Raw genomic sequence first — 128,325 nt, 5'->3', positions numbered from 1 at the left:
AGAAGAACAATTTGTATCAATTTGGAATTTCCAGATCTATTTTTAGATCAATGTAGAGGAAATAAATCCTTGTATTCACCTGGAATGTCCTGTGCAGCTGGTCAAAACAATATAGAATTTTTCTAACTTAGTTGGATCTCAGCAAATCAGAGAGATGGAAATTATTCAATCATATAAAAGTAAATATTTCTCCGTCAAAGTTTGATTTGGGGGGCAAATATTGGTTATTACTGAATAAAGTTCTTTAGCAATTTGTCCTTAAAAATTAGTATTTTATTTTTAGCGAGTTGAATTTTAGCAATTTTAAAATATCACTAAAGAAGCTATTACAATTAAAGCGCAATCAATTTTTAGCGATATTCAATTTTAGCAATCTTGGCACCCTCGCCAATAATGCCAAAATTAGATGCTCACTAAAAATTTGATCTGCTTATATAGTAATAACAATGAATTGATGTTTACAAGTTCTTATTCTCCACTGCTTTAAAATATTTTTTTCAACTTATTAAAAGTCGATCTCCATGTGAACAGCTAGGCATAAGAAAAGTTAATCATGCATGTATCAATATCAGGTAAAAAGAAAGGTCGAGATCAAAAAATGTCAAAGTTGAGTGGCTCTCATCAATATATATTAGTATGTATCAGTATATGTTATGTTTGTCAGACAAACCTTTTTTCTAAGCAATATAACCATTTACTGCTTAATTAACGTTTTTGAAAAAGCTCATGGTTACTCCCCTTCCTCACTTTTTGTAGCAGTATTTTAAGTCAATGCTCGGAGGGCAATTTTGATTGTAATTTTCAAGTTTAGACTTCTTTTCTAATTTTTATGGCCTGATCTAGAAGCCTTGAAATTCACATGAAAGAATGGCCCTTTTTCATCATAACTATGTAACTATGTAGTTAAAATGTTTGATACCCAGGAGCAGAGAAAAAAATTTTCAAAGAATTAATGCATTTTCACTATATAATCAATAGAGCCCCTCCCTAACACCAAAACCCCTGACCCCCAGGGGCCATGAAATTTACAGTTGTTGAAAGGCAGTCTTATTCATCATATCTATACATTAAGTTTTTTGTTTAGTCCTCAGGAGCAGAGAAGAAGCGAGATTTTCAAAGAAATAATGCATTAATATCTGGGACCCTGCTGTGACTTAGACCTGACCAGGGTGGAGGGAGGGGGGTGTGGGTGGGTGGAGGGTACTTATCCAGATTGAGCTGATATTTCACTATATAATCTATATAGCTCCGCCCTAGCACTAGAACTCCTGAGGCCATGAATTTCATAATTTTTGTAGAAGACTCAATGCTTATTACAGTCATGCCAACAGTTTGCTTGATGTCCATGAGTAAAGAAGAAGATTTTTAAAGATTGCATTATTTTTAGTGGTTTTGACCCATCTGTCCCACCCCTCAGGCTCTAGGAGCAAGGTTAGGGACCACGAAATTCATAATTTTTGTTCTCCTTCCCCCATAGATGCTTTATGCCCAAATTGGTTGAAATTCAGGTTGAGTGGTTGAATGTTCAAATGTTAACGCACGAAGGGCTATACACAGCGACAGACGAAAACGGATAGTGATATATATAGGTCACCTGAGTGACTCAGGTGACCTAATGAAAAATCATCTTCTCAAGAACCACTGGACCAGAAAAGATGAAACTTACATGGACGTTTTCTGAAGTAATGTAGATTCTACATTGAAATCTTTGAAAATCTCCTTTATAAGAACCACTAGGGATAGAAACCAGAAGTCTCTGTCGAGACTGTAGCTCTACTGGTTTATACTTAAAACAAAGGAAGAGAAAAGTAGCAGTTGGGACTTGAGACTTTAAATCAGCAATAAATAGAAAAATGATCCTTGCCACTCATCAAAATAAAAACCAATGCACAGAATTATGTATCTTAGTATAGTCTACTTGTGTACCAAGTTATACTGAAATCAGACCAAAACTGCAGGAGGAGTAGCATTTTGAAAGAATTTCACAGAAATTTCTATTTTTAGTAACCATGGCAACATTGTTCATTGAAATCAAAAACCGATGCACAGAATTATGTATCTTAATGTAGTCTACTTGTATGCCAAGTTATATCAAAATCAGACCAAAACTGTAGGAGGAGTAGCATTTTGAAAGAATTTCACAGAAATTTCTATTTTTAGTAACCACGGCAACACCGTTTATCGAAATCAAATACCGATGCACAGAATTATGTATCTTAGTGTAGTCTACTTGTGTGCCAAGTTATACTGAAATCGGACCAAATCTGTAGGAGGAGTAGCATTTTGAAAGAATTTCAAAGAAATTTCTATTTTTAGTAACCACGGCAACACCGTTTATCGAAATCAAAAACCGATGCACAGAATTATGTATTTTAGTGTAGTCTACTTGTGTGCCAAGTAATATTGAAATTGGACCAAAACTGTAGGAGGAGTAGCATTTTGAAAGAATTTCACAGAAATTTCTATTTTTAGTAACCACGGCAACACCGTTCATCGAAATCAAAAACCAATGCACAGAATTATGTATCTTAGTGTAGTCTACTTTTGTGCCAAGTTATATTGAAATCAGACCAAAACTGTAGGAGGAGTAGCATTTTGAAAGAATTTCACAGAAATTTCTATTTTTAGTAACCACGGCAACATCGTTCATCGAAATCAAAAACCGATGCACAGAATTACGTATCTTAGTGTAGTCTACTTTTGTGCCAAGTTATATTGAAATCGGACCAAAACTGTAGGAGGAGTAGCATTTTGAAAAATTGTTTACAGACAGACAGACAGACAGACGGACGACGGACGCATTACTATCGCATAAGCTCTTCTGGTCTCTGACCAGTAGAGCTAAAAATGAAACTTATGTGGATATCCTGACATACTGTAAAGGCACAAATTTTTGTGGGGATAAAATTTTCTTGATTCGTATTTTAAATAGTATCGTGGGCATTATTATTTTTTTTTTTTGTAACCCTTTTCAATATATTGTAACTGTATACAGGGTTATTTTTGCCCTTTTACACTAGTCTTATTAAATATTTATGTCGTATGTTTTAAATTTGCTTATAGTTGCAATTCTTTTTGAGAAATCATTCTGTGTTTTTTTTAATTTTAAACTGCCCTTCTGTGAGTAGGGCAAATGGGGCGAGAATAAAATGGGGTCGAAAATTTCCCTGCACAGTATATATAAAAATACCTTTGTTTCCCCTAACGCTACCGACCTAATTAAATTGCACCGACTGAAAAGATTTTTTAAGTAAGATGATTCAAATTTTTTTTTTTATTGTTAACCAAGTGTTATGAAATACAATTTCATCAAAATCAGTTTTTATCAGAACGGTCGACATTGTTCTACTGTGATTTTCAAGCATTTGTTGGAAACAAAATGATGTGATTAAAGGGCATTAGCTCTTCATAAAACAATGGCGACGTCTCAATCTTATGCTTGTAGCTAATAGGAATTCTTCATTCTTGAAACAATTCGATAATAAAATATACCATGGCTAATTAAGAGTGTTTCGGAGGTGTTTTGGCGTCTCCAGTGAATAAATTTTCGAAAGAGACGTTAAACAACAAACAAACAAACCTCTTTGAATTTAAGGTACGTAATACATGGTAAGGCCTGCCTCATGAGTAGATGAGGGGCCCACCTAGTGAACATATCAAACCAATTCATCTATGTTCTTACGTTTACTATATGCCATTATGGAACCATAGGAGTTGTTGTAAATATGTCTGTATATTCATCCTGATTATTATAATAATTAGATGTCCTTCCTTCATGCCTTTATTTAGTGGTTAAACTTCGCGATTATGACATTGTATATAGCATTTTTATCATTAATTTGTAGATTCAGTTTGGTTCAATTAAAAATTGTTAACATATATACTCTTTCCAAATAGTTTTGAAATCATGATTCAGCTTACTGACTTGAAGTGTACTTTTCTTAAATTAGGCCCTTGAAGATTGGTTGTTTCTTTGCTTTTAATCCCTTCGAGATTTGTTTGGACGACATTTAAACATTTCCCCATTGCTCTAAATTTAGACGTACTCAGCACTTTTTTTTTTTGGCCATTTAGCAGTGGGGGGTCTTTTTGAACAAGCATCTCCTGCGAAATTGGACATATGTTTTTATGGTCCCTTTTGAAGGACCGTTTTCAATGTTATTCATTGGGATTTAACCTGCAATTAAAATTGGCCACTTTCTTCTTAACTCCTACGCAAAATGCTCCTGAACCACTGCAAATCTCATGGTCCTCAAAAAAGTACTTCGATCGTCTTTAAGCTCTGAAGGCTGATGGAAGGTTTGAAAAATATATTCGTAATTGTCTGGTCTTTGCATATTTGAGAATCTTGTCTATTTTATTCAATTTATATAAATGTAATGGTTGGATATTTCACAAGTTCAACTAAATAATAGTTGTGAATTAATTAATCATGAATTTTGCTTTTAAACGGCATATGTACGATAGGCCTACTTAGCATTTTGTTCACAAATCGCTTTCTTTTGTACTTTTCTTACTTATAAATGTAATTTTCCATTAAATTTTAGAATGCATTTTCAAAGATGCTGTCAGAAAATAAAATTGTTTACCTACATACCGACCCAACTTGAGAATTTAGGGTCGGGTTAGGGGAAACAAAGATATTTTTAATTCCGGCCTAATTGTAACCGAAATAATCGAAATCTATTCCCCCATATTTTTGCTTCTACATTAGTACAGATTCTAAATTGTTCACATTATGACCACTGGGGGAAATTTAAGATGGGGCCACAAGATGGGGCCACAATAGGGATCGTCAGTCAAAGATTTACAATGAAATATACAGGTACTACGGTAGATAAATAGGACATGCCATATCCCAACAAGTGTATGTTAATCATGCAACATGGAAATTATATTAGTTTATGAAATTTGATGGGTATATCTTGAATATTTTCTTTAATGGTACTTGGACACAGATTTTAAGTTAATATTTTCTGTATAATATCACGAAATATATATTTTAATAGCATTTCATATCACGAATTATAATTATATATTTTAATAGCATTTCATATCACGAAATATATATTATAGGCCATTAAATTGCTAGATTCTCATCCGAATTTTTTTAAAATTCGAGGCGGGTGGGTGGCTTTTATTTTATATTTTTGCAATTTTACAGATTTTTTATTGACCAGGTCAATTCGTGTAATTTTATCTATAATAACCGAATAAAAGTACGTCATAGTAAAGGTTCAATTATTTCTTACTTCACATCATCATCTTTTTCATTTTTGCATGTATTTTACAGCAATTACCATCTTTTCAGCTGTCATCAAAATCAAAATCATGTCGTCAGGATTCGTGTAATTTTATAAAATTGGGGTGGGCGGGGATGAGAATCTAGGAATATTTTTATTATGGCCTTAATAGCATTTCATACAAATATTAATTAAAAATCTTATTTCATTTAAAAGTTATTAAAACTTGGCGGGTTTCATTGACACATCCTTGCACTTTCACAAATTTTAACTTTATCTTTAATCCTTAGGAGAAGTGGCAATTTTGTTGTGTATTAATGAGAAATATTAATACTATAATCCAGAGAAATAATTTTATTCTGACAGAGAAGAAATGTTAGAAAGCAATTAAGTTTTTCACAAGTATTGTCATTCCGTTGTGTACAGAGTTTATCAAATCGAGCACACTCGTGTTATGTACACAGTTTTTGTAAACAGGGCACGAGTTCTGTTATTGTTTGATGTTTACGATTCACCGAGTGCATTCAGTTGCCAAAGTCAGCTCAACACAACTGCATGGACTGACAATATATTGTGTGTTTCTTTTGCTTTCGAACATATACTCTGAATTTTCTGGAGTATAGTATTAATATTTTTCATTAATACACAACAATATTGCCACTTTTCCTAAGGATTAAGAATGAAATTTGTGAAAGTGCAAGGAAGTGTCAATCAAACCTGCCAAAAAATTTAAAATTTTAATAACTTTTTAAATGAAATAAGATTTTTAAAAATCAATTTTTGTGTGAAATGCTATTAAAATATACAAGTTGAAATATTATAGAGAAAATATTAACTTCAAATCTGTGTCCAAGTACCTTTAAAGTGCATAAGTAAATATAAATACACCTTAAAAGGTTTTTTTAAAACTAAGCAAAATGAATATTAAGGAGAGGTGAGGTCAAGGTCACAGGAAAGTGCAAGGTCAAAAAACATTGATGCTACATTGATGATGTCTTTTTTGTGGCAAAATAGATTTCATGAATGTTTTTTTTTTAACTGAGATTTCAAAAACAAGAGGCCCACGGACCTAACAGGTCACCTGAGGATCGATCATGAAATAACTTTTGACAATTGAATTTGGTTCGTGTTTTAAACCAAAGGCCATGAAATTCATAATTTTGAAAGAGGCATTATTGCTTATCATAATTACACATAGCATGCTTACTCTAGTTACTTAATACCCAGCGGTAGATCAGAGTAACAGAGAAAATACACTTCCACTATATAACCAGTTATGCACCCCACCCCAAAGGAACCACTAACCTTGCTCACCATAAGTATGTACTTAGTTAGTTTATTCAATACCCAGGAGCAGATAAGAAGATTTTCAAAGGATAAATGCATTTTCACTATATAATCAATAGAGCCCCGCCCTAGCAACCCCTGACCCTGGGGCCATGAAATTCACAATTTTGGTAGAGGACTCAATGCTGATTACAATCATACCAACAGTTTGACTGCTTGGTGTCCAGGAATAAAGAAGATTTTTAAAGATTGCATTAATTTTAGTGGTTTTGGCCCCACCCCCAAGGCCCCAGAAGGGCAGGAACCATGAAATTCACAATTTTTGTTCCCCTTCACCCATAGATGCTATATACCAAAATTGGTTGAAACTGGTTTAGTAGTTTTAGAGAAGAAGCTGAAAATGTTCAAATGTTAACACACGACACACGGCGACGGATGAAAACCAATAGCAATAGGTCACCTGAGTAAACTCAGGTGACCTAAAAATTAAGAAAAATAGGGTCAAAGGAAAAGCACTAACTTGAATAGTTTCTTTAAATCTGAACCAAACACTAATTTGAGAATAGTGAGGCAGGGACGTAGCAACCGGGGGGGCCAGGGGGGGCCTGGCATTACCTTTACTATAGGAAATGTTCACTGAAAGGGAGGTTGGCCCCCCCACTTTTTACAACAGTATAGTGTTATCAAGGAATTGTAGGAAAGGAATTGGAAGTGAAAGTAATTTGGCCACTACCCTCGAAATAGGATTTTCGACATTTACTTTTGCGTTGTCAACCTTTTCAGGCAAGTAAAAAAAAATTTTTCTCTGGTTGGCCCCCCCACTTTCAAAAACGATGCTACATGCCTGTGAGGTCAAAGTAAAAGGAAAGGTCAAGGTAAAAAATGTTGATACAGTTGCAAATTTACATCAGTATGTATCAGGATTTGAAGTTGGGTTACACAACCTTGAATTGTTTCTTTTAAAACTGAACTAAACAGTAATTTAAGAAAAGTGAGGACAACGTCAAAGAAATGGTCAAGGTCAAAATATTGATTCAGTTGAGTAGTTCTCTTAACTATCTATCAGCATAGGAAGTGTGATAAAAATATCATGAATTATTTCTTTGATAATAAGCTTTGAAATTAGCTAAACACAAAGCACAAGGACAGACAGACAGCTAGACAGAAGACAATGACAAACTCTGTATGCCCTGGTCATTTCATGGCTGCATGGGCTTAAAATTCTTCTTCTCTAAAACCACTGGGGCAGAAAAGATGTAACTTATGGGGAAGCATCCTGGGTTAGTTTAGATCCTAAATTGTTGAAATCATGGCTCCAAGGGGTACATGTAAGATAGGGCCACAAGGAGAGGCTGGGGGGGTCTGTTGACGAACAGCAGGACCAGAGTACACAGATAAGCGTTGTGGTACATAGCTAGGCCTCTTTTATTTATTCATATTTTGTATAAATATTGTGTTTTTTCACTATTTATCAAGAAAGATTTCTTTTTTTCTTGCCCCCATAGCTTTCCACGGTTATCTTCATAAGTGAAGTTCTTATACCCCAGGCGCCATGGGCATGCGCAGTCAAAATTATGCATGAAGACATTTCCCGCTATAATTGCACCTTTATTTAAACTGTATAAGTAACTAACTTACATATATCCAACTTACAATGAATGGAAATAATGTAAACAATTATTTCATATACTAATCTAATCTGATGACCTTAAATGGCGACAGGAACGAGTACTCACCGATGTTCAGGTTTTCAACAAAAACGTACAAAGTAAAAAAACAACAAAAAATGCAACAAAAATAAACTTACCTCAGTCTGATGTAGTCTTCTTCTGTATCTTTGGTGATGAAGAACGCTTTGAGATATCGTTTGGAAGGCTTTGCAAGAGCAATGCGAAAAAACTGCTATTCAAGTCAAGCTCAAATATCAGTCTGGTGAATTCTCGTCAAAGGTCAGCTCACGTGATCATTCTGGTCAACAGAGCATGAAAACTGTTGGAGAGAGAGAGAAAGAAAAAGAGAGAGAAAGAGAGAGAGAGTAAATTCTTTGTAATGATTATAGCTGCAGATCTGTAGCATTATGGTATATAATATATATTTGTCTTTGACCATAACGCTACAGATCCCGTAATGCAAAAAAGGTGCAGTTTACGGCGTAATATTTTTTGCACCTTTTTGGGGAGAATTTCTCCACTTTCTAGCATTGGTCAATCAACTACCTTTCAATCACTACCTAATTCGAGACACATTCTGTAGCCAATATGTATATTTCATCCACCTCTCAACCATTTATAGTTGTCTCTACAGGCAATAAACTCGCTTGAAGTGAATTTTCAGCAATCTAACAAATAATTTTAATCAAACGAGTTTATCACTTTTAAGACGACTATAAAGGGTTGGGATATGGAAAAAATGTACAGATTAATTAAATAATGTGCCTAGTGAAACGTAGTCAATTGAACGATGCTGAAAAGTGAAAAAATTCACCCCAAAAGTGCGCAAAAAAATATTGCGCCGTAAACTGCACCTTTTTGCATTACGGGATCTGTAGCGTTATGGACAAAGACAAACACATATAAAACCATAACGCTGCAGATCTGCAGCTATAATATTTACTGAATTATATATTGCAAAGCATCGCAATTTAAATTTGGTAATGGTAGTAGTGAGGATAAATTCGTTATATCAATGTCAATTAAGGTAGTCCGATCCTCAGTTGAATAAAATTAGCAATTAAGTAATCAAAAATACTCATAAAAATATCTCTGAATCCACAAAGTTATGTAAACTTATCCACAATATTTCCATAGGGAAACTACTAGTTAAATATCCAATAATTATGCAGAAAAAGCGAATTGGAATATTAGCAATGCATTTTCTAATTGCAAAATGATCAACAAATATATTTTAGGCTAAAAAGTGATAGGTATCCAGGCATATATAGAAATTGTCATGATTGTATTTTTCGTCTTCTCTTTCCGTCATGTATTCTATAATACATAGTTTAAAAGGCATTTGCTATCATTGCAAGACACCAAAAATCACTTTTTATTTCATATCATGCTTATAAGCATTGGTATCTAAGGCTGGTTTCAAGAAAATATTATTTCTCTAAAACTGTATTATTTTTTATCCTTGTATAGGGTACAAATGTCAACTTTTATAAGAGCTTTTCTAAGACTTCCAAAAACCTTGAATCTTATAAAGATGAATAAAATGAAAATTGTTGCATGAAAAAAAAATTCAAGCTTAATTTTGATGCATTTTAAATTTAATATTAAATTTTGGAGTTATCCTTCCTGGCAAGGTACCTTACCTACTGATAACTTTCAAGATATTCTTATTAAATTTTAACTTATAATACCATTACATGTTCTTCGACAAAAAAATCAGCATGTTACCAGGGGTTTTGAAAAGATATCAAATTATGAAAATATTTGCATTATTCAAAGAAAAATGTACAAAAATTACAAAACATAAATTCCAGACTTTTTTTCATCAAAATTAGTTTTAGAAGAGGTGCATGTACAAATCTATATATAGACATTAAAAGTATTGCACACAAGTCCTTCTTTTGTTGGAACTCTTCAACTCCAGGGAAGAACCCAATAAAGTTCAAACTATTATCGTTTTACAAACAGCGCGTGACAGTTTGTTTGATAGGGCGTGCTAAAGTTTGTATGCTGATTATCATTTTACTCATCGATTGGATGTTTGATTTGAATGGAATCAATAATAATTTGCATATGAAACCCAGAATACAACAATATGCTGATAATATTGGCCAATCACATTGAATGATTATTCCCAGTGCGGCATTTGTACTCACCAGCAACACGTGGTCTGCCTAAGAACGCTTTCTGTCCTTAAAAAAAACGCGTGTATAATATTTGTTGTGATTTGACCACATGGGGTTTTATGTAGGCCTTTGGCATGTATAAGAAAACTCAAAAGAATGGAATTAGTAAGCAAGGCTACTCAGCTACTGCTGTACTAATGTAGCTATCATTATAGGTTGTAAAACTTGCTTTGTCCGTCCACATGTAATTGTTGTTTACTGCATACTCGTAAACATGTCATTCAAAACGATTGGTCAGTATTGTCAGTGGTATTGTTGGGTCCTCTGTTTCATTTGCAAAGTATTATTAATTCCATTGAAATCAATCGTCCAATCGATGTGTAAAATGATAATGGGCATACAAAATTTTAGCACTCCCTATCAAGCAAACTGTCACGCTGTTTGTAAAACGATAATATGTTGCGTATGACCTTAACTCCAAAAATAAAAAAAGTAAAAGAAAAGGGAGGAAGTATGCAAATATTTTATAAGTAGGCCTATATTGAATTTATCCCCAAACCGATTTCATGAGTCATTTGCAAACCACTTGGAAGCAAATCATAGAAGTGTACGGAGATGGCTGGCGAGGGGGGGGGGAGGGGTCGTTAATGAGTAGGCCTATACTAATTTCTTATTTTTTTTTTATTTAAGCACGTGTATGGTCGGAGTTTAAAAAACGTCTATGGTTATTATTTTTGACCTTACGGGTATTTTATAAGAATAACAGAGTGTAAATAATTTTAAATTTGTAGTCAAAAGAATGTATTTAGATCAGTTTTGTATTTTCTGGCTTGTTCAGTTTTGTTTTTTAAAATGATTTCAGGCACGTAGTGTAAATAATTTTTTTTTAAAAAAAGTTTGCAAAAAAAAAACCAAAAAAAAAACCAAAAAAAAAATTTTAAAAGTTGCCCAAAGTCAAAAGATTTCGTGGGGGGGGGGGGGGGGGGGGGGGGGGGTATGTATTTAGACCAAATATCTTTCAGTTCAAACTTTTTGTATTTTCTTTATAACGCTACACTGTTGAAATGTGGGGGGGCAGTTTTGTTTTTTAAAATGATTTCATATGCAAGTATGTTCACACCCCTTTTTTAAAAGAGTACATTGACCCATTGGCGTGGTTGTAGCCCAAAATCCTGATGACCACTCGAAAAAATGAAGAATTAATATTTCATTGCTACACATGCACGTCAGGAACATCTCTAATTAGAAAAGCACAGGTTAGCTAAAAATGTACACGAATCCAAGGTTAACTCCAGCACAGGCACGTAACATTACTGCCCTGGGGGAGGGGGAGGGGAGCCCCCCCCACTTTTTTTCAAACATAACTTTTTTACTATTCAAAATGTTTATTGAAGGCCGCCCCCTTTTGTTACAGTAAGGTCAAATAAGGGCAATGTAGTATTATATGTAGAAATTTTGGTACCGTAGAAGTTGAACCTGTCCCTAAATGTTTCTGTAAACCAGATGACATACCGTCCTTGGTTGGTTGTGTTGCCTATGCGATAATCCTCATTTATGTTCAGCAACAATTCTCATTTAATTATTTTAACACTATAGTTTATAGCTAAAATTTCACTATATGTAATGAATGGATGTGATGACAGAGCTATGGACTATTATTTCAATATCCTGAAGTCCATGCTTGGTAAGTTGAAATATAAAATTCTTTATAAATAAATGTGTAAGAGGCTTAATGCTTCAATGGAAACCAGCGACATCATTTTAATTGGACCTATAACACCTATTTGTATAAAAATAAATTGGAGTTGTATCATGGCTGCGGTGTTTTTCCTTTGAAGTCAAGTGTACAATAACTGGAGATACACCGATGGGCGGAGCCAGCCGAAACTGTGCCGTGTAAATAAATTATTGAACACCAAGGCGATTTCATCATTTTAATTTACATGTATATTGAATCTGAATTACAGAATGAATGGGCTTTGTAATATACAAATGCAAAATTTCTGCAAGTGAAATAAAAGTCTTTCACATAAATTACAGTACGTATATATCCCTAAGTGAACCACGAAATGATTTTACGGATCTCTTCAAATATTCAATCCACAGTAACTAGAAATCAAATTCTTGACATGAATTCCAGACAGAAATATATTAAAATATCCCATCTGTTGTAATATAGGGCTTAAGCTGTACTGCATTCACAGATGAAGAGTAATTGACCCTGACACAGCGTTTTCGTGAATACGACAGCTCTCAAATATATCAAATGATCAGCGGTTTTTTTTTTCTTGATTTTTGAATAACACTTGAATTTACCTTCTTCAACTTCGAATTTTTCTTCTTTGATATCCAAAGGTTTTCTTGTGAATTTCATTAACAATCCAGGGGCGGATCGATATCCAGCAATTTTTGAAAGGGGGGGGGCTCCAGGTCGGTGCCCCCAGCACTCATGCACAGAATCACACCTCCAGAATCACAACTCGGCCACTTTAAGTCCGTAGCTACATTTAAAAGAAAGGGGGCCTCCAAAACAGTTGACAAGGAAATCCGGGAGGGGGGGGGGGGGGCTGGTATGCTGCAATCCGACGTCCTTTCTCATGAACACACGCACGTAAAATGTTTATTAAAAATACTGACAGGAAGGAGAGATTATCCATGCGGTCACCTGACAAAAACTATATTTTGAACAGTGTTGCTGTTGTTACTAAAAATAGAAATTTCTGTGAAATTCTTTCAAAATATTGGTGTAATTAAAAATCATGCTGAAAATCTGTGACAAGACGTTTGATTGGCCATGATACAAGAAAGTTATTGAATATTTAATTTATTTTATTATGGTGTATCCTGATTGATTTGGACGAAGGGCGGAGACTCGTGCTTCGCACTCGTCACCGCCCTTCGTCCAAATAACTCAGGATACACCATAATAAATATACAATAACTATTACTTGTTTGAGCAAGATGTTCGGATTTTCAAATAATGGAATGACCTTACTACCCTAGTTGGGCATGGACTAGTCCAAGGATATATAAAGCGAAGCCTTAGAAGTTCACGAAAGAGGCCGACAGATGAATCAAAAAGAGAGAGGAGAGATATTAAAGAAAAAGTAAGTGTAAGAATATAATAGAAGCACCAATGGCAGGTAATCCTAGGGAATTGATGTTTAATTCTGAGTGCAGTAAATCTGAAGAAGACTGAGCCACCCAGTTCTTCGCTATGAACAGGAACCTAGGGGGAGAAGCACGGTGCAAATAATCTCTAGTTGAGAATTTTTTAATGCAACTGTGATTTTCCCTCAGATAGAGCGGTATATTTACAATTCCAATCATTAACTCAGACAGAGTTTGAGAAAACATATAATATATATATGCCCCTTTTAGAACCCAATCATGCACGTTAAATCTAAAGGGGTGTCTCTCAGTCGATACGATACAATAGAGCATGACGAGCATATTTTCAAACTAGGCAATGCTTGAAAATTGCAAATTGAACGTGGAACCCCCCCCCCCCCCCACCACACACACAAAGGTAAGCCCCACTTTTCAATGTCTATATTATGTATATTTCTGTAAAACATCTACGTGCCTAAGCCCCCCTCCCGGTACCGATACCTATGCTACACCTAAATATATGTATTTGCATAACTAGTATGACGTTGTAAACTTTTGATAAATTTTAGTTTACATAAAATGCATGCAAACTGGAAAAAATTAAATTAAGTACAGTAAATATTTAAGATAGAAAGTATGGAGAAATCAAAATCGCTCACTTTCACATCCTGAACACAGGTACTTGTGGACAGGACCCCCCCCCCAACTATACACCCCTGGTCAAAATATTTTTTTTTCTTTTTTTGTCTTGAATTATGTTTCTAGTACTTATTTACAACGTATTCCATATGAAAAATCCAAAAAATAACATTGATTTAACGATTTACTAAAAAAAGTCATACCCTGGTATTATAAAATACTCTATTTTATAATACCAGGGTATGACTTTTTTAGTAAATCGTTAAATCAATGTTATTTTTTGGATTTTTCAAAATACGTTGTAAATAGTACTAGAAACATAATTCAAGACAAAAAAAGAAAAAAAAAATATTTTGACCAGGGGTGTACTTTCATATCCTGAAGAGGCCTTATCACAGAAAAAGTTATCCAAAAAGTACAATTCTACCACGATTATTGCCGAGATCAAAGAAATATTGCGGACCTTATTCTCCAATAAATCATGAACGTCATAAAAAATATCAGATCAGAAGCACGTATCAAACCTGAACAATTCAAATGCATGTTTGGCTGTAGAATGAAATACTTGTTTAGATTACATCGATGTGTCGTCTTTTGCAGTATAAACACTGTAAATTGCATGAAGTTGCTGATGAATGTCGGTTTTTAGCTCTACTGGTCAGAGACCAGAAGAGCTTATGCGATAGTAATGCGTCCGTCGTCCGTCCGTCTGTCTCAGGGGCGGATCCAGCCATTTTTGAAAGGGGGGTTCCAGGCTTGTGTCTGTCATACACACTCTCAAGCAAAGATTGACACACATGTATGGAAAGATCCAAGGTTGTGGTAAATAATAAGTTTGTTTATGTCCCTTTTTTCTTTGAAAAGGTAAACCCCCCAGTCCGAATAAAAAAAAACACATTTCAAAATCTAAAGTACTGAAGCCTTGAAATTGAATGGATTTGCAGCATTTCCAAAGAGTAAAAAGAATTCTATTTTAGAATTTGAAAATTTTTTTAGGGGTGGGGTGCGGGTGGGTTTAAAACAAAGCATTACAGAGTTCCTTCAAAAGATGATTAAAAAACGGTGTATATAGCCAACACGGCCAAAGATAGCGTTATCTAATTAAATCTCACATGTTACTTATCGTATATGAGATATATAAAAATAATAGACTATTTTCTCCATTCTCTCATAAAAAAGTAATAGTGAAGGAATAGTAGAGGAAACTAAATGTGTGAAATATATTCAATACATAAGTAAGACTACAAATATTTATTCTAAAACGATTATCCTCTCTTCTCTCTCTCTCTCTCTCTCTCTCTCTCTCTCTCTCTCACCACTTGGCAAAAAATGAACGGTGTTGGATCCGTGTCTGTCTGTCTGTCTGTCCGTTTGTCTGTCTGTAAACAATTTTTCAAAATGCTACTCCTCCTACAGTTTTGGTCTGATTTCAATATAACTTGGCACACAGCAAGTAGACTACACTAAGGTACATAATTCTATTTATCGGTTTTTGATTTTGATGAACAGTGTTGCTGTTGTTACTAAAAATAGAAATTTCTGTGAAATTCTTTCAAAATGCTACTCCTCCTACAGTTTTGGTCTGATTTCAATATAACTTGGCACACAAGTAGACTACACTAAGGTACATAATTCTGTGTATCAGTTTTTCACTTCCATGAATGGTGTTGCCATGGTTACTAAAAATAGAAATTTCTGTTAAATACTCTCAAAATGCTACTCCAAATACAGTTTTAGTCTGATTATAATATAATGTGGCATGCAAGTAGACTACACTAAGAACATAAAGAGACTTAATCAAGGATCATTATTCTATTTATTGCTGTTGAAAAGTTTCAATTTCCAACTGCTTAAGTACTTTTCTCTTCCTTTGCTATACTTTGCTATATGTACAAACCAGTAGAGCTTCAGTCTCGACAGAGACTTCTGGTTATAAATAAGCGGGGTTATTCCACGGACATCCCTACACATTTAAACAACGTGATTTTAGTCCCAATAGAGCAGTAAAACAGGAACATGATTTTGTTATTGTATATTCATCAAAACAAATCAATACATATATGTAATTTACAAAGGCTATCTTTAATGTAATGAAAGCTAAAATCGTCTGCATTCCATACACAGGTAAGCAAACAAATTTTCCCGCTGGTGTTAAATGGAACAGCTTAATCGAGACATGATGACATAATTTGTTTCTCTATAGTTTCTGAAAAAAAATCAACACTCTCGTTTAAAGTCGTCATTTCGCAAGTTTCATGGTCGATACAATAACCTTATCAGAAAAACCAATCTATCATTATTATACACTTATTTCATGACTACGAGGGGAACAGTCAAACTGTTGTTCCGAGGTAATGGGGAAGACCTGGGAAACTGTTGCCCGAGGCCGAAGGCCGAGGGCAACAGTTTCCCAGGTCTTCCCCATTATCGAGGGACAACAGTTTGACTGTTTCTCTAGTTGTGTTTTATTACCTAACCTACTATATAAATTGTAATTAGGCATTTTGAACTGTTTCACGATTCATTTTATGCTTTTGCGTGATCATGAAACAGTCGAACTGTTGACCGGGCCACAGAATTAACTGTTGCCTGGCTGAAATATCTATTATGACGTCATAATCAATTTCCCGTACTTTACAGCTATATTACATTGAATTAATATGTATAAAATAAAGCAACTTAATGGCATTCAATTTGAAATTATCATCTGAAAAGTAATCCTGATATCTATATATATGGCACGCCGAATTTACAAAAATGAGATAAACCTAGTTTCACATTTGATAAACTAGGTTTATCGACTGTAAACTATAGTTTACAAACCGTAAACTATAGTTAACGATTCGTTAAGTATAGTTTTCATCTGTAAAACCATATTTAACGGTTGTTAACTATAGTTTACGAATGATAATCTAAGTTTATCTGTCTGTAATAAGCGTTAACGATAGATTTTGTTGATAAACATAGATTCACGTTTGTAAACTATAGTTTACAATCGTAAACTATAGTTAAGAGTTGTTAATCATAGTTTCACAAATCGTGAAACTATATTTATCAGATCGTTAACTATAGTTAACGGTTTGTAAACTTGTAAATCGTGAAACTGTATTTATCAGAAAATCTATGTTTTGCAATCGCAAATGATTGTTTTCAGTGTTAAGTATAGTTTACGGTTGTGAAACATAGATTATCGCGTTAACTATGGTTTACGGATGTAAAATATAGATTAACGTTGTTAACTATAGTTTACAGTCCGTAAACTATAGTTTACAACCAATAAACCTAGTTTATCGACTGTGAAACTATGTTTATCTCATTTTTGTGAATTTGGCGTGCCATATATATAAATATATGTTTAATTTAATATCACTTCCAAGAAGAGGCCAAGAACACTTTTTCTGAAGGTAGTTTGGGAAAAATGTAGGACCCTTCATTCAGTATAGATCTTTGCGTTAAAACTCCAACTCAGCATGTTATAACATTCAAACCTTCAAGACATTATAAGGTTGTTTACAAATGAGGCACTGATAAATTGATATTTTATTATATATTGTTTTTAAACCAATCGGCGTGAGAATTTGGTTAGTCTATTGTTCAGTTTGATTTCAAGAAATAAAAAATTTGGCCGATTTATTCTAAAATCCATTTGATTATTACGCTATATCATCATTTTAAGAAATTATATACTAGTAGTAGGTTAGGTAATAAAACACTTATTTCATGACAACTAGGGAAAGACCTGGGAAACTGTATATATTTTATATTGTGACACGATAGCGGTGTTTTTCTTTGAAGTTTACTGTTCTGTATTAGCAATACAGAACGGGACTGTGGTGGGCGGAGCTACTTTCCGTTCTGTATTAGCCCTGTATACAGTGTATTTGCCAACTATTCTGTATCTAAAATTCAGCACGGTCTAAAAATAAATCTGATTCAATTTAGCAAAGCTTGCACGTACACATAATAAATACTGATGTTTTCCTATAATTAATTTTGAAGAAATCCCCGGTATTTTCCTGAGAATGTAGAATGTCAAAATTTCTCAATCAATTTCTAAAAACTTATTCCACACAGAATCTACACGTAATTTCGATCGAAAGTAAAAAAAAAATCGCAATAACGGAAAACATCCTCTGTACCTAATTTTGAACAATCCACACGAAACGGAAAATTCGCTATCACGGAAAAAATCCTTCTCGCTGACGACAGCCACACGTCTCTTTTACTTCGTTTTTAATGTCGCCATTCAATTTGAAAATGAAAATCCCTGACATCAAAGTCCATCGAAGAATTTTCTGTAAATCCTGTTTTTGTAAATCTAGTTAAACCGGGATTTTAAGACCCCTGAAATAAATTATGATAAATCTCCATCTACAATTATAACAATAGATCACAACAATTACGGTTAAATTCTCCAATCCATCCATTAAAATTGGCTATCACTCGATTACGTCTACCCCGTTAAATTGTCAAAACAAATCTGACCGAATTTTACGTTTTCCGTGGAAATATATATACTGCGGATGCGTACTCCCCGTCGGGGCCTCATCAACAGTGGATGCTGCAAAGTTATAAAGTGGGCGGGGCTATTTTTGATTGATCGTGTCACAAATCATTTAGAGAACTCGACAGGTTCTGTATCGTAGATACAAATTTGGGGGCAGTTTCATTTTCGCACTCGTAAAATTTGTATCTACGATACAAATTGTCGAGTTCTCTAAATAATACTAATTACTAGTATGTCTCTGTTTCTAAAATAATATTTCAAAATTTTTTGATAAAGCTAAGTACGAGTACAGACTAATATATGTAAACGACTAACAATGTTTACTCTGCGTGTGTAGAAAGCCCTACATGTAGCAGTAGGAACCAGTCTGACTTAAGCCAGTCCCAGCTTTTTCTTTTCGCGCACGAACGAAGTGAAAAAGTACGGACTGGCTTTAGCAGACTGCAGTGGGAACCAATCTTGAACTCATTCTTCGGTATTGTATCCTTGACAGCTATTGTTATTTCTCGACTATATCATCGTCTTAAGTCATGATTCGGAGTCCCATGGTTTTCGACGATGACATTATATATAAACAGAAAATTCTTTCTCCAAGATCATATTTAGTACAGTACTTTACTGTCTTAGCATCATCTCATATGCCTGGTAGCTATTCAGTATTAATGTGCTCTCATTTCTTAGGTGTACACATGTGGAACACGTTATGTTTTGATCATTTTCCGTAAAGCCTTTTTGCATCTTCAAACAAACGAAAAACATATGTTGGACATCAATTATGTTTTAATTGTGTGTTTCCCTGGTACATATTTTGCATGAAATCTCATTGTAAGCGAAAAAATCTCCACAAAGTCAATTGCTTGCTTTTTGAAGCATGGATACTTAATTGCGGATAAGTTAACACAACAAAACAATCAATGAGATCTCTACACCCGTCTGTCTCATCAACAAACAACAAAATCCACTTTCTCAAAAGCAACAGTGACGGAATTTATTGTAGCAAGGGAAACATACATTTTTTAAAACTTGAAGTCATCTTCTCTCTCTTTTAAAACAAAAACAGATATTTTTTGAAATATTGTAAAATACAGTCATAAAATGTTTGTACACCAGAACACAACAATCATTATACAGAAAATTCAATCTTACAGAGACGACGACAAGTTAGAAACAGTCCCCTTTCTTTATTAACGTGATATACTTATATATTTAAACAAATAAAATATCAACATAAAGTACTCTAAATATGGCAGTACTTTAATATCACATAACTATTGCACATTTTGTAGAAGTTCACTCTTGCCGCATATTTCATTCATTAACGTGAAGCACAGTGTACACAGACTTTGATGATGTCATTGATGTGTGTGTTGAGGTCTACCGTCAGAGCTGTTGCTATCCTGGCCGTGCCGAGCTATGGCTTCACCAACTCCCTCTTTTTGCAATATATCATTTATACGAATAAAAGTCAACGTCATGCAGCAAACACGCATTTGCTTTAGCCTCCAGCACATTATAAATAACAAAAATAAATAATCTGTACAAGGGAAATTTTGGAATATAGTCTCTATAACATCATAATATTTTGCGTTGCGCGAATTTAAAATAAATGTCTCTTGAATTATGATGAATGCTTCCTAAAAATATCTGAAAATAAAATATAAAGCATCATTAGATATCGCCAGTTCAAGTTTTCCAGCAGAGTAGATTTCATACAGAGTTAGTGCAGTTTATGGTGCACGCGTACTTACATGCATTTAGACTTTGATGACCTTGGTGACTTCCCTAGTGACAGACATTGATCGTGTTCTGCGGACGGCGGCAAGGTTCTTCTCGGCGGAGTCGGCGCGGTGTTCAGCCTCCTCGATTAATTGCTGAGCCTTGCGGTATTTGTTCATTGTCAAGTTGGCTACATCCTCCTGCAAAATTCAAACAAATGTCCATTTAATATCGGAACCATGCCAGAACATCGGATTATATTATTCTGATTCTACTTGACGTGAATACTTACAGCCTCCTCGATCTGGCGTTTGTATGTCTTGATTTTGATGGTGAGTTGGTCGACGAGACTGGTCAGCTCAGCTACTTGACGGCGGTCGTCCTCGGCCTGGGTTACAATTTCCTTGTATTGGCGCTCGTATTTACGCATGTTGGCAGCGGTTTCACGGAGACGTCTCTGCTCAGCTTCCAATTCAGCTTCCAAATCACGGATCTATAGATTGAAATAAGAAATTGGAATAAGAATAAATAAATTTAATATTTTCAAAACTCATGATCTTCTTGTTTGGCGTTTACTTACTCTGGCCTGGAGCTTGGCAATCTGTCTCTTTCCTTCACGGGTGGCGAAGGCCTCGGCTTCCTCAAGTCTCACAGTGATCTCGCGGATTTCAACCTCGAGCTGTTTGCGCAGACTCTCGGCGTTCTTGTAGTTCTCTTGTTCCTGGTGAAGTTCGCTGGCGAGTCTGTTGACCTCGGCAGCGAGACGGTCGGCACGTTCCTCGGCGGCTCTCTGGGCGTTGAGGGCATCATCGAGGTCACTCTGCATGGCGGCGATGTCTCCCTCCAGGCGGCGTTTGTCGTTGGAGAGGACGGTGATCTGGAGCTGGACTTCGGTGAGGCGCTGGGAGGTCTCTCCAAGTTCGGTCTCGGCATTCTTTCGTGCTCTCTCGGCCTGAAATTTTATATTGATAAATATTTAATTCAATTATTTTATATTTTACTTTATAGGACATTTCTTTTTCGTTATCAATTCTCAATTCCATATAAAACGTTTTATACTAACAGCGTCGAGGAGGGAACGGCAGTCGTCGAGTTCCTGTTGGAGGGAGATGCGTTTCCTTTCGGAAATGGAGAGTTGGCCTCTGCAGTCGTCGAGTTGGCGCTGGGTCTCTTCCAAGGCGCTTTCCAAGTCCTGATGGAAATTGAAAAGATAATTTTTTACCCTCACCACAACTTAGTATGTGTAAAAGTATTTTTAGTGATAAAAGAATAACCATTTCCAGAATAGGCAAGTTAAATGGTAATTACAATGTATACTTGAAATTTCACTTATTCTTGGAATGTTATTTCTATTTTTATAGTAATGCCCAACAGCATTCCTGGGATGTATATGTGATGAAAGAATTGTTTTGACGTAAATATATGTAGGAGTTATGGTATTCACCGACAGGTGGCTCTGTCAGTTAGATACGAAATTTCTAACCCCCCACTGTTTACTGAAAGGCGATCAGATCATCCTATTTTTTGTTGGCGTTGCTGATCGAAAGATATAAACCAGTCTTAGACTAAGAAGAAAATAGCTGGTTGCCAGGCGAGAATGAATGTTTCCAGGAGATTATCGATAGAGACAAACGAGGAGATTTGCTCAAGTTCTAATGTTGTAGAAGACCCCTATATTTCTATCCCGCATATATTAAAATCAATATGCTTTCTTGGGCCGTGTTTTAAATTTTTGTTTAAATTTCAGAAAAGCATAACATTTTATTATGATTTTTAAAATAGTAATTACAACAATAAATGTAAACTTTTGAGAAAAAAACGCTATCCTACTTTTTTCCCTATACCGGTACTATTTTTATCGTGCCTTACAAAAAGAAGCTAAAGCTTTCCTGAAAAGCTTTCCTTGATGTTTTTTTTAAATTTCAATTTTTCCTACCTTGACACGGTGCTGGAGAGATTTGATCTGTTTAAGGTATTCAGCATTGGCACGGTTGGCGTTGTCAAGGGCACCCTCAAGTTCACGGATATCGGTTTCGTATTTCTTCTTGATGCGGGTGATTTCAGTCTTGTAGCGGGTTTCCACCTCAACAAGAGTACGCTGGAGTTCTTCAATTGCACGGGCACTGCTCTTTCTGGAATAAAAATAAAATCACAGTGTGAGAGGAAAAAATAAGCTTGTTCAACTGAAGCGTAGGAAAACCCATTTTCAACTAAATCACATACGGTGTAGCCACCGAATAAACAGGACCGAACGAAAATTTTCGAGAAGCCATTTTCTTTTACAGCTGCAACTTCAAAATTCAGCTGAGATTTGAGTATTTCCGTTTTATATTCAGTAGTTTTATTCATTATCGTAAAAGATAAGCATAAAAGCGTAGATAAAACTTCGAAATAATCATCATTTCTGAGTTTTAAAACATGGGCGAAAAGTGCCAAAGGTTGTTCTACAGGTTATTAATTTTCTTTGGCGTAGGCCGTCTGATGGCTGGATATAAGGTTTATTTAAGCAATATCACCAACTGTGAAGCCTTAATCAGTTATAAGTATGGCAGGTCATGTATATTTCTCCGTGACTCAGAATCACGAGATTTACCTGATGCTGTCGATTTCCTCATCTTTTTCACGGAGCCTCTGTTCCATTTCGGCGCGAAGCTGGTTGAGGGCGGCCTGGGCTGCGGCAAGTTTAGCCTCAGCGTCGCGGAGAGCGTCCTCGGTGTCACGGAGAGCGGCGGCAAGGTTGTCGCGCTCAGTCTCAAGGGCAGCCTTGATGGCGTTCAACTCATTGATGGTTCTGTTGGCATCCTTGAGAGCTTGGTTAGCTTCACGAAGTTGATCTGAAATTAAAAGGTTACTTTGTCATTTTCTCCTTAATTTTACATAATATTACTATTTCATTAAGGCAAAGGTCATTTGTTGGTGTTGCATAATGCTTTGCGTACCAGAAAGGCTCTTGTTTTCTCTCTCGAGGTTGGCGTTCTTCTCGGCAAGTTCAGCGTTGGAGACCTTGAGTCTGTAGACTTCCTGTTCAAGGGCATGTTTGTCATTGCGGAGTTGAGCGTTCTCGGCGGAAAGTTCATCGACACGTTTTTGAAGAGCAGCATTTTCGTTTTCCAGCTGTCTGTTCCTCTTGGTGAGGTCTTGCACAATGATTTGACACTGAAAACGTGAATATTTATGATCAGTTCAACAATATTTTCGTTGAAACACACCATATTAAATAAATTTTCAGCTTCATTATTCCTCTTTCTAAAACAGAGAGAAGAAACTTACGTTCTCAAGTTCGATGGTGACTTCCTTGAGCTCGGCGGTGAGTTTGGACTTGGTCCTCTCGAGGTTGGTGCATCTGAGGCGGGTCTGTTCGAGAAGGTCCTCCAATTCCTGGATCCTGACACTCAACTTGCGTCTGCAATAACCGACGTCAATATTTCAGACATTTTATTTATATAAATCCAATTCTGAATTTTGAAATTTAGTAAGAACTAAGAAATGAGTTATACCTCATTTCTTCCATCTCTTCGGTCTTGGCCAGAAGTTCTTTGTCAAATCTGGTCTTGAGGGCGGCAAACTCGGCATTGACACGGCTGAGTTGGGCGCGGAGGTTGGAGGCGGCTTCAGATTCTTCCTCATAACGGGCGTTCAAGTTGTCATAGTCACTCTGCAGGGCGCTGAGTTGAACCTGCAGGTTCTGACGTTGCTGCAAAAGAAATTTTCCCAGTAAACTCAACTCTTTATATAAAGTTGTATTCTTTGTTTTTAAACTATAATTTTCTTCCATGAATAAATTTCAAATTGCACATACCCTGCTCTCGTCATCCAAGTTTCTCTTCAAGTCGTCCAACTGAACTTGAAGCTGAGATTTGGCTTTGGCGAGACCGGCATTAGCGGCATCTAATTCCTGCACCTGGTGTTGAAGATCGAAATTCTCCTGAGTGAGTCTACCTTTAAGGCCGTTGAGATCGTTATTTTGGCGGGTAAGGTCATCTACTTGAGCCTTCAGTCTGGACACAGATCCCTCCAAAGCATCGATCCTGGCATCGGCAGAAGCCTATAGATAGAACATTTTGGCTTTGATAGAGGATGCCTAAACACAATACCATTAAAAACAAAGTAGAAAAATAATATCTAATTTCAAACTTGCATTTATTTTCACCGCGACCGTAACAAACCTTGGCTTTACTAAGACCCTCGTTTTCAGTTTGAATCATGTCGATTTCAATGACCAGTTGGCTCTTCTCTTTCTCTACTCTACAAGGTAAGAAGGGTTAAATCTAAATCTACATGTTAGTGTTACGCACCTTGGCTTTTTGAAGGCCCTCAGTATGGGCCTGTAAGCCATCGAGTTCGGCCACAAGCTGTCCTCGTTCTTTTTCTGCCCTGTAAGCCAAGCATTGCCTTGTCTTTTAGAATAAAGCCACAGCACACGGTATTGCATTTTAAAGCATGTTTTAGGTGATACGTAAAATTTAAAAGAGTTGACTTTTTTAAAATTAAAGAGGCAAATTAATAAGGCGTGCAAAGCGCAAAAAACACGCACCTGCCCTTGGCTTTTGTCATGTATTCAAGTTGGTCAGCGAGATCGTTAAGAGCATCTTGGTGACGCTTGCGCATGCTGGCTTCTGCTGACTCGAACTGGGCATTGGCTAATTCAAAGTCCTTGCGGAGCTTGACTAATTCTGATTCTCTCTTTCTGTTGATGTCCAACTATAAAGAAATCGATAAAAAAAAGTTTCGTAAAAGAATTCCGTGTCAGAATTCTAAAATTGCCACAGAAAATTCAATGTTGAAATGATATGTACCTGTGAAGATGACATTCCGGAAGCTTCCTCAAGTCGGTCGGACATCTGGTCCAGTTGGAAAGTCAGCTCGGCACATTGTTTCTCGAACTACAATTTCAATAAGTATATCATTGTATTTTAGATTAGTTTTATTTTGTTCTTTTGATTGTTTTTTTTTTCTATTCACAGAGGCATTCTAACCTATCTTCGTCGAAGAATTGTCAAGATTTCTCACACTAAATTTTATTCAAGAAAAAAAGACAATGTGAGTAAGGTATGTGTTTTTGTTATTCTTTGGTGAATTATGGCGTCTATGTTTTCCTTCATGGTACGATAATCATAATGATCATTAATTGGACACATGTGCCTGTTGCAGGTAAGTATAAATAGAGGAAGTCGTTATTTGAAGTACGGTTGAGAAATATAGACAGGTGTATATGTAAAAGTTGAACGATTTTAGGCTAGGTATTTTCTTAATCAATGTTTGACAAGTAGCAGCATCCATAATGTAAGATATCAATCACAGCGCGGCAAGAAGGAATGCGCGCTATCGTCTGGATTGAATTTCCCTTCCTCATGTGTACATATATAGGTAGCAGATGCCGAGCGCGCACGTGCATCTATCTTCCGTGTAGTAGACAAAAGTTTGCTGAATGCTTTCTGTGCTACAAATAGACTGAGCATTGTTTTGTCGTGTGTACATCAGAACATCTTTGTCAAATCTTGGGTTTTTGAACTGAAGCCAAAGCGTTTTCAGCAATTTTTCACCGACACACGGTAATGCATGAATCTGCTAAACGCATCAATTTACCGCGATAAATTCATTACATAAGGCTCTCTCTGAAGAACGAGAGAAAAGAAAACATGCTTCTATGGTATTATGGAAGAGAATATATTTACGATTGGAAAAGAAATAGTAATCAGAATATTTTACACGAGGCAATAGTTCGAGTATGAACTTACTCTCAGTCTGGTGTCGCGTTCTCCATCAAGGGCATCTTCCAGTTCCCGGATGCGTGCCTAAAATTAAATGAAATTGTAAAATTGCAATTGTTAACATTAATTAAACATCATGAAAATGTAAACAACTCTGTTGATTAGAAATTAATTGTTGACTTTACTTTTCAAATACTATTTTCTATTGTGCAAATCTGAGATAGCTAATCCAAATCTTTAAGTCAAAACTCCTCTATAAATACATGTATACTCATAATTAATTTGAAATTTATGAAAAATATGCCAGTTTTTAAAACACACTTTTTGAGACTTTCAAAATAATGTGTATCGAATTCTTTTTTTTCCCGTTTGTGCATGTGGTCAAAACTGGCTGGCTGTTGTGTTGACAAAAAGGTGCGCATGCTTTGATGTGAGTTGGTTAAAAAATAGAAATATTCGTGTAAATTGGGTGTGCCATATATATCGTCCTGGATTCTTTTAATCTCTATCTAACGGTTCTAAATGTTGGGTGAGGGAACCTTTGGAAAATGGGTGAAGAAATGTCACACAGGACACCGGCACACACTTAATACGATACCAAAAATCTCTGTTCCTCGGCTTCGAACAGTTGCTTCTCGGTATTGACTACCCGAGTCTCTTTGCGAACAACTGTCTAGTAAAAGTAAACAATGTAATAACCAATCTACCTCATGACCATTTAATTAGAAGGAATTGTTTCATTTGTTTTTTTTAATTGAAATTTCTTTACGGTTTATTGAAACATCGTCTTTTTTGCAGATAATAAAAAAAATTAGAGGAATCATTGTTTTCTATCAATCGGCAAAAACTTTCAAACACAATTTGTGAACTTTATTTTCTTTGCAGGTTTGTTTTATTTTCTTTTTTGTGAGTTTCCATGACAGCTTTCGTATATCTTTTGAAGTTTGCTAAACCTCTTCTCCTTACAAGGTGCATCTATTTTTAGAACAAACATATTAGAAAGCGTTGCTATGAAACGAAAACAAGCGTCATACGCTTGGTATTTGCATTGATGAACCGTTCTTATGAAATTATCAAATTCTCTCAGTTTCTTTTTTCTTTGATACCAATAAATATCCTACGCCTCATATTTGTCGGTTTTATGAATGTAGTAAATGCCTTTCGCAGATTTTCCTAATCTTTGTAATCTGTTCATAAAATTTCAGTTGTGGAGTGAGTTTTGATGTATTTCATCTTAAAAAACATTAATATAAGTATTAGCCGCCATAGCCAAGATAAAATTCTTTTTCGGTGTTAGAGAATTTCAATTGCCATTGCAGCTGATAATGGTATATAAAAGGATGGGGGTTGAGGAATGTTAATGGGACCCAGGCTGGTTCATCCCGTCGCTTCCTTATCTAACCGCCTGATTATTATCATCGTATAGCGCAATACAACAGCATCTGCAGCTGAGTTTAAGCTGTGTCATGCACTAAACTCTAGAATCAAGACTGTTTATCCTGTAGCTAATCCAACTGAGCGAATATTTCCCATAAAGCTGTATTGTTCACGCTTTAAATCCCACAGCAGACTCTTTTTCTTTGAAAAGCAATAGAAATGCTGCATTTTCAAAATGTTCATTTATTTCCAAGTTAAAGCAATCCATTATGAAAGAGGATAAATCCCAAACATTTTGGCTGTTGGATGATTATTTTTCTTTAAGAATGAAACAAGTAAGCACAGCAAAGAATTGGCAATGGTTGAAGATTTGCAGATGCAATTTAATGAAAGCAGTAAACTTTTTCTTTCCAAAAAGATCATTTACAAAGCACAGATGACAAAAGACAATAGCAGACGACAAGGGGGACACACTGGACTCACCTCTAATCTGTTTTGTGTGGATGGGGAGGTACCGCGATAGACGTTGTAGGTGCGGTTCACCCTCACAACTTTTGTGGAAATATCGGAATCGTAATCCATCATGATATTTTACACAATACAGAACTACTTTGCGAAAAAAGAGCTGTTTTATTCCAAAGCTCGGCACTGGCTTTCGACTTGAGGCAGACTAACTTGAACGCCCGAATGAATGCTTAAATACTACTCTTGAATACGTTATATACAAGCAGTGCTCCGCTAGGGGTCGCTGGGATGGAAAAATGCACAGATTGTAAGAAATCTGATCGCAAAGTAGAGTCATAGAAGGCTGAAGAACAGGGGGTGCACGAAAGTATTGCTATGATGTCATAATCCTACGCACAGGTAGACTCGGGACTTATCAATATTAATTAGATACTAACAATAACATAGCAACAGGAAGCGGAACACGAGAGTTCAGCATCGTCCCCCAACACAGTTTAGCGACACCTCCCGCCATATATGGAGAGCAAAGCTATTGTGTATTACAGTGAATCTAATTGCTTTTGAGCGACTAACAGAGAGGAACAATTTCAAGCAGTTCTTTCCTCGGCACCCTGTCTTTGCCATGCCTTAAAGTGTGAATCCAAATATGTCGCACGTCGCCGACCTTGAAAGAAAACTAGTAATGTCTTCCCCTTCCGCATTCACCCGAACTGTGTCCTCAAATAACGATTAATTTCCAATTTCATTATGCGAATAGGTTAGGGAGTTTTAGGCATTTCTAGTAATATGCTTTACTCAGCAGTTGTTAACGAACAATGTCATTGCTTTGTTGTTTACGCAATAATTTTGACTCGGGTTAAACTCTGGAAACCGTTTCAAGAACATATCTTGTGCTTAGTTGGATTTTATTGCTTTTGTTCCTGTGTAATTTCAGGACTTTTTCGTTGTCGCAGCACAACAACCGAACTATATTTTCATCTCCAGACAGGTCGTGGTAATTAACGGTATACTGCTTATAATTTTATATTATTATTTCATCTTTCCCCCCACTTTTTATTTAAACTTCTTGTCTAAGCAGAGTTTCTTAAAACGTTGATTTACCTCAAAATTGTTTAATTTTTTTTTGGTCTTAAATTGTTATGATACAAATGCCAGACGTTAGGGTTAGGGTCGCTTCGTAGTGTTACGGACATGCAATGCAAGTATTTTTTCATGATACTAGTAAGATTTATTGTCTATCATTTCTAATGCCATTGATGTTACTATTGTAGGAATCTAGATGATATCTGTGATTTCAAAGAAAGAAATATTTTCTTAATATTCCACTGCCTTAATTATCTAATTTATCCATTAACATACTAGGAAGGGTATGATCTTTAATGCTAATTTTAATATTGGTAAAATTTTATGATCTTCCAAGATTTTAAGAAGTAAATTAAAAATGGACATTTAATATTGTAAATGTTATCGATGTAGGTAGCTTTATGTTATGTCTGTACACTGTTCCTTAATGAATTGTGGGTCTATCACCTTTGATGTTGGTTCATCGTTTGTGTTATGTCTATATCAATATTGCCCCTGTTTTTCTTGGAATCACTTCTGTAATATTCCATACAGAAGTCTGATAAACGATGTGCAGTGAGTGCAACAGTCTATTAATTCTATTAATACGTAACATCATTATCAGATAGGAAAGGTACATGTATATAATATTGGAGCTTATGATTAATACATATGTATATTTTTCCGTTGGAAAGAAACTTGACTAATTTTTAGTTCAACATTTTATCAATAAAACGAGTCAAGACATATATAAAAACACAAAAGTTCCTTCACATTTACGATTAACTTAAATTTTTTCATGTTTTTATTCTCTTTTCAGACTAGAGAAAGAAAGATTGACATTCTGAAAGTACGTTCATAAAACATTTCTTGTATATGGTTTGATAAGGGATATGTTTTAGATTCAAATCAAAAATCCAAGTGATAATTTTCGCAGATATTCTACCTGTTGCTTATCATTTGAACCAAAAGAAATGAATGTATACTATTTGACATTATTTTCTGATTATTTTTTGAATTCATTTTCTTTTATTTGCAGATAAGCTATCTCACCCAAGCTCTTTTAAAGTGATCTCTGTCAGAACAGATGTTACATTACAATATTTACGAGTGCTTGATTTCTATGTGTTAACCAAACAGATTATTTTTTACCACTTTGTAACTTCATTGACGTTTTTCTGTTGAGCAGCGTCATGTACAGTATTCTCCTAGTGTTAACATCTACATTTCAGTTAGATTTATGAACGATTATTTCAAAAGTAAAGGTATACATATTATCAAGTCATATATATATATATTTTTTTATGTATTTATAAGTCTTATTTATATTCAAAGTGCAAGATACTCACTTTATTTCTCTATGTTTGAAACAATATTAAGATGTTAAATAATTTAATTATTTTAATAAAATTAGCCTGATCTTTTTATAAAAGTTGCTGTTCATCGCATAAGATAAGGTTTCTATGAAAAGGCATATAAATAAGTTGTTTGATTTATGATTCATTTTAATTTTCTTTAAACAATCCAGCGGGCTTTAAGTTTTAAATGCCAAAAACATAATTGTATAGAAACAATTAGCAGCTGGTATGTATTCTATTTTTCTTTTCTTTTTGCATGGCAACTGTCTTCGAAGGCACTATAATGCACCCAACATTACTTCTCTGGACATTAATATCTACATTAATCTTTTGTTACTTGTCGCGAATTATATTGTTTATTTCTTTTTTAATTACAGAAAATTGTGATTTAGTAGTATCCCCACTGGATTTTTTTTTTAAATGAAAGGAGTGATTGTGTGAGTATAAGATTAATTCTACATTTAGGACACTAAACGTTTTCTGCAATTCGAGAGAGATCATGGATTTTCATTTGTTTGTGATTAAGCAACTTAAACCTTGGATGAGGGTACGTAATTAAACTTGGAAGCTAAACAGGTAATGCGTTGCAAGTCAAACTCAAGGTTAAGGTAAAGGTCATCAATCAAAACTGAAGGTCGAATAAAATTCTCTTCGGGGATGCCGAGTTTACAAACATATGTTCACTGACACATTTAAGAACATATACTGTCGTAGAAAACAGAGGGTTTAAAAGCGAGATAATTATGGGAATTTATGTCTCCGTTTACAGACGAGTAAGTGTATGAAAGTCCAAAACATGTGAGAGGGAGAAGAGCATTGAAGTGAATATGAAAAAAGTCGTGAAGAGTTATGATGTAAAACTTTTACTTCAAAAGCTGTAGTATTATTAGAAATATCTTTATTATCTTGGAATCTGGGTTTTACAGGCATGCAGATTCACAGTCAGACCCAAATTTTAAAAATATACCCGAAGGATAAAAAATTGTCAGGCATTGTTTTTTGGGGCAGATGCGATCAATGTAGTCAATAACTTTCAAGCTCTTTATCTCTTTTTCGTCAGTTTTTGCAAAATGATAACTTTAGCATGTTTCAAAAGATATTATGTGGAATGTTAACGTGTGGCTTTGATGAAAGCATCTTAAATATTTTTTCGCAATCTTTTGATATCTTAAAACCATCGCCACTGTTCTACATGCACCGCAACTCTAGAAAGAAGGTGGGAATTTTTTAATCTAAAAAAAAAATTCAATATTTTCTCATTACTTTTACTTCATAATTGAACTATATATCTTGAAAATTTTACATATTTACTGAAATGGGGAGGTATACCTATTTAGTTGATCAGGAATTGTCTAGCATAAGACGTGTTGCATACCGGCGGCGGTGAGTAATATACAGTCTATCCTATTCGTAATTATGCGCTTGTAACAATTCCCCCACTTCGTCATAACATAAAAATTCATACCAATATTTCCCTTTTCTTTTCTATCATACATGACCTTGACAATCATAAAAATGAGTATAGACTTTGTAGACAGTAACTAATTTTTTTTTTTTTTTTTGCTTGTTTCGTTTGCTTGCATTTTTAACTTTAAAACTATTTTGGAAGCAAATTCTTTGAAGTTTGAGTTATATTAAGCATCAGCACTTCATCTGTCAAACCCTGAGAGCTTACATAAATTCTATGAATGAACTTGCATACCTTCCGACATTTTCTAAGTTTTCATTGATTGCTGGGGTAAAAAGTGATAAAGGTGTAAAATCCTAGGTTACCTTAGTCATGAATTGTAATAACCTCTGTTGATTGCTTAAAGTGTTTTACTTATAGTATTTTTCAGAGTGATTTTTCTCGGACGCAAGTACAAGTAAGTTTTACTTTAGCTTATAATTATATCTGATTGGAAGTTTATGTAACCATATCGTATATATTTTTTCAATTAATTAATATCATACGAACTAATAACAAAGCTAAACTGAACAAATTTAAACAATATATTGTTCATAGCAAAAAAGACATATTAATATTAAAACATAATAAATATCAAGCAGGCTCTTTAGAAGCCAGCTCTATTTATTGTCGAGATGACAAGCATTTATTTGATGTTTTAATACAAGGTAGAACCAAGTTTATGTCAGTGTACATCAACCGTCGGGATTAACAGATATGTCAGTGTACATTCAGCAGAAAAAACTCTTTATCAGATATGCCATCTACAATGTTGGTACTATATGTTATTTGTTCCCGGAAGATATTGAAACTTTTTTGTAATGATTTTTCTTTCAAATATTGAAGAAATAAAATACCTTTTGCTATCAAATTCAAAGATAAAAAATTAGCAAATGACAATATTTCCAAGTTTTTTTATTATGTGGCAGTGATTTCATACTTCAAATGTTCAGAATCGGTAAATGAGCCTATATTTTAGGTATTCATTATGAAAGGAGTGGTAAACTATTTACATCTGAAACGGTGAATATTCCATTGTATCCTTTTTACGTGGAACAAAACGTTGTAAAAAGTAAAGGAAGTCAGCAGGGGGAAAACCAGGAAGTATATAAGAAAATAGGTCTATCTTCTACATGCAATATTTGTTGTTCTTATTAAGAATCAACCCAAGTTCTTCTTTGATTTACCAGACATAGTAACAACCCCTTTTTGAATATAATGTACCGAAATATCTAAAGTGTTTACATAATTTGATAGTGGATCCATATCTAAAATAACCTTTCTAGTCCAGACTTGCCAAAGGTAAATTTTTAGCAGACAAACAGACGAACAGGGAAAAAATTCTTTACCCTCGAGTGTCAAGGCAAAAAAACAGAAAAAGGAAAAACCCATATATTAAAGGAAAATGGAAACTTGCCCTTGTATTCAGGCATATAAAACAATATGTTGACACAAGTAGTAGTGCAAAATTGTTTTCTTATCTACTAAATAGACAAATCTGCTCTTTTAAAAAGCATAAAATTTAAACACCAAGTGACAACAGGAAGCATGTAAAATTGTGCATATGACAATAAAAGTATGATATATAGTTGATTTAGTAAAAAGTAAAACACACGTATATGTAAATAAATATTAATCCAATATTTTAGGTAAAGATATGATTAAAAAAAAACTTTATCATTTCCGGGAACACATATATGTTCAGTTAAATTATTCACTCTTGGTTTAATCAGATTAAGCCTCTATGTAATGACGCATAGCCACAAAATTAGGGCATCATATTCGCTCGTAAATGACAGTTTTGTTTGCTTATCTTTATTATACATGCCTGTCCTCTACACCGGAAAGCATCTTCAATGCAGGAAAATACCTTTGTCGTCTGAATAAAATGGAAGAATTATACCGGTATTTTACTGTAATTTTGTAAATTTTTTACTTAGACTCTTTGCAAAGAAATGAACATTATTATTATTCTATATTTACTTTAAACATTCGTATGATCTCAATTTTATAACATTTTACATAGAAAAGAATATACCAGGTATATATTAAAAGAAAATCAAATAATATGACTAGCATTGACTTGAAGAAATTTATATGATTACACATTTATATTAAACATATCTTTTGTACATTTTGATCGGCATGAAATCAAGTTAAATCTTAGATATGCCTGGTACATGCAGGTGACATGAGTGAGAAGTTAGTCTGTCCTTGAGCGAAATGTTCCTTCTGTAACTGCTCATCAGTAATTTGTCTTTTGAAAGCAATATACGGCCCGGATTAGCACCAGTTTGCCTGCATGTATTGCATGCTGTGGAATGTCTTATCATCCACAGAGTGGCGTGTGGTTTCTTTCTCGATGATGGTAAAAACAGGGTAGGTCGCTTTTTGAGAAAATCTAGATTACCGGTGATAGGAATAAATCCTTCATGGCTAATTTTCCGAGGAACAGTAGAGCTGATGCAGCAAGGTAGATTATCTTCTCCTCTCATCGGTCTCATCCCCCAAGCCAAACTCTTGTCTACAGCAAAAGATCAGAGAGCTGATATAGGATAATTACAGCTCGGCCTCAGTTATATCGCTCTCTCTCTTCGTGTCCTCTCTATGAAGTCTGGGTTGGATTAATAGTGTATACATGCAGGTTAATCCATTTAGTGATAAAAAAGAAAGATAATTGGTTGATAGAATGGTATACAGAGGAGAATCGGTTAATGAGAGATGATTGTTTAATGTTTATCGTTTCTTGATGTGGTTTAAGATTGTGAAAAGGAACTTAGACAAAATTTTGTTACACAAATACAATTATATATACTAATTTGCAATAAAAAGCAAAGTTTTAATATGTAACATTTTAGAATCAGCAAATTTGCAGGAAACAATTTTAAATGTAGTTGGGTCAAAGACGCTGTTAAAATTATTTTTAGTAATAAATATGATTACTGCAGTACATCTTGTTTTGATGCAGATTTCCTTAAAATATATATATATTATATTAATAAAACTGCTGCAAACAAAACTGCAAAAAATTATACCCCCAAAAATTCCAAGTCAGTGATCAAGGAGCATGTTCTACTGAGACGGAACTAGCCTTAGTCTCCCTATAAGTTTTTTGATGGAAAGTAACTTAAGGTTGTTATTTAAAAAAAATCTAAAATTTTATTTTAAACAAATCATTATCATTGTTGTGCACAGACAAAATGACTGATATATTTAGTGTGTTAGATTTAAAATGAAATGGAAAATAACAGCATGCAGATATGATAATTTATGTGACACAGTATAAAAGAACAGTATCATCAGCACGTCTAACCGTAGGAACATGTCTTTGGTTTACTGTGTGTTTCTGTTTTCCTTCTATATTAAAAGGAACGGTATTGTATTTTTTAACCAGGTTGTGATGCTCTGTACTTAACACTTTGATTTGTTCACATTTACATTTATTTTCAAGTTAAAATGTTTGTTCTGATATTAATTACAGGTTCACAGTTTGCAAAGCATGGTTAGCAATTTTATAGTTGAAGAAAATGGAGTTAAATATATCAAAACGATAGTTTCACATTTATTATTGGTTATTAACAAAGAATGTCATTAAAATTTACTCACAACTAAGTTTCTTTGCTTTGTCGTAAAATTTTCGTAAATTACAGTTTACAACCGTGAGAGAAAGATTTAATGGTTAAACTTTAGATGTAGTTTACGCTTCAACTGTAAAGCTCTACTTGACTCATTTTTATTATGCGCCCAGATCGATAGATCGGGCGTATATTATTTTTGTCCTGTCTGTTAATCCGTTTGTTTATCTATTTGTCTGTCTGTTGTCACCTTTAACCTTCACCATAACTTTTGAACCATGAGAGATATAGACTTCATATTTGGTATGCATTCTCCACTAATTAAGCTCTTTCAAATGACACCAAGGTTGATGACCTTGTGACCTTGACTGTGACCTGTATGCTAAAAATAGCTTTTTATCTGCAAACTTTAACCTTCTCTGCAAACGTTAACCTTATCCATAACTTTTGAACCATGAAAGAAAGAGACTTCATATTTGGTATGCATACTCCACTAATAACGGTCTTTTCTTTCAAATAACACCAAGGTCAATTACCTTGTGACCTTCATGCTAAAATAGCTTATTTGTCTGCAAACTTTAACCTTTGCAATAACTTTTGAACCATGAAAGATAGATACTTCATATTTGGTATGCTTACTTCTCTAAATAAGCTTTTATAAATGACACCAAGGTCAATGACCTTGTGACCTATATCCTAAATATAGCTTTTTTTAAAACTTTGTTGCCTTATGGGCGCACAGTGTTTCACAAACACATCTTGTTTTGTATAAATTTGCATTCCATGGCTATCAGCTGTTAATCTGATGCTTAGTATTGGTATGAATCCTGTGACTATATTGATCACGGACACCTCAATCCTCACAATGTTTTGAAATTTCGGAGTTCAGAAATCACAAAACCTTGATTGTGAGGATGAGGCACCTAACGTTACCTACTTTTCTTGTATAAACAAGATGTGTTTGTGAAACAATATGCACCCGATGGCAACAAAGTTCGAAAAAGCTATTTTTAGCCTGTTGGTCACAATCAAGGTCATGACCTTGGTGCCATTATATGAAAGAACTTAATTAGTGGAGTATGCATTATATGAAGTCTCCATCTCTTATGGTTCAGAAGTTATGGCGAAGGTTCAAAAAGGCTATCATTAGCATGTAGGTCACTGTAAGGTCACAAAGTCATTAACCTTGGTGCCATTTGAAAGAACTTCATTAGTGGACCAAGCATACCAAATATGAAGTCTCTATCTCCTATGGATAAAAATTTATAGCGAAGGTTCTAAAAAGCTCTTTTTAGCATACTGGTCTCAGTCAAGGTAATTGACTGTGGTGTCATTTTAAAGAGCTTGATATTCCTTGATTATTCCTTGCCTTGATTACTGGAGTGAGTAAACCAAATATGAAGTCTCCATTTTTCATGGTTCAAAAGTTTTGACGAAGGTTAATGTTGACAACAGACAGACAGAAGAAAAATAATATGCACCCTCGATCGGTCGATCCGGGTGCATAAAAAATAAGCCCATGTCTAATAATACGTTATAGGATTATTAGATATGGAATCAATTTGTTTTATAGAAGAAAAAAAAATGTGTTTGTGAAACACTATGCGCCCGGCGGTATCATCGTTCTAAAAAGCAATTTTTAGCAAATAGATCACAGTCAAGGTCATGCAATCATAGGTCATACAAGGTCATATCAAGTATAAAGTCTCTATCTCTTATGGTTCAAATGTTATGGCAAAAGTTCGAAAAAGCTATATTTTAGCATAAAGGTTACAGTCAATGTCACAAGGTCATTGATCTTGGTGTCAGTTGAAATTGCTGAATTAGTGGAGTATGCATACCAGATAAGAAGTCTTTGTCTCTCATGGTTCAAAAGTTATTAATGTGAAGGTTAAAGTTGACAACAGACAGACAGACAGGACAAAAACAATATACGCCCCGAATAAATTCGGGCGCATAAAAAGTAACGTCAGGTGTCTGTAATATTGATGTATGTCTTTGAACTTTCAATATAACATACAATTTGGTACGTATAAGTAAAACACATTTACAATTTATTTTTTATCATAAGTATGACCTGTCAAACGTTAAATATTTCATCGTTTTCATTAGTATTGTATTTTTTTTACCAATTGCGTTGTATGATTTTTCTATGTGTATTGTATAATTTTTTTAATATACTCAATATTTTTGCATTAGTTTTGTAAACTTTCTTATTTGTTTTATCTATATATTCTATAATTTTCTTTGTGTATTCTTAAATTTGTCCGTTTGTTTTATATAATTTTCCATTTGTATTGTATAATTTTCCAGTTGTATTATATAATTTTCCATTTGAATTGTATAATTATGCGCCCGGATCGATAGATCGGTGGTGGATATCGTTTTTTCCTATCTGTCTGTTTTTCTCTCTGTTTGTCTGTCTGTTGTCAACTTTAACCTTCGCCATAACTTTTGAACCATAAGAAATAGAGACTTCATATTTAGTATGCTCACTCCATTAATTAAGCTCTTTATGACACCAAGGTCAATGACCTTGTGACCTTGACTGTAACCTTTATGCTAAAAATATCTTTTTTGAACCTTCGCCATAACTTTAAAACCATAGGAGAAAGAGACTTCATATTTAGTATGCCTACTCAACTAATTAAGTTTTTTTTTCAAATTACACCAAGGTCAATGACCTTGTGACGTTTACTGTGACCTTTATGCTAAAATAGCTTTTTCGAACTTTGTTGTCGCTGGGTGCATAGTGTTTCACAAACACATTTTGTTTTTCATTTGTTTTCTATACTTATACATTACATATAGAAAATTTAGAATACAAATGGAAATGAAACAATACAAATACCGGGAAAAGATCGAATATTGCATTGTTTGTCATGCAAAAGATACTTCTAAGGTTTACTTAAAAAGTGATTTTAAAGTGAACACCATCTTGGAAACAGGAAAAAAAAACAAACAAAACATTCTATTACAATGAATCAGTTCTTATTGAAACAATTCATGTTCTATGATTTTCTGTCTTCTCGGCTAACAATTACAGCATCGGTGTCCTCAATATTCCAGGCAACAAAAACATAATAATAAATTGATTCAAATGCGTTGTCCGTTGAGCCGGGTGAAAAAAGCCTTTAAACTGTTAAATGCATCAAGTTTTCTTACAAACTTAAAAAGTATTGTATGCATGGCTTGTCAAACAATGTTTTCCATTTGTATTGTTTAATTATAAAATACAAATGGACATCAAACAATATAAATGGAAAAGATTGAGTATAGCAACGATTGACATACCATGCATAAGATAGTTCTTATGTGAGAAGAAAAAAAATATATTGATGCATTTTAAGATTGATATTATGCGCGCGGATCGATAGATCCGGGGCGTATATTGTTGTTTTTGTCCTGTCTGTTTATCTGTCTGTCTGTCTGTTTGTTGTCAACTTTAACCTTCGCCATAACTTTTGAACCATGAGAGTTATAGACTTCATATTTGGTATGCATTCTCCACTAATTAAGCTCTTTCAAATGACATAAAGATTTATGACCTTGTGACGTTGACTGTGACCTATATGCTAAAAATAGCTTTTTGTCTGCATGCTTTAACCTTCTCCATAACTTTTGAACCATGAAAGAAAGAGACTTCATACTAAGTATATGGTATGCATACTCCACTGATAAAGCTCTTTCAAATGACACCAAAGTCAATTACCTTGTGACCTTGACTGTGACCTTTATGCTAAAATAGCTTTTTTGTCTGCAAACTTTAACCTTTGCAATAACTTTTGAACCATGAAAGATAGATACTTCATATTTGGTATGCTTACTGAGAAGAAAAAAATATATCAATGCATTTTAAGATTGTTATTATCCGGGGCGTATATTTTTGTTTTCGTCCTGTCTGTTTATCTGTTTGTCTGTCTGTTGTCAACTTTAACCTTTGCCATAACTTTTGAACCATGAGACATATAGACTTCATATTTGGTTCTCCACTAATTAAGCTCTTATAAATGACACCAAGGTCAATGACCTTTTGACCTTGACTGTGACCTACTAGTATATGCTAAAAAATAGCTTATTCGTACCTTCGCAGTGACTTTTGAACCACAAGAGATAGAGACTTCATATTTGGTATGCATACTCCACTAATCAAGTTCTTTCAAATGAAACCAAGGTCAATGACCTTGTGACCTTGACTGTGACCTATATCCTAAATATAGCTTTTTTCGAACTTTGTTGCCGACGGGCGCATAGTGTTTCACAAACACATCTTGTTTTTATTTGTGTGGTGTTAATCATACGCTTGAAGCAATGGACTTCAGATCTAGCTATGGTTTTTAAAGTACATTTGTAATCCAATAAACAAGAAGAAAAAAATCGTGAGTTCCAATTTTAGCTCATCTGAGTTATTTTTATCCAAACCTGTCACAAAGCATTCCTTGGTTATAGAAATTTAGAGTTAAAAAAGATGTTCATTTTTCTTTCACTCTCGAAAAGAAATGCAATGAGAAGATACATATGTATTTAAAATCTGTAATATTTCACGTTCACAGAATCCATTCTTGCTACTGATTAGGTCTTAATTGCGTTTTGTTGAAACGAAAAGTGGAGGGAAAGTATTGAAACAGATGATGTCTGGCAGAAAAATCAGTGATGAAGCATATTTGTGAATTATCTTGAGCATAAGTCTTGTATTTTTTTTAGAATGGAAATTAATCTTTTCAATCAAACACTTCGTTGACACACATTTTCAAAAATATTTCTTTATGGAACGAATTTCTTAACACCCCTTACATGGGAATGCTATAGTATATATATATATAGAGAGAATATCTTGAAAAATCTTCTTTTCAAGAACGGCAAAGCCATCCATATTTATTTTAATACAGAAACATCCTCAGGTAGTGTAGATTCTTGAGAACATTTGTTTAAATTATGCCCCTAGATGTGTCGCCTGCAGAATGTGAAGGCATTGTTCACTGACGAGCTAAAAAGTGAAATTTATAAGTTTGGTCCATCTTATATTTTCAAAAGGCTATGACTACGCCTTCCTCTGGGTGTATTCCTCATTCACTCTGGCTCATTGTGGACTTGAAATATTCTTCACATTATTTATTGGTCATTGCAGTTTATTTAGAAAGGTCTTGCCTAGTTTCCTGATTAAATATTTTTCTTTTGTCCACGGAATGAAGGACTTGAAATGGAACTATTGGATGAATGATATATTTTCCCCTTAATCCAACATTAATTGAAAAAATAGAGTATTCAAGCAAATCGAAATATTTTATAAAGATTTTGTTGGCTCCCATTATTTATTTAAAACCTATCCCCCACCACAAACTGTGATTAGCAGTATTCACTGCAGTATTCACCATGCTCAAGCCCTTTAAAGGACAGATGATACAAACCAAAAACGTCTGGATTGTTATATATTTTAGGACGTTTTTTTTTTTGTTGTTGTTGCAAATAATGCAAGTAATAAATTTTTAAAGTATCAAGAAATTGTTAACCTTCTATGATATTCATAATTTTTCCTTTCTGCAACCAACCTTGTAATCTTGACAAAAATTTTTCACTTAAAATCCCTTATTGTGAAATTTTGGATGAAAAATTAAAAACTACGCGGTGAAGCTTGCTCATTTCACTCATTTTAAAAATATGACTCAAGTTGCTATTTAATTTTTTTTTTTGATAAAATTTGTATCATCTGTCCTGAAACAATACAAATCAAAAGCAGAACAAACACAGACCTCTAAAACATCAGAGATGGGGTCCGATGTCATGGAGGAGTAAGTATCCCCTGTAGATCCGTCACGCCCGCTGTGTGCTACTTGTCAAGATCCAGAGAAAAGAACAAATCCTAAGACTATTGAGTGTGTTTAAATTATGGTATAACAATAAGTAATCAGTAATTATTGACAGATTAATTTGACAGTGTCATCGTATCGACCATAGTACTTGCGAAATGATAGGTTTAAACGAGACTGTTCTTGTTTCAACTTGTTTGTCAATAACTTGCATTGTTGTTGAAATTGTTTGTAGGAAATGCTCTGGCGTATTTAGTTAGTTAGGACACCAAACCCGTGTGCAGTTGATAAGGATACAATGCTACATAAATAAGGGAAGTTGACGAAAGAAAAGTGAAAATCATCACATTGTTCACAGAGTTTTGTTGCTAGGTTGGTAGGTTAATTTTAGTGAAATGAAATAGATGTGACGTTATCCAAAACAAAGCATAAACTATTTTGAATGATTTTTTTTTTAAAGTAGTCCAATCATTGAAAACAATGTAACTAATAATATGTACAATGATTGGTATTTCAATTATGTATTGTTCTTCGTAGTAAGTTTTATTGTTTGTTGCTTTATCAGAACGTTTTCCTCGCAGCTTCATCTTCGCGTTTTCATTTTAAAGTCCCAATTTTTTTACCATACGGTTACCTGAGGAGAGGGAGTGGTCAAAGTAACAGTTGTGTTATTTACTGGAGACCCCCAATACCAAAGATGTCAAAAATCTGTGTATACGTAGCATTACACAGGAAGTCTGTGTTTGGTAATCAGGGTCAACATTACGTGTTTTGTGTCTGGTTTTGAGTGAAACTACGTAAAATAATTATTTTAATATGGAATTTATTTGTAAACTAAACGCATTGATCGTAATCATGATAATGTTTTGAAGGGAAAAAAATAATAAGATACATGTATATCGTTTTAGAAAATGTTTTCCTTACATAAAAGAAACATTCTTGAGTAAAAATTACAAATCAATAATATTGTACAATGCTCACCATTTTGAACAGCGTTATAGTATTACCGTATAAGTAGAATTTTTTATTTAATTTTGGCATTATTAGCGAGGGTGTTGACATCGCTAAAATTAAATATATCTAAAAATTAATTGTGTATTATTTGTAATAGCTTCTTTAGTTAGCATTTTAAAATCGCTAAAATTACTTCTCGCTAAAAATAAAATATCAGATTTTAGGTGGAAATCGCTAAATTTGCGTCTCGCTAAAATGTCCACTTGTACGGGAAAGAGGGAAAGAACCATCACAAATAAAACGGACTTTTAGATCCAATAGTCACTTGTCTCGCCTTTCTGTGCTCGGCGCAAGAACTTTTCATAAAAGAAATTTTATCATAAGGTAGAAATTACTTAAGCATTGAATTTATATTTTGGGATGTCTTCGGTCCTATAACACACTTGGCCGTGCCGACAAATTGAATACCGCGCGTTAGCGCGTATGATTATTTGTCGGCAGGGCCAGGTATGTTGTCCGAAGACATCCCAAAATATGAATTCAATGCTTATATTTACAATCTGTAATTTTCCTTTATCATAGTTGTTTATTTCGTTCATGTTTAATGTGAATTTAGCGCCCTTCGGTATTGGTGTGCTTAATAAACGTAAAAGCCGTTCGTGACGTTGGAAAGCCGTTTGTGACGTTGAAAAGTTAAATAACGAAAATAAACATTGCGAGAGAAAAAAATGACAAATTGATTTTTAATTCTTATTTGTTGTATTTTATGTTAATTTTAAAAGGGTAGTTTTTTTTTTAAATGAAATTGAGTCAAAACAATATACATTTTGTTGTTCCTAAATATTGAAAATGCATGCAGTTTCTACTGTGTATTCTAACGCGCGGTGACAAGGGTTCGCGTGTGTTATAGAAATTTGAACGTCGTGGATTTCTAATGGATTTCATACAGAAAATTACACTGAATGTAAATATTAATATGATTAGGGTTTTCTCTGGCCTACGTTTTTTTTTTTTTTAGTGTTTATACAGAAGAGTTCACCGTTGACTCTGATAAGTACGGATTCCCCATGCCTTGTTGATGAGGGATGGCATACCATCCTGATTCCTGGCATTACTAGAGAACGGCCTGCACAGAGTTTGTGTATTAGTGCCAAAACACATACAAGACAAAATAAATTCTTTGTCAAGAAATTTTTATCAGGAGTTATTTCAGTATAATTTTGCATAACTTGGTGTACATGAATCAATGATGCAATGCATTGTCATTGAAAGATTTATCTCAGCATGCTCAATAAAAATCATTTGTTTGCTTTTCTTTTGAGAAAGAAATCCGTTTACTGGCTGTCCAACAGTTGTTGAAGTCCATATCATTTTAGACGGCTTCTCGTTTTTCTAGTCAGGTCATCTGGTGTAATGCCAGATTTCAGAATGCGGCCCAGTGTCTGATCTCTCTTGACTTCCCTTTTTGGAATAGTTTTTCCCAATAGTAAGAGCTGGATGTCTTCCTGTCCCAATTCTGGCACTTCCGTTTCCCCTTTGACCTCTGATATGGAACGCTTACAGGGACACTTTAGATTCATTTGCCGTTGTTTCATCAAGTGGTAAACCCTCGATCCAGGGCCTATAATTATGAAAATGAAATTTTGTTCAAGTACTTTAAAGTTTTGAATTAAACTATGTTACATAATAGTATAGACATCAATCCTTGTCAAGGTTCTAATTCATGGGTGAAGGTTACCGTCGGGACCCAGTAAGATTTACCCATGAATTCAACGAATTTTAAACCCCGACAAAATAACGATTCTTCTTTCACTTTTTACTTATAGGAGAGATCAATAACCAGGAAAAAGTATCGGTTTATAATACATGTATTCTAATACTTTGATGTTAAAACAAAAGGATCAGACTCAAGTTCTTAAAATTTGGAACGTCCTCTTCTTGCTTTAAAATTACACAAAATAATGTTTAAAAATTAATTTCATGCACTTAATCAAAATTCAAAGGATTATCTGATTAAAATCAGATTGATATGCTTGCATTAATTTTTCATTTACAAAAACATTATTTGATGTAGTTAATGAACAAATGAATCGCAATAAGCTGTAAACTAAAAAAAAAGATGTCTGTATAAACAATTACTCGTTTGAAGATAAAAATTCACTTTCTATTGTATATTTTACTTGTAAAAAGTTAACGATAAAGATTTGTGAATTTTTTCAAATGCACTTTAGTGAATATGTTTTTCAACTGGCTTTTGAAATCAATTTATTTTTTAGACTTTATACCGAAAATTTAACAAAACTATAGTTGTGTGTGTGTGTGTTTTTAATTTGATGTAGAAGTACAGTACCTCTCACCAGACTGTATATATTGTATATAATGTACTATGTACATTACCCATGTGTATGGCACGCCAAATTTACAAAAAAAATAGCTAAATATGGCTTCACAGTTGATAAACTAGGTTTATTGACTATAAACTATAGTTTACAAACCGTGAACTATAGTTAACAATTCGTTAACTATAGTTTCCATCTGTAAAACTATGTTTAACGGTTGTTAACTATAGTTTACGAATAATGCTCATTTAAGTTTTTCCGTCTGTTATAAAACAAGTGTTAACTAGTTTTACGGTTTGTAAACAATAGTTTACTGTCGATAAACCTAGTTTATCAAGTGTGAAACTATGTTTAGCTCATTTTTGTGAATTTGGCATGCCATAATCGCAAATGATTGTTTTCAGTGTTAAGTATAGTTTACGGTTCTGTAACATAGATCATCGCGTTAATTATGATTTACAGATGTAAAATATAGATTAACGTTGTTAACTATAGCTTACAGTCCGTAAACTATAGTTTACAACCGATAAACCTAGTTTATCGACTGTGAAACTATGTTTAGCTTATTTTTATTTTTGTGAATTTGGCGTGTCATGCATGTGCCAACAGGTTGGTCTGTGTGAAATGAACTGAACTGATGCATGATGAGGAATGATTTTAGTCCAGAGAATGTACATGTATATCATTTATTGATTTTTTTTTTAATAATACAGAGAATAAGTTAATGAAACTCAAAATTATGTTGCGTTTGTCCTTAATTACAACTTATTAAATTGGACAAAAGATATCAAGAGCTTACGGTACTGTAATTTAAAGCACAATAAGAAAGTAATAATAATCGTAACTGATGAGTATAAATACAATGTACAAAAAAATGCAACATTTGGCATAAAAAGTCAGAAAAAAGGCCACACGAATTTAATTTCCCGTTACTTGACGAGCGGGCGAGCGATTAAGGTATAGCCTGATACAATGGAATTTGAATGCATAACATCTATGCATAGGATGTATACTATGTATAAGATACATTATTTTCATGTTTATAAATAAGTACGTAAGAGCGGGAAGCTAATTTATGACCTTGTCCTGCAAATTTATTTTTAATATTATTATTTTTTCCATAGACTTTAACGCAATCTCAATAATTTATTACTTCTTAGAAAATGGAATTTTTGAAAATTTCTATTGTTAAAGCCTTTTCTTTTTCCAAAATGCTTTGAAATAATATCAGAATATTTCAAACACATTTGATATTAATTTCAGGTTAGAAAATCGGGTTCTAATATGGGTCGGATGCCGTAATTTAAAAAAAAAAACAAAACTTTTTTAGATGGAACAGAGAACAATTTGAGCAAACAATTACATTTTTCTGTTTTTTCTGATTTGTTCAATAAATAGACTTAAAATATGAAAAAATTAAGCGGAAATGGAATACATGTATATCTTTTTGTAAAGTTTTTTTAATGTGGCCAAAGTGTGTTTAATTGATCATCATTGTTTTAGTTTTAAAATAAAAAAAACGGAAGGGTAAGCAGGTAGGCATACTTATTAATTCTTCTTTAATTCGTTCCCCTTTGTTATAATTAGGCAAAAAAAAAATTACATCATAAATGTTGGCGGCCCATGATGAATTTGACTTACCGTGAATGCACACTATGTACTGGGGCAGCATCAGACAGACGAATATGACCGGAAGTCCTGTCATTTTGATAGATCTGTGCTACTACTCAGCTGTCCATCTTTTTAAATAGCTCGTATCCCTGCATTTATAGACGCAACCTTTAATGTAAAGAGGACGAAGATTTTATATTTCATTCATAATAAATTTATAAATAAATGGGATTGTAAAATATTAGCATATTTTTCCCTCACTCACTTTTCAACATTGAACAGTCAACTGATATATTATTTATATGACATATTATTATTAAGCGTCATGCTTCATTCATTATTAAAATGAACACCTTCAAGGCTTTTGAAGATTATCGGAATTTAATCCCACTCCATTGGTACCGTTTGCAGTAAAATAATGCGAACAATTTTGATTTGTGTGTGTATGTGTAGAAGGGTGCAGAAAAGACCGTAAAAATCTCCTGTGGGTGAATTTGAGGCTAAAATTTGGAGGTTGCATGATGACCTTGGATTAAGTATTTGGAGGAGTGGGGTATAATATGACGAAGAAAAATACATGTAGTACATTTTGCTGCAATATAATCTCTTTCTGAAAGACTTATATTTCTCCAATATACAAATTTTCACAAATTAACTTTTTGGAAAATTTGATACTCTTTCTGAATGCAAATATGCATAATATTCTTTTTTAATTATAACATTTTTTATATTATTTTATGAGCATTATAGTAAGACTCTCAAAAAAAAAAAAATGGTCGTTACAGTCACTGAAAACGCAATGACGTCGCCTGCGCCCACAGACCTTCAGATCGCTTTGATCTGACCGACATGTATAAAAAAAAAAGTTATTATTTTTCATGCATGTCGGTCAGATCAAAGCGATCTGAAGGCCTGTGCCTGCGTCTAATTCAATTACCAAACTCTCTTAAAAATTAGATGTATACTACCCCCTACTTGAAAAGCGGGAAAGTATATACTGTAGTGAACGGTATGTCCGTCCGTTACGCTTTGGGGTACTCATGTCTTATCCGCAACTCCTCCTGTACAACTGAATAAGATTTAATGAGACTTTCACAGATTCTTTGTTACTTATTGCCATAATGCACCTATCTTCTATTTTACTTTTTGATCTGACACATATTTCGGGTTTTCCATAGCAAAATATTGACTCTGCCTTTTTTTCCCTATAGTATACAAGGGTACCCATTGCTTATCCGCAAATCGACCTATACCACTGAATGAAATTTAACGAGACTTTCACAGATTCTTTATTACATATCAAGTGCCATTGTGCACCTTTTATTTACTGTTTGAACTGACACTTATTCTGGGTCTCCCAGAGCAAAACACGGACTTTGCCATGAAAATGATATAGGAGGTAGGGTTCAGTGCTCCCAGCACCTCTAGTTTAAATAACCCCAATCGTTGTAAACTTGAGAACATATTTAATTTTTTCTTCCAAGCGCCTAGTTTGAAACTGTTCCAATGGGATTCCGTGTGTTATATCTTTTTTCATACAATTTGAGAGCTAGCAGATCTAGTAATTTCGTTAAGGGGGAATGTGGGTTTAGACAAAATCTAGGAACGGTTTATAATGTATCCATTGGGAAAAAATATTTGTTTAATCCACACAAATTAATCTTTAATATAAGACAATTAACTCAATTTATAAAATATGTAAAGCATTTGTAACATTAAGAGATAGATGTCCCAGAAGGATATATAATTTTTGGTTACAAGCGCTGTCACTCATCAACACACACGCGAGTTACTTTATTCCCTAAAACTATGAAATAAAAACACCATTTATTTTCTGTATCATCGAAAAATGCAACTAGGAAATAAATTCAGATATGCCATAATATGTTTATTTTTTTCTTTTTAAGTTTATTCCTTTTATAAAATATTATTGATAGGCAGTCAAACTGTTGGCATGAATGTAATGAGCATTGTGTCCTCTACCAAAATTGTGAAATTTATGGCCCCAGGGTCAGGGGTTCTGGTGTTAGGGCGGGGCTCTATTGATTATATAGTGAAAATGAATTATTTCTTTGAAAATCTTCTTCTCTGCTCCTGGGTATTAAATAAACCAACTAAGTACATAGTTATGATGAGCAAGAGTGACTCTCCCAAATTGTGAATTTTATGGCCCCAGGGTTAGGAGTTCTGGTGTTAGGATGGGGCTCCATTGATTAATTATATAGTGAAAATACATCAAATCTTCTCTGCTCCTGGGTAATAAGCAGATGAACTACCTATTTAGTTATGATGAGCAAGGGTCCTTCTTCCAGAAATGTGAATTTCAAGGCCCCTGGGTCAGGGGTACCATAGAGGGTGGGGGGGGCTCTACTTATATACTGAAAATGAATTAATTGTTGGAAATCTCCTCCTTGGTATTAATCAAACATTTTTGATAAGTAATGGTGTCTTTTCAAAAATTGTGCAATGTATGGACCAAGGGTCAGGGGTTCATGTGTGGTAGGGGCACTATACTGATTATTGCTGAATATTACTGATTAGTTAAAATGCAGTTTTTGTTCCCCTACCCTGCCTATGGGTATTAAGTAACCAAACTAAGCAATTGCCAAGTGTATATCTATGATTAGCAATAGTGCCTCTTTCAAAATTGTGAATGCCATGGCATGTAGCTTAAAACATGAACCAAATTCAATCATTTGAATGTTGTTGCATGATGCTCAGGTGACCTATAAGACCCATGGGCCTCTTGTTTAATTAATTTATTTATTTTTGAATATTTTATTAAGAATATTTCAAGCACCGAACTTTCATTGTTTAAACAATTCATTTTCGTCGCCTAATAAATCAATTGGATAAAAAGTTCAAATTACTTCGCACAATCAATTATTTAACCTTTTTGCACTCACAATAGAAAAAAATTTTAATGAAAAAGTCAAAAACCCTTGGGTTACGGAACACTGGGGGGTGGGGAGGGGGGGGGGGGGTTCCGTCCCCGAGCATCTGTGGTTTCCCATGGCAAAACATTGGCACTGCCATTCTACCTATAATATTTAAGGGCACCCATCTCTTATCCGCAACTCCTCCTATACCACTTGATAAAATTTAATGATACTTTCAGAGATTTTTTATTACCTAATGCCAATGTTTACCTCCTATCTTACTTTTTGATCTGACACTCATTTCGAGTCTCCCAGAGCAAAACATGAATTTTAGTTTTAGTATTAGTTTTCTATGTTGGATTTTTTAATTGTATAGGACGGAATAAGAAATAAATTTCTGGATCCGCGCTGGAAAAAATGAAAGTGTTTAAATTGAGAAGAATATTGAGACCCTGATGTCAAAATTTTGTCTGAAACATGAATCAAACCTTCCTAGCTTTTCCTCTTATTTTTTAGCCAAATAAATCAATGGGATCAAAAGGTTTCAAATTTCTTCGCACAATCAATTATTTAACCTTTCCGGCTGCACTCACAAAATGACATTTTTATGGAAAATATCTTTTAATCTTAAACCTTGTAATGTTTTTAGCAGGGTGATCAAAGCTATCTTAAATATGTATATTCAGAAAAGAAAATCAAAAATGTGGCCCTGATGTAATGAAGTTATTTTAAAAAAAAAAGTTAACTTTCAGCTAAAATCGGTCCTAATTTTCCCCCGATTTTCAGATCATGATTGCTATCATTACCCCCCCCCCCCTCCTTATAACAAATAAATAAAAAACGGTGGGACACTTTGAGAGAGGCGGGCGGGGCAAAATGCTGTTCTGGCATAAAATTTTATTGCAAAAGCTTCCTAACATACCGGAAACAAAAGAGTTACACACGGGCATATATAGTTTATGGATTAAACTGAAGAGATTTATGAAATTATGACCTTCACCTTTAAAATATTGGCTCAAACATAAATACTCAAAGTTTCCTTCGATATTTAAACTCCTGTTAATAAATCAATTGGCTAATAAGGTTCAAATTACTTCGCACAAACAGTTATCTTACCTTTCTGCACTCACAAAATAACTTTTTTCTGGCATTAAATATTAACAATCAGAAAAATTATTTCTATGATCTTAATTTCTTTTCACAAATTTTAAGCAGAATAATCAAAGTTATCTTATACGTATATATATTCAGAAAAGAAAATAAAAAGTTTATTTTTTAAAGTGTTAATTTTGGGCTACAATTGGTCCTTAAATATTTCCGGATTTTTTAGTAAATGTTTTGTTTAAGTATCAGAGAGAATGATTTTGTTAAAGGAAGTTTTCGTTTAAATTTAGGATTTTTTCAAATGTAAATATGTCATAGAAAAATATTGTAATGAAAAAGTCAAAGAACCCTTGGGTTACGGAACATTGGGGGGGGGGGATTCCGTCCCCCAAGCATCTGTGGTTTCCCATGGCAAAACATCGACACTGCTATTCTTTCTACAATATTGAAGGGCACCCATCTCTATTCTGCAACTCCTCCTATACCACTAAATAAAATTTAAGGATAATGAAACTTCCAAAGATTCTTAATTATATGATGCCAATGTTTACCTCTTATCTTACTTTTTGATCTGACACTTATTTCGAGTCTCCCAGAGAAAAACATGAATTTTAGTTTTAGTTTTAGTATTAGTTTACTATGTTGGATTTTTAAAGTGTAGGACGGAATAAGAAATAAATTTCATGATCCGCGCCTGGAAAAAATGAAAGTGTTTAAACAGAAAAGAATTTTATGACCTTGAAATTTTGTCTAAAACATGAATCAAACCTTCCTAGCTTTTCCTCTTATTTTTTTAGCCAAATAAATCAATGGAATCAAAATGTTTCAAATTTCTTCGCACAATCAATTATTTAACCTTTCCGACTGCACTCACAAAGTGACATTTTTATGGAAAATATCCTGTAGTCTTAAACTTTGTAATGTTTTTTAGCAGATTGATCAAAGTTTTCTTAAATATGTATATTCACAAAAAAAAAATCAAAAATGTGGTTCTGGTAATGAAGTTATTTCTTTAAAAAAAAAGTTAATTTTCAACTAAAATCGGTCCTAATTTTCCTCGGACTTTCAGATCATGATTGCTATCATTACCACCTCTCCATATAAAAAAATAAATAAATAACGGTGGGACACTTTGAGACAGGCATATATAATATACTCTTCAAAAAAAGAAACGCATAGTAGAATTTTAGTGGCACATTGAACATAAAAAGTATTTAGTAGAATGATTCATTGATAAAACAGAAATGTGGTAAGCATCAGGAATACCATCTAAATGTCATAATTACTCAAGAATTTTAAAATTATAGTCAGTTTAAGGTCATTAAAGATCAATATCTGGTATGCCCCCCGCAGACACAAACGATAGCCACAAACGGCATCTAATGGAAGCAAATGTGTGTAAAAAAACTGTATATAGGAATACTCTCCCACTCCAAATGTAGAGCTTTGGTCAGCTGTTGCAGAGCCTGGGGATGTGATTGTCTTTGGCAAATCATGTCAATCCATTTTGTCCAATGCTGCTTAATTTTGATTAAATCTAGCGATTTAGATTACTGTGGCAGAAAAATGTTGCTGTTGCTTTGCAAGAACGGGCGTGTTAAACGAGCCGTATGTGACTGTGTATTGTGAGATTGCAATACGGCTCTAGGATGCTGCAAAATTGAATAGGCATGTGTAGGTAGAACATGGTTAGAGTACCTTTTTCCAACAAAGTCCATTGAATTTGAACCAAATCAATCTTACTTTCTTATAATACCGTTTCCCATATCATTACAATACCACCACCAACTTTTTTAACGTCCTGGAGGCAGTTATCTGTCTAACACTCATTACAAGGCATTAGCACTCTTAAACTTATAAGAGGCTTTCAGATAAAGATTCTGAACTAGTAGCTAAACCAAAATGTTCAGCAGTGATCCTGTGGTCATAGTCAATTGATCTGAGATCTTTGAAGTCGATATTTAGGGTGTTGTAGGGTCGGAACTATGGCATGAATAATCCTCTTGCAATAATTCGTATTCAACTGAAAACGGTCTTGTTAGATGATCTGTGCAGTTCAGGGATAGCTAATGCTTTAGATGACGTCATTGCGTTACATTCATGCAATTTACGTAATCCTCTGAAGTGATGCTGTGCTGCTGATGTTACACGTAATCTACCGTATTTTTGCGAACATTGGGTGTTCGATATTAATGGTTTATGTTTTATAGGTTAGATATGGCGTTGTGCGTAACTTTAAAACCTCTTGCAATTGTAGATTGCGGTACCCCTGCTTCCAGTCGCCCATTTTCCTTTTTGTGCTATGCAACATTCATATGCAGCATTTTTAGAAAGCGTCAATTTTCAGATAAAATCATATTCAAAATATCGAGAACCCCCGCTTTTGATAGTCCCTTTGTACCTGATTTTGCAAAATCAGGGAATTTTTTTTTCTGTAAGACTTGTAGAATAGCTGTAAAGTCAACAATTGCTTTAAAAAATCACGCATTTCACTCGAATACGTCATATCCATCTAAAAATAAAAGGTATGGCAAAACTATCATACACACTATGCGTTTCTTTTTTTTTTTTTTTTTGAACAGTTTATATGGATTAAACAGAGGGGATTTATAAAATTATGACCTTCACCTTTAAAATATTGGCTTAAACATAAATACTCAAATCCATCGATATTTAAATTCCTAATAAATCAATTGGCTAAAAAGGTTCAAATTACTTCGCACAATCAATTATTTAACATTTCTGCACTCACAAAATGGCATTTTTCTGGCATTAAATATTAAACAAGCAGAAAAATTAGTTCTATGATCTTAATTTCTTTTCACAAATTTTAAGCAGAATAATCAAAGTTATCTTATACGTATATATTGTAACGGTCCAGAGATTTGACAGATAAGTTTTATACAGAGTTATTGAACCTGATTATTGTTGACATTTGTAGGAGAATTGAGATGAATTTTATCTATGTGTTATAGTTACTTGATATTGCAGGAATATGTACTGATTTATGCTTTGCATGTAATTGATAGGTGATTATTGACAAGTTTAAGTGATTTACATGAGTTGAAATAGTTTGTGCACATGTTTTGAGTTACGTAGAAATCAGCTGATCATGGCAGTAGTCAAGTTGTGCTGTTATTTTAGCTTACTTCATGTTTCAGGGACTTTAATTGGTCTTCTGTAGTAGATTAACCATAAATTTATAGATGAAATCATGTTTTCTTGAAGTTTAACTTGTTTTCAGTTAATTATCGGCAGTTTATAGACTGGTAGATTTGTTTACGAACTTGGCGGTCGTAAATTGTGTAGGTCGAGCCCGATCGTAAAAGTTACGATAATTTTAGGATTTTTGGAGTTAATTGTGTTATTTGCTGATTTAAATGGAGATTAATTTACTTATTCTAATTGAAGAATGTATTTAGAGTTTACTTTCATTCAGAAAAGTTGTCTTGTATGTAGTTATTAGATTTTTCTTTAGACTTTGCTGTTTACGGGAAATGTCACGAGAGATTCTCCAACGTTTTCCAATGAGTCCAACAGTTTCCAACATTTACGTCATGTTATTGTATAAAAGAGAGAGATTCAAGGAATTTTTGGCTCTTCTGCTAGGTTGGTTTGTTTAGAGAAGTCGTGTTTTAGGGGTAAGGAGCTAGTATGGGTTGGGCGTTTTTAAATTAGATTTAATAATGACTTTTTAGTTTTATTTTAAGAAGAGCCAGGGTTATTTTAAGGATTTTTAGGGACTTTTGGAATATTTGTGGAATTTTATAGCAAGTTTTGGTCAGGTTTTAGTGAATTTTAGCTGAGAATTGGACTTGGTTAAAATTTGCTGGTTGTTTGAATTTTTGGTAAATTGTTGTTAAATTTTAGAATCACTTGGAATTGTTTAGGTAATTTATACAATTAGCTAAGGAAGTTAGTGTATTTCTAAATTTTGCTACTGTTTTTAACTGAAATTCAGACTTAGGAAATTTGCAGGAATTACTGGCGTTTGAAATTGGTTAGGAATTAATTAGATTTAAGGGATTAAGTTTTAGTTATTGGTTTTTACTTTCATCCAGGAGGTCTGGAAGGAAGTTCTGAGAATTAGGAGTTTTGTGAGTTGTATTGAGGTTGATTTTAGGTAAGTCAGGACTAATAGGTGACACAGACAGACTGAGACAGAGCTTAGAATTTGTTTGTTGATTGTTTAATTGAGAGATAATCCTTGTAATAAATTGTAAAACTGTATTTTGTCTCATTTCAAGTACAGAGATTTATAAGGTTTTATCAAAGGGTGATTTTCCAACAAGATGGAAATTGTGGGATATAAAAGTAATGAGATAAATGAGTATTCAAGAATTTTATTGACTTCCGTAGGTCTAGGTTGTAACGAGTTTGACATATAGAGAATAAAAGCTGAGAGATTTCGTGTTTTAATAAATTTAGTGTAACTTAGAGAGCGCGGGTTAATAAAAGGAGGTATAGGTTTGGAGCAGTGGTGTATTATTTGAGTTCATTGATTAAAGGGAGATAATTTAGTGCGTTGTGATATAAGATTAAAGAGTATTGAGTTTTGGACCACTGTGCCATACTAAGCCCTCCTGAGCTCGGGTTGAGCTGTGTAACGCAAGCCTTGCCACGAAAGATAAGACAGCCCCTATAGATAGAGTGAGGGAGTGCGGTCCCGCGGTAGTAGGAGGAGATCCGCCCGCTCCCCCCACCCCGTTACAATATATTCAGAAAAGAAAATAAAAAGTTAATTTTTTAAAGTGAACTAATTTTGGGCTACAACTGGTCCTTAAATATTTCCGGATTTCTTAGTTAATGTTTTGTTTAAGTATCAGAGAGAATGATTTTTTAAAGGACAGTTTTCGCTTAAATTTAGGATTTTTCAAATGTAAATATGTCCTAGAAAAAATATTTTAATGAAAAAGTCAAAGAACCTTTGGGGTACAGAATACTGGGAGGGTGGGGGTCCGTCCCCAAGCATCTGTGGTTTCCCATGGCAAAACATCGACACTGCTATTCTTTCTTCAATATTGAAGGGCACCCATCTCTATTCCGCAACTCCTCCTATACCACTAAATAATATTTAATGATAATGATACTTTTAAAGATTCTTTATTTTGTAATGCCAATGTTTACATTCTATCTTACTTTTTGATCTGACACTTATTTCGAGTCTCCCAGAGAAAAATATGAATTTTGCCATTATAATCATATGGGGTGATTATTTAGTGAGCTAAATGCTCACATTACTTCTAGTTTTTGTACAACACAAGGATGCAATCCGATGTAATATGAACACATCATCACTATATGCGCGGAACTGGTTTTGGTTTCATGCCATTCAATCTTTCAATACATTTGAAAACGCAAAAATTTTATTACATATAATTCAAAGCATCTCTTAATGTCTGTAACAGTCTTCCTCTCATTTCTTCCCAGCATTCTTTAGCTATGCAAATCTGACAAAACGGACTAGAGTCACTGTAAGCAATGAGCTCACTAAAAGACACCTTATATGGTTATAATGGCAAAGTCCATGTTTTGATCTGGGAGAACCGAAATAAGTGTCAGATCAAATCACAATGTGCATTTAATAATAATAGAGAATCTGTGGCAGTCTCATTAAAATTTATTCGGTTGTTTAAGGAGTTGCTGATAAGAGATGGGTACCCTTCAGTATTATAGAAAGAATGGTGAGGTCCATGTTTCACTCTGGGAAACCCAAAATATGTGTCTGATCAAAACGTAAGACAGAAGGTGTACAATGGCACTATGTAACAAAGACTCTGTGAAATTTTCCTTAAATCATTCAGTGGTAAAAGAGGGGTTGCGGATAAGATGGATACCCCAAGCGTAACAGTTGGACGGACGTACAGATCACTATAAATCCTCCCAATTTTTCAAAAACTCACAGGTTTTATCATATATAATTAAAAGCATCTCTTTAAAATGTCTGTGACGGTCTTCATCTCAACTTTCCCCAGCATTCTTTAGCTATTCAAATATGAGAATAATTTCAGCGTGCATGTTTGGCCATGGGAGACACAAAACAATGGCAATACGTAATAAAGATTCTGTGAGTCTCATCAAATTTCATTCAGTGGTATGAAAGGAGTTGCGGATAAGAGATGGGTACCCCAAATCGTAGACGACGCAAAGATAGACAGATGGACGGACAGACAGACATACCCTCCCACTTTTCAAAGGTGGCATAATGACTATGTCAATGTTTTGCTATGGGAAACCCAAAATATGTGACCGATCAAAAAGTATAATAGGAGATGCATAATGGTAATATGTAACAACTAGGGGTATTGTGAGCAATAAGCTCACTAAATGATACCCCCGCCTCCCATATGGATATAGTGGCAAAGTCCATGTTTTGCTGTGGCCGGAAAATCCAAAATATGTGTCGGATCAAAAAGTAAAATAGGAGGTGCACAATGGCAATATTTAATAAAAATTCTGTGAAAGTTTCATTAAATTTCACTCAGTGATATAAGAGGACTTGCGGACAAGAGATGATACCCAAAAGCATAACATTCAGACCAGGGACGTAGCAACAGGGGGGGTGCCCCCCCCCCCCCCCCCCACTTTTTTTGCCAACAATACTTTTACTATTGAAAATGTTCATTGAAAGGCTGGTTGGCCCCCCAACTTTATACTAAAGTAAAGTATTATGAAGGAAATATAGTATTGTAAGCTTAAAAAATGGATATTGAAAGGAATTGGTAGTGAAAAAAGTTTGCCTATACCCCCTCCCATCCCCCCCCCCCCCAAAAAAATAGTTTTTTCGACTTTGGGCAATTTTCGGTTTTTTTGGCTGGCCCCCCACTTTCAAAATCGATGCTACGTGCCTGCAGACGGACATACCGATTACTATATACCCTCCCGCTTTTCAAGCGGGGGGGGGGGGGTAATAACCAGTGAAAGTTTTATTAAATTTCTTTCAGTAGTTTAACAGGATTTGTGGACAAGAGATGAGTACCCCGTAGTCTAATGTACGTCTGTCCTTCCGTCTGTACTTGTTATACGCTTTGGGGTACCTATCTCTTATCCCCAACTCCTCTCATATACAAGTAGTTTGTCATTTGAGACTCGGGCTACATTTTCTTATTGAAAAACCTACATACATATCCTTATTGCAAAAACTACAAAATCGTAGAATACACCCTCCAAAGAATGGAGACGAGTTTGATTCTTATGCTAAGAGAATTCTTTGAGGTCTCCTTGTTTTATTTGAAAGAATTTTTTCATGTGAATAAAGAATTAGATAGATAACATGATCAATACGTACTGGCCCCTGCTGAAGAAGCAGGTTATACCATTGTCTTCGTTTATAATGCTCTTATATATAAATTGTATTTTAGAAGATCTTGGATTTAATTCTACAGGTGGTAATCGAACTTATACCCAAAGTCCCCGTTCTTAGGAAGAAATTATTCAAAATCATATGTAAGTCGTGTATTTTTTAATAACCCAAAGAGCCAAAATGAATTTGAACTAGCATATATATTGGAATCCAAAACTTTATAAGAATCCTTACAAACAAAGATACATAGCGGGTTCTAGTAACTGTTCAATCAAATGTCTTTCTTTACTCCCCACTAAGATATGAACAGTAGTGAAGAAAAAACTTCAAGAGTACTGTGCAACAATATATTCAAGAAGTGGTGTAAATCAGATGTGGATACTTAAAAATTCCAGGGAACTTTTGGACAATTTGAAATCATCAGATTTCACCAAAATCAACAGCTTAAAAACTTACGACTTTTCAACTTTGTACACAACCATTCCCCACGATGAATTAAAGTCCAGGCTTTTTGATATCATTGACAGCTGCTTTTTCAATAAATATGGAACTTGTAAATTTACTTACCTTGTCACTGGTCATTTGCAAAAGCATTCTGGTTGTATAAACAAGTACTCTGAAGTTGACATAAAAAAGATGCATGAGTTTCTGATTGACAAATATCTATGTGTGTTTTTTTTCAGACCAGGTCTTCCAACAATCTATTTGGTACCAATTGCGCCCCGTTATTAGCAGACCTATTTTTGTATTCATATGAAGCAGAATTTGTGCAAAATTTTATGCGTGAAAAGAAGAAAACATTTGTTGCGGCCTTCAACTCGACATTTAGATACTGAGTATATCGTATTGTCAATTAACAGTGGTAATTTCCATTCATTATGTCGATACGATATATCCTGGTGAGCTTAAGATAAAAAGATATCACAGAGTCTGCCACATCTATTTCATATTTGGATATTTTACTTGAAAAAGATGTTAATGGTAATCTAACATACAAACTTTATGATAAAAATGACGACTAACTTTTCTATCGTCAACTTCCCTTACCTATGCAGCAATATAACTTCCTCACCTGCATACGGGGTTTATATATCTCAGTTGATTCGATACAAAAGAGCATAGTTTACGTATGAACAATTTCTAAAACGAGGTAAATTATTGACAAACAAGTTGATGAAACAAGAATTTCAGCTGTCTCGTTTAAGGTCATCGTTTCGTAAGTTCTATGGTCGATACAATGACCTTGTCAGCAAATACAAGTTATCATTGAGTCAAATGCTGACTGATGTTTTTCGTACTTAACCCATTATTTATACACTGAATTGACGACGGATTTTCCGTTATTTCCCGATCATGACAAGGAGCACACGGTGTGACTGGTCGGCAGGGGATTCTCACTCCTCCATGGCACCCTATCCCACCTCCGATGTTTTGGAGGTCTGTGTTTGCTCTGCACCTATCTTATGGTTTTATGGACTTTTGATCTTGAGTTTTTCCCAATTCTATTCAAACATTCTTCAGAATGGCCTGCAAGCGTCATAATATTCAGAAATAAGAAATCATAGCTCCGTTTTTCAGAGGGATTGCTAGTCATTGATCAAAAAAGAGATCAAACATCTGTTACAAACACGTATGTAGACTCGCATTTTTTTCTGTTGGACCATCATGCAAATCCTGTATGAATATCTGGCCCAACTACCTTCCAGCAGAGAAGAACTGATGATGGTTCACTGATAAGGAAAACAGTTTCTCATCCTTGATATATGCACCCATAAGAGTTTGTACCAGATCAATGGGAAATACCTAGAACACGGTCTTGGTAGGTATCCATTTCTTCATTGTTTACTCTGAAGTTTTCTGATGTGTCGCTAAGACGGGCAACAGATTGGAAACTATGTAAGAGCTGAAAATGATCGAAGCTGTAGACATTTTTGAAGGTCAATGCACTGTGGCAACGCACTTTTAAAAAATTACGCACTCTGAAAAAATTTTTTCAAAGTGTGTTAAAATTTGGACAAAATCAACGCACTTTGAAATTTTATTTCAAAGTGCCTTAAATTTGGGACATACTCAACGCACTTTGAAAACATTTTTCAAAGTGCGTTAAGAGTTTACATCAATATATTTTACCATGGAGACTCTTAACACAGTTTGAAAAAAAATATGTAAAAACAAACATTCTGGATTTAGATTTTAGTAATGGAATAATTCTATTTCAGTATTATTTCATCTTTCACAAAACTTATGAATTGATTTACTCCCGACGAGAAGAGGAGAAAGGGGGTAAAAGGTCTCTCAGTCTAACTCTTCAATACACAGGCGTCGGTAACAAATAAAACGGGGGAGTAATAAACCCAAAAAAGGACAAGTTGCGTAAATCAATGCCTATATATATATACATATGATGTATATCTTTCCAAAATAAGTGGGGGGCTAAGCCCCCTCCCCTTGCCCTTCGCCCGGTTTCGATGCCTATGCTATACCCAAACAATGAATATGTATTTATGTTACCGATATGACGTTGAACAATGATAACTTAATTAACTTAAAACAGATGAAAACTAGAAATTTTTAAGTACAGTAAAACTTATGAGAAAGAATTTTCATAGTCTTGAAAAATTAAATTGTCCCTTTTTCTTAAGATAAATGCTATGCTTTAAGTCGTTCACTTTTAGCCCCCCCCCCTTACATCTACTAATAACACACTATAGAAATTTTAAAAAGCGACGAAATAATGATATTAAACAATCATCTCTTTATTTTTTCTAAAAGACGCATTTCCCTTTTATAATATTTATCAAAACCTAAAATATCTAAAACGTCAATATCTCAGGTCCTGAAGTGACCTTATCACCAAAAAGTTATCCAACCAGGGTCAATTATGTATCATACCGATTATTTGTAAGGATATATATTGATCAAGCATTATATTTTACTTTGCACTTTGAAAATAAATTTAATTTTTTCAAAGTGCGTCAACTTGGTCCCAAATTTAACGCACTTTGAAAAACATTTTCAAAGTGCGGAATTTTTCAAAGTGCGTTGTAACAATGCACACAACAGTTCCAGCAGTAATGAAGCTCCAATATCCAAAAGAATATTACAAAATTGGAGCAGTTAGCAAACACCAACATCAGAGTTGAGATCAAGTACCATGTGAAAGTAGGCATTCCCTGTGGATCGGTCACATGGTTGTGTTCTGCTTGTCTTGATGGGTAAACGAAAATATCCGTAGACAATTCAGTGTGATATAATGGCTTAAAACTTGATATACACAAGGCAGAGATGGTAACTCAAGAGCTCATTTTGAACAAGAATCAAAGGATTAAGCACAGGTGAGCTAAAAAGTATGTGCACAACAGATATATTTCTAAACTTTTTAATACAGTAGCTATTTAAGTTTTTAGAAGTATAAAGTTATAATTGTGGCACATGACAGCCATTTTGAAAAATGGCTGTCAAAACTGTTTATGACTGTCCAATGACATGGTCAAACATCCAAAAATGTTTTTTTAATTTATTAATGTACCGATACACTTAATCTCACACTTTTGACAGAAAATGCACAATTATTTGAAAATTTTCAGTTATGCCTCTTGACAATACACTGAAGATGACAGACAATGGAAAATTTTGACCAGAAAAGCTCTGTTGAGTCTTTACAGCTCAGATGAACTAACAAGCAATGAAACAGTGGGGATGGATAAAACTATCATTCTTAGAAGCAACAATATATTTGTACACTATTTAATTTAACATACATTATACATAGTAAAATAAAATTATTTTGTTGACAAACAAAGAGAGAAATATTTCTCATTTAAACCAAAAAATTAAACATATGTGAACCTGGCATTTGCATTGATTTTAAAATTTTGGACTGAAAACTAAAAATGTTCAAAATTTTCTCCCTGATGTAATGCGTACTGACTACTGTATTCATATATGTATGTCACAATGATAATTTCTTTGCAAAAATCATTTTAATAATTCTATCATAACTTACATCTTAAAACATACTCAAGTTATGAAATGTCTTAAGTTACCTAAAAGAGCATTTATTCAAAATTCTTGAGATGGATTTGTTGAGTATTAATTACATCATTATTCTGGTACATGTATTGATAAATACTTCATCTGTATACCCCTTTCATTTGTAGAACCTTAAGTACATGTAGTTTAATGCTACACAAATAAATCTACAAAAAATGATTTTTTTTCTACTAATATTTGCCTCACTGGACAGATTTACTAAACCAAGGAGAAAAAGATATTTCTAGAGAAATAACTTTTAAGAAATAAAAAAAAAATATATCACTAAATTAATCATTTCTTTTTAACCTTTTAAGGACGTTCGATCCTGATATTTTGACCGTATTTCGCGCACGTCCTTTATTCATAAAATTAAGCATCATTTTTAGGTTCTAACAATAAAACTGAATTCTACAATGCAAATTAAACTATATTCAATGAAAAAACTGCGATTAAATTCCATTCAAGTAGAATTAAGCTAGGGACTATACTTTGTGGCGGAAGGTTTTTTCGACGAAAATGGTCAGTTTTTTTCCATTTGAACTATAACAGTACTTTTAATTTTGGATGCCTAATTTTCCATGCTGGTTGCACACAAAGCTGTTTTTGCAGTGAAATGTGTTATGCTGGTTCTGAAATATCTATTAAATTATTTCTTATGAATTCTATCAGCAAAGTGTGACAAATATAGTAAATATATTCTGAAAATCCGGGAAAAAATTGAGCCAATTTTAACGTAAAATTCACACTTTTTTTAGTAATATCTGAAAATGTTCATCATATACCCCCACTTTTGATGTTCTTTTCTAAATATTCAAGATAACTTTGACCTATTTGCTTAAAATCAGAAAAAGTTTAAGACTTTAAAATAATTTTCTTGCTTATTATATTTTCAATCCCGGAAAAATAACATTTTATTAGTGCAGAAAGGTCAAATAATTGATAATGCGAAGCAATTTGAAACTTTTTCTTAGTCACAATTTTTAAGTGTCTTTTTTTAAACAGACTTAGAGTTCATTTTGTTTCATGCTTTAATTGGATAAAAATATTGGAGGGAAAACGTCGAAGGTATAATTTTTAATAAAGACACTAATTTCAGTGCAGAAAGGTCATATTAAATGTACTGTAGCGCTAAAAGAAGCATATTGACCCCCATTTTTTTATTTGAATGTTAATTAAGCTATGTATGTAGAAACTAAAAATATACTTGGTAAAAAAAGTTTAAGACTTTAAATATCAGGATCGAACGTCGTTAAGTGCAATAATTTTAACATATATGACTGTACATTCAGATTCAGATAATTAATTTGTATATGACCATCCCAAACATCAAAAAAACCCTTTTAAATAAAACATTACGTCTTTAATAATACATGTACATGTGTTTGTCTTCTCGAGACCATTAAATTGATTAAATATCACATTAAATGCAACTACAACCTACATAATGTGCATCTTTAGCTTGGGTGCAAGAATACCAGCAAATATGTAAATGCTTGGTATACACAATCAACAGACTTGCTTACACACAAATAAAACATAATTCATAAAACAGCTTAAACCACATAAAACATCCCATATAATTATTTAACTCTTCTGATACTGAACAAAAAATAATGATCACAGTATAAAACTCAGTGTATTATGTATGTAAGTTTACTGAGGTATTGTAAATAAAAAGGAACCTAACTAGACTGAAGATTCCGTCATTTTTTCTCGGACAAGGCAGTCAGGGTAGCTCCTGTTATAACAAAGACGAAGCCCAGCAGTAGAATAGAAATATTCCTTGCTCCCTGCAAAAGAATTCACTTAATTTTGAGGAATTACTTCATATACATGTAACAGTAGATGTACTTTTTTCTGATTTTTTTTGTATTAATTTTGCTCTATGTATGCAGCATGAATTTTTCTACAGATATTTGTCCCAGAGTACAAAAAGTAAATAAAAGACATATAAATGGCAATTTTAAGAATCTACAAAAACAAAAATTATGATTCTGCGGAACTGTGACCCAGTGGAAAAAATATGTTTACAGTATATAAGAATCTTTTTTTGAATTATGTCAGCTAACAAATATTTAATGCTTGTACATGTACCTGCAAGCTTATTCAGATGATAACACTAAACTAAAATCTATCTCTCTGTGAAAGTAACAAAGTAGATTTTTTTATGTTCATCTTTAAACTATTAATCAAACTTTAAGAAATCATTTTATATATATCAAGGTTGAACTTACCCTAATTTCACGAAATACAAAAATTCCCCATAATGATGCAATTATGGAGGGTCCTGTGGAGATGATGGGGAATGAAATAGCTGGGGACAATGCTTCATTGGCTACGAACCACCCAGCAGTGGCTGTCCCCCACATCAGTCCGGAAATCACCCCCGGTAGGATAGCCTTCGGGTATACCTTAGGTTTATTCTTCATAATGATGATGTAGATAATGAAATAGGCAGTGCTTGTTATGTAGATCCCACAAAAACAAGCAAATACATAGTCCAAAGCTGTCAAAAAGAATTGGTACAGTTAATCCAGTTTAGAAAATATAAATATTGTGAAGATTCACTGAACAATGGAGTAATGACATTGGATACAAGATGGAAAAATCTTGAGAGCATATTTTGATTGGGTTTTCACAATAACCAGGTTTTTTTATTGAGGAACATTAGTTACTTTTTCCTTGTTATAAAATATTTTTAAGTTGAAAAAAAAACCTAAAATGTAATTGGTTTTCCATATTTTGAATAACCAACTTACAATTTTCGGAGTGTCCTTTTTGGTCCTGAAGGTAGACAGCTGGTGTGAACATCTGACCATACAGAACCCCGGACACAACCGAGAGTACAATGCCCCTGTGATTACAAAAAAGGGGGGCTGTTTGAAATAGGAACTGATAGAACATACATAAAAGACATTTTCCCTAAAAGTGAACTAAACATTTTTACTTTTGTTTAGACAACACTTTATGGTCTTTGATATTTGAAAGGGGAAGGTAATTAAGGAATAAAATGATTATATTAATATGTACATGTAGTCTTGATCTCTTGTCCTTTAGCTGAAAGTATAAGATTTATAGTGATAGAAAAGAAGTAATGCTTTATCAAATACAATTTCAGTATATTTCCATTTATAGATAGATTAAGAACCTTTCCATTTATAGATAGATTTTTATATTCTTACAGAATTCTTTTATTGACGGGTGACAATCTGTCTATAAAGGTGTTGTCCTCTGTGTCTGTAGGATCCCTATTGATGCTCCCCCGCGACTGTTAATGAGAACGTGAACAACCATCAAAGTTCTATAACCCTCATGAAAACATAGGCCCATGGGCCACTACACTCATATGAGCCACTTTAGGCTTGATAGGAGGATTTTCTTTTCATTCCATGTTGATATTTGATTCTTTCTCCTGCAACCTTTTCCGAGAGACGATGACTTGAACAGACTTGAATTTAAGCTTCATGAGGCCTATGCATATCAATCAGTCACAGCAGGTTTGAAATGAATGCTGATGAATGAAATCCTCACTTAGGTTCTAAACTTACCAGGTAAGATTCATGATTAAAAAAATTTAAAATGACAGTTCAACTTGATGTCAATTCTGCAAACTACTCACAAGGATTTTTTCTTGCAAAACTTCCTGTGTTTTTCTGTGACCCTTTTATATGTTAAACCCAACATAGACCAAGGCCATGATTCTACCTAATAAAAACTACATTGTGAGCTACAAGCCATGAAAAAAAAGAAGTATGCATCTTTGCCAATTTGGATCTTTATAGTTTGTACAGAAAGAACATTGAGATACAGCCACATTGTATAATGTATATTCTTAGATGAAAAACAAACTGACCAAAACAGTAAAACTTATTTTAAGCAATGTACAAAAGATAAAAACTTCTAATTCGTTACAAATTTAATCAATTGTTACCTCTGGTAAGTTCATATAATAAGAGTGCCAAAAAACATGCATCTACTAATCCTGTGGCAGTGAAAATTCCAGAGAAGACAAACAAATGATTTGATGTGCATGTCCATAGTGATGAGTTACCCAGGTAAATTTGAAGTTTTTTGTGATTACTGTACAAGTATTTTTCTTCATGTGGTATTAATTTACAATTTGTATGTGGTCATATATTTTCTGTAGTCATTTGTCCCATGGTTCCTAAAGCATATAATTGCAAACTAAAACAGGATGTGTTTATAAAACACTGATGCCCCCCATATGACAGATTATGGCGTGGGTTGAAATTTCTCAAATGTAAGTCAAACTCCAAGGTTGAAGTCAAAAGGTCAAAATTGTTGGTACTAATAGGAAAATCTTGTCATGAGGAATATACCTGTGAAATATTATGAAAGCCCTCTGAAGGAAGACCAATTGATCATTTGTGTTACTGTAGAGGGAGTCACCTGATCTGAGTTCTGGGTTTACCCTTAACAAAATGGTACCTACACTTCTCCGATTCATTTGTGTTACGGTAGAGATGGCCACCTGATCTGAGCTCTGGGTTTACCATTAATTCACAAGATGGAATCTACACTTTTTTGACTGAAGACCAACTGATCATTTGTGTTACTGTAGAGGGGGTCACCTGACCTAATTTCTGGGTTTATCCTTAACAAGATGGTACCTACACTTCTATGAATGAAGACCAACTGATCATTTGTGTTACTGTAGAGGGGGTCACTTGACCTGATTTCTTGGTTTTTCCTTAAGGATGACAATTACTCAGGTTTCGTTTTTGTAATATAAGATTAAAATTGGGAAAAAATAAAAATCTGACAAAGGGAATTCGAACTGTAATAATTAATAAATTTAAAGCCCAAACTCTACTCGTTTATTTATATAAAGCAACGCTGTTTCATTCCTATTATATTTCATCATTGAAAGAGTTTTGTTGCTTGTAATATTTTGTGAGTAAAGAAAAAAATGGTTATAGTCAGAAAAATTGACAGAGGTATATTTTCTAAGAAATACTCAGGGGCCACTAGCTTGGAAAGTAGGTCTTTGACCTAGTTATTTGAAATTGAAATTCAACACACAACTCATAGTCGTACAATGTGCAATACATTGTATTATTTTGGTTCTTATCAAGTGTAATAGGTGGTTTTCTTTCTTATCATTGGTATACTTTTATCATCTGAGTAAATGTCATCCTTTGCTAGATGGTACCTACTTTTCTCTGATTGAAGACCAACTGATCGTGATTGTTTGAGTTACTGTACAGGGAGTCACCGGGTGAGCCATAACCTTGTCCTGGGGGCTGAAATACACAAGTTTATACCCTGGTTATACCCTGGTTACTTAGAGGAGCACTGGTGGAAAATTGTACTGAAAATGGCATGCAGGCTTAGAAAATGGAGGAAAAAACTTATGAAAGATAACAATCAAACTGATTAATATAACATATTCAATTTTTTCTTTAGATACATGCATTTGGTAGATGTTTGTAATGTAAAGTATAATGTTATAAGCAAGTTTCTCTGGTTCATCAAAATAAGGTAATTACCAGATATTAAAGTTTGTCAATTAAATATTTTACTTTAGCAACATTCTTTGAACGCACATGACATAATGACATATGTCTCAAATTTAATAAGTTTAATATTTCCCTTAAAAAAATATTTCTGAACAAAACTTAACCACATTTTTACATAACATTATGAAAAATATGCAAAATTTAGGACTACTGGTATGTAACTTTTTAATATTTTTTTTAAAAAAGAAAGACTTTAGCCATAGTTCTTAATTTTAAATGGCTAAGGAATCATCAATGAACTTTGACACTTATTATTAAATCTTGTATTTTTAGGAGTAAATATAATATTGTAAGCCAATAAGCAGGAAAATAATTATTGAAAAACAGGTTCAAAAATGAAGAAACCCCTTCTACAGTGTTAATATTGATTTACTTTGTAATTGATCATTACTAAATCATAATCAAGTACAATTAATTAATTTGGAAGACATTTACAGAAAATCATGAATTTTTTTTATTATTTTCATTAATGTTTTAACAAACAATCATCTTTTTTTACAGTCACCATTATTAAATGCAAATGATAATCACTGGATATTTTTTTTATTGGATGTTGGAATTATGGGAGTTCAAGCAGACAAAGTATAACAATGTCTGTGCTACTTACTGGTAAAACAACAAAAAGACCAAACTAAAGCAGAAGTGAAAAATATGTTAATGCATTTATGTAATCAATAATTTATGGTTAATCAGTGAATTTTTTCCCCAGCTGAGTCAATACCAATTCAACAAAATCAATACATTGATCAGAACAAACCTAATCCTCCATAAAAAAAATTTATATATAAACCAAAGCTACTGGTATTCTTCCAAACCCAAATTTATATTCATTGTAATTAAAAACATCCTTCCCATGAAAGGAAGTAGAGAACTTATAAGAGATATACAGAGATTAATAACATGCAGCAATATGTAATAGAGAACTCGCAATAAGAGGCATAGACTATAGAGAACACAAGAACATGCAATGGAGAGCTAACAATGAATATGATGAATTACAGGCAATATTTTTTTAAAGAACTTAGATAAATAGAATGCAGAACTTACGATTACATACAATAGAGAACCTACCAGTAATTACAATACTTGAGAATACAGACTTCGCAATAACTGGGGATGGAGCTAGAACTTGCAGTGAGTGAGAGTAGAGAACTTATAGTAACAGGGAGTAGAGAACTTACTGTGTTGTTGAGAAGTGGTTCTGACTCAGTCATCTCTACCGGGGTAACTTCATTCCTCACAAAAGCAAAAATGATTGAGCTGAAATAAGAACACATTTAGAGACTCCTGAGAGCTACTTCAAATCAGAAAAACTTTTAATACTATTTTTATTCTGATTATAAAATGCCAATACTGTTCTCATTTAAAGGAAAAAAGAGCTTTGTGTTTTAAAACAGTTACAGTTTCTCTAAGACTTTGACTTTTCATTGTTATGTCCTTAGGAACAATATACATTGTACATCCACATGTAAACATGTAAACCATATAAGAGAAGGATAATAAAAGGTCATGGAAAAGTCAGATATATGTTGTATATATGTTTCTGGAAAATGTTTTATTCTGTTTTTTTTCATAGAACAGAATTTCAAAGTATCCATTATAAATCTGGTGACACTGATATAACTATTATTAATTTTTTACCTGAACACTGCTATCACCACTCCAACAGTGTTAAGAGTGTCATTTCCTATCTTATCACTTGGTGTCACTCCAAACAAACCAAATCTGCAAGAAAAAAAAGATTTCTATAGAAAGCTGCATAATGATGGATTTGGATGCTCTCTGACTGGTCCAGATTCTTTCTCTCCTGAGGGGTAGCTCAGAGTGAGTTCACCTCCAAAGTGCTAGGAGGTTTACTTTGGATTTCCTCTTTACCAATCATAGGTTACAATTTTATGAACTAATCAAATTGAGAATTAAAAGGCATGTGTCATAAAGCATAAACAAAAGGCTCATGGGCCACATCGCTCACCTGAGTAGCTTTGACCATGCTGTTCTTTTACCAGATTTCCCCCTCGTAATACCTAATGTGACCCCACCCTATCCCAGGGGCCATGATTTGAACAATTTAGAATCTACAATACCACAGGATACTTCCACATAAGCTTCTGCTTTTCTGGCCCAGTGATTCTTGAGAAGAAGATTTTTAACAATTTTTACCTATATAGTTCGGTGTAAAACTTGGATTCCAAATTGTCACCCCGCCCAACCCCCAGGGGTCATGATTTGAACAATTTAGAATCTACACTACCACAGGATACTTCCACATAAGTTTCAGCTTTTCTGGCCCAGTGGTTCTTGAGAAGAAGATTTTTAATTTTTTTTCCTATATATTTCTATGTAAAATTTTGATTCCCTATTGTGGCCACGTCCAACCCATGGGGGTCTTGATTTGAACAATTTAGAATCTACACTACCCCAGGATGCTTCCACATAAGTTTCAGCTTTTCTGGCCCAGTGGTTCTTGAGAAGAAGACTTTTTAATGACCCCACCCTATTTTTTTCTTTTCTTGATCATCTCCCCTTGTGAGGGAACATGGCCCTTTATTTTAACAATTTTAAATTTCCCTTTACCAAAGGATGCTTTGTACCAAGTTTGGTTAAATTGGCCCGGTGGTTCTTGAGAAGAAGTCAAAAATTTGAAAAGTTTACAGACGGACGGATGGACAGACATCAGAAAAGCTCACTTTTCTGAGCTTTCGGCTCAGGTGAGCTAAAAATACAAATATCAGAATCTTATTAGCTCCATTCTTAGTTCTAAGATAAAGATTTACCGTTATCGACGGTCCTCTTTATTGTTTGTTGGATACTCAGGGAGTCCTTTACTACCTAATGTTTCATTATTTGTGCACTCGCTAGCTGCAATAATGTAGCCCTCTCCAATTTTTTTTTCTCTGATATTATTTATATTGACAATTTTCTGCAACTTCTTTAACAAACAACTGACATATTGAGAATTCTAAGGTGTACCCATCATCTGATACTAAATGACGATCTCATCTTTACTCACAGAATAGATCACCCAATATACTATATGCGCATGATTTTGCACACATGACATTTTTGTTGTGTTACCGATTGTCAAGTGTGTTGCTAATGCTGAGTGTAACATTACGGATTGTTGAATGCATCCAAACCAATCAGATTTTATCATTTAACATGGAAGTATAATATATTATACATGTATATACCTTATTATTTTGTGTTTGTTGTTAGATAAGTGATGTTGTTATACCCTTATAAATAGCTTTCTATATATTTATTATATACCTAACGTATATCACTCAATTTTACTGTAGAATTAATGCAATCACGTGACGTCGTGATCCGACTTTGCGGATCACCACACTGTGGTTTTCTGAATCCATATCACCACTCTCTGAAACTGATGACGTTGTACACATAAACGTGACGTTATTTTTCTTGCGCGTTAAAAAGTCCATTGTTATTATGCTTTGTTTTATGTTTAAATATTAAATATCTCTAAAGTTTCATTTTGCTATATTTAGCTAGTTATAAGGGGGTATATAATAAATTTATCATTATAACAGTAACTTGATCCGAAGAGCCGCATCATGTCTCGTTGACAGCTATCATCATATTTAACTCGATACGCGTCTCGTTAGATCTGATGATCCGCTCCTGTCAACTCGACGTGATACGACACTTCGGATCAAGTTACTGTTATAATAATATATATTCATTACTGATAAAAAGTCCAACAAAAGAAATGTTTATTACACCGGTCTAACAATTTCATTGACTGGCCTTCTAGTCCAGCATAAGAATCGTTAGACCGCAAAGTCACTGTTATGTCACAAGTAATTAATCATCAATCAATATCGGTGACACAGAAATAGCCGAAGTTAAGAGCTGCAAGAGTTGTTTTTTCGGACTCTTATATTTCTAAACATGCAAGTTATTTTTTCCAACAAAAACAGTGTAATTGTCAGAAATAGCCTAATCTCTAAAACAGTATTGGTGGAAAATGATATATCCTTTTGCAGAATGAGCATGGTGACCATCAAAACCCAAGTCCTCTGTCTTTTGAGTGTCGTTTATTTCATGTGGATAAAGTATGGGTGCCTTCACTTTATCAGATCTGATATGTTTAAAGTCTAAACTAAACGATATTTTAGGGATTTGATTATTATATCATTGTAAAGATATTCATCTATTTTTCTAACTGTAAGTTGGCGATCTTTTATATCAAATTGCTTAACAAAGGATAGGTCTCTCTCCAAGTTTGCTTTCACTGGGCAACAGAACAAACATCATTTTTAAATATTTCCTTTCCTTCACTCAAACAATCAATCCAATTAATGACAAAACTTCTGGCAAGTCTTTTGTCTTCATAAACCGTATACAAATTATTATAAACTTCTACAAAAAAATTTCCAAGATATACGTTTAACTTTACAGCTGTTCGTTTCTCAAATACGACTGAGTCAACCATTTTTTGTCACAAGTGATCTACCTTATGACGTCATTTTCACATTATGACGTCACAAACATGGGGAAAAACATTCCATATCATATGCTATTTATTAGGGATGTCAACGAGTACCCGGTTAACCGGGTACTCGATCGAACGTCCGAGTATCGAATACTGAAATCAGTACTTGGTTACTCGGATGTATATTTTTGAATATTTCTTAGCTTATTTATTAATGCATTAAACAATCTGTTTTAAAACGTAAAATACTCATTGCACTTGTACATACAGTAATTAGGGTTTCCTACTCCTCTAAATGACCATTATCGCCTGTGGCAATGTTTATACAGTAATTATCGTGACCAAGCACCTGTAACCTGGCTTTTCTCACCTTTGACTGTCTTCTACCCTTATTTTTGATTAACTTTAATTATTTGTTTTCAATGAACATCATTTAAGGTCTATTATGATTTAATAAATTTGACAATCTTGTTAATTCTGCGAGAAGTCTTTTAAAAATTCTCGGGAAAAGAGACAGATGATTTTGTCCGCGCGATTGTTGATATGGTTGTGTTTGATTACCTGCCAATACAAATGGTTGAAGCTAAAGGCTTAAAAAAACTTACATGTATGTCCATCATTGCACCAAACTACAAAATACCATCCCATAATACTAGAAAATGTTCGAAAAGTGTACTAAAACCGTAAATCCGTTCTGTTAGGCGAACTTGATCAAGTTCAAGTTAAACTGTAGGACTGATACCTGGACGTCAAACGCAACAAAGAGTTACATTACAATATACGGAGCAGATTAATTTTTGAAACAAAAAATCTGTGAACTACTTATGATTTTATTTCTTGTGTTTATCTGATGAATAAATTGAACATAAACGATGCTATATTAAATTTCATCGGGCACGAAGTGCTCGTCGTTGTTACAACAGAAAAACCTCCTTTCAAAGCATGTGGTTTTATTTCTACAAGAGTTTACAATGTTTACTTGTTCATATTCATTTACACTTTTACCGAGTACCCGGGTACTCGATCGGAAAAACATCCCAGTAACCGAGTATTAAAAATTGACCGATTTGACATCCCTACTATTTATAGAACATGTGTATGACTTTATGTGTGCCAAATTTCATTCTGATCTGAATCGTGGTTTTTTTAAATATAGAGATAGTTCGCGAACTTTTTGACCGAGGCGAAGCCGAGGTCAATATGGATATTTTTCTGGTGAATAACAAACCATATTCAACACCAAAAGAGTCCATAATTGTTTTATTATATAGTCGGGATTTGAATAGATAAGACATTGAAGGCTGTATGACGACACCATTTTCATTTGCGATCTTCCATTGTTGAAAATAAAAAAATATCTCCAGATTACTGTTTGTAACATCCGTGTTTTCCTTTCCGAGATTCGCTGTGTGTAAGACGTCCAAATGTTAAAAATAATCCTGAAATAGTTTGAATAATTGTTTTCCTGCTCAGATACCTAGCTCACTGCGGCCGTTGCAACCATTGTTTACAACGTTGTTTGATTTTTTATTGTGACGTCACAATGCCGTTGCACGTGCATTGACCCTCCGGTGAATACGGCCTAAAATCCAGTGAATATGTAGTGTTATGAACTGTTTGCGCTTATATAGATTATATAGCGACTATAAATAGACTATATAATAATTGATAATATAGTATGTATTGATTAAATCTTAAATGAGCATTGAAGAGTATAAGAAAACAGTTATAGACTGGGATTCGGGCAACATATGATTTGTAGACCTGAAGTTAAAAGTGTTCCTCTTGGCATTTTCAACTTCAGGTCCTAAAAATCATGTTGCCATCATACCCAGTCAATATCTGTATAATATAACCTACCTGCTGGTGGCCCAGCCACTGAGAAGATTGGTCATTCCCCAGATACACAAGCCAAGTCCCATACCAATAGTCTTAATGATTGGCACAACACAAATGTTACCTGAAATCACAGACTTGCATTGATCTCAATTCATCAAAATAAGGACTCAATTTTATTTTTCGCAGACCATTAAAACATGCAATCAAAAAAACTCACTTCAAATACTTTAAATGTATTACATTTAGCGGTGTATTCTAATTAGCGATTTTGGCAGTAAGCAGAGTCCCCTAAATCAAATACATGTACATCGCTAAATGCCTGGTATATCATACAGGTATATCTAGCATAATAAGATTGCACTAAATCAAATCTATGCTAACTTTTTAAAAATTCAATTTCCGCCAAATATCGTGCATACCAAATATAATACATTTACAGTATTTGTTTCAAGAATTGTTTTGATTACATGTCAAGGAATTAAATTTACTTTGCTGAGGTCAATATTTAAGTTCCTGTGATATACTGAATCCTTTGTAAGCCTTACCCGTCTCCCACACTAGCCCCCCTATCATCACCAGTGGATAGAAATGTCGTGTACCACGGATCACCTGTACTATGATTCCCACCAGCAGGGCAGCTCCACAGAGAATCCACTGAAAGAACATTCCTACAAAGGCAAGAAAACATCAATTACAGAATGAGGAAGAAAGTCCTCTAAGGGAGGCAGAAAATCTTAACAAAGACAGTAATCCTCTTGTCATTTAACATGTTTAAGGCATTTACTGTTCATGTTTATATATATGAGCTTATAGCAGTTGTTAAGGTAGAGTCAATGTCAGTCTATTTGAGCTTTCATTATGATTTAACTTGAAACAAAAATGATATTGCATAATACTTAAATAAATGAAAAGTCATTTTCTTATATACCAATACATATATCAATGAAATCAAAACAAATATGCTGCTTCTCTACATTAAAATGCAGATGAGCAAACTCAATTTGGAATAAGTAAAAATAACCAAAAAATGAAAAGCTGTACCATCTCCTGTTTCAAACTTCTTGACTGGAGCAAAGTTACTACCATAGAGTAAGACAGATACTCCTGCAGCAATAAATCCAATGTACTGAGGAACTGTACTGTTGTCCCCAGAATCGGCAGTGGTTGTAACCACAGTAGTTGACTGTGTAAATGTTGACTGAGTGGTCATCCAGGTAGTGTTAGTACTACTAGTGGTATACTGCTCAGTGGTAGGATTTCCTGAGGTGGTAACCTTCTCATTTGTTGTAGTTTGGATTTTACTGGAATTTGGTAAATTAGAAGTTATAGAACTATAAGAATTTGTGGTTGAGTTGATACTCGTGGATAGATCAGCTTTTTCTGCCAATGAAACTGCATTAGCACTGAAGGTCTTGGATGCTCCTGTGTAAGCAGAGCTTAACAGTGTAGGGATGAAAAAGAGGCAGAATATGGACTTCAATGCAGAGACAGGTACTACCATCTTTAAGTTGGACTACAACAGGTCTGTAAAGGAAAAAAAATACAATATACAGTTGAATTGAAACCCCAAAACCTTTTCATAAATGCATATAAACCTCATTATCTCAAATTCACTGATATCTCAATTTTATTGGAAGTCCAGTTTGAGCTTTGAGCTACAAAAGTTTGTCTGCATTAAACTAATTATTAATATTTCTTAAGCCCAGTGTTTTCCCGTTATTTCAAAGTAAAGGGTTATAGATCAGTTGTAACAGGCTAGGGGCTGAGGTTTATGAACAAATCTCTGTGGACCTTACAACAAAATTTTATTTCAAAGTGGCATTTTTGTCAATTGAAGCAGTCAATTTGGCCGGTAGCCGGTTTTTAGGGAAAACACTGTAAGCCTGCATGATTGAGAGAAACATAGATGTTTCGATTAATTCAACATAAAATGTTTATTAACTTGTGCTAACATGTTATCTGATGCTTACATATTTGCTATCAGTAATACTGTTTCAGTAATAAAAATATTGAACAAACGTAAGTCACATGCAGATCTTAATGCAATGCTGTTTTTGAATCTCCATTTTTTTAATAGTCAAATCATTTGCAGGTGGATTGATGTATTAGTACTAAAAACGTATCCCAGTCTTCATCACTGTGAGTCATATACATATATTGTCACAAGAGAATGACATGGTTTTAAGATGAACAAATCTTATGGTTTGCTGAATGTAAACATTTATCTGTTACAAGTTGTGATACAACAAAAGGAACACCCTTTTTCGAGACAAGAAAGATGTATTATCAATAAATATATTTATCCCTGTACTTTAAGAGTACAGCTGATACCAGTCTATTACAATAAATTACATAAAAATATATTTACCACTTTTGTTGCGTTGTAGTTGATCTTTGTTATGATCATGTGACTTCTAAATTTGGAACAAATCATGATGAAGATGCGGAATAAGTTTCTTTTCACAAAGGCGGGATAAAAATCTTTTTGAAAAAATATCAGTAACACTATTCCATAAACTATGGCATTGAAATTTTAGATAGATTTTAAAGGGAACACATCAATTAATTTAAAATGTTCTAGAAAATCCGGATTCGGATTCCTGCCAATTTTTACTTTTAGTTTCTACTTTCGTTTTGTTTAGTCGCGGGTTTTCAGGTTTTTCAACATGAACTTTGTGAGATTGATAGTGTTTTGCTGTCTTTTTACTTGTGTATATGGGATTGAACCATTTTCAGCCATCGGAGCTCTTGGGACTGCAGTGGTTGCGGGAGTCTGGACGGTTTTCACGCCAATTAAGTGTCACTTTAAAGAATGCTGCACATCAAAATGGATCAATCTCAACACTACAGGTGAGAGTTTTCTATTAAAAAAAAAATCAACTGAAAAGAATATATTTAACATTTTTGATTAACATTAAGATTTATAAATATACTGTATCTTCACAGAATACTATATACCAATAATCTGTTTTATTAAATTTTGAAATTAAAGGTATATATTTTTAAAGTACACTATTAAATTATTTATATTAATGCATTTGATGAAATAAAGCTCTACGAGAAGATCTTCAGAGTCGACTTTTTGGGCAACATCTAGTGATTGATATCATCATCAAGCATCTTAAAGCACACATGACAAAGGACCCATCGAAAGCACTTACCCTCTCCTTCCATGGGGGGACAGGAACAGGAAAGAATTATGTCAGTAAAATCATTGCAGAAAGCATTTTCAAGATGGGTATGAGGAGTAAATATGTCCACTTGATATCAGCTACTAAAGAATTTCCACATAAAGACATGGTTCCTCTTTACAAGGTATCCACCTGTTGGTACAATTTGTCCTCTGAATTATCATTAGTTAGATCAAGATCTCAGAATATGGTGAACAGGTACTAAAACGATAAAAAAAAAAAAATGGAAGAAAGTCAATGGAGTGAAAAGTAACAAAGTATTTTTATTTTAGTGAAGATCGAAGTTAATAAAAAATATTTACAAGAAAGATAAAAATAATTTGTATGACAATGTTTTGAGGTGATGTTAACAAATTTGACACAGTTTTTAGCTCACCTTGACGAAGTCGAGATGAGCTTATGCTATATCCCCGGCGTTGGCGTCGGTGTTGGTGTCGGCGTCGGCGTCCCAGGTTAAAGTTTTAGGAGCAAGTCCATTCCAAAGTAACTATAAGCCCTACCTGAACCAAACTTGCATGGATGATGCATCTAGGGATGTACACTACCAGACTTGCTTCGGATGCTGGATCTGACCTACATTTTCCAGATGAGTGACCAGGTTAAAGATTTTGGAGCAGGTCCATTCCCAAGTAACTATAAGGCTGAGAATAAGCCCTACCCGGACCAAACTTTCATGGATGATGCATCTAGGGATGGACACTACCAGACTTGCTTCAGATGCTGGATCTGACTTACATTTTCCAGATGAGTGACCAGGTTAAAGTTTTTGGAGCAGGTCCATTCCCAAGATGAGTGACCAGGTTAAAGTTTTTGGAGCAGGTCCATTCCCAAGGAACTATAAGCCCTACCCGGACCAAACTTGCATGGATAATGCATGTAGGGATGGACACTACCAGACTTGCTTCGGATGCTGGATCTGACCTACATTTTCCAGATGAGTGACCAGGTTAAAGTTTTTGGAGCAGGTCCATTCCCAAGGAACTAGAAGCCCTACCCGGACCAAACTTGCATGGATGATGCATCTAGGGATGGACACTACCAGACTTTCTTCGGATGCTGGATCTGACCTACATTTTCCAGATGAGTGACCAGCTTAAAGTTTTTGGAGCAGGTCCATTCCCAAGGAACTGTAAGCCCTACCCGGATCAAACTTTCATGGATGATGCATCTAGGGATGGACACTGCCAGACTTTCTTCGGATGCTTGATCTGACCTACATTTTCATTCCCAAGGAATTATGAGACCTACCCGAACCAAACTTGCACGGATGATGAATCTAGGGATGGACACTACCAGATTTGCTTCGGATGCTGGATCTGACCCACATTTTCATTCCCAAGTAACTATAAGACCTACCTGAACCAAACTTGCATGGATGATGCATTTAGGGATGGACACTACCAGACTTGCTTCAGATGCTGGATCTGACCAGTATTTTCATACCCAAGTAACTATTAGCCCTACCTGAACCAAATTTGCATGGATGATGCATCTACATGATCTAGGGATGGACACTACCAGACTTGCTTCGGATGGTGAATCTGACCTATATTTTCCATACAAGAGACCAGGTTAAAGTTTTGGGAACAGATTAATCCCAATGAACTTGAGGTCCTTGATATCTGCAGTATTAACAAATTTATGAATATTTGTTTACACTATACATGTTTTTCACGCTACATGCTTAGAAATGTGTATATGTCCTGTAAGGGGTTAAACACAACTTGCAAGAATATTGTTGTTGGGATAAATACTAGATATTAAGAAAATATGATGTGAGGTTTGCATTAGGCTAGATAAAATTAATCTTTAGATTCTCATCCCCGCCCGCCCCTCTCAAAATGTCCCGCCCCGGTGTTTTTTATTTTGATTTTTGTGTATTTTCATTATTGTTTTTCAGCAAAAATTTAGGTCAAAGTTTAAGAGTTATCTCCCGTCTGTATTAAAGGTCGCATTATTATTTATAGCAAAAGAGCCATGTGAAGAATGGAGAAAAATCGGCAATAAAAGCAGTTTAAATATTGAAGGAATAGATAATTTGTCAGTATAGAAAAGACAGAGAAGAATAAATGAGCATAAACACATCTAGATACTGTAACCACCGCTGGCATGAGCAATTTTTAATTAGATTTTAAGTAAATAAAATAGAGGAAGAAAATGACACCAGGTCAAGTTTTGACGATCTCCAGTTGTGTTTGATTTTACTCTGAAGAAAAAAAATAAAACATCATTGGCAGACTTTTGAGAATAGGAAGTGCTAAGGAAAGACTTAAATGTTAACTCTTAAAACTGTTCAGGCCTAGGTTTTTCAGTAAAATATTTTATTAGAATATTTTATGGATTTTGCAAATATGACCTATTTTAATGTCGAATATGTGAAGTCTCAAGATCGATCAAATTTTTAGGAAGGTGGAAATCTATAATATTTTACACAAAACAGAGGGATTTGTTGGTAAAACTAAAAGATATTTGGGGAAAGGTCGATGAGAAGTCATGCATACACAATTTATTGGTATCCCCACTGGATGTGCCGTATATGTGTACTTGATATTTTGTTAATTAATTAACTACGAATTTAATTATTTAAAAGCGATAATTTTCTTGAAATATTTGAAAGAAAATAATAAGAATATATATTCATTTTGCCATTGACATAATGAAAAAAAAATGTGTACGAAGAGTTCATGTTTTGTTGATACTTATACAATTTAACAATTATAAAAAATAAAATCTATAAACCACCCGCCCCGAGTTTTTAGCAAATTAGGATGAGAATCTAAAGACTAATTTTATGTGGCCTTACTAACACTGATAACATTCGTCAAGGTGAGCTTCGTAATCTTTGATTACCTATGTTTATGTGTTCAAATAAATTTTTTGCTTAGAAGATTTTTATAACAAAAATGGCTAATAGTGGTAAAACTACAATGGATTTTTTTCAATTTTGAAATTTTTCTGAGGGCACTTGTCTTTAAAGCATACAGTAATTTGCATATATCATCATAGAGACAAAAACTTTTAAATATTAAAAACTTAGTTTTGTATAATTATGTAATTTTTGTTTCTTTTTCCAGGATAAATTGCGAGAATTGGTAGAGAGCAGTGTAAAAGAGTGTCCCCAGTCTCTGTTTATCTTTGATGAAATTGACAAAATGCCACCTGGGATAATTGACACTTTAAAGCCATACTTGGATTATTATGAACAGCTTTCTGGCACAGATTACAGAAAATCTATGTTTCTTTTTCTCAGGTAAACACATATTTAATAGAGGTTAATGTTTTAAAATTGCAGAGTGAAATGAAATTTGCTTATTTGTGTAGAAGTATCATTAGTGGGAGAGTTTAGTATTTCCCAGCCTAAAATATCATCCAGTATTAATTGTGGTAATTCTCCACACCCTCAGTTTGAACCCATAAATCCTACTTCCTCAATGTTCCCAATTTTTAGAGACAACCCTGCTTATTTCTTTATACTTCAGACTTTTGGATGTGTAAGCAAAAATAAATACAGTAATACAATGGTTGCTCATAAAGTCTTTGTTTTATTTTGCAATGATATATTTCAGCAACACAGCAGGAGAAGAAATATCAAAACATACCTTAAGCAGATGGAATTCCAGAGAAGACATTGGACTCAAGGACATGGAAGAAATTATCAGCAGGGCAACAGTCAACACCAAATCAAGCAAGTTTATAGAAAACCATATTTACATTTCAAAAGGAATAATTCTCCAGCAAATTTACATATTCTAAGCATACCATCCCATATTGGCCAAAATAAAGTTAGACATGTCATCTGTTTTACATTCCTTTTTTTGCCTGGTTGTTATTTTATCTCAGAGGGAACAAAGAGGTCTGTTTTCTATGGAATACCTTTGTCTGTGCTTAAGAGATTTTGGGCATTTTAACCTTTTTGGCCTTTATTTATATCCATCTGTTATCTAGATAACTTTACTGGTTTGGGTTGATGATCAGACATTGCAAACTCGAACTTTTTAAACTATATTGTACATTTACTTTCTTCACTTCTTGTACACATCTTTCTATCTAACACCATTTATGATTTATACTATTTATGTAATTAGGGCCAAGGTCTGCAGGTGCCCTATTAGGGATTGGTGTCGCTAAAAAAAAATTGTATCACAATATTGCACAATTTTTTCTCAAATATCACAATAATATCATGATATTTTTACAAGCAATTTTTACAATGATTTTAAATGAATATTCATTATTTTTCTTAAAAACATACTAGAAAAACAAAATTACCCTTTTTAGAAATTTTTGTGTAAATAAAATTAATCGTGTTTGGATGGTAAGATGCCACATTTTCACCTTTTACAACATTTTTTTAGACTTTCTGTAATTGTAATTTAAAAGATTAAACATATAAAAAAATAATTTCTGGACTTTAAAATATGTACCTAAATACCAGTAATTAGGTCTCCATATCACAACACTTATATCACTCAACAAAAAATCGGGTGCGTATCATTACCGCTACATTTTCAAAATTTTCATTACCGCTACATAGTCATTACCGCTACAAAAAACCTTACGTTACCGCTACATAAAAAAGTATACATTACCGCTACATTGCCTCTTTCGTTAGCCAGCCACTTATGCGTGTACAGTACAACCTATACATGTACATAAGACCCGTTCCTCCTGCTCACCATGGAAAGGTGAAAGGACTTTGAAGAGGATGTTTTTTTTTTAATTAAAATCAACAAATACATGTAATTCGTCGAGGTCTGTTTTGCAGCTGCTTTTGCAACTCTTTTCAACGCATCTCTACAATTTTGAGTTTTTGAAAGTCTTATTTTTTCTAAATTTATAAAGAATCGATAAGTAAGCCGGCATTTCCTCGATTTGTAACAAACTTCTCAATGGTGGCCATAAATGTTCAGATGAAGCTAAATAATTAAATTTCGACTGCAGAGTTATTTATATATATGAACTCATTCTGATTAGATAGTGAATGAATTCTGTTGATTAGAACTCATGTAAACCGAACTTACCTGGCTAAATCGATATGTAGCGGTAATGAGTTGTTTTTGGCTGATTCAGTATGTAGCGGTAATGAGTTGTTTTTTGCCGGAAAAATGTAGCGGTAATGATCGGTCGAAAATCTGACAAAATGTAGCGGTAATGAATTGAAATTTTTGGCAATGTAGCGGTAATGTTGACCTCCCAAAAAATCACGATATACCAGTATAATGATAAAATCGCACATCCCTATGCCCTATTGTAATATTTGTTGATTTATCCATCTGTCCATCCTGCTCCAATTTCATCAGAAAAGATTTTCTCTCCCCTTGGCCTAGTCAGGCTCAAAATTCATCTTCAAAGTCCTAAAGATGGAGGGTATGTACTGACCTTGAAGTAAAGATAAAAAATCAAGGTCAAAAAACTCAAACTGAATAGCTGTGTCCAAAGCATATTTTCTTTCCCCTTGGCCTGACCTGGATCAAACTATTCCCCATGTGGTGCAGTGGTTAGAGCTAGGAGTAGATGGGTTGGAATGTAGGATGTGGGGACCAGTCCTTGGGATTGGATAAATTAAACTGAGGTCCCATTTTGCAGTAAATACTGGCATGACATAGATTCCCTCACTGCTCAATGTTCCAGACTGTAGTGTGTATATTTCATTATGCAGCTCTCCATGGAGTGATGATATCTCGGACTATCTCCAAACAAAACCTGACTCAAACTTGAAATGTATAGATTTCCTTCCCACTATGGCACCCCAACAAGTGCTTGTTAGGTATCCTAACTGATATAGTTGTTTTATCCTGTTTTATTTTACAGGTGGTATGTACCTATGTGACCTTATAATTAAGCACCTGATCACAGCTTATGTACCGTTTCTCCCGCTGGAGAGGAAACATGTCAGAGAATGTATCAAAGACTTCCTAGTGGCCAAAAATTATTACAAACGAGACAAGATACCAGATGAAATAGTATATAAGATCTCAAAACAACTGAGTTATTATCCAGCTGATTTGGAAGTTTTTTCTGTGACAGGATGTAAAAGAGTTCCAGAAAAGGTTGATTACATGATGAGCGATTTAGAGGACTGAGGGGTTCCGAATGTTCAAGATATGGATGTGTGTGCATATTGTAAATACAAGTTAAGTGTGGTGATTGAAAGTAAGAGTACAGTTGTGTATTTATTTCTGCCCTGGAAATACATTAATACCATATTGCTGCTACTGACTAGCATTAAACATTGGAGATGTTTAGAGTAGCTACGAAGAGTGTGTAAAATAGGAATGGACACTCCATCAACATTTTGTAACTGGTTAATCGCTGTTTAATACCTGGTATTGTAAAATATTTGATTGTGTAAATAATTATCTACCAACAAATTTAAATGAAATAGTGTGAAAAAAATGGTGCTATTAATACCTAGTTATACATTTGTAGTATTGTAGGGAAAATACATGTACTATTAAGTGTAAATATTTATCTTTAGCTGGTTTTTCACTTTGTACATGTATTGATTCTTGTGTTAATGTTTAATTGTTTGAATCTGACAATTTTGTTCTGATGTACAATTCTAAAGAATGTCATCGGCATGCATATTATTATTTCATAGTTATCATATCATTTCTCTATGACTTATCCAGTTTATATGTTACAGACTACTTTCATTTTCCAACAATAATGAATACAGGATGGGAGTGTATATTATGGTGTGTGTATTTATGTATACATCCTAAAGCTAGCTTTATGTAATATATAGTAAAATAACAAAACATTTATTGCTCTGTGGAAAATGTGTTTTGTCAACTATAAACCAAACAGTTTGATTCTGATGAAATGTATGTTGCCCTCAAACATAGGGTAAAGAAAGATTTCTTTGTGCCAAAGAATTATAGTCATATCACAGTGTTTTTTTTTTCCTATTTGATTGCATTGTATTTTAGATTAAAACAAAAATTGAAGACAAATGTGTGTGGAATATTAAAAAAATGTACCACAATGCAATACTGCTTGTTATGATGAATCCTGGATTACACAGCATAGAATTAGTAGGATAGAATGTGCCCCTGCAAATACTGCCTATGGTAGTCAAATACAGTAATACATGTACACCCATAGCCTGCATGCTTATATCAAATACAGGAAAGTGATTTTCATACCCTATGCCTTTGAAATATTTAGTAAACTTAACAGATTTAACAAATTACACTTTTATATAATATAAGTGTGTTTTACTGTACATGCAATTTTAAAAATCTATATATATGTAAATCTTAAAAAATAGTATTTCTTTATATATACATGTATATCAGAGGTAATTTTTTTATCATTTATCAATCTAATTCAAAGTAAAAGCACACACTGTGTGTGATCAGTCATCAGGGGATGCTCACTCCTCCATGGTACCTGATCCCACCTCTAATGTTTTGATGGTGTTTGTTTGCTCTGTTCCTATTTAGTAGTGTGCAAAGGATTTTTGAGCTTGAATACAGTTTGTTATCTCCACATACATGTATTTGACTTTAAGAAGACTATACCTAAAAACATGCTAAATTAAATACACTTTTGTGAAAGGACAAGATAGGGTAACGGTGGAATCTGGCCCCTTATTTGATATAAAAATCAGAACTCTGGTAAAATTGTGATAGTTTGCAGTTAAAATGATGGTGACTGGAAAACAAGCACTAATTTAGATTCAAAGCTTGCATGGAAGCCACTAAAGGGTGCCGAAGTAGGATTTTCCAGATTTCCTCAATTCTGATGGAATTTCATCAAATTTGAGATACTTTTCTCTTCGGAAAACATAGAGTACAAGCTTGCCTATATGAGATTTATACAAATAAACTGCATCTGATACTACTATACTACTAGTGTATAACGTGTATAAATTTGGTAGATAGGCAAGATCGTGCTCTGTTTTCTGAAAGAAATTGTGCTGTAAAAACGAAAATTTGTATAAAAATGAGAAAATTTACCTATTTCCTGACCTTTCTGTGACCTCTGTATATTCTTAATCTTAGAACCAATGCTCATTTTGTTGCAGGGGAGACAACAGATTATTATGCATAAACTGTTGGATTATTCTGAAAGACAGCCAAAATTGGTGGCCAAATACTGGTCTTACCCTATCTTGTCCTTTGTTGGTAATAAAGCTTTGTACATTTTATTAAAATATCAACTCTAGTTTTGAGGTCAGGGATCACGATCAACTTGTATTGACAGCATTTTACTCTGAATTACTCACATGTGATTTTAGCTGAAATTTAGGATTGAAATCTTGTAAAACAAATGCTCTGTGACCCGTATTTTGCTCCATTACCCATATTTTTCACTATGACCTAGTTATCTATGACCATTTGTGCGGTGTGCGGTGTGCATTTTTTGCTATATGAATCATAAATTTGTTACTTTTGCTCCAGTCTGAGAATACATTTTGCTCTTCTTCTCCAGAACCACCATTTTCAGGATTATGTGAAGATTAAAAATTGTTCAAGGCATGACCCTGGGGCAACTTTTTTGTTGACTCAAATAATAAAAACATTTATATTTTGCTTACTATTAGACCATCAAATATTTTGTTCACATCATGACCCATACTTTGCTTTAAATTGATTTGAAGACATAGTTCCATGTTTTGTCTCTACAACGTCACCAAATTTTTTATATCTTATTTTTAAAACATTTAATCATTATTTGGTCTATGATGCATCTTGGGACACATTAGGTTGTGACCTCTTTGGCCATTTGTTTTTGATAAAAGGCATATTTTGATTACCTGACCTATATATTGGTCTCTACTAACCCAAAACAAAACATTTTATGATTTTTATTTGTATTTGTATCATCCTTTGTGACTTACCAGAGGTCTGTACTTTTGACATTTTATGGCTTTATTTTAGTATATACGTTCTTAGAATTATCAAACTTTGTAAGTTGATGCATCTTGGGTTATCGGAGAATGATGTCCCCTCCTTTCATATTTTATGGCTATATTTTAGTATCTTAGGTATTTATTGGCTTAGAATCATCAAACTTTGTGAGTTGATGCGTCTTGGGTTTTCAAAGAGTGACAACCAAAAAGTAGGTCACAGTGACCTACTTTTGACATTTTATGGCTTTATTTAAGTATATACGGTACTTATTGGCTTAGAATCATCAAACTTTGTAAGTTGATGCATCTTGGGTTTTCGGAGAATGATGTCCAAAAATTAGGTCATGGTGACCTAAATTTTGACAATTAAAGGCAGTATTTAATAAACATAGGTATTTATTGGCTTAGAATCATCAAACTTTGTGAGTTGATGCGTCTTAGGTTTTCGAGGTCACAGTGACCTACTTTTGACATTTTATGGCTTTATTTAAGTATATATGGTACTTATTGGCTTAGAATCATCAAACTTAGTAAGTTAATGCATCTTGGGTTTTCGAATTGTCCAAAAATTAGGTCACGGTGAAACTTTTATGGCTTTATTTAAGTATCTATGGTACTAACTGGTTTAGAATCACTAAACTTTGTTTGTTGATGCATCTTTGGTTTTTAGAGAACTTCGACCAAAAAATAAGTCACAGTGACCTATTTTTGAATATCTCAAATACTTATTGGCTTAGAATCTTCAATCTTTGTTTATTAATGCATCTTGAGTCCTCAGAAAACTTCAATCTTAATATAGGTCACTGTGATGTACCTATAGTTTTTTATAGCTTTATTATTAAAAATATTTTCAGAAAATTCAAACTTTGTCAGTTGATGCAACTAAGATATTAAGGTTAAAAATAGAAGTGATAGATTGTACAATTTATCAGAAGAGCGATTCAAGGCCCTTGGGCCTCTTGTTCACTATGACCTAGTTATCTATGACCCATATTTTGCTATATGATCTATCTTTTGCTCTCTGAAATACATTTTGCTCTTTGACCAATAGTTTTGCTCCATGACTCAACTTTTTTGCTCTGTAACCCATATTTTGCTCTAAGACCCAAATATTTTGTTCTATGACCCATACTTTGCTCTATGACCCATGTTTTGCTCTACAACCAAATTTTTTATATCTTTGATTCATATTTGGTCTATGACCCACATTTTGCTCTTTGGCCAATAGTTTTGCTCTATGACCTATATATTGCTCTATAACCCAAAACAAAAGATTATTTGTATTTGTATCATCCACTTACCAGAGCTGTAGGAGTAAAGTGTTCAGTTCAGTTTCTTTAAAGTTTTACACCTAGCCGAAATATATACATTTTGTCCGGCGTTCTTTAAACTTTTCACATTTTCTTCTTCTCAAGAATGACAAAGCTTGCCACAAAGTAATTCATCATATTTATATGGGAGCATGCTGAAACTTATGGGGAAACATGGTAGTGTAGATTCAAGTTTGTTCAAATCATGACCCCCCGGGTAATGGCGGGGCCAAAATGGCCGACCAAAGTTTTACATAGAAATATATAGGAAAATTCTTTAAAAATCTTCTTCTCAAGAATGACAAAGCCATAATTCATCATATTTATATGGAAACATGCTCAGGTAGTGTAGATTCAAATTTTTTCAAATCATGACCCCCGGGTAATGGCGGGGCCAAAATGGCCGACCAAAGTTTTACATAGAAATATATAGGAAAATTCTTTAAAAATCTTCTTCTCAAGAATGACAAAGCCATAATTCATCATATCTATATGGAAACATGCTCAGGTAGTGTAGATTCAAATTTTTTCAAATCATGACCCCCGGGGGTAGGGCGGGGCAAAAATGGCCAACCAATGTTTTACATAGAAATATATTGGAAAATTCTTTAAAAATCTTCTTCTCAAGAATGACAAAGCCATTATTCATCATATTTATATGGAAGCATGTTCAGGTAGTGTATATTCAATTTTGTTCAAATCATGACCCCCGGGGGTAGGGCGGGGCCAAAATGGCCGACCAAGGTTTTACATAGAAATATATAGGAAAATTCTTTAAAAATCTTCTTCTCAAGAATGACAAAGCCATAATTCATCATATTTATATGGAAGCATGTTCAGGTAATGTAGATTCAATTTTGTTCAAATCATGACCCCCGGGGGTAGGGCGGGGCCAAAATGGCCGACCAAAGTTTTACATAGAAATATATAGGAAAATTTTTTTAAAATCTTCTTCTCATTTTACATAGAAATATATAGGAAAATTTTTTAAAAATCTTCTTCTCAATCATTTTCTAAAATATAGCAAATCAATTATTGGTCATGGGACTACTTTTGGATTTAAACTTTACAATAAAAAGCCATTTTATACTAGTCCTACCCTTGGTGCTCAGGTGAGCAATGTGGCCCATGGGCCTCTTGTTGTTGAAATATGCTGGAACCCTCACATTATACTGCTTTTGCTTCGACATAGCCCCCACCCACCCCCCCACCACTCGATGTCTTTTTTATAGATTTCCAGTTATTTTTGTGGTTGCTTTTTTATATACACTTAGCCGACATATTCTTTGCTTGATTATAATAAATACCAAGTTTAATAGCTTATAGTATTGTGAAATTCATGAACCCTTTTGTAAATGGTTCAGACCCAAGGTTGGATCTAAGGATGAGTTAGCATCCCCTGGTGATTGGTCATAACTGCCATGTATATTGATAAGGTGGATAGAATACATGTACATGTATATTAAAATAATGTTTAGTTTTATAACAACAGCCTAGTAATTGGTGTGAAACATGTTTACTGAAGTAGTACTACCCAAATGTGTCTAAATGTGTCTCTGGACAAACCCTAATCACTGGTCCATACGACAATAACGTTTCAATTATAGAATATTCTATTCTAATATTTGCTTTAAAAAACAAGATGTGTTTGTGAAACACTATGCGCCCGATGGCAACAAAGTTTAAAAAAGGCTGTTTTTAGCATGTAGGTCACAGTCAAAGTCATTGACCTTGGTGTCATTTGTAAGAACTTAATTAGTGGAATATGCATACCAAATTTGAAGTCTCTATTTCTCATGGTTCAAAAGTTATTGCGAAAGTTTGCAAAAGCTATTTTTAGCATATAGGTCACAGTCAAGGTCACAGGTCATTGACCTTGGTGTCATTTAAAAGAAATTAATTAGTGGAGTATGCATTCCAAATATGAAGTCTCTATCTCTCATGGTTCAAAAGTTATGGCGAAGGTTAAAGTTGACAACAGATAAACAGACAGGACAAAAACAAGACTAAATGTGTTTGTAAAACTCTGGTGTCCCCATGTGGCAGTTTTATAACCAGGGGCCTGTTTTACAAAAGAACTTACGATTAAGACCAAAAACTTCAGATTATTGTAAAATTTTGCAAAATTAATAATTCTCTTTGAAATTGTCTGTGTAAAAATATCTTACCACATTCATTCTAAAAAATTAAAAATAATTTTTGATACAATGTTAATTAAAAAGTTATATTAATAATTAAACTTGGTCTTAAATCGTAAGTCCTTTTGTAAAACGGGCCCCTGGGTTAAAGTTTCTCAAATGCAGGTCAAACTCCAGGGTCAAAACTGTTCGTTTTCCAAAGGAAAGTCTTGTCAAAAGGAATACGTATGCGCTTGGTTTCAGGATGGCATGTTTTGTGTTTGTGTTTTTCTAGGTGTACCTCATTAAAATAAAATTTCGCTGAAATTAGCATGTTTTAAAAATGTTTAAAAAATATATATAAAAACTAAAAAAACAATTGCAAAGTCAATTAAGGTAACTTTAAAATTTACATTCGTTCAATAGAAAATGTCTCTTGGAAATCAGGGTGCCCCCTCCCAATAAACTGCGAATTTATTCCGGCTCTAGATGCAATGGAAAAACAGGCAAATTCAAAGAATTCTCGTCCCCCGCTTTCGGTGTCTTTGTGGGTGAGATGCCATTTTTATGGCATATTTTTTTAAATATGAACGCCCTAGCATATGTCTTTCAGAAATTATCACCGATGTTGATTTCTTTGAAAAATAAGGTCAATCGTGAAGGTGAAGGGGCCAGAATTCATAGCAAATATCTTGACATGGGTAATGCACATGTCAAAAAATATGAAATCTCTTTTCAATCAAAACCCATAAAGGAAGTTAAGATGTGTTTGTGAAACAATGATGCCCCCATATGGCAACATAGTGAAGATTAAACATTTTTAGTGCAAATTAAATACAATATATATTGGTATACCTAAACAAGGGTCTTCTCACAAAAAATACGATTGCGCAGTATGAAAGCCCTAGCACCACCTGTTCAAAGATTATGGCCAAGGATAAGTTTTTGAAAGGTAGGTCAAACTCCAAGGTCAAAGTTATTGGTTTGTTACAAGTATTACATATGTGAGGTATGAAAGTCAGCCCTAACCGTACATGGTTAAAGTTTTTAAGAAGTAGGTCAAAGGGTCCAAGTTCTTGAAATCCAATGAACGGTCTTCTCACAAGGATAACAATTGTGAAGTATGAAAGCCCTAGTCCTTACCATTCAAAAGTGATGGTCAAGGTTAATTTTTTTCAGAAGCACGAAAATCTCCAAGGTCAAGGTCTAAAGGTCAAAGTTTTTGGCATCCTATAATAGGTCTTGCCACAAAGATTACATACGTGAAGTATGAAAGCCCTAGCCCTTACCGTTAGAAAATAATGGCAAAGGTTAAAGTTTTTGTTCATATGTATGGAAATTTCCAAGGTCAAAAGGTCAAAGTTGTTGGTATTTAATAAAACGTCTTCTCACAAGGATTACATCTGTTAAGTATGAAAGCCCTAGCCTTTACCGTTCAAAAGTTATGGCCAAGGTTAAAGTTTTTTCATAAGTACAAAAATCTCTTAAGTCAAGCCTCAAGGTCAAAGGGTCAAAGTTGTTTGTATCCAATAAAAGGTCTTCCCACAAGGATTAAATATGTAAAGTATGAAAGCACCAGCCCTAACCCTTTAAATGTTATGGTCAAGGTTTGCTTTTTTAAAAGTAGGTCAAACTCCAAGGTCAAAGGGTCCAGGTTCTTGGTATCCAATGCAGGGTAATCTCACAAGGACTACATATGTGAAGTATGAAAGCCCTAGCCCTTACCATTTAAAAGTTATGGCCAAGCTTAAAGCTTTTTCATAAGAACGAAAATCTCCAAGGTCTAAAGGTCAAGGTAATTGGTAAACAATGAAAGGTTTTGCCACAAAGATTACATATGTAAAAAAAAATATGGAAGCCCTAGTCCTAACAGTTCAAAAGTTTTGGCCAAGATTATAAATTTTCAGAGGTAGGTCAAACTCGGGGTCAAAGGGTCAAAGTCTTGTAATGAAATGAAAGGTCTAGTCACAAGGATTAAATATGTAAAGTATGAAAGCACTAACCCTAACCCTTTGAAAGTTATGGTCAAAGGTTGTTTTTTAAAAGTAGGTCAAACTCCAAGGCCAAAGGGTCAAAGTTCTTGGAATCCAATGAAAGATCTTCCCAAAAGGATTACATATGTGAAGTATGAAAGCCCTATTCCTTACCGTTCAAAAGCCAAGGTTAAAGTTTTTTTCATAAGTACGATAATCTCCAAGCTCAAGGTCAAAAGGTCGAAGTTGTGTTGGTATTCAATGAAAGGTCTTTACACAAAGAATATTACGTGAAGTATAAATGTTCTGGTGTCTACTGTTCAAAAGATATAGCTAAATCTTTGTGTAAAAGTGGGTCAAACTCCAAGGTCAAGGTCAAAGTTTCAAATTTGGTGGTACCTAAAAAAGGGTCTTGTCACAAGGAATACAAATGTGAAAGACTTAGCTCCACTAAATAAAAAGTTTAACTAGGTTAAAGTTTTTGCGGACTAACAGACAAACAGCTAGATAGACGGACGGACACTATAAAAACCATATACCCCCAAAACTTCGTTTACGGTGGCATAAAACATCTATAAAAAATATATCTATTAGCAATTAGTGCAAAATAATTATCGTCACTCCTTTCATTTGATGGCAAGACGAAAACAAGTTCCAAAATGGGAGAAATTTAAGGGACACACTCATGCAGCCCCCCCCCCCCCCCCAAGTTTGTGCGAACTTGACACCTAACAGATGCGTCAGTCATTTTTCTTCATCAGTATTCTCACCAACTTTAAGGTTCTTGTTTCCTTTGGGTAAGGGTGTGGAATACAAGGTTAGTTAACCCTCAGACTAGGTGTGAGGGTGTGGGAATACAATGTAACCCCCTTCCCCCCTTTATGGAAAACGGGGTTATCATTCAACTACACAAGAACAACGGTGAATACTTTTTAAAAGATTTTCTTGTTCCCGCCAAATTTATTAGGATTTAATCGAGTACATAAATTCACTCAGGTAAGCAGTGTTGACCACTAATCAGGCCCATTCTCGTCAAACAAGGTACGCGCCGATAGGAGGCGCGGTTTCTTAATTAATTCAATCTCATATGCATATTCACAACGAGGCTTCGATATCTTTTTCAATGGCGGGACGCTAAGACGCACATGTCTTCCCTCGAGATCAGATCACTATTATAACTCACCAAGTAAGTAACTGTCGATTATTTTTATATGCATAGACTCTCCATAGAATAATGTTTTTATGGTGTGAAAATGTTATAGATCGGGCTTGTCGATTATGTATTTTGATCCTTGTAAGCTTTCCGGTCATTGTGTATTTCAAAACATGGCGTTTACAACATGTCAAAAGAACTGTCTAAGAATAGAATGACATGTGTTGAAATTAATGAACGATTGTGTGTTTATTAATTTTTCATTTGGTTGACATTCTGTGGTTATAGGATTAGTGTTTTGTTGTTGTGTGGAAGTTTTCTCTTTGTTTATAAAGTTACTTTCATTGTTTTGAAATAAGCATGTTTTCAACATGACCAAGCATAGTTCATTTCTGTCGAGACTTCTGATTGGTTGAAATTTCAGAACTCTGTCTTTGTTATTCATTTTAGTCGAAAATAGACAACAAACTTGAAAAAATGTATCATTTTGAGTACTTGTCATCTTAAAGTTGATATTCCAAGTGAATGTAAGTTTTATAAGTTGTCATCAGCCTCATTGTTGATGCAGTCGCCTGGGCAATGATACCATAGCTGATTCATGTTATTGTCCTGGATATTTTATGAGTCACTTAAACAAAGCAGACCTCTTTGTCAATTTAACATACTGTTTAGAAATTTTCTTTGTGTATTTCACTTTAATAACAACTCTAGGAAACCAGGAACTGATGACTTAAAAAAGTATTTATCTGTGTCAAACAATTTGTGTTTCCCGTTTGTTGCCTGGATCCAGGGATGGTATTTTGTCTTCTACTGGGGATACACCCATTTCTGATGATTAACCCTGACACTTTAGAGCAATCAGACTTTTACTTAGCATAAGTGAGAAAAGAACACAAAGCTATTTAGATGTCAATTTACTGGAGATAATTTTTAATTGGTCAACAATGAAGTAAGTTCTACTCTTAATTGATCACTTTAGTAATTATATGAAATTCACAGTTTTTAATTTACTATGGAGGTGAGAAACTTCTTCAGGTAGTACTAATTGATAACCAGAAGGTACTCTTTTCACCTGTAATGTGTCATTAGACATGTGTATTTAATATAAGGTCCATCCATTCTTACATTCAATTGAGATTAGCTTTAAACTGAAGACAAAGCATCATGCCTTCCTTTGAGTCTTATTGGGAAAGGTTAGTTATGAATTTATACACATTTTCACCATGCAGGCCATTTTTTATGATACTAATAGGATTATATTCTATTAAATGTATAAGAGAAGGTAATGTGATCTTAAAAAGTGAATATGTAATAAGTAATTTTTGTTACACGTTGTGAAAAGAAGTTGAATAGCCAGACAACTTTATATACTGCATAGATCATTAAATGTTTCATCATGCCTGTGTTATAAATCACTAAAACATACCATATAATAGAAGATACTTGACATTCTAGTAATCTGCCCTTTAAATATAAAGCTGTTCAAGCTGAGTGATGGAGAAAGTTTGAATTTTTCTGTTGAATTCAGATTATAAATAATTTGCTTGATAAAAGGATGCTAAATTTGTTGTATCAGCAAGAATATCTTATAAGTTATAACACGGTGCACAGGTCACATTTTTGAAATGCTTGTATATCAAGTTTCTTGGAGTACCTTTTACTTTCTAACCATACATTATAATTATGAAGAATATTTGTCAAAATTTATTAAATTCTGTTCTTTAAGGGTCTATAAACTTTGAATTAAATTTTGATTCTTTTAATTGAAAAACATATAACAGTATTTTCTCTATTAACTACCCCTACTTAGATGTCCTTGAGTTTTTTCTGTTTGAGAAACCCCCTCACCCCCACCCCCTTCCCCATTTTTTTTACAACAAAGTATGGTCAGATTAGAGTTTTCCAGATCCTTCAGAAGTTTTTGCAAAACCAATTGAAAATCAGAATATTTTTGATGAAATTAACTATGTCATTGATCAATATGATCAGAAAATTAGTGATTGAGACAATCTTAAAATAAAATTTCTACTCACATTCTTTGACTGATTAGGGCATAGATTCAGTAAATTTCAGACACAACCATTTAATTTCAGTAAAGATACCAAATGATGGGCCCACTTTTACAATTTTCTAAGCACCTACGGTACTTAATTGGAGTGAATACTATATTTGATTTCATGAAACATGAATATTTAAAAAAAAATTATGATCTTTTAATACCCATTAATTTGAACCCCACAGTATTATGTTATTCTACAAAGTTCTGATTTTAAAGGGGATGAAAAAAATAAAACCATCTGATTTGTAGGAACTAATCAGAATTTTCTATATGCTTATCCTGTGGTCAAGAAATCTATCTTAAACTGCTGCCATTTAAACTTGCATTAGACAATGGTTATACCAGTTGCCTTGACAACCTGACACAATGGTAGTTTCATAATCTGGTTTCCTTTTTGACCCTTTAAAGATTTCAGGTCGATTTTCAAAACTTAAAGGTTTAAATTACTGGGAATAAATGACCCATCTTCCTCAGTTTATTTTATTCATGGATTTGAAGGATACAGTAATCTTCAAGGTATAGTACTTAGTTATAGGATTTCCTAGATCATGTTTTTCTTTACATTTTTTTCTGAACTGTCTTGTAAAGGTCACCACAGCAACCAGTTTTATTTGCATTTTCATGGACATAACTAAAGCTATGGTCACATTGTACCAGTAGCTTCCTTTGTATATATTACATAACTGTTCAGCACAATTTTAAACTGAATCAACAGTATTTAATTCCTAGTTGCCTTGAGGATGTTTAAATGATTTCAGAATCTGGACTTTACTGTTTAAATTTGTCATGAAGAATTACATGCATGGTCACATCTGTTATACTAGCAAAGCTGTGTGCATAGACTGAATTTACACACTGTGTTCAAGATATATAGGTATGACATAAGGGGAAGGACTTGCACTTGAGGGGCACTTTATTGAAGTGTTACCAGAATCAGCTGTTCACTGTAGCAACTTCACTGTTATGATCTGAGAGAGAGGGATTTATATATGTATACATGTATGTAAACATGAACATTTGAGAAAATGCATTGTGCAACCTGATATCCTTACATGCATTATGATACAAATAAAAGGGAGAAAATTAACAGTACTATATCATACCTGTTTACTTTACGATTTTGTGGTATTTTGTACAGATTTTGAGTGCTAAATAAGTCTAACGTTCTGTGAAAATACGGAAATCTGTTTGTTTTAATATTTTATCAGATAGTTTCTGTTATGATCAGTCTCAATTTGATGCTTTTTAATCGCTTAAAAACACTTAAGTGATGTGTTGCCAAAAAGTGTTTTTTTAAAGAATTGATAGAAATGGTAATCAGACATGTCAGTGGCGGGGGCCTCAAGGCGGCCCCCCCAGACCCCCTGCCTACTTATTGCCCCCTCCTCCACCCCACTTCAATTCCTGGATCTGCGCCTAAATGTAGTTGTTCTTTAGTATGAATAAATGTAAAATCGATGGAAAGTGAAATCATACTAGCAAATGCTAAATCTCACTGACAAAATTAATGAAAAAAAACAAAGAGACATCAATACAGGTAAACAGGTCTGCTATATATTATATGAATGTCAGACTGCTCGGCCCAACGACACCTCGGCCCAACGATGCCTCGGCCCATTGACACCTCGGCTCCGACGGCTCGGCCCAAATTAATGCCTACACCTCGGCTCACATAAAAGACACCTCGGCCCAAACAGAAATATAATATTTTAATTAAATATATATTTATTATTTATGCTGTTATATATCTATGAAATGCAAAAGAAAATTAATTTGATACATTTGCAATCTTCCAAGACGGCAAATTGACGGTAATTAAAGAAAGACAATCCATTAATAACTTGATCATAAGTGCTAATCATTAAACAAACAAGAAGATGCGGTGCATCCTTTAATTTACACACGCGTGTCATATGGGGTGGTGACTATGAGGAGTTGATTACGAGAAGCCATAATTGGGAGACTTACTCATGTTAATGAAACTGTTCACTGTAGCAACTTCACTGTTCTTTGAGAGAACCCTTGTTATATATTTATAGAATTTATTTGAAAAAAATATGATTTTTAAAATTAAGCAGTAAAATATATACATGTATATCAAAAATAAACAAATCAATAAATCTTGTAAACCAGGGCATAAACTTCTGTGTAGACCTATTACATGTACCTCCCAATCAACGGATTAATTGTAATTTGATGTTGTATTGTGGTTTGTTAGAAAAAAAATGAAATATTGGAATTATCGTATATTTATAGCATACGTATAGTGATTATATATATATACATAGTAAACATTTACATTACCGTTGCATAGAAAGTACAAAAAAAAATAAACTAATTTAAACAAACTAAATTTTATTTTATTCCTAACGCATGGGCCGAGCAGTCTTCGGTATGGGCCGAGGTGTCAATGATTTTGAGCCGACCTGTCAGGGCCGAGGTGTCAACCAGCATGGGCCAAGGTGTCGTTGGGCCGAGTAGTCTGTCTACCATATTATATATATCAATGATTTAAAAAGGGGGGAGGGGCCTTTTGAATCTCAGTTGTATGAAGTATATTGTATTCTTGGAAAGTCTCAACGAAAGGCATGAGATGAAGATAGAACCTTATTTGTGTTTTTAACCATGATAACTTAAATCAAAACCTCTGAGTATTTTAATTTCAACTTCTTAGCGGGGAAGTTGGGTGTTGAACTGTACGTCTTACATTAAAAGCCCCCTACTGATTTTGTTTCATAAATGTTTGCAGAATATTGGAGAATTAATATTTTTCTGAACTGACATCAGCTTCTATAATTACCTCTGCTATTTTTTTATGACCTGAAATTAATGACTTTAGTTGAGTAGCCAGTATATGTTAGTTGCAGAACTAAAACCATCACAAAGAAACAGATGTTCGTTTGTTTTTATTTTTAAACTTTTTCCAGGAAGCGAGCATATACTTTTATTTGATTCAAAATAAGTTTTTGAATACATGATTCATTTAGAAGTTGGAAGTTGATTTTTTTTTCTTTTATTTGATTTATAGCTCAAAGAAATGAATTTACACATTCATAATTTTTTTTTTTTTTAGAAAAAATTGGAGATGAAGTTTGGTTGCATCATATTTTTCACACAAATTAGTTAAGTTCTGTGGTGACTATCATTCTTATTTCTTTAAGATATCTAGCATTATATGACAGATGTTTTGCTATGCACCACAGTGACCACAATATCATTTCTACATCACACTATACTGATGACAAATTGTAGCAGAAAATCATAAGGAACCCAGTTTCTCTTTGTTCCCGAATTTTGAAATGCCTCACTGAACACCTGTATCTAAACAAAGAAACATCGGATAAAAAACAATTATATTCCGAGCAGTCTGCAGAAAATCTAAATCAATATTCCAAAATAAAGTGATGCAGGGTGTTTGAGGAAAACTGATTTATCCCAAAGACGAATGCTTAATTTATGCAGGTACAACTGCTGAGTGACTGGTTAAAGTGATTGTCATTTAAATTCTTCCCCAATAATAATTCTGCATCACAGCCTTTATTGAGGAATGATCAAGCCTCTGCCTGCCTGCTAAGCACTTTGGAAAAAATGTTTCACCAACATAATGAGTCATGCTTTCCGTCTGGTGATCATTTTGAGTCATAACCAGGTCTCTTGTTGGCTTGCCATTCTCTCCAAGACTCGTGTGTCATACCGGGAAAAAAATTGTCAGACTGGGCAGTTTGGAAAAAAATTGACTCGGGAGGAATATCTGCTTGTGCAGTTCTTTTTATTTTTTGTTCCAAAGAAGTGGCTAATGGTTTATTCAGTGGAGCATTGGGGGGAATTATTTACGCCTCAGTAAGACCCCATTTTAGACACACCTGCTGTGGATAATACATTTTCAGGCCAGATTTAACTCTGTAGAGATTTTGTGATTGAAACCAATAATGGACTTCATGGCTCTTCAGGTGATATACCAGGGATATTTAACTTTTTGTTTGTTTGTTCATTTATTTAGTGTATGTATATTGTGTAAGGTATTTTTATTTATAGAACCTAAAAAAATAGTTTCCTGTACATCTAAAGTTTCTTGTCTAATAATAGAAGCTTGTAATTTATGAGAGTGCAACACAGGTTATTTTTAAGTTTTGCTTCATCAGATTGACAAGATACATGTAGTTTCACTTTATAACTTTAATGTTTAAGAGAAAAACAATTTCTTTTTGGAGTTTATATGAATACACGGTCACTGGCCCTGTTTGTTTACCAGAAAATTAATCTTTCGGTATTTAGCCATGGGAGTCAAGTTCATATGTCATGTAAATGAGTGATCATTTAAAGCGATAACCTTAGTTAACAAAAAATAAAGTACAGAAATGGTCATTTACACTCAAACTGTTTTTTCGCTCGGTTTTGGTAATTTGAGGTAATTTGTGATGTTTAGTTATTATTTAAGGATTTTATTGTTGAACATAGTACAAAGAAGATGACAATGTCAGGATGGAATTTAATCTGTTTGCTCAAATTTTGTGTACATTTTGAGAAGGGTAGAGTTATTCACATTATTTTTCAATACTCCAAGAACAAAGAAATGTTTTTTATGAGACTTTTGGCCTCTTTACTTGTGTGGTTCATTAAAGAACATTAGCCGAATTAGAGGTCAAAGCCCCAAAAGACACAGTAAGTTGTGTGCTCCCACATTTTCACTGTCTGTTCTTACCAACATTAGTGACTGCAGCCGACTGTAATAATGGCCGCCCAGATCAGATAGGAAGGATCTGGTTACAGTATTAATCTGCCACAAATCTTTGTTCTACTCATGTTGTTGTACAATCATGATAATGCTAAGAGGCTAGGGCATAAGTTTCCTAATGCATATTTATGTTCAGATCCAGACATATTTTTTTCCCTCGCTTTCTATTGACGAACTTGCATGGTGACAGTAAATCAAATTCAGAGTTTTCTACTCAAGGGCATTATTATTTATCCACTTACGCAAAAATAGGAATGTACTGTGATATATAATATATATTACAGTGATTGATATTAAATTGTCAGAGTAAATCAAATACATAGATGCAATACATTGTTAATAAAAAATGTGATTGTAAAATTATTTATGAGGGAAAACAAACATTATTGAATATTTTATTTAATTAATTGTCAAGCATGATGAACATCCAGTAGTTAAGCCACGTATTCATGTTTTTATATTTTCTATTTTTAGGTGCAATTTGAAACAAGACATCATGTCATCACCCACCCCATCCCAGAGCGACACTGTCACCACGGCTTCTACGGCCTCCAACTCCTCCGACAGCGAGATGGAAAATGCCAACGGGCCTAATACACGCTGTTCCATTTGTCAAGAAACATACACTATACCCAAAGTCCTCAGCTGTTTTCATACATTTTGCCAACCCTGTCTCGAAAAACTTCAAGAAGTTGCAGACAAGATAAGCTGCCCTGAGTGCCACCAAGACACATTCCTTGGAGGTCAAGGCTTAACAGGTCTCCTGCCCGATTACGCTGTAAGCAACCTACTGGAAACCAACGCATTAGATACAAGTGCCTTACACTGTACTGGCTGCAAAAGCAAAGAAACCAACGCTGTTGCAAGGTGCTTCGATTGTGCAAACTTCTTGTGTGCCAACTGTGTCATGGCCCACCAGTTTATGCACTGCTTTGAGGGACATAGGGTAGCTAGTCTGAGTGAAATTCAAGGCAATAAAGATGAAAATGGCAGTGGTAAGTCAGAGAAACCCATCTACTGCCCCAGACACAAGACAGATGTTCTAAAGTTCTTCTGCAAAACGTGTGTGCAGCCCATCTGTAAAGAGTGCACAGTTTTTGACCATGGAAGAGGCCATGACTGCTCATTCATCATGGACATTGGAGAAAAGCAGATGGAAGTCTTGCAGAGGATGGAAGAGGATGCGAAAAACAAAGTCAATGAACTGCGTGTAGCAGCCAAAGGGATAGAACACATTTCTAGTCGTCTGCAGGTCCAGTACCACAAAGCTCAGAATGATATCAATGACACATACAACTTCTACAGAGCAATGCTGGAGGAGAGAAAACAAGAATCTCTTAAGGAACTTGATCAGGTTTTCAATACAAAGCAAGTTGCCATTAGTTCCTTAGCCCAGAAGATCCAAGACAACATTGATCGTCTTTTCCAGGGATGTGATTTTGTTGACAAAGTTGTCAAATATGCAAGCATCACTGAAGCTTTGATGTTCAAGAATTTGGTGGAACAACGATTCCAAAATATGTTCAACTTTTGCCCAGATATCAACAACCATATGTATTTTGATATCGAGTTTGTGTCCAACTTTCAAGCCATCACCACTGGTGTACGCAACACTTTTGGATACATCCGTGAGGCTGAAGACATCATTCCTCCAGTGCAGAAACCACCTCCCATTGCTCGACCAAATGGTGTCATAACCACTGCCACCACCTCCACATCCTCTTCACCACCTCTAACCAACGGCCATATTTTTGAGACTCCAATGCTGTCCAAAGATTTCGGAGGCTCTCAGAATAGCCTCATATTTCCACCTGCAGACACTAACATGTATGAGAAATGGTCTAATGGAATGGACATTTTTCAGAATGGAATTGATGTGTTTTCCACCAGTGCTGATCCACTTTTTGACATATCAAGCAAGCTGAACCTTACCAGTCTGTACCCACCCAAGTCACAACTGAAGCGGCAGAAGATGATCTACCACTGCAAATTTGGAGAGTTTGGTGTCATGGAAGGCCAGTTCACAGAGCCCAGTGGGGTAGCTGTTAATGCACAGAATGACATCATTGTTGCTGACACAAACAACCACAGAATCCAGATCTTTGACAAAGAAGGAAGATTCAAGTTTCAGTTTGGAGAATGTGGGAAGAGAGATGGCCAGCTGCTTTATCCAAACAGAGTTGCTGTTGTAAAATCTTCAGGAGACATCATTGTCACTGAGAGAAGTCCAACTCACCAAATACAGATCTACAACCAGTATGGACAGTTTGTCCGTAAATTTGGTGCCAACATACTCCAGCATCCACGAGGGGTGACTGTAGACAACAAGGGAAGAATTGTCATTGTGGAATGCAAAGTTATGCGAGTCATCATCTTTGACCAGTTTGGAAATGTCATCCACAAGTTTGGCTGTTCCAAGCATCTAGAATTTCCAAATGGAGTCGTGGTTAATGATAAGGAAGAAATTTTCATCAGCGATAACCGAGCTCACTGTGTGAAAGTCTTCAACTACCAGGGTGTCTTTTTGAGGCAGATTGGAGGAGAGGGCATTACCAATTATCCAATTGGAGTCGGCATCAACAGCGCTGGTGAAATCCTTGTTGCTGATAACCACAACAATTTCAACCTCACGATTTTCACTCAAGACGGCCAGCTCATCAATGCCTTGGAGAGCAAGGTGAAGCACGCACAATGTTTCGATGTGTCCCTGATGGATGATGGTTCCGTTGTCTTAGCAAGCAAGGACTATCGTCTCTACATTTACCGGTATGCTCAGATACCCGGCATTCCTATGTAATAAGCAAGCAGGGACCTGCTGAATCTGGAACAAAGTGAACTCAGCGTCCAAGAGCAACTTACGGGGTAGTGTTGCTTTAGAAATGACTGGAATAAAATTCCATTTTTATTTACTGTATTACTCAAATGTTCATTTTCTAGTCAACATTTGAAAATGATGCCAATTATGAATAAGGGAAAATAGTTTAGGGGGCAAGAAAACCTTAGTATTGTAAGCCTTGTATGAGCAATGTTACAGGCACATGTCATGTTTTTAATCATTTTGCATGCCATTACTGTTAAATTTATACAAAAATCAGTATTTTCATCAATCTTGTGCCTGTTCCAGCAGCTTTTATAAGAGTGAGCCCCTTGAAACACCTCAAGACTTTGTACACAAATTTGAAAGCCTTTTGTTCTTAATATGTGATAGCCGTGTTTTTGTTGTGGCTCTTCTTCACAATTTGTAAATGAAATGCCTGCTTTTGTAAGTTATTATTTAATAGTTTGAATTGTGTTATGGTATATATATATAAGTGTTATTTAGTCGTTTAATTTACTAGTTGTTCTTTTTCATTTTTTCCAAGTTATTAATATTTTTCTCGTTGTTGGTATTTTTTGAGGATATTACACAGAGGTGGGTTAGAAATTTCACTGTGTTTTATTGAGTGTGCTTTTTTGCCGTAAGATAGGAGAATCTTTTTTTTTTTTTTTTTGAGTGCTACCTCAATGTTCAGAGAATCAAAGATCAAAATATACTGCAATTTAATGTCAACTCTCAATAAAATATGCAAGAGAAGTCGAGGCTTCATATCCATTGATCATTATATACTGCCTTAAAAAAAGCCATTGGGACTGAATATTTTAAATCAGATGAATTTAGACATAAAATGTACAGAGAGTAAGAGAACAAAAGGAAAGGAATCAAGAATTAAAAAGAAAGTGCAGGCACATTGAGGAGTGATTAGTTACTGTAGTATGTTGCTATGGAATTGGGTGTACATTTTTCAAGACACAATGTAATGGCTGCAAACTTTTTTTTATAACAAAGCATTGTATAAGTAAATGAATTTTTATTATGTATGTGCTCTGAAAGTGAAATTTTGTAGCTTTAAATAACATGGATTTTGTGCAATGTTGACAGGGGGTGGGGGTAGGAAAAACATAGCATTTTGTATTATTGTATTTTTATACTAAAAGATTTGTAGTATTAATTTTTGGCTGTTTTTGTAATGTTATTTTAAATGAGCTTTCAAAGGCAAACAGTTTCAAATTTTTGTATAAAAAAATATTTCTAGACTTTATTTGGTTTTTGAACAAAAATGGTCATGGCTTGCTATTCCTGTACCAATGTTTTTTGGTTATTTTATATTGTTATCAATCTGAAAGTTTCATATCAGTCTTGTCAAAAAGAATTTCCATAAAAATACATTTAAAAATATCCAAAAAAAAAGTTGCTTCTTGGCTTGAACATCCACTAGCATGAAAGTGCCATAGCATTTGCATTTTTCTCACAATAATTTGCCATATTGTTAGACTTTTTTATATCCCCTCAACAAAACTCTACATTGCAATGACTTTTTTTTGTTAGTGAACAAAGATCAGCTTTTCATTTTCATTCATATCTCCCCCATCATGTAGCAAAAGGAATGTTATCAATTTTATTGTTACAGCATGGTGCTAACCGTTAGACTTGGTCATTTCATGCTCTTTCATGCTAGTGGTTCTTTAATTTTTTTTTGAAGTATTGTTGTACTTGAGTGTGTTCATAAACATTGATTATTTTTCTACAAAATGCTGTTAAAAAATTGTTGTTTTTTGGGAGGTTGTGTTGAAATCTACCACAGTGTCTTCCTTCCTGTGTAAAAGTTAATTGTTAAGTCTACATTCATTGGCTTTGCCCAGGAAAGAAAGTAACGTAAAATTCATTTTCATTGGTTAATATTCTTATCAGCTAGATAGATGGATAAAAACCAGATTATTACATTTTTTGCAAGTTATTCTTTCTTTACTGTTCAACAGATTTATTACGTGTGTAAGCATACGATAAAGTTAAGCACAATTTTTTTTATGATACGGCCATTTTTATTTTTTTTTCTGTTGAAAGACTGCATTTTGTTTTGCAATTTTCCCGTGGTGCTGAAAGCATCTTCTCTGTGCACACACTCTTTCTGTAAGCAATTGAAACCATTTTATCACAGCTACATGTTCTACAAACCAGCAGACACTTCACACTGTACTAGACGTCAGTGTTGGTGGGAGTTTAAAGCCAGGAACATGTTCTTCTTCCCCTAAAAGAATTGAGTCTTCGGCAATCCGATGACAACTAACTGTTTGACAACATTCCTCCCCGTTTATGCTCTACTACTGTTTTTGTCGTTGATTTTAAAAAGATACGACCAATAACTATACGGTGTTCATCTATGCTCATTTATGAATCGAGATTTTTATTGAACTTTGCCTCCAGTCACATTTTTTGTTGATAATTTATTTTGTATTTGTTGAATTGTATAGAGCTGCCATTCTGAGGGCATCTGTGTGTATAGTCATTGTGCGTGTGTCCAAAATTATGTTTACTAACTCCAAGCGGGGGGAAATAACTGTCATGACATTTCACTGAATGACGTTCATGCAGTTTTTGTCCTCAGAGAACAGAGTGGCCTCCTTTATATATTAATATATGTAATATATGTCTAATCCAAATGTTATGTGGTTTGAGAACAACTTTTCTGTTCCAGAATATTAAAAAAAAAAAAAAGGAAAAAAAATTATATTAATTTTTAAAATGGTGATTTATTTATTTATTGTAAATGGATATTGAAAGCTTGAAAATTGGAGATTTTTAACACATGAAGTTCTGGAAAGAAGTTAGTTCTCTGACCACCACTGTTGTTGAGTGTCAGTGTTTTTGGCAATCAAGCTGTTATAACTCTGTGCCATTATATAACCTTGGTTTGTTTTTGTTTGCCCCCCTTATTTATACTTCAGTTGATCAGTCATCTGTGTGGTCAATACAATCATAAATTATTCTGTAGTTAGATTTTTATTATGTTCTTTGATGTGAATCCTTATTTAGTTTATCTGTGATTATAGTTTTGCCAACTTCAGGAATTTAGATAATTTTATCAAAATATACCCACATTCTTTTTAATTTAGAAGGTGGTGGAGTAGCTTGCAATTTCTCCAGGGTATTGCCATTGGCATTACATTGAAATGGCAAGGATTTCAAGTACTAGTATTTTTCTCTCTTTAATCTAAATTACAAAACTGGCATTATTGTATTCAAATTGACGTCTTCTTATGTTCCGTATATTGCAAGTGAGTACTCGTTTCTTATTCCTAAGTTTGAATTATATTGTTGTATTTTCTTTCTTTATTTGGAAAAGTCCCATTTAAGCCACAAAGATCAGCAGATGATATTAATTGGGTGAAATGCATGTGGACTTGATTTGTTTACAGGTATTTGTTTGTTTTTTATGTCATTGTAATCGAGGCATCTGTCTAGACTGGGGAATCCGACTGGTGCAAAGGTTGATGTTCTTTGTGAAATTCTAAATAGGTCCGAAGAGTTGGATTATTTTAGTTTTATTCAGATTTGTTTTCACCATTTTCCTATTTAAGTTTTTAGATAAAACGCTAATTTGTTTTCTCCAGATGTAAAACTACAAAATATGAGGCTATTTTCTTTATTTTGCATTGATAGCGCCAAAATATAATTTGGTTCTGGTTAGTACAGTGTTGAATCTTACTCTATTTGTAAATGTCTTCTATTAAGAAAAGATCTTTAATATAAAGTTGTATAATTATATAATATAGTTAGTTAATATGTTGTGCAGTTTATAAGTTATTCATACAGACATTTATCGTGTTGTTGTTAAATGCTTCATTCCAGTTCTGTATTATTCTGGGATATTTTATTTTATTGGATTATTTATGTTGCGTAAGAATCCAGAAAAAGCAAGTTTAACAATGATTAATCAAACAGAACATCACTCTGAATATGACAGGGAACCTTCAAATCTGACTTCTGAATGAGACCACCCTATCAAAAAGCATCATCAACTTCACAGTCAACTTAGTGAATCAAAGAGATTATATACATGACATAACACTACAAATTTCTCTGTGATTTGCTGCGTATTTACATCATTGCATATTTTACAAGTCATAAGAATCCCCATCCTACGAATATATTGTTATTGTTAGACTTGAATTTTTTTTTACAAAAAAGAAAAAAAAATACATTTATTAAAAAAAAGTGTTTGTTGGGACTGAATGGAATTTTTGCTTGCTTTCATCAAATTGAGAAGCAAAAACCTTTGAATGCTCTCCATTACACGGCCAAATAACATACACCATTATGACTGAATGTGTATGTTTGAAAGGATCTTTTTCCAAAGTTATAGAAGTTTAAATGAGAATATTCTATAGAAGGGATCTATCAGAATCATCGGTTGAAATTCATAGGATATATCAAACGGATAGGTGTGGAATTTTGATTTTTGTTATTACTTTGGAGAAATTTTGCCAAAGGGTGTTCAGCATTAATATTTCAAAGTAGCAGAGAGCAAGAAATTTTTTTTGCAATGTTGATTTTCTTTTTCGTTGATGTTTTATAAACAAAAGTCTGCCAGTTAATCCTTTTTTTGTTGACCTTTTTATACTTACATTTACAGTTAGGTAGAGATATATGCTTATTGTCCTTAACTGATTTACCACTTTATGCAATTTTTCTAGACCCCTGTACAACAGTTCAGTTTTTGTAAAGGAACGAGGAGTTAATTTTATTTTGAAAGGAAATATATATCAGAGTGGAATGGCATTTACCCAGGAAATCTGGTTGGAAATGGTGGTCTAACTTTAAGTTTAGTAACCAAGATGTTTTTTTTTTTTTTGTTATTTAGCATTTAGTGTGGATGTTTTTCTTTGTTGTAATCCTGTGTACAAAAGTTGAGTTTCTTTTAGAGTTTTGCTTTGCTGTTTTCAGTGTAGTTATTTAGATCAGTAGTTCTCACTCATGGTGTGTTAATATGGTAATGTTCTGAAAAGGAACCATTTTATTTTGTTGCGTGTCTGATGATGCTGAATTGAAAGTTTGCGGATCTTCTCAAGAGATATTCAGAACACTTGAACCTGACAAAGTCACACTCGGACAACAAGCCCTTTACCTCTAATGCCAAAGACTAGACTACTGCAAAAAAGTATTCTTCTATTTGTACAAGTCATTGCATTGGAACATAAGTCAGTGTGCAATTCTTGCCGGTTTAAAATACTCATTCAGGGAATAAGGACAGTTGGTTGCAAGAAACACATACATTGGTCTTTAATTAGTATGAATGATTCATTTTCTAATTTTCTTGCATCCTGTAAAAGTTTAAATGATTGTCATTACGGTATATCAGTGAATACGAGTTCAGGTGTCTTAATCACGTAAAATTTTAAGAAGTCTTCAGTGGTTGTTTCCGTCCACGTCTGATTTGGAAGCAGTCAGGGTTTTATAAATGTTTGGCTGTGTGACTTGGTCAGGTCTTGTTTACTAGTCTTTATTTGGACCAGGATTTTTTTGCTTTTCACACATTCCATTTCTTGATGAATTGAAAAATTATTTCCATCTTAAAGTGAATGGCTGAAAAATTCGGTTCCCATCATCCCAGGTGACCAATCATAAAAATAAAGTTTGCGTATGGAAAAGGTCAACATTGCAGGACAAACTGAAGGTCACACATACCAGGTCTCGATTGTGATTGGTCACCATCCATGTACATTACTGTGAGGTGATTAGTTTAGAAGTTTGTTGTTTTTTGAATGGGTATATGGTTTATTTTCACTGTCATCCTGTTAGCGATCTGAATGCCAAGGTCTCCCCAAACTCAACCTGGCTGAAAAAAAAATTGTTAAAGGACACCTTATGCATTGTTTTTATACTAATTTGTGTTATTTTCTATGTAATTTTTGATGCAATAGTGCTTAGTCGTAGAACTATATACTTAGATGTTAACACTGATGGTTAAATTTTGATCTCTTATTTTGTATGTCAGGTTTTCATGTTTAATATATCAACGTACAATGGAAAATTTTTAACTGTATTCACAGGTTTTTGTTATGCGTGTAAACTGAATGGAATTCAATAAAGTATTTTGTTTGCTTCAATCTTTTGTTTTAATAATGAAAGCATCAATATGGATACAAATATGCAAGGGAAATATTAAATCAAATTCTGGTCATCCAAGACAGCAAAACTATTGGATGCGAAATGTAACATGTATGCAGTTGGAGGAAATTTTATAGTGTCAACGAGAATATTAGTATTTTTGTTACAAATTCAATTGAATCATAGTCATTAATATATTGTTTCAAATACCAGAGCTGCTCAGGTTCAAAGTTAGCTGAGTCACAAATATTATTTGAAATGTGAAAAACTTGCAATGATCACAATTACTGTACAGGATTAAAACTGGATAGCTTGAGGGAAATGGTAAGGAAATGCTTATTTTGTGTTCATGGGTTTGCTAAAATCATGTTACGTATACTGGACTTGAGAACAATATTTGAATTCATTAATCTCAGAACCCCAAATCATTTTGCAATATACATGTACAATAATAATCAATTTTTCCATTTGTATTTGAATGGAAAACTTTTAGCTTTCTTTTCAACATTTACGGGAAAAAAGGTAGTCAAATGGTACATTCAAAGATCTAGAACAGTTTTCCAAAAATAAAAATAGCCAATCAGATTTGCAGTTAGCTGTAGAATCTGTAACATTATGGTTTTATAAAGACATCTGACCATAACATAACATCCCATATGCTAATGCAAATTTTGTGCAATATATTGAGCAAGATTTTCTGTGTATGGTTTGGGGTATATTTCTTTACTTTCCAAGCATTGATCAATCAACTACCTTTCATACCCCAATTCTAGACTTAACGTATAATCCCTATTAACTGCCCCGGGCTCATAGGAAATTGCAAAAAGGGGGCGGTAATTTTGGTGTTCTCTTTATGATATTTAATGTCTATTTTAACTTCAAACAAGTGGCCCAGGGGCCACAGCGCTCACCTGAGAACATCGGCAAGGAAAAAGCACATATCAGATCAGAACTGAAAGTTTACTGAGGTGGGGGGCTTGAATTTTAACCCCCCAGGGGGTCATGATTTGAACAAACTAGAATCTACACTACCTGAGGATGATTCCATATAAATATCACTAATCATGGCTTTGAAGTACATGTACTTGAAAAAAAGATTTTAAAAGGTTTCCCTATTTAATTCCTACATAAAACTTTGGTCGGCCATTTTGGCCCCACCCTAGCCCCGGGGTCATGATTTGAACAAACTTGAATCTACACTACCTGAGGATGATTACACATGAGTTTCATCTTTCCTGGCCCAGTGGTTCTTGAGAAGAAGATTTTTAAAGATTTTTCCTATATGTTTCTATGTAAAACTTTTAACGGCCATTATGGCCCCACCCTAGCCCCTGGGGTCATGATTTGAACAAATTTGAATCTACACTACCTAAGGATGATTTCACATGAGTTTTATCTTTTCTGTCTAAATGGTTCTTGAGAAGAAGATTTTTAAAGATTTTTCCAATATATTACTATGTAAAACTTTGATCGGCCATTTTGGCCCCACCCTACCCCCAGGGGTCATGATTTGAACAAACTTGAATATACACTACCTGAGGATGATTCCACATGAGTTTCATCTTTTCAGGCCCAGCGGTTCTTGAGAAGAAGATTTTTAAAGATTTTTATTTTATACTCCATTGTAAAAACTTTGATCGGCCATTTTGGCTCCACCCTACCCCCAGGGGTCATGATTTGAACAAATTTGAATCTACACTACCTGAGGATGATTCCACAAGAGTTTCATCTTTCCTGGCTCATCGGTTCTTGAGAAGAAGATTTTTTAAAAATGACATTAATTTTTCTCTAATTTATAATTATCTCCCATTGGAAAAGGGCATGGCCCTTTATTTGAACAAACTTGAATCCCCTTTACCCAAGGATACTTTGTAGCAAGTTTGGTTGATATTGGCCCAGTAGTTCTTGAGAAGAAGATGAAAATGTGAAAAGTTTACAACAACGACGCCGACGACAATGCCGACAACGACGACAGACAATGGACAAATTTTGATCAGAAAAGCTCACTTGAGCCTTTGGCTCAGGTGAGCTAAAAATCGTTTGAAAATAAAAGTAAATACAAGAAACAACTAAAATAATGTCTAACTTTACTTAAAGTGAAGATAATCCACCCAAATTATGCTAAATTGTTCATTTTCCACTGAGAAATTGAATGGTAGACAAATTTCACTTTCACTTTCTTCATTTTTTTGATACGATTCTAGTTGATTTTAATCACTTACAGGGGGCCCTTTTTTCCTGACAATTGAACAAGACCTAAGGGGGCTTATAGGGGTAGGGGCGGTTAATAGGGATTATATGGTATTATATTACTATTCTATATATTTCACTCACCTCCTAACCATTTATGGTCGTCTCTAAAGACCAATGAACTCTTTTGTTTATTTAGAATTCTGCCATCCCACAAAAATCCAACCCTGGAGACAACTATAAAGGGTTAGGAGGTGGGTTAAATATACAGTTTGGTAAAGCAATTAATGTCTAGAAAAGGGAAATGAAAGGTAGTTGTTTTTATGCCCCTCCAATTGAAAGATCCTGGGGGTTTATTGTTTTTGTCCTGTCTGCCTTTGTTTGTCTCTGTTGTCAACTTTAAACTAGCCCATAACTGTTGGTTGGGTGGGGCTATGGCTTTCACAGGTGTATTCCTTGTGACAAGACCTTTCCATGGGTACCCACAAATTTGACCTCTTGACCTTGGAGTTTGACCTACTTTTACCAAAAAAAAACCCAACACACTTTAAACTTGGCCTTTCTTTTGAACAGTTGGAGCTATGGCTTTCATCATTCACATGTGTATTCATTGTGACAAGACCTTTCAGCTGGTATAATCATCTTTGACCTTGACCCAAGAGTTTTGACCCATTTTCTAAAAACTTTACTCTTGGTCATAACTTTTGAACAGTTAGAAGTACGGCTTTCATATTTCACAGGTGTATTTCTTGTAACAATACCTTCCTTTAGATACCAACTCTTTTGACCTTGATCTTTGGAGTTTGACATGCATTTGAGAGAAATCAACCCTTGCCATAAGCTGCCATACAGGGGCATCAGTGTTTCATAAACACATTTTGTTTCAGTGCTAGAAAGCAGAGAAATACACCCCAACAGAAAATCTTGCACAATTAATTCACAATACATGTATTTTCATTACTGGATCTGTAGTGCTATGGTCAAAGACTTAAATATACAACCATTATATGCTACAGTTTCTGCTGATAGATATGATATTGTTCATGTCCTGGCCCTCCCATGTGACCCATGAAATACATTTCAAATCCATGTTCCACGTCCATGTGACCTATTGAACAGATATCAAATCCATATACGTGAAATCACCAATGTTTGTGGGGGAGGAATGTTCATTGGTCACTCTTATCCACAATTTACATCCCCATGAACAGTTATTTTTCACCATAATTGTTCATTGAATCTTCTGTATATACAAGCTACCCGTTCCCACACGAACCAACCAAATTCTGCTTGCCCACAAACATTGATCCCCACAAATTCAAACGATTCCAAAGATTCCACTTGACCATTTATGCATCCTTATAACTATAACTATACCAGAAAAGAAGAAAATGTATGGCTGGCTCAGGAATCGAACATAAGACCATTGTATCATGTACTAGTCAGGTGCTCTATGACTGAGCTATCCAGACCATATTATCCAACAATAACATATAAACTAATTTTGTGAAAGTCACAACAGTGTAAATAATGGCTACAAAAACATTTTTACCACACTTCACCATTGAATTTTCTTGAAATTATTTTAGAGCCAATTATCTCAAATAGTAGTAATAGAGCTATCCATTAACTGCTTTTTTCTAACAAATCCAAATGTTATTTCTACCTGAATTTCCATTTAAAATCTTAATCTCTGTTTCAAATTCCTCCCCCCCCCCAAAAAAAATAAATGTTTTAAAAAATGATCACATCTGGTAGAAAAAAAAAAAAATGATCACATCTGGTAGAAAAGTATCAACTGCATCCATATGTTTTTAGTACAGTAATGTAACAGAGAGATACACAATTATATTTCATGTTTGAAGGCCATCTCTTGTAATAAGAGAGACCAGCTAGACTATAGTTGGTGATAGACAATATAAAATAGGCTGTAAAAGATCTGTAAATCTTGCAAAAAGATTTTCACTCTTCTTAGTACTACGAGTACTGAATTTTTGAAAGCAGAGAAAAATTATTTGTAAGTACAATGTACTAGAGTAAAATGATTTATTTACAATATGAAACATTTAATGAAATGCAGCAGGAGTTGGTGAAAATTACTGTCATAATTTGCATATATTCCTGAGTTCTACACAAAATCTGTGAAGAGGAAATCCCATGACATTGAAATAATCTCCATGGATACCACTAATCAAGCTTCCACCAATGGCCTGAATTCCATATCCTCCTGCTTTGTCCCTGAAAATAAAAAAAATGTCTCAATAAAGGTGGTAGAAGTACATGTATATAACTTAAACATAGGTAATCAGAGATTACAGAGCTCACCTCAACAAATGTTGTCTTTAAGTAAAGCAAAGTCACACAATTAACCAACAAAAAGTGTACATACAAAAATGCAAAATATATGCAATTTTGATTTGATACTTTGGAATAGACCTATATAAAAACTTCAAACTAGTTCTCCGTCATGAAAACGTAATAAAAATCCAGCATCTGAAGTAAGTTTCAGAGTTATCATCCCTTGATGCATCATTTGTGCAAGTTTGGTTTATATAAGCCTTATAGTTTCTTGGTAATAGACCTGCACCCATAACTTTTACGAGGTCCATTATCTGGAAAATGTATGTCAAATTCAGCATCTGAAGCAAGTCCATCAGTGTGCATCCTAGGATGTATCATCCATGCAAGTTTGCTCAACATAGAGCTCAAAGTTACTTGGAAATGAAACCTGTATAAAAAAACTCACCTATTCACTAATCCAGAAAATGTAGGTCAGATTCAGCATCTGAAGCCAGCCTGGTAGAATGCACCCTTAGATGTACTATCCATGCAAGTTTGGTCATTATAGGGCTCAAAGTTACTTGGAAATGAATCCTGCACCAAAAACTTTAACCTGTTCATTCCTCCAGAAAATGTAGGTCAGATTCAGTATCCAAAGCAAGTCTGGTAGTATGCATCCTAAGATGTACCATCCATGCAAGTTTGGTCATCATAGGGCTCATAGTAACTTGGAAATGAATCCTGCACCAAAAACTTTAACCTGTTCACTGAACCAGAAAATGTAGGTAAGATTCAGCATCCGAAGCAAGTCTGGTAGTATGCATCCTAAGATGTACCATCCATGCAAGTTTGGTCATTATCGGGCTCATAGTAACTTGGAAATGAAACCTGCACCAAAAACTTTAAGCTATTTACTCAACCGGAAAATGTAGGTCAGATTCAGCATCCAAAGCAAGTCTGGTAGTATGCATCCTAAGATGTACCATCCATGCAAGTTTGGTCATTATCGGGCTCATAGTAACTTTGAAATGAAACCTGCACCCAAAACTTTAACCTGTTCACTCAACCAGAAAATGTAGGTCAGATTCAGCATCCGAAGCAAGTCTGGTAGTATGCATCCTTAGATGTATCATCCATGCAAGTTTGGTCACTATAGTGCTCATAGTTACTTGGAAATGAGACCTGCACCAAAAACATAAACCTGTTCACTCATGCAGAAAATATAGGTCAGATTCAGCATCCGAAGCAAGCCTGGTAGTGTGCATCCTAAGATGTACCATCCATGCAAGTTTGGTCAACATAGGGCTTATAGTTACTCGGAAATGAGACCTACACCAAAAACTGCACCCAAAATGTTAACCTGCTCCAAAAACATTAACCTGGTTATTCCTTTGCTGAAAATGCAGCATCTGAAACTTTGACTGGTACAATGAAGCACACTAGAAACATCTTCCATGCATGTCTAATCAATATAGGACATAGAAGTACTTAAAAAGAAAACTGCTCCAAAAAACTTAACCTTAACCCGGGACGCCGACACCGACGCCGAGGGTATTACATAAGCTCCCCCAACTTTGTTGAGGTGAGCTAAAAACCTATACTCCTTGATGACTATATAATTACAGTTGAACTTAAATATTAAATTGAAACATAGCCCAACCACTTGACTATTGAATACCATGGATATATTGAAGTGTTATGGAAGTCTCATCCCTTATTTTTTAAGTACTTAATTAACCCTGGAATTCTCAAATGCTTCAATATCTTTAAATTTTTTTCTCAGTCCCATTCAGATTGAGATACCAAGGTTAGACTGTACATTAGAAATTAATATATTCTTGATATGTTTTGGCATACCAGCAATGTTCCATAATCTTCTCCTTGTGTCATTCATATGTCTACAATTATTTTGAATCAAGGGTATTTGACAAAACAAGAGGCCCAAGGACTTTGGATGACTCTTCTGAAAACTACATCCCTATCAATTCTATTCTTAGTTAATTGTTAAATAATTTCTTGAAATTCCAAAAGTAGGTCACCATGAACTATATTTGTACTTCTTTGTTTGCAGCACTCTGCAGACCCAAGAGGCATCGATTGACTATGTTTGGTGATGCCTCATCAGAAATATTTACATGGAGAATTGAAATTGTAGTCTGGTCTACTGATAGATTTGATTTCTTTTAAAAATCATATGCATTAATTATCATTGCAAAAATGAACCTTAAGAGGCAGTCCACTGAAAATCAGGCAATGGGTGGCACATCGCATGTCATGGATTTTTATTATTTTTTGCATATAGACTTATTTAAGCTAGTGTTTACACATGACAACATCAAAAAAAAATTTAGTGCTCCACTAGTCCTATTTTTGGTAATTGCTCAATTTTAAGTGCAAAAAGGTCAACATGGGGGTAAAAAAAATTACTACGTTTTTATTTTGTTTTATATGTACCAGATACGCAAAACCTGGATGTGTCTATCAATATTATTTATACCATAGACTCTTATCTTTAATTTTAGTAATGAATAAGACTCCAATTTATATTTCTTTAGAAAAAAATATGTGGTCCAAAACTGAGTTTAGCAAGTAACTTTTTGAATTCATTATCCAATTTTCATTACGTTATAAAACCCAATACATTTCAATGACAGATTTTTTTTCTCATGTTATTATGAATACAAAGTACAAACTTTTGAGTCACGCAATAAAATCAGTGGGCACCCTTATATTGAGAGAAATAAAAGGAGTCAAATTTACCTCTGTTTTACAATTTTTCACAATTAAACCGATCCCGACCGGAATTATATAAAGAAGGCGGCATATTAATAAAAACTTTCATTAATGGGAAAACATTTTAGAATTGGCCAACATGGTAACATTTTTTAACTTCATATTGAATGTGAGTATGTGATTGTTTCAATCACCAAATTTAACCAACAAAAAACCCAAACAAAAACAATACAAAACAAAAAATACGCCCACGAAATCTTCCGTTTTAGTGGCAAATTGAAGTGGGGAGTTCAACAGTAATTTTCCTCAATAAATATTCTTTAAATCTTATTTTTCACTCTTTTAATAAAATATTTTTAATCGTACCGCGGATTGTTTACTTTGGTTTGACTGCATAGATAAATATAATCAAGTGTTTTTTGTGTGTGTGTGTACAAATATCATGAAATAAATATCTCAACTCCGTTGACTTGAATTAAATGTTGCGTAAATCTAAAATATTCATCTTTCCTTGATAATCAGATGAAAATAAAATCTTTTCACATCCCAATTTTATAAGAAATATTCAATATAAACAATTAATTATTTGTACGCATAGCCTAGTAAATCAGTTTAAAGAATTAGTTCTCGGACATGTACAAAATTACTTTTAGCTGAGACGTCGCCCGTGAAAAAAATACATTTTATATATAAAAATATATGATTATTTAACATGTAGGATAATGCACTCTGAAAAGTAATTGAACAGAAAAAGAGAAATTATTTATGTTTTATCGTTTTATTTGCGCTTTTATGCAAAGAATTTACAAACTTCTTTGGAAAACTTGTAACTATTTAATTGTGACGCAATATTAGTCAGGTATATGACGTCACTGATACATCAATGGAAACGTGAATTTTGCCTGAATAATACTGCCAATTTTATAATAATCTAAATATTACGTTTGGAGGCGAAAATGAATTCTATTTTGAAAATAAAGTAGTAATTTTTGGTTAAATAATTTTATTTTGTGTATATATTCTAAATATTTCACTAGGATTTCAATAGTAAGGTGTTTAGCAGATTTACCGATGCCACGGGAGATAACTCTTACATCGCAAAATTTCATAAAAACGTCTCTGTATTTTGACAGAAAACTACTATCAAAAGTGTTTTGCCCACCAATTTTATTTTTGAAACTGAAAGACGAAATATTTCTAGATTTAGTTCAGCATGAATTATAGTCCTGTTAAATAAGTATTGGAAATTACAGTTCGTTGTTTCTGACCTAAATTCAATGGTTTATATAGGGGAATTCAAAAACACGAAACAAAAGGATATTTTACTAAATAAGCAATTTTAAAACAAATCTTCGATTACATTATTCCATTTGGACTACATTAATATTGTTTTCAATAAAATATCAAATATTCGTCACATTCGATGTGCCGCCTAATAATACAACCCTGCCTGGTTTTTCAGCGGACTACCTCTTAAGTACCTAAGATCAGAAAAGTGTGTGATCATGTAAAAGTACTTACATTGCTTCTCCTGTTTCCACATATGACTTGATGATGTCTGCTGGTAAATCAGGCATAAACACTTCTGACACCTCCTCAAACTGTGTGATATCAAGTCTGTCATCTAATGAAACTCTACCCCTGAACACTGTAACAAAAATACATTTATAGCAGTTTTCCCTATGAACCGTTAAGGTGCCAATGATTCAGTTGAACTTTGCTCCCTTGAAATCCAATATATTGAATACTATGAATATGTCAAAGTAAGTTGAAAGTCCCGACAATGTTTTCTTTACTGAAGGTTTGACTGTATATTGCCACTTTTATCTATTTAAACAAATGAAAACCATAGTCTAGGGTATCTACTGCCTAAAACATATGCACTGGTGGACAAAAATCAGTGAACAACAAACTAAAGTCAATGGCTTCCTTGTGTCCCTTCTATTTTATGTTTATTTTTTAAAACCTTATAATCAGAAGAATTCTTTATATGGTGTACTAATATGGCACTCACTCTAGTCTTTCAACTTCAGGAGAAGGATAGCATTGTGAAGGATTAAGACTGGAGAGCAATGCAAAAGATGAAAGGAGAGCTAATCCTGTCCCATTGATTATTTTATTGAAACTCTCTTGCATGCACTTAAAGCAGTAAAAAAGCTGTTGACTTTGGTCTCAATAACAATTTACAACTTACCATCAGAAGATTTGGGAGTAACCAACACCACAGCTGTTAGAACCTTGTGACTGCTTCCACTCAAACTGTGGGGGAAAAAAAACCCAAACCTTCATTTATATTTATCGTAACAAAATTTCAATCAGGATTTCCATTCTTATTTAATTGCAAACATAATTCACATTTTGTATGCAAATTGAGGAGGAACACACGTGTACATAACGAGAGGACTGTATCTTACAGAAAACAGTTTCTATGCCATAAACAATGACATTTACTCAGTGTATCCTTAACAGAATTAATCCAAACACTTCTTCATAACAACTAAGCTCAATTATGTCAAGCTGAACTATAACAAAAGCCCTGACTTTCACCAACATAATATTCTGTGATTTCTTTATACAGCACTTCAAAGATAACCTACATCATGTTTTAGCATCTAAAGCATTAACAGACAATCTTTGGGCAAAACCAGTGCTGGTTTTTTTTTTGTCTAAATACCTTGTGATCATTTCAATAGCATGGTCTTTGCTGCTTGGTTTCTCAAAGATGTTATCTTCTTTGGTGACTATTGTGTCAGCTCCTATAAGTAGGTCTGGTAAGGACTGAAAGTAGATTTTAAAATACTAGTTTAGTTAAATTACTATAAATTTAAACAGAGTAAAATATTGCTAATATTTGTATTTCAAGCTATTTTATTTTTCAAGAAATGAAATAGTACATCTTTGATCTAGTCCTATCAGTAGGCTTAAAGAGTAAAGCATGGAAAATAAAAATCCAGTGAACATTTTTAGTGAATGATGTACTGATAGGGGCACTTGCTTCCCTGACTTTTCTTGAGTCTCATACATGAATTATTCTTCATCTTATTTTCTATTTAACGCTGCTTTCTTCCTGATTTCTAATCATGCTAATTATGAGAAGATAATACCCTTACGAAAATTAAAGAATAATGCAGAGTGCAAGGAAGAAAATGGTATGGATCAATAAGGATCATAGCAGAATCCAGTCTAAATCTAGGTCCCCTGAACTGATGAAGCTATGGTCCAGTGATGATGATCGAAGCAATTGGTACACTGATGATGAAGTTAGGGTGCAATAGTGCTTTGACGATGACTGATGCCATGGTGCGATAATGTGATGACAAGATGTTCTCTATTGCTTCATTGTGCTATAGCACAGTTGTCATCACTCATCGCATTGTCATGCCATCACATCATCATCATCGCACTATGGCATTGCCTCCTCATTGCCATTGCATCATAACTTCCTTGTCACCATGCCTTTGCATCATTGACCCTGAAGTCAATGCTCATTCAATGAGAGAGTAATTAAATTACATTGCCTAGTATCCAGATTCCATACTTACTTTACACAGTCACTAAATATCATAAGATTATCCTACATACCTCACTAGGAAACAACCTTTCCACCACTTCTAAGGTCTTCTGTTTAGCAGTTTCTCTGACATACTCTATAGGACTTGAAAAAGATCCTTTGTCCAAATTCTCTTCAAAGTTTGATTTAGCTGTATCAAACTTTAAATTCTAAACAATGAAAAAATATTCATATATCAATAATAGTCATAAACATGTACTAATTAATTTTATGACGTGTGCCAAATTCAACATACACTAAAAATGAAACAAAACAGGTTGTTCTAATTTGTTAATCTGATGTTGCTTTGAAATCTTTTTATATCTGATAAAGGATCTTCAAAAATCTAAGGAGTGAATATAGTACTCTAAAAGTCGGGGTGTTTTAGGCCAGTCTTCATGATAATTAAAGCAGAGACATTTTATGTCTCAAATCATACCATTTGTTCACTAAGCTGATGGTGAATGTTGTCTAATCCAATGGTGAATTGTGAATAATAATTCCTTAAAATTCACAGTTTTCACATACTTAAACTGTTTTCTAATAAATTCATATTTTATGTATATATGTATGTGTTCATCTCAGCGAGATGGGTAGGGACTAAAATTTTGGTCTGACATCCACTCAGACCAAAATTTTAGTCCCTATAATCCATCTCGCAGAGATTAGCTAGTATATGTGTATTCATAACTCAATCTTAACAATGTTTGGATCAAAGTGATATCTCTAGAACTTGTTTGAAGAACAAGGATGTCCAATGTGTAATGAATTTATAAATTAACACGTACATCATATTACATCACTGACACATGACAATGTCCTACGTTTCCAGCTCTTGGATGATTGCAACAGTTATCATATATTATTTTGATACAATGCAGTGATTGCAGTTGATCAATTCAAAATTGTGCTTAACCTTCAAGTGTGTGAGGATTATGTTTGTTTAAAAGGGAGAAGAGCTATGCAAAATCAATCAATTATCACTTTTTCAGTATTTGAAGGTATAGATATGATGCACAGGGGCATCTTATCCACTCTGTTCTCTACTTCACAAATGTATTTTAGGCCTATATCTGTTGTGGAGTAGAGAACAGAGTGGATAAGATGCCCCTGTGTATGATGCATTGCATTTGCAGATTGCTGATCTAGCTGAGATATACTTAAGTAATTTCACTATAATTTGACAAAATTTTCCTGATCACACCTTAATTACTTACAATGTTTCCTAAGATTTGTTTTCTCCTAGGAGAACTGCTGGCTAAAACAATGTTCTTAGAATTCAGTTGATGTAAAATTGGCTGTAACATGCTGTCTGGCAGAGATTGCACAACAAGGAAAGATAACTCTATGTTTATTAAAGAAAATGGAAAAATGATTGAAAATGTTTTTACGAATGTGGTGTGCATATGCACGTTTTCTTCTCTATGTATAAATTAAAAATAACAATAAATGAGAAATAACAACATAATTTTGTAAATAGTACAATAAATGATATAAATCATATCGCATAAAATTTACGAATAATTCTATGAACTAGTTAACAGCAAATCCAGGAAGGAGAACAACAGAGGAAATTCCAGTCAAAAGGGTCATGCCGTTGTGTGGCAGTTGACAACTATTTGTAGGTCTTTGTAGGTTTGTGGTAAGTGAAATCCTGCTATTAGTGGTGGCATATTTCTGTCAATACTTGTCAGTTAGTGTGGATTTTGAAACTTTTAATCTTTGGTCTTTTGAACTGATTTTACCTGCATGATTATCACTATCAGATATTAGTGTCTAGGTGTTTATCAGTTTATTTTTCTGAATCATGTTTATGTCCTTTGTGAAAGTTAGTGACAGAAAAATTATATATGTTCTACACTGCGCTCTATGTTTCCCATAGGAAAAAACATCAAGAAAAAGGCATATTTTTGGCTTTTTTGTAAGATGGCAAAAATAGCATTATTTATCATGTCATTTACAGCTAGAGAGTGCATTTAAATGTGAAAAATATATTTAAAATATTTCTAATATAATCTCTTCTTCAAAATAAATATCAATTAAACATATCTGAATGTCATTCTAAAATGTTGATTTTTAGGGGGCCAAAATTGGCTCTTATCATATATTTATACTCCTTTGCATTTTAGCACATACGTCTCTGATGCCTCAGAAACGTGGAACAAAAGAGGGATGAGTGCCTTTGACAGCCTGTTTCGAAATTTAATCCTTACAAGTCAATTTGTGAAAGGATGGGGCCAACCAAAACATCTTAAAAGGTATATAATTAATGATTTAAAAGAATGTCTCTATTTATTTGTGTTATTTTGTTTTCAAATTGTGATTTAAGTGTCAATTTGAAAAAGTGAGAAAAAAAATGGAATTATAAAAACTTTTGTTAAAAGAACTTGTTTTGTAGATGGGATTTATACTCTTTTTATGTGTTGAGCTTTTCTCACTTGCAAATAGTTTAAATATGTATGTGTTGAAAATATATTAATGTAAATTCACAGTAAGACATTTCATTATATAAACAAAATTTTAAAAAATTCTCATGTGAGCATATTTACACGTTGTAAGAGACATGTGCAAATAACTTAATTTTACTGATATGCAGAAGCAAATACACTGTATTGTGTTCTAAATGCTTTATCTAAGGTGTTCCTTAACTTTTCATTAAACCTTCTCAGCATTCTACATGTTCGCATTATTTAAAAAATTATAGAAAATATGCATGTTAACTGTTAACTCACAGTACATAAAATCACAAGTGAGCACGTAATACAGTGTAGTAAAAATTACTATTGCTCACATACAGGAGCAAATTTGTTCATCAATAAATTAATTAATTCTCATGAGCAAATTTTTTTGCCATATAAGTGTGTACAATGTATATTAATTTTATTCATCAGAGAGCTTGACTTATTTTAGCATATGTAAATAAAAATGTGTTATTTACATATTTGACTATAGGTTACTGGATCTTAGGAAAGTTTTATCAGTTCGGGATGCAGCATACAGTTTGGTTGACAAAAACCATAAAGTAAACATATTTTATGTAAGTTCAATACATGTTCTTGCTTGCATAAAGCACCATTTCTCTTGTTTCTTTTAGTTTGAACTTTCTCTTTCTGGAGTATGGTCATCTGTCAATACCTTTAACATTGACCATAACTTTTAAATTATACATAATATTAAATGCCTTCATTTTTGTTAAGACACCCACAAAAAAAGGAAATACTGCTCACACCAATGAATATTCAGAATTGGAATTACTATGAATTTACTGTCTTGTTTATTTTTGCAATTGAACAGGAGAAAACAGAGGGAAATGTCAAGGTATTGGAGGGCGAATTCCACTCACCATGGGATAGTATTATCCCAGGGGTCATGCCAAATGTCGTCAAAAATGCTAGGTAAAAGCAATTACAGTAATCCATGGTTATAATAAACATGCTTATAATGAGTCCATGCTTATATTGATTTTATTTTCTGTAGCTTTAAGATGTATTATTTTAAGACTTAACAAATTAAATTAGTAAGAAATTAATGTTCTATTCTGTTATTTCACTTTAAGTATGGTTGCTATGCACATAAACTCTTCCTTACCTTACGATATACACACAAACCTGACCTCTTATTAAGTCATACAACATACCGGTTGTCACTGGATATAGCTCTAAAGTCGGACCCATTGTTGACAAGTTTTATACTTTAACCAACTGCAGACAGATTTAGTAACTGTGACCCGCAGTTGGCAGATTTAACATATATAAATCTGGTCCACTGTAGACAGTATTAATATACCAGTAATTGTAACCGTCTGTATACATATTTATATATATTTATATAGTGTACACTGACTCCAGGTTACCTGTAACAGATTTGACACATTTTTAACATGAATATCCAATGTTCAGTATTATTCTGACTCACAGATTTTATATAACTCTGACCCACAGTAAACAGATTTTTTTTTGACCCACTATTAACAGGCTTTAACATAAATCTGACCAAATGTTTTACGCTATTCTGAACCACAGTTTACAGATTTTTTGACCCACTCTTTTCAAGTTTTTAACATATAAATCAGACCCATTGTTAATTATTATTCTGACCCACTGTTACAGGTTCCAGATGATACTTCCACACAGATGGCAAGGCCCTACTCAGCCTATCTGTATTCATCACGGAGGGACGGGGGATCATGTATGTCTCTACTTTTCTGAAACTTAAACTTATCTTAAAGTCTTTAATTTATTGATAAAAAAAGTTGAGAATATCTAATGCAGAGTAATTAAAGAAACAAACCCTGCTGTTTTATTAAAGATATTAGTATATTCATTTGATTTATTTTGTTTTAATGTAATGGACTATAATGTTTACAAATTAAGGCATTAAAAGGTACTAAATCGTACAATTTTTAAATTACATTTTAATTGCAAGAACTTTCTTTGCAAATGCAAACAATGATATTGTCATATATGTTTAATAAAAATGCCACATGATGTGATTATATTTTTATTTTTCATGCAGGGTTACCTTCTGAGAAGAAGATTAATGGCTGAACCCTTATTGAGTGAACATGGAATCGGCTCAATCATTATTGAAAGTCCATTCTGTATCCTTTTCACAAGATCCATAGTTCTGTGTAAACTCTAAATGGATTTGTTGTTTTCAGTCCCACTTAGTTTATAGACAAGGTGTCAATGAAGCCAGTCTCTTTATTTGCAAGTTCCATAGGCTACTGATTGTGGATTACATATCTGACAGTAACTAAAATCTTATAATTAGAAGTGTTGTTGACTTTGACCGAAGGTCATTCCAACAAAGTCAGAAATTGTTGTCTTTTCTATATCCTTGTTTGTGAAAAAACATTAATTAAATTCTTTCTGCAAACTTGCATTTCATTAGAGAGAATCTTTTGATATTTTATTTAGCCGTTAATTTTGGTTATGGAGATTCATTAAATGTACAACTTTACTGATGTCATAATCTTCAATAAGGTACATGTATCTGGTATGCTGTAAATTTTCATGGTGCAGCTGGATTACACTTTGTGAAAGTTGTGATGTTTTGTTCAAATGTTAATGCCCCCATTTTTTTCGCTGCAATTTTCTTAACTAAACATTAGATGGGACCAGGAAACCCAAGGACCAATTGTAAGTTCCATGCAAACATGAGTGAAATTTCACTTTGTTGATAACTGCATTGTTATGTAGTAAAAAAAATCTTTACAAATACATTAATTTATACCAAATAAAAGGAGGAAGCACATTATTTTGATCACTGCAAAATTCTAAACAGCTCCTTGTAAAAATTGTGTGTTACATAATTTAATATATACAAGTATGACAAATTTACAGGATCTTGTGTCCATAGTGATTAAAAATTTGTGGTCATGTGACAAACCTGTGTTTATACAAGTTTAAATTTTCACTGCTCAAATAGTGTTAAATATTCATTAAGTAAAATCATTTTCAAAATTTAAAGTAAATATTCGTGTATTCAAATGAATACTAAAAATATATTTATGCCCCCCTTCGAAGAAGGGAGGGCATATTGCTTTGCTGTTGCCGGTCTGTCGGTCCACTTATTTTCCGTTCATTTTCTTAGCAACCGTTGTACATACTGAAATGAAATTTAGTATACAGATTTATCGTATGAATATCTAGGTGAAGTTCTGTTTTGGGTAAAATCGCGCCATTTTTGACAGAGTTATGCCCCTTAGACTTAGAAAAATTCCAATTATTTGCAGTTTCCGTTCATTTTCTTCGCAACGTTGCACTTACTGAAATGAAATTATAAGCATACAGATTTATCAATTAAATATCTTGGTCAAGTTCTGTTTTTGATATGATCGTGCTATTTTTGACAGAGTTAACCTTATGCCCTTTTGGACTTGGAAAAATTCCAATTTGGGAGGAGGGGGCATAAGTGTATTACAAACATCTCTTGTTAGATTTTATAAAATAAATTGACACACGTACATTTGCCTTGAAACACAGCTCTGTACAATATAATGTGACTTTATGGGTACTATGACTCTGTAAACTTTTCATCAAACTATAATCTGTATCTGAATACTGCAAACAGGTAAATTTTCTCCTGTTTTATTTTGCCCCTTTCACCCTTGTCACAAGTGGATGAATTTAAAACGGAGCGAAATCAAAGAACACGGCATAATTTCTTAAACAGAAATGTGATCGGACAAATTTAATTCGGGGCAAAATTGCTGGCAAGTATAAAAGGGTGAAAATAACCCTGTGTACATTTTACAGTTGTTAACTGCCTGACTTGATTTTGACAGCCGTTCAAGCCTACAGAACGTGAGTGACCTGATCGTTATGGGGGGAGCTCTGATGTTCGAGACAGTGGTCCTCCTTCACTGGTGTGAGGAACAAGGGTGGGGACCATTCTGTCTGACTGGCATTTCTATGGGAGGATTTGTAAGTAGAGTTAAATCAGGTATAATGGTTAAATGTGAATCACAATATTAATAAAAGGTAGATTAAGAATACAACAGTTATTTCTTGTATCACTGATTCAAAAAATGTGACTTTTTTCATAGACATATCAATGCAAACATTCCAAATCTAGTTATTTGTACTGAAAGTTTAATGTTTTATTATTTCGGTAAACTAAACACTGTTATGTGTATTTACAGATGTCTTCATTAGCTGCCACAATATGGCCGAAACCCATTGCACTAGTACCGTGCCTAGCAGGGGTCACTGCCTCTCCAGTGTATACAAGGGTGAGTACTGAGTAGATACTGTGGAATCATTTTTATTCGTGGGGGTCAATGTTCGTGGATAGCCAAAAATTTCCTGGTTCGTGGGGACGTAATTTCGTTGGTAATAATTTTTCTCCAAAGTTGAAATAAAGAAGGAGAAATCCCTCAATTTTGCTTATTTAGGTTATCTCTCTTGTGAACACAAAAATATACCTGCGGCTTGCACCGCCAAATTACAGCCGTGATGCCACAATAAATAAAAATTAAAATTATAAAGAATACCAGTGATATGCAGAACATGTTTTTAAATCTCTAAATCAATGAAAACGACGACAATGCCCAAATTGACTTAATATGTCTACCCTGATACCAATTCATGCTAATTGGCTAATTAGCACTACTCTAAAATGGCACTGATAATTGACCTCATCAAAGGGACATTAATTTTGAGCGTGTTGGACTGTAATGTAAACACTACTTTGATTTAACAGTAAAATTTATTATTTTATTACTTAATGTATATCGTTATCGATGTCTTTGATACTGAATTTTAAAAAAAAATTATTTTGGTTTTGTGTCAATAACCACATACAGATTGTCTTTACGCGTGATCACACGGACACAAGGTAACGGTTATTTTACGATATAAAATAGTCTGTGTAATCGTAACCTTTAGCAAATGATAAAACAAATGTTTGTATATACGTTTGTGGGGATGTAAATTCGTGGGTCAGGGTTACCCACGAAAGCCACGAACATTGGTCCCCCACGAACAATGATGATTCCACAGTAGGTCATCCATGTCAAAGGATTCATTATATACACCCAACACATGCTCCATAGTGACCTAGATAAATCAGACTGGTACCATGTCAAACAGGGGTCACTGCATCGTCAGTGTATACAAGGGTGAGTACTGAGTAGATAGGTCATACCCCGTAAATCTGGAAATTTTTACTGTAGATAATTTTTTTGCAAATTTGGGCGTGCAATGCATTTGCAAAAATATTTTTCTTAGAAATAAATCAACATGTAAAGAGTTTTTTTTTCCCTGAAAGTTTGTGTCTATTTTTAACTCAGTGAATAGGCGTCGGTAAGCACTGATCATTTTTAAAAAGAAACCTGTTTATACTACTGTATCTACAAGCTAATTACATGTAAATTGCCCTCACTATATGCAATATTGTCCGATGGTTTGACAAGCACTGAAACGGTGTGTCTTTTTTTCATTATTTTGCCAAGAAAGAGAGACCAGTTATTTATCCAACCATGTATCAACACGGGCGATAACTCCAGCTTAGTGCTTTTACTAGAGAGTTCCAAATGTAAACACGGCGTGTAAAGAACTTTATTCGGTAATAACCAATATTTGCCTCCCAAATCAAACTTTGATTGAGATATATTTAATTAAGTTCTTAAACAGGGGAGTATATGCTGACTTCAAAGCACTGAATATTTTCATAAGTAATGACGCCATATGTACGTAATGACGTCACAAACATGACGTAAATTTCAGTTTTTAGCTCACCTGAGCTGAAAGCTCAAGTGAGCTTTTCTGATCACCCGTTGTCCGTCGTCCTTCCGTCCGTCTGTAAACTTTTCACATTTTCAACTTCTTCTCAAGAACCACTGGGCCAATTTTAACCAAACTTGGTACAAAGCATCCTTGGGTGAAGGGAAATTTAAATTGTTAAAATCAAGGGCCAAGACCCCTTCCATTTTGAAATTACAAAAATAGGGTGGGGTCATTAAAAAATCTTTTTCAGAACCACTGGGCCAGAAAAGCTGAAACTTAAATGAAAGCATTCTGGGGTAGTGTAGATATTAAATTGTTAAAATTGTGACCCCCGGAGGTAGGGCGGGGCCACAATAGGGAATCCAAGTTTTACATAGAAATATATAGAACAAATCTTTAAAAATCTTCTTCTCAAGAACCACTGGGCCAGGAAAGCTTAAACTTATGTGCAAGCATCCTTGGATAGTGTAGATATTAAATTGTTAAAATCATGACCCCCGGGGGTTAGGGAATCAACATAGAAATATATAGAACAAATCTTTAAAAATCTTCTTCTCAAGAATGGGCCATTTTCACCCTTGGGTGGTGTAGATATTAAATTGTTAAAATCATGACCCCTGGGGGTAGGATGGGGCCAAAATGGAAAAAATAGAAATATATAGAACAAATCTTTAAAAATCTTCTTCTCAAGAACCACTGGGCCAGTAGAGCTGAAACTTATGTGGGAGCACCCTGCAGGGCTGATACGGCTATTGTGACGTCAATATCACACCCTTAGTAAATTAAACCACAATAACAGTACTTGTACTCATACACAATTTTTGGTGGGTTCATATTCTCTTAATTTTAACTTTTTGAAAATAAGGTTAATCTTAATTTACAAATACATGTAATACTATAGAATATTTTCAAATTATCAAGTGCATTGAAATAGAAATAGAAACAAACCCAAATCTTATGAGACATTAGACTATGTACATGTATGTAAGAAGTCCATGCATGATTATTTACTTATTTTCTTCTCAACTGTATTTTATTACTAAGTATGTAATAAATATAATAAAACATACCCTTTTCCACATCACATCCTGTATCAGCATGTGTGTTCATATTGGGTCATACAGGATATTTTGATATATATAATGTGTAGAATGATAATTTCAATGAAATATGTCAATATTGTTCCTGAACAAACTTGCGCTCTATAAATTTAAAAGCTAAAATTGTTGAAATTTTGTCCATTTTGTCCTCTTTCTGAAAAAGGATATAAAATCGGACTAGTTTGTGACGTCATAAAAACAAAAATTGTGAATACACTGATTTGACACTATAATATTTTATGTTAATTTATATTTCTCATACAATTTATTGAATTCAACACATTTCAGGAAGTTTTCAAAATTTGACTTTTGTGGGGGCAAATATATGCAATATACTGCATATAGTTCTTTTAGGTGAGAAAAAACCAAACGTTGAGAAAATTAGTTATATTTTTTGTCTTTATTTGGATTATATTTTGGGTTCAAAGGCATACACAACCTCTAAAAGGTATAATTAATTTAGAAGTTATTTTCAGTGCAGATCCTTTTGTATTTTTATCTTCAAAATTGTTTCGGAGCGATTCTGCAATTTCTTGCCACGTTACGAGTTTATTGGTGGTATTCTAACTATGCATATTAAATTGAAACATAAGCTGATATGAAAATCTTAAGTGATTTTATATTTAGCGCCAGTGGCAATTAGCAAAATTTTGAAGCGTAAAAATTAATCAATAGCTTTTTGACCCAAATTTGCAAAAATAAATCGACGTAAAAATTTCCAGATTTAGGTACATCTCAGAGGATTCATTATATACA

General features: G+C 33.9%; 7 protein-coding genes and 2 long non-coding RNA genes across 15 annotated transcripts; 4 read left to right on the top strand and 5 right to left on the bottom strand.

Annotated features, from left to right (window-relative positions):
• Nucleotides 1-16,093: 16,093 nt before the first annotated feature.
• Nucleotides 16,094-17,821, bottom strand: LOC134257555 (uncharacterized). The gene is made up of 2 exons (XR_009989946.1): nucleotides 17,542-17,821; nucleotides 16,094-16,271 (listed from the first exon to the last, which is right to left on the bottom strand). It is a non-coding gene; the product is annotated as an uncharacterized LOC134257555 (long non-coding RNA).
• A 1,724-nt stretch (nucleotides 17,822-19,545) lies between these two features.
• Nucleotides 19,546-28,094, bottom strand: LOC134257556 (paramyosin-like). 3 transcript variants are annotated; one of them, XM_062740156.1, is made up of 17 exons: nucleotides 27,871-28,094; nucleotides 26,609-26,683; nucleotides 26,038-26,094; nucleotides 25,096-25,182; nucleotides 24,834-25,000; nucleotides 24,595-24,673; nucleotides 24,099-24,344; nucleotides 23,797-23,993; nucleotides 23,570-23,702; nucleotides 23,239-23,455; nucleotides 22,893-23,133; nucleotides 22,236-22,431; nucleotides 21,363-21,491; nucleotides 20,880-21,251; nucleotides 20,592-20,792; nucleotides 20,332-20,499; nucleotides 19,546-20,227 (listed from the first exon to the last, which is right to left on the bottom strand). In XM_062740156.1, the coding sequence occupies exons 1-16, from the start codon at nucleotides 27,970-27,972 to the stop codon at nucleotides 20,338-20,340; spliced, it is 2,661 nt and encodes an 886-aa protein (XP_062596140.1). In that variant the 5' UTR covers nucleotides 27,973-28,094; the 3' UTR covers nucleotides 19,546-20,227; nucleotides 20,332-20,337. The 3 variants fall into 3 exon arrangements, with proteins under 3 accessions (XP_062596140.1, XP_062596139.1, XP_062596141.1); XM_062740155.1 differs by lacking the exon at nucleotides 24,595-24,673 and adding an exon at nucleotides 24,466-24,544 and having other exon boundaries at nucleotides 27,871-28,093; XM_062740157.1 differs by lacking the exons at nucleotides 24,595-24,673; nucleotides 26,609-26,683 and adding an exon at nucleotides 24,466-24,544 and having other exon boundaries at nucleotides 27,871-28,093.
• A 279-nt stretch (nucleotides 28,095-28,373) lies between these two features.
• LOC134257558 (uncharacterized) lies at nucleotides 28,374-30,195 on the top strand. Its single transcript, XR_009989947.1, has 3 exons — nucleotides 28,374-28,856; nucleotides 29,735-29,764; nucleotides 29,954-30,195. It is a non-coding gene; the product is annotated as an uncharacterized LOC134257558 (long non-coding RNA).
• Nucleotides 30,196-43,250: 13,055 nt separating this feature from the next.
• Nucleotides 43,251-46,188, bottom strand: LOC134257562 (uncharacterized). The gene is made up of 2 exons (XM_062740165.1): nucleotides 46,036-46,188; nucleotides 43,251-43,676 (listed from the first exon to the last, which is right to left on the bottom strand). Exons 1-2 carry the CDS (start codon nucleotides 46,097-46,099, stop codon nucleotides 43,423-43,425), a joined length of 318 nt encoding a protein of 105 aa, XP_062596149.1. The 5' UTR covers nucleotides 46,100-46,188; the 3' UTR covers nucleotides 43,251-43,422.
• A 14,607-nt stretch (nucleotides 46,189-60,795) lies between these two features.
• Nucleotides 60,796-74,680, bottom strand: LOC134257563 (transmembrane protein 144-like). Of its 2 annotated transcripts, XM_062740166.1 has the most exons (10): nucleotides 74,203-74,680; nucleotides 73,707-73,829; nucleotides 73,183-73,282; nucleotides 68,508-68,591; nucleotides 68,048-68,126; nucleotides 66,504-66,590; nucleotides 64,509-64,594; nucleotides 64,086-64,180; nucleotides 63,561-63,832; nucleotides 60,796-63,116 (listed from the first exon to the last, which is right to left on the bottom strand). In XM_062740166.1, exons 1-10 carry the CDS (start codon nucleotides 74,660-74,662, stop codon nucleotides 63,030-63,032), a joined length of 1,473 nt encoding a protein of 490 aa, XP_062596150.1. In that variant the 5' UTR covers nucleotides 74,663-74,680; the 3' UTR covers nucleotides 60,796-63,029. The 2 variants fall into 2 exon arrangements, with proteins under 2 accessions (XP_062596150.1, XP_062596151.1); XM_062740167.1 differs by lacking the exon at nucleotides 66,504-66,590.
• A 1,134-nt stretch (nucleotides 74,681-75,814) lies between these two features.
• On the top strand, nucleotides 75,815-83,345 carry LOC134257564 (torsin-1A-like). The gene is made up of 5 exons (XM_062740168.1): nucleotides 75,815-76,011; nucleotides 76,214-76,476; nucleotides 79,427-79,602; nucleotides 79,919-80,037; nucleotides 82,164-83,345. Exons 1-5 carry the CDS (start codon nucleotides 75,828-75,830, stop codon nucleotides 82,433-82,435), a joined length of 1,014 nt encoding a protein of 337 aa, XP_062596152.1. The 5' UTR covers nucleotides 75,815-75,827; the 3' UTR covers nucleotides 82,436-83,345.
• Nucleotides 83,346-91,699: 8,354 nt separating this feature from the next.
• On the top strand, nucleotides 91,700-107,484 carry LOC134257559 (B-box type zinc finger protein ncl-1-like). 4 transcript variants are annotated; one of them, XM_062740160.1, is made up of 2 exons: nucleotides 91,700-91,798; nucleotides 99,034-107,484. In XM_062740160.1, exon 2 carries the CDS (start codon nucleotides 99,056-99,058, stop codon nucleotides 101,354-101,356), a length of 2,301 nt encoding a protein of 766 aa, XP_062596144.1. In that variant the 5' UTR covers nucleotides 91,700-91,798; nucleotides 99,034-99,055; the 3' UTR covers nucleotides 101,357-107,484. The 4 variants fall into 4 exon arrangements, with proteins under 4 accessions (XP_062596144.1, XP_062596143.1, XP_062596142.1 ...); XM_062740159.1 differs by lacking the exon at nucleotides 91,700-91,798 and adding an exon at nucleotides 92,204-92,292; XM_062740158.1 differs by lacking the exon at nucleotides 91,700-91,798 and adding an exon at nucleotides 92,318-92,714.
• A 4,222-nt stretch (nucleotides 107,485-111,706) lies between these two features.
• On the bottom strand, nucleotides 111,707-119,582 carry LOC134257561 (probable bifunctional dTTP/UTP pyrophosphatase/methyltransferase protein). The gene is made up of 6 exons (XM_062740164.1): nucleotides 119,456-119,582; nucleotides 118,271-118,408; nucleotides 117,363-117,466; nucleotides 116,883-116,947; nucleotides 116,210-116,336; nucleotides 111,707-111,913 (listed from the first exon to the last, which is right to left on the bottom strand). Exons 1-6 carry the CDS (start codon nucleotides 119,543-119,545, stop codon nucleotides 111,778-111,780), a joined length of 660 nt encoding a protein of 219 aa, XP_062596148.1. The 5' UTR covers nucleotides 119,546-119,582; the 3' UTR covers nucleotides 111,707-111,777.
• A 183-nt stretch (nucleotides 119,583-119,765) lies between these two features.
• LOC134257560 (protein ABHD18-like) lies at nucleotides 119,766-124,989 on the top strand. Its single transcript, XM_062740163.1, has 9 exons — nucleotides 119,766-119,880; nucleotides 120,368-120,496; nucleotides 121,191-121,275; nucleotides 121,533-121,633; nucleotides 122,348-122,426; nucleotides 122,754-122,838; nucleotides 123,352-123,379; nucleotides 124,528-124,666; nucleotides 124,885-124,989. Exons 2-9 carry the CDS (start codon nucleotides 120,411-120,413, stop codon nucleotides 124,987-124,989), a joined length of 708 nt encoding a protein of 235 aa, XP_062596147.1. The 5' UTR covers nucleotides 119,766-119,880; nucleotides 120,368-120,410.
• Nucleotides 124,990-128,325: the final 3,336 nt, after the last annotated feature.

This window comes from Saccostrea cucullata, unplaced genomic scaffold (genome assembly GCF_032062105.1).
Source record: "Saccostrea cucullata isolate Sc308-1 unplaced genomic scaffold, CSIRO_AGI_Scuc_v1 ctg888, whole genome shotgun sequence".
Taxonomy (NCBI): Eukaryota; Metazoa; Mollusca; class Bivalvia; order Ostreida; family Ostreidae; genus Saccostrea; species Saccostrea cuccullata.
This window is presented reverse-complemented; position numbering and strand designations above follow the sequence as displayed.

Excerpts from the sequence above, each read along its gene's own strand:
- LOC134257556 (XM_062740156.1), bottom strand. The coding sequence starts at position 27,972 with ATGATGGATTACGATTCCGATATTTCCACAAAAGTTGTGAGGGTGAAC. Across the intron at positions 23,703-23,796 it reads GAAGAGATGGAAGAAATGAG|ACGCAAGTTGAGTGTCAGGA; the intron begins GTATAACTCATT and ends CGGTTATTGCAG. Across the intron at positions 23,456-23,569 it reads TCACCATCGAACTTGAGAAC|TGTCAAATCATTGTGCAAGA; the intron begins GTAAGTTTCTTC and ends TCACGTTTTCAG.
- LOC134257562 (XM_062740165.1), bottom strand. The coding sequence starts at position 46,099 with ATGACAGGACTTCCGGTCATATTCGTCTGTCTGATGCTGCCCCAGTAC. Across the intron at positions 43,677-46,035 it reads GTACATAGTGTGCATTCACG|GCCCTGGATCGAGGGTTTAC; the intron begins GTAAGTCAAATT and ends TCATAATTATAG.
- LOC134257563 (XM_062740166.1), bottom strand. The coding sequence starts at position 74,662 with ATGGTAGTACCTGTCTCTGCATTGAAGTCCATATTCTGCCTCTTTTTC. Across the intron at positions 68,592-73,182 it reads AGTGGCTGGGCCACCAGCAG|ATTTGGTTTGTTTGGAGTGA; the intron begins GTAGGTTATATT and ends TTTTTCTTGCAG. Across the intron at positions 63,833-64,085 it reads AAAAGGACACTCCGAAAATT|CTTTGGACTATGTATTTGCT; the intron begins GTAAGTTGGTTA and ends TCTTTTTGACAG.
- LOC134257564 (XM_062740168.1), top strand. The coding sequence starts at position 75,828 with ATGAACTTTGTGAGATTGATAGTGTTTTGCTGTCTTTTTACTTGTGTA. Across the intron at positions 76,477-79,426 it reads ACATGGTTCCTCTTTACAAG|GATAAATTGCGAGAATTGGT; the intron begins GTATCCACCTGT and ends TTCTTTTTCCAG. Across the intron at positions 80,038-82,163 it reads AACAGTCAACACCAAATCAA|GTGGTATGTACCTATGTGAC; the intron begins GCAAGTTTATAG and ends TTTATTTTACAG.
- LOC134257561 (XM_062740164.1), bottom strand. The coding sequence starts at position 119,545 with ATGTTACAGCCAATTTTACATCAACTGAATTCTAAGAACATTGTTTTA. Across the intron at positions 116,948-117,362 it reads GCTATTGAAATGATCACAAG|TTTGAGTGGAAGCAGTCACA; the intron begins GTATTTAGACAA and ends TTTCCCCCACAG. Across the intron at positions 116,337-116,882 it reads TACTCCCAAATCTTCTGATG|TGTTCAGGGGTAGAGTTTCA; the intron begins GTAAGTTGTAAA and ends TTTTTGTTACAG.
- LOC134257560 (XM_062740163.1), top strand. The coding sequence starts at position 120,411 with ATGAGTGCCTTTGACAGCCTGTTTCGAAATTTAATCCTTACAAGTCAA. Across the intron at positions 121,276-121,532 it reads ATAAAGTAAACATATTTTAT|GAGAAAACAGAGGGAAATGT; the intron begins GTAAGTTCAATA and ends GCAATTGAACAG. Across the intron at positions 122,427-122,753 it reads ACGGAGGGACGGGGGATCAT|GGTTACCTTCTGAGAAGAAG; the intron begins GTATGTCTCTAC and ends TTTTTCATGCAG.